Source organism: Calypte anna, chromosome 4 (genome assembly GCF_003957555.1).
Source record: "Calypte anna isolate BGI_N300 chromosome 4, bCalAnn1_v1.p, whole genome shotgun sequence".
Taxonomy (NCBI): domain Eukaryota; kingdom Metazoa; phylum Chordata; class Aves; order Apodiformes; family Trochilidae; genus Calypte; species Calypte anna.
In genome coordinates, this window is record NC_044247.1 from 1 (window position 1) to 124,588 (window position 124,588).

The following is a 124,588-nucleotide window of genomic DNA, read 5'->3' on the forward strand; positions in this document are numbered from 1 at the left end:
ACCCAGGTCACCTACAACATGGACGGATAAAACCAGAAAGGTGAAAAAAAATCTGATGGAGTGTCATAATTCCCCTGGCATGCCTGTTTCCATCTTAAATCCCTGGAAATACAAGATTTAGAATTTTTAAGCCCTAACACTAATATTTTAGGTGTCTCCATAACTCCATGGGAGGGCAAAATGAGAGACTTGTAAATATGATGTCACATATTCCTTGGAAAGACTTAAAAAAAGTTCCTAGAACTAAAACATTGATGACTGCACGAAACCCAAGCTCTAACGTTCCTCTGGATGATTTCGGATCCAAAATTCCAAATATCCAGACCTGGATCTCAAACCTAAGTCACTCTTAGTACCTAAAACCTCAAATTTTCAACCCCTCAGCCGCTTTTTTTATGGCCAATTTCAGCTCAAAGGGGGATGTGGCCAGGAAAGATGCTTGGGATTTGGATCAGGACCAGACCTGGGATTGGAATCGGAATCAGGATCGGGGTTTGGATCAGGCTCAGGATCATGACTGGGACTGGAATCTGAAATGCGTTCAGGATCTGGATCGGGATTGGGATCAGGGTTTCGATTGGAATCGGAATTGGGATGATACCTGGAATGGGGATTAGGATCAGGTTTGGGATGGCATGAGTTTTTCCCAGGGGATTGTGGGAAAAAGGTGGAGCAGGAAAATGCATAAAAACCTACACTTGGATTTAACTCCTGAGTCTGCTTTGGGAGTGCATTGGGGATGAGTTCTCTCATAATTCTTCATTTTCAGTGCTTTAAATCTGATGACAGCTGCAAAATATAAATTTTATTAATTGGGCTAGAAAGCCGAGTAGAAATATTCAAAACTTAGCAGCTGAAATGGGGAAAAAAAGAAAAAGAGGGTTCCATGTGAGGGTTAGGGCCAACCAAAGTTATCAGTGGTCACTCTGTGCATTTGTTTGCCAGGCTCTCTGCATTCTATATACGAGTGTTTAAATATTTGTCTATTAATTTATTATTACATGTACATTTGTATAATACACACTGTATAAAGTACAGAAATTTGTACTAAAGTATAAAAATTATAAATAATTGTGTCTTAGGTAATTTCTATATACATGTGTATAGTTTTGCTACTAAAGCCTCCTCTCCCTCAGACCACGCCCCCTGCTTTAGACCACGCCCCTTCACTCAGACCACGCGTCTTCTTATGACCACGCCCCTTTGCTTCAGACCGCGCCCCCTCTTCCTCCGACTACGCCTCCTCTGTTTAGACCACGCCCCTTCCCCAGACCACACCTTCTTTTATCAGAGACCACGCCACCTACTTACACCACGCCCCCTCGTTATCAGGCCCCGCCTCCGTTGCTTAAGAACACGCCCCGTCATCTAACCACGCCCACCTCTATCACGCCATACCCTCTTCCTCAGACCACGCCCCCTTTGCTTTAGGCCCCGCCCCATCTCCCTGTCACCGCCCCTTTTAGCCACGCCCCCTGATTCCCCATTGGCTAAGCGCTGCCGTCGAATCCCATTGGCTGCCGCTGTTCGCGGGAGAAATCCCTCACTTCTGACTGGCTGTGCGTATCTCACGTCACTCCGTGACGCCATCTGCGCCCGCCGGAAGTGACGCAATTAAGAGGCGTCGCGCGGGTGATGCCCGGACCTGGGGAGGAGGGGAAGGAACCGATTTAAGGGGGAGGCGGATAGTGGTTCTGGGAGGGGTTCGGGAAGGTCCCCGCCGCTGCTCCGCAGAGTTCTGGGACCGCGGTTTCATCATGGCCGCCCCCGCCAGTGCGCAGAGTGCCAGCAAAACCTGGGAGCTGAGTCTGTACGAGCTGCACCGAACCCCACAGGTACCGGGGGGGGGAAACCGAGTCGGTACGGGGTCTGTAGGGGTGGTTCCGGACCTCCCAAGTATGGGGGAGGCGTAGGGAGAGTCACTGGGGCGGTATAGGGGTGGTATCGGGTCGGTAGGAGCGGTTCTGAACCCCACAGGTTCGGAGAGGGGCTGTACTGGGTCGGTAGGAGCGGTTCCGGACCTCCTAAGTGGGTAGGGGGAGGGGAGACCCCCGAAATGGGGGAGGGGAATTAAAGGGGAAAGAGAAAGGAAATGAAAGGGAAATCTAGGGAAAGGGAGGGGAAATAGAGGGGAGGCTGGGTCCATCTCCCTGCCCCCCAGGGCTGTCCCCACGCTGTCCCTGTCCCCAGGAAGCCATCATGGATGGGACAGAGATCGCTGTGTCCCCCCGGAGCCTCCACTCGGAGCTGATGTGTCCCATCTGCCTGGACATGCTGAAAAACACCATGACCACCAAGGAATGTCTGCACAGGTTCTGCTCTGACTGCATCGTCACAGCCCTGAGGAGTGGGTAAGGGGCAGGAAATGGGAAGTGGAGAAGGAAGGGAGGGGAAGTAGAGGGGAAAGAGATGGGGGTGGGAGGGGAAATAGAGGGGAAATTAGGAGGAAATTGAGAGGGGGTAGAGAGGAAGTCAAGGGGGAAGGGAGGTGAGAGAGGAGAAAGAAATGGGAGAGAGAGGGGATTGGGAGGGGAAATGGAGAGAAAATAGAGGAGAAATTAAGAGGAAATTGAGGGGAAGTAGAGAGGAAGTGGAGGGGAAAGAAAAGAGAGAGGGGAAAGGGATGAGGAAGAGGAATTGGGGGGAAATAGAGGAGAAAGGGAGGGGAGAGAGAAGGGAAAGAGAGAGGACATGGGGACAGTGCCACCACCTTGGGGGGTGGTGGTTGGGGACACCCCCCTCAGCCTCATTTTTCCCACTTTTTGTTTGTTTGTTCCCCCCCAGGAACAAGGAGTGTCCAACCTGCAGGAAGAAGTTGGTTTCCAAACGTTCCCTCCGCCCCGACCCCAACTTCGATGCTTTGATCTCCAAGATTTACCCCAGCAGGGATGAGTATGAGGCCCACCAGGACAGGGTCCTGGCCAAGCTCAGTCGGCTCCACAACCAGCAGGCCCTCAGCAGCAGCATCGAGGAAGGGCTCAAGATGCAGGCCATGCACAGGTGGGACCCCAAAAAACCTCCAAAACGCCCCCAAAATCCACCCCAGGGTCACCATAACATCCCCAGATCCATCAAACCCCATCAAAACCATCCCAGACCCAACAAATCCTCAGTAGAAGCATCAAAGAGGGTTCAAGATGGTGGCCATGGAGAGATGGGACCCCAAAAACCCTCCATGGCTCCACCTGGTTGACCCCACTTGACCTCGGCTGACCCCATTCTCCTTCTCTCCCCCCTTCCCCAGGGCCCAACGTGTCCGGAAGCTCCACCAGGAGTCGGACAACGCCACCTTCAGCGGGGGAGAGGACAACTGTGACACCAGGTCCCACCTCAGCAACACCTCAGCCCCGAGTCACCCCGAGGCTGGGCCCAGCCGGAAGCGTTCCCGAGCTTCTGACGATTCCGGCCCTGATCCCGATCCCGAAACTTCCCACGAAGGGGGAGGGAGGGGAAGTCCGGAACCCGGGATGGAAGCGGGAAGCAGCGAGATTGAGTTGGTCTTCAGACCCCACCCACTGCTGGTGGAGAAGGGGGAGTATTCCCAAACCCGGTGAGGGAAACCCCCCACCCCCCAAGATGGAGGAAGGGAGGTGGGAAGTGGAGGGGGACTTACCTGGGAAGTGGGGATGGACCTCCCTGGTGCAGGCAGGAAGTTGCCTGACTTCCTCTTCTTCCTGTTTCCTCTTCCTCCATCACTTCCATCTTTTCCTCCTGCCTTTCATTTCCTCTCCCCTTTTCCCTCTCTCTTTCCTACGCTTTCCACTCCCTTCTCCCTCCTAACTTCCCCTTCCTTTCTTCCCTTTTCCCCTCTCCCCCTTCCCCCTTCCTCCCCCCCCTTCGCCCTTCCTCTCCCCCTTCCCCCTTCCTCCCCCCCCCCTTCGCCCTTCCCCCCCCCCCTTCGCCCTTCCTCCCCCCCCCTTCGCCCTTCCTCCCCCCCCCCTTCGCCCTTCCTCCCCCCCCCTTCGCCCTTCCTCCCCCCCCCTTCGCCCTTCCTCCCCCCCCCCTTCGCCTTCCTCCCCCCCCCTTCGCCCTTCCTCCCCCCCCTTCGCCCTTCCTCCCCCCCCCGCCTTGCCCTTCCTCCCCCCCCCGCCCTTGGCCCTTCCTCCCCCCCCCCGCCTTGCCCTTCCTCCCCCCCCCCCGCCTTGCCCTTCCTCCCCCCCCCCCCGCCTTGCCCTTCCTCCCCCCCCCGCCTTGCCCTTCCTCCCCCCCCCCGCCTTGCCCTTCCTCCCCCCCCCCCCCCCCCCGCCTTGCCCTGCCCTTCCTCCCCCCCCCTGCCTTGCCCTTCCTCCCCCCAGCTATGTCAAGACCACAGCCAATGCCACAGTCGATCACCTCTCCAAGTACCTGGCACTCAGGATCGCTCTGGAAGAGACCCCAGGACCAGGGGGGGGTCCCGAGGGAGGGGGGGGGGGGGGGGCGGTGGAGGAAATTTGGGGGGAGGGGGGGTGGGGGGTGTTGGGGGAGTGAGTGGGACCCCCGGTTTGGAGGAAGTGAGCGAGAAGCAGTACACCATCTACATCACCACCCCAAACACTCCCTTCACGGTACGGGGGGGATTTGGGGTTTGGAGGGGAATTGGGGGAGGTGGGCAGAAATTTGGGGGGAGAGGGGGTACAGGGGGAAGGAGGGAGAATTGGGGGATGGGGGAGTTGGGGGGGAATTAGGGGTTAGGGTATGAGGGGGACTTGGGGGAGAGGGGAATGGGAGGGAATTGGGGGATGGGGGGGATTTGGGGTTTCAGGAGGGTTGGGGTACAGGGGGGGATTTGGGGTACAGGGGGAACTGGGGGCTGGGGGGGGTTTGGGTCTTGGAGGGGATTTGGGCCATGTCCCCAGTGTCCTTTGATGTGTGTCCCCCCCTTTTTTTTTTTTTTTATTCCATACCCCGCTCCCAGACCCTCAATGGGTCCCTGACCCTGGAACTGGTGAATGAGAAGTACTGGAAGGTCAGCAAACCCCTGGAGCTCTACTACGCCCCCACCAAGGAGCAGAAATAAATTTGGGGGGGGACACACCCCCATGAGACCCCCCTCACCCACGACCCCCTCCAGGAATGATTTGGGGGCTCCGGGGGGGTGGTTCCTAAAGGTGATGCTGGAGCTGCTGTGGAGGGGACCCTCCCAGTGTGTGTGTTCCTCCCCTCAGTTTTCTGGGGGGGGACCCCCAGTGTGCATGTCCCCCCCACCACCACCAAATGGGGGGGGGGGGTGGGTTGGTGCACACACCTCCCCCCAATTTGCAGTGGGGGGAGAAGGTTTTGGTGCACCCCAAATGGAATGGGATTGCAGGGGGGGGGGTGACAGTCCCTGTGCCCCCCCTCCCCCCCCTCCCCCCAATGACATTGCCCTGGATTTGGGGAGGGGAGAGGGAAATGACACCTGGTGGTGGTCCCATGGTGGGGGATCCCCCAAAAATTTCCCTCTTCCCCTACCCCCAATAAAATCATCATTGGGGTCTTATGTATTTCTGGACCTTTGTTTGAGGGGGGGTCACTCGCACCCCCTTTTTTGGGGAAGAGGGGAGGGGGGGTGACAGATGGGGAGAACAATTTTTTTTTGGCAGGGGGAATAAGCTTTGGGGGGTGGGATGGATGGATGGATGGATGGGGGTGAAAGGGTTTGAGGGGGGGACAGATACCATGGGGGAAGGATGAAATTTGGGGTGGGGGATAAATCTTTTGGGGTGGAGGAAAATTTAGGAGGGGGGACAATTTTTGGGGGGGTTGGGATGGAGGAAGGAATGGATGGATGGGGCAAAAGGGTTTGGGGGGAGAGAGAAGATTTGGGGAGGCACAGACACCATGGGGGGGGGGATTTTTTTTTTTTTCGGGGGGGGGATAAATTTTCTTTTGGTGGGGGAGACAAATTTGAGGGTGGGGAGAATTTCTGGGGGGTTGGGATGAGCAGAGGGTGGAGGAGGGGATGGATGGATGGGGGCGAAAGGGTTTGGAAAGGCTGGAGAAAATTTGGGGGGGCACAGAAAACATGGGGGGGGGGGGGGAAACTTTTTTTGGGGGTTGGAAAATTTGGGGTGGGGAGTCCTGAACCTTTTGGACCCTTCCCAAAATACCTGGAGCTGCCCCAGCAGAGCGTGGGTCTTCTCATTGGAGAGTTTGGTTGATGCTGATGATGGCAGAGAACTCAGCGTACCGCCGGCTGATCTGGAGGGGGTTCAGGGTTTGGTTTTTTTTTGGGGGGACCCCAAAAATCATCCTCCCCCCTCCCAGGACCCTAAATTTACATAGTGGGGTCGGGTGTCCAGCACCCCCAATTTCTGGGGGTCGGTGTTTTGGATGCTTTGGATGTGAAGCTCCAGGATGTGCTCTAACAGCCACAGCAGCTCCAGGAGGGATTCCCAATACCAGGGGGAGGGGGACTTGGGGGGGTCCTGAGGGATTTGAGGGCCACCAGTCCCGGCAGCGAGTTTGCCACGGCTGTCCCTTTTTTCAGCCACTAGGAGTCCAAAACCCCCCTAAAACTCCCCCAAAAAGACCCCCCCCACCAACCCGTTTTAGGACCCCGCCCTCACTCTGACGTCACTCTTCTGGGCAGCATGGGGGACAATGATTGGTCCCTCCAGCTCGGTGGCCACCAAGATGCTGCCCCGCTGGCACAAGGTGAAGACGGTGTTGCGGTTCCTCAGGGAGGGTTTGGAGAAGAAACGTGGGAGAGAAGGGGGTGGTGGTCAAGGGAATAATTTTGGGGGTGCAACCCCCCTTCCCCTATACCCCAAATCCCCCAAAAAAACCTCAGGACCCCCCCTAGGGCCCCCAAACCCCACAAATCCCTCCCAAATTCCCCCCCAAAAAACCCAGACCCTTCCAGGACCCCTCCCAACCCCCAGACCCCCCCTGGGACCCCCCAGACCCCTTGAACCACCCCCTCAATCCCCCCAATGACACTTGGGACCCCCCAGACCCCTTCAATCCCCCTGGGATCCCCCCCCTCTCCCAGCAACCCCTGGGATCCCCCAACCCCACCCCACAGCCCCCCTGAGCCCCCCCCCCCTTACCCAATGCCATGGGGCAGCTGCAATCTCCCCCTTTTTTTGGGGGGGGTCTCCGCAGCCAATGATGGAGGTGGAGGTGATGGCAGTGCCACCCCCCATTTCCCCGTTTTCCAAAGGTGGAGGGAGGTGGTGGGGAGGGGGGGGGAGGGGAATGGGGTCGTTTGGCTTTGAAAGGGGAGGAGGTTTGGATCCAAGGGGAATCCCCATCCCCACACCCAGTGTGGGATGAAACGGGTTCAGGAATTTGTGGGGGGGGGTGTTGAGGAGAGGGGGTTTAGGGGTGGCCTCAGATCGCCCCCCTTCTTCTTCTTTGAGCCCTGGGGGGGGGGGGTTTGAGACGGTTCCAGGGGTAAGGACTCAATTTCCAGGACAAAAAGTTCCGAAGGGGGGGGGCGACCTTCAGCCCCTCCCCCTCCTCCTCCTTTTCTTTGGGTGGGAGGGAACCTGGAATTTGGGGGGGGGCGGGTGATGTTAAAAGGGGACACACACACATCTGTGTCCACGCCCCCTGGACACCCCCAAGACCCCTCCAGGACCCCCCAGAACCCTCCAAACACCCCCCAGACCCCCCCCCCCCAGCCTCGAATTCCCCCTGCACTCCAAAATCGGGCCCAATTCTTATCCCTGCACCCCAATATTCCCCCTTCACTCCAAAATTTGCCCCAATTCTTCCCCCTGCACCCCAAAACTTTCCCTTCCCCCCCGCCGTGCCCCTCGCCCCAACCCTTTCCGGTGTCCCCCCTAAATCCTTCCCCCTCCCCCCCCCGCCCGGTATCGCATCCCCCCCACACGCCCCTCCCCCAATCCCCGTTACTTCCGGTTCCCCCTCCCCCTCTCTTCTTGTTCCCCCCCCCCATCCGGTTCCGCCTTTCCCGGTTCCCCCGCCCCCTCCCCTTCCCGGTTCCCCCCCTCCTCTCCCCGGTCACCCCCTCACCCGGTTCCGTTGTCCCCGCCCTCTCCCCGCCCCCCCCACCGTTTACCCGCCTCCTCCAGGCCCCGTTCCACCGCTCGGAGCCGCCACCGCCGAACGGAACCGCTGCGGACTGCGCAAGACCGGAAGTGAGGCCCGGCCGGGCCGGGGGTGCGGGCGCCGCCGTGACAGCGTTATTCCCAGATTGCGGATTTTTTGTCCCCAAGGCGGAGTTTGAGGTGAAATCCTCTCAGGAATGGAGAAATCCTGTCAGGTTATGGGGGGAAGGTCCCTGACGGGGCCGTCAGGAGCAGCAGCTCTGAGGTGAATTTATTATAACGGTAAGAAATTATTAAATGTTATAGGATTATGTTAATAAATAAATTTTAAATCATTATGATAAATATCATTTATTATAAAGGTGAGAAATGTGTTTTAAGTCTATTTCTAAGGCAAAGGTCTCTGTGTAGGTCTAAAATCCACATTAATTGTAGTTTTTGAAAAGCAACTGCTTAGAATTGTAATAAATAAAAGGAAATTCCAGAGTTTTAGGGGTCTTTGTGTGAGTGGAGGCTCCCCCTGCACCCAGCGCTGGTTTGCTGATAGCAATTTTATTAATTAAATTAAATAATTAACAGAATTATTGAGTCTCAGGTCATTTTTAACATTAGTATGCTTTAAATCCCCAAAACTGAACCTTTTCCACCCAAAATCAGGAAGGAATGAGGGATGTTTCTTTTGAAAAAAAAACACTATTCCAACCTTATTTTTATTAATTTGATAAGATTTTTTTTAAACAAGATTAATTCATCCAGCCTTGTCCTTTAATAATTCGATACGTTTTTTTTTAAAAAACAACATTAATTATTCCAACCTTGTCTTTTATTAATCTGACAAGCTTTTTTTAAAAAAAACATTAATTATTTCAACCTTATCTTTTATTAATTCGGTAAGGGTTTTTTTAAAAAAGAACATTAACTACTCCAACTTTATTTTTGTTTTTTTTTTTAAAAAACAACTTTATTCCAACCTTATCTTTTACTAATTCCAAAGTTGTTTTTTTTTTTTTAAATAACAATAATTTCAACGCCCCCCTCGCACTAAATCTGGGGAGGTTTGGGCCGATTTGGAGGGCGCCGCCATTTTCCCTCCCTGCCTCCCGGGGACACGTGACCGTTCTCAACCAATCAGCACAGCTCTTTGGGGCTTCTCAAAAGGGGGCGGGGTTGGATGACGCTACTTCCGGTTGGCGTGGGCCGTTCCCACCATGCATTCATTCACCTGTGGGGGGGGGACACGTACGAGAATGAGGCCGGGACTCCCCCCAAAATCACCTCCCCCTCCCCACCTCAAAACCCCCCAAAACTTCCTCCCCTCCCCCCATTTCCCAAAAAAAGGCCCTCCAAACCTTCAAACCCCCCCTCCCCAATTTGCCCCCCAAAACTCCCTCAGACCCCCCCAAACCTTGCTGGCAAAACGCAGGGAATTGAGGGACTCGGAGAAGTTTTCCTCCAGGGGGGAAATGTTCACAATCATCAACCTGGAAAAATTTGGGGGGGGATCAGTAGGGGGGACCCTAAAACCTTCCCCCAGACCCTCAGCCCCCCCCCCATGCCCCCCCCAACTCACATTTTGGCCGAGCCCCCCAGGGAGTTCTGCAGCAAGTAGGTGAGTTTGCTGTTCCTGTATGGGATGTGGGGTTCCTGCACAGAGGGGACCCTAAAATTAGTGGGGGGGTCCCTAAGGACCCCCTCTTCCCCCCCCCCCCTCCTAAATCCAGGACCCCCCTAAAACCTTCCCCCCAAATCTCCCAAATGAGACCTCAAAACTGTAACCCCCAACCCCTCAGAACCCCCAAATCTGAGTCCTGAACTTTTGTGGACCTCCTCAAAATCCAGGGCCCCCCCAGCCCTTCACCTTCTCAAGAGGATTCCTCACTTTTGGGACCCCCCCCCCACCCATCCCCCTCCAACCTGGGACCCCCAAAACTTCTGGGGACCTTCCTGTGGGACCCTCCAAGTTTTGGGGACCCCTCCCGAGTTTTGGGGTCCCCCCCACCTTGTTGCTGAGGGCGTTGATGACAAGCCCCAGGGTGCTGAGGGAGGTGTTGATGCTCTGGGTCTCCCTCAGCCTCTGCCCCCAGGAAAGGGATTTATCCAAACGTTCACTCCCAGCCAGATCCACCAAGGAAAGGAGAGCTGGGAAATCCCAGGAGGGAGAGAGGGACACAGGGACAGGGGTGGCACCAAGGGACACAGTCAGAGACCAACCAACCACCCAACTAACCAACCAACCACCCAACTAATCAACCAACCATCCATCCCTCAATCCAACTAACCAACCATCCAACCAACCAGCTAATCAACCAACCAACTAGTCATCCAAACAACTAACCAACTAATGAACTAACCAACCATCCATCCAACCGACCATCCATCCAACCGACCAACCACCCACCCATCCATCCATCCATCCCTTCATCCATCCAACCCAACAACCCAACTAACCACCCACCCAACTAACCACCCACCCAACTAACCACCCACCCAACTAACCTCCCCCCCAACCCTCCCCCCCTCACAGGAGCACTCGAGGTCCCTGCCGAGGTTTTTCCCGTGGATGTGGAGCTGGAACACCCCGTGGCTGCGGGACGAGCGCTCATTCTGCGCCGTCCTCCCCACCGCCCGCTGAGCCCCTGCCCTCTGCAGCAGCCCCAGCACCTGGGGGGGCACAAAAAAACCCCACAGTCACCCCAAAAAACACACCAGGGGGTACGGGGGGATCCCTGACTCGTCCAAAAAAAAAAAAATTCCCCCAAAATCTCATCTGAAAGTGAAAACAGGCAACAAAACGCCAACAAATTCAGCCCCAAAACAACAAATCCACCCCAAACCATCAAATCCATTCCAAACACCCCCAAATCCACCCCAAAACCATCAAATCCACTCCAAAATCAACAAATCCACCCTAAACCCCACAAATCGCCGCAAAACCAACCCCAAAATCAACAAATCCACCTCAAAACCACCAAATCCACCCCAAACCCTAAAATCCACACAAAATCGAGAAATCCACCCCACAACCCCACAAATCCACCCCAAAACCACCAAATCCACCCCACAACCCCCCCCCAGAGGGGTCCCCACCTCCTGCTGGGAGGTGACAGGGACACAGCACAGGTTTGGGATGTGGAGCTCCTCGGAGGTGGTGCTGACCCTACGGATCTCCAGCTTGGAACCCCCCGGACCCAAAAGGTCCCTCAGGGTCTCTCTGTAGATCTCCAGGAAGCTGACACTGAACTCGTACTGGAAAACCCAAAAAATCCACATTTGAACCAAACCTACCCCCAAAAAAAACCCAGAAATCCACCCCAAACCCCACAAACCCACTCTAAATCCCACAAATTCACCCCAAATCCAATCCCAAACCATCAAATCCCTCTTTAAACCACCAAAAACCCCACAAATCCATCAGATCCACTCCAAAACCCCATTAATCCACCCTAAAACAATCAAATCCACCCTAAACCCCCCCAAATCCACCCCAACTCCCCCAAATCCCCTCTAGAACCCCCCCAGCCTCCTTCTAATCCCCCGAAATCCCCTCCCAAGACCCCAAGTCCCTGCAAAATCCCCCCTAATCCTCCCAAATCCCCCTCTAAACCCCCCCAAATCAACTCACAAGACCCCAAGTCCCCGCAAAATCCCCCCTAAACCTCCCAAATCCCCCTATGATCCCCCAAAGCCCCACTCTGATCCCCCCAAAGCCCCTCCCAAGACCCCAAGTCCCCCCAAAATCCCCCTAAACCTCCCAAATCCCCCTCTAGTCCACCCCAAACCCCCCTCTAGTCCCCCTAAATCCCCCTCTAATACCCCCAAATCCCCTCCAAACCCCCCTCTAATCCCCCCAAATCCCCTCCCAAGACTCCAAGTCCCCCCAAAGTCCCCCCTAAACCTCCCAAATCCCCCTCTAGGCCCCCCAAGTCACCCTCTAGGCCCCCTAACACCCCCCTAGCCCCCCCAAATCCCTCTCTAAACCCCCACAAGCCCCCCTCTAATCCCCCCAAATCAACTCACAAGACCCCAAGTCCCTGCAAAATCCCCCCTAAACCTCACAAATCCCCTCCTAAGCCCCCCCAGATCTCACCTCCCAGCCTTTTTCCTTGAGGTCCTGAGCCTCCTGGAAGAGCTGCCCCACAGCTCTGGGGATGAGGCCATGGGTTTTGGGGTCCCTGGGTTCTGGGGGTCCCTCCATGGTGAAAGTTTTCCCACTGCCAGTTTGTCCATAGGCAAAGATGCAGACGTGGTACCCATCCAGGGCAGACTGGGGAGGGGAGGGAGGAAAAGGGGGGGTTTGAGGGTTCAGGAGGTGATCTGCGGGGGATTTGGGAAAATTTGGGGGGATTTGAGGGGTGCAGGAGGGGGCCTGGGGGTCCAGGGAGGGATTTGTGAGAAGATTTGGAGCTTCTGAGGAGAATTTGGGGGCTTTAGGGGGAGATTTGAAACTTTCTGCTGTGTGGGGGGGTTTTTTGGGGTGATGGAGCTGATTTTGGGGTGTCCTTCCCCCCCCCCAAAATCCCAACCTGGACCAGGAGGGAAACTTCCTGGAAAATTTCCTCCTGGGAAGCTCCTGGGGGAAAGACGCGGTCAAAGCTGAAGCTGTAGCGGATATCTCCGTGGTGTTCCCGCCCCACGTGGGACTTTTTGGGGAGAAAAAAATAGTTTTTAGGGATCCTAAATCCCTTTTCAACACCACCCCCCCTTCCTCTTCCAGCAGGAGCTCAAATTCCTTTAAATTTACTTCATTTTATCCTTAAAAATTTGAAACTCTTGGAGGAGAAAGGGTGGATGTGGTCCAAAAAAAAAAAAAAAAACAGCGGAAAGAAAAGTCCTTCCCCCAAAAGAAAGAAATTTCCCCCCAAAAAGCCCAAACTCCCCCAAATCCCCTCCAAAAAGCTTCCAAACCCCCCTTAAGTTCCCCCAAATCCTAAAATCCCCCCCAAAAGACCCCAGCCCCCCAAAAAAATTGGAGTGAAGAAAGGAGGGGATCCCCTAAACCACCTCAGAATCCCCCCCAGGGATCCCCAAAATCCCCCCCCAAAAGACCCCAACCTTCCCAAATTGGGGTGAGGAAAGGAGGGCCCCCCCCCCAGCCCCACCACCTCTTCACTCCTGCAGAGAACGAGGGTCTTAGGGTCCTGGGGGGGGAAGTGGAGGTGATCCAGGGGCCTCTGAGCCCCCCCCTCCTCGGGCAGCACGGGGCGGACCCTGCAGAAAACCCGAATGTTGCCCTGGGGGGGGAGAGAGAAAAAACCATCAAAAGTTGGGAAAAAACCTCTGGAAATCACCAAAATTTTGGAGGAACCTCTGGATGTGCCTTTGGAAGCCACCAGAGAAGTTTCCCCCTCCCCTCCCTCTCTCCTTTAGGAGGTGACCTGGATTTTTGAGGATGTTTGTAGGATTTTTGGGGTTCCCCCTCCCCTCCTTCTCTTCTTTAGGGGGTGACCCCATTTTTGGGGGGGTTTGGAGGATTTTTTTTGTTTCCCCCTCCCCTCCCTTTTCCCTTTAGGGTGCGACCCAGATTTTTGGGGGTTGTTTGTAGGATTTTGGGTCTCCCCCTCTCCTTTAGGGGGTGCCCCAGATTTTGGGGGTGCCTGTAGGATTTTTGGAGTGTCTCTGCCCAGGACCTTGAGCTCCATCAGGGCGTTGTGGAGGTTCCTCCTCTCCATCTCCAGGTGATGGATCCTCAGCCCCTGCAGCTCCAAGCTCTGCCCCTGCTGCCTCAGCTGCCTCTGAGCCTCCCCCAGCGCCGCCTCCGTCTCACGCAGCCTCTCCTGGGGGAGGGGACACCACAGCCATCCCCAACATGTCCCCAAGGGCCCCACAACCCCCCCCCCCCCGTCTCACCCAATGTCCCCCATACCCCCAATGTCCCCACGTGCCCCTCCTGTCCCCTCCATGTCCCCAATGTCCCCTCCATGTTCCATCTCCCCCATGTCCCCGTGGCCCCAAAGTCCCCCCCAAGTCTCTCTATGCCCCTCACACACCCCCCAATGTCCCCATGTCCCCAATATCCCCCCAGATGTCCCCTCCAGCAGTATCCCTCTGTCCCCCATGTCTCCAATGTCCCCCCCATGTCCCCAATGTCCCCTCATACTTGTGTCCCTTCCTGCTGTGTCCCTGATGTCCCCAGTGTTCCCCCACTCCCTACCCGTGTCCCCTGCAGCTGTGTCCCCATGTCCCTCAGCTGTCCCCGTGTCACCTCCAGCTCCCTCTCTCTCCTCTCTTTCTCCTCCTGCAGCCACAGCTTCAACTCCCTCAGCGCCTCCACCTCCGCCTTCCAGTGCCTCAACTCCTCCTGGCACCCCAGAAGTTGCTGGGACACCCCCCTGGGGGGCACCCCGAGGGTGGGGGGGTCAGGGGGTGGGGGGGGACACCCCCCAGGGTGTCCCTGGGGGGACACCCCCAGGGGACTCTGAGGTCACCCTGGGGGCATCCCCACTTTTAGAGGGGTTATAAAGGGGTGGGGGGATGTCACATGGGGCTGACTACCACTTTTGGGGGCTCTGAGGATTTTTGGGGGGGTCCTAAATATTTCTCGGGGGGTCCCCAATACTTTTGGGGGGGGTTTCTCACGCCAGGCACTCCCCCACCTCACTCTGAGAGGGTTCCAGGGCCATTCTGGGGGTTTCACTCCCACTTTCTGGGGTCCTGAGGATTTTTGGGGGTGGTCCCCGATATTTTGGGGGGGTCCGGGGTATTTTTGGTGGGGTTTCTCACCGTAGCTGCTCCTCCCTCTCCTGCAGCTCCTTCTCCTTGTTCTGCAGCCTCTCCCGAAGGTCCCGGTTCTCCCCCTCCAGGATCTGATTCTGGTCCCGGACACCCCCCAGGACCCCACTCAGCTCCAGGATTTGTCCCTTGAGGTCCCAGGGGGGACGTTTGGAGCGGGGGAGGGCGGAGGAAACCGAGGGGGGGGCACCTGTGGGGATAAGGGGGGAGGGGGAGGTGAAGAGGGGGTCCCAGAGGAGGGGTTGAGGGGATCTGGGGGGGATTGGGGACATTTTAGGAAGGTGGTGGGGGGGGTGTCCCTGTCACTCACCCGCCCGTGGGGCAGATGCTGTGGTGGCAGCTTTTCGGGGGCGTCCTGGGAAGGGGGACAGAGTAGTTAACCCCAGCAAAACACCTCTAACACCCCCCAAAACACCCTGGTGCCCCCCCAAAACACCCCTAAACCGCCCCTCCCCATACCGGGCCTCGTTGCGGCCGCTACACTGAGAGGTGCCCGAGCCCCTCCGGGAGCCCGGGAAGTGCCGGAGGCCGCGGAGCCGAGCCGAGAGCGTTTCTGTGAGGGGAGAAAAGAGGGGGGGGGCAGGAGGTGAAGGCTGAGGCGGAGGGCGAGGCTGACGGGATTCCGCGGGCCTCACCCCACCTGCGCCGGCACCGCCGCCTCCTGCCCCGTTGCAGGGCGCTTGAGCGGGGCCCTGAGGACTGGGATCCGGGAAGGGCGGGGTTTGGAAGGGTTGGGAGGAACGGAGGAACCGCCGGGAACGATCGCTCCGTCCCCAGACAGCGAAGCCGCGACCGGCGCCGCCGACATTTTCCCCGCTCGACTTCAAACGGAGGCGATGCGGGCGCTGATTGGTCCCACGTCAACGACCAATCGGCGGCGGAGTTACCGCCCCCTCGTGAAGCCTCTGCCAATCCGCGCTCCCCTCGTCCCGCAGAGCCACCAATCGGCGGGCAGGGCGCGGTCAGAGCCGGGGGCGTGGTCAGAGCCGCCGAACGGAGGGGGCGCGGGGGCAGTGCTGGGGCTGGGGTGGGGCGGGGCAGCTCTGGGGTCGCCCCTTCTGTGCCCCCTCCCCCCCACCTGCCACCTCCCCATCTCGGTCCCGCTGCCCACGGCGGGGTCCCGGCGGGGGGGTCCTGGTCCCGCCGTCCCTCTGCACCCCACCATGTCTCCTCCCCCCCAAGTCCTGTCCCCCCCCACCCCGCCGCTGCCGTTGCTGCTGCTGCGTCACTGCCGCCGCCGGCCCGGCCCGCTCGGCCGCGCCGCCGTTAACGGGGGGTTCGGGACCTCCGGAGAACCTCCCCAGCACCGCGACCACCCGGACCCTCCCCCCACACCTCCCCAACAGCGAGGGAAAACGAGGAGGAGGGGAGAGGGCGACCTCCCCGGACGGGATCTCCCCCCCCTCCCCGCTGCCTGCATGAGCCCCCCCCGACCAGGACACCGCCCCCAATTTCCCCCCTCCCCGAAACCGAAACACCCCAGCCGGGACCCCACATACACATCGGGATCCCCAAAATGAGGACCCTCCCACCCCCCTCAGACCCGGACACCCCCTAAACAGTGACCCCCTTCCCCCAAATCGGGACCCCCCAAACCGGGACCCCACCCAGACCGAGCTCCCCAATCCGGGACCCCTCTTCAATTCAGGGCACCCCCCCCCCCCCAAATCGGGACCCCTCCAAACCGGGCTCCCCCCTGCTGACAGTGACACCTCCACCCCCCACCAGACCCCCCTCAAAACTGGCCCCCCCATGCCTGCATGACCCCCCCAGTCCAAGATCCCCCCCAAGATCCCACCCCAAAGGGTGATTAGGCTATGGAATGGACTGCCCGGTGAGGTGGTAGATTCTCCGTCCCTGGAGACATTTAAAAAAAGACTGGATGTGGCACTCAGTGCCATGGTCTAGCAACTGCTCCGGTGGGTCAAGGGTTGGACTAGATGATCTCTGAGGTCCCTTCCAACCTGGCTAATTCTATGAAACTGGGACCTCTCCCTCCATACTGGGAGCCCCCCCATCCAAACTGCCCCCCCCATCTATCCCTACCTGTGCCCCCCCTCAGATTGGGATCCCCCAAACTGCCCCCCCATCTCTGCATGACCCCCCCCACTCCAAGACCACCCCAAACTGGGACACCCCCCCTCCAAACTGCCCTCCCCACACCTGGGACCCCCCCAGCCACATTCCTTTGGGGATCAGGGAGGGAAGTCCCCAAATCCCCCCCAGAATGGGCGTCCACCATATTCCCCCCCCCCTTAGAACCCCCATGATGTGATGGTGAATGAAGTGGGCCTCCCTTTCCCCTCCCCTGACCCTCACCCGTTTTTGAGAGGGCCAGGACGTTCTGGCCTGTTGGACTGAAGGCCTTCTCTACCTGGGCACCATCAAGAGATGGGGTGGGGGGTGGGCAATTTATTAACTTTTTTTTGTAGCCCCCCCCCCTTTTCCAAGGGGGTCCCCTCCCCCATTGGGTTAGGGGGGTCAGGGGAGTCCTCTCCTCCTCCTCCTCCTCCCCCCGAGGTGCTGGGGGGGATACCCCTCCTCCTCATCATCCAAAACAATGACCCCCTTGGGGGGGGGGAGGGGTAGCCATGGCCTTTTTTGGGGGGGGGGTTTCAGGGCTGAGGGATCATCCTGGGGGGGCCCCCGACTTCAGAAGGGCTCCTGGAAGGAGTAAAAAGGGGGTGTCAGCACCCAGAGGGACCCCAAAACTTAATGGGAACCCCCTGTGATATATGTTAATGAATTTGTATTCCTAGCCAGTAAATTCAGAATTAAACTAAGAAAGTGAATATGGGGCTAGACAAAGCAATTGAGACCCCTCAATAATGGGGTCATCCCTCAGCCTTCTCTTCTCCAAGCTGAACAAACCAAGTGACATCAGGCACTCCTCATAAGTCTTGCCCTCAAGACCCTCCATCATCTTGGTCACCCTCCTCAGGACACACTCTGACAGTTTGATGTTCTTACATTGAGGTGTCCAAAGCTGCACACAGTACTTGAGGTGGGGTCACACCAGAGCATTGCAAAGTGGGACAATTGCCTCCCTCGATGGCTCAGCCCAGGACACACTGTGAGACTCATTCCCAGCAATGCACACTACGCATATGGCAGAACTTTGTGAAATGGATGTGAAAACAGGACTGTAAACACTAGGACATGACTGATACAAACACAGTATGTCATATTCACATTTTTTCCCTTTTTTTAAAAAAAGAAAAACAACCAAAACCACAACAACTTGTTAAACATGAGGGCACAAGAGATTAGCTTAAAAAAAATAAAATATGAAAGTGCCATGCTAAATTCAAGAATGGTGTATCCTTAAACACACTTCAATTTAGAGCTCCAGAGATCTCCCAAGAAAGGAAGAAGCTGGCCAAATAACAGTGAAGTGAGAGCAGCTACGACTAGCCCTATCTGTTTCAGAACACTAAATTAAAGTTTCTACAAAGCCATCCTATTGGCACTATGTCATTGCAGAACATTCACCCATTCTCCACTGTCACTACTTAAATTTATGTACAACTGTCATCAAAGTATGCTCCTGTCATGCATTAACTTTGGGCAAGTTCATATACTGTCCTTTAACTCTGTGCATTTTCCCTTCAGTGCAGTAGGAATTGCTCTGAACAGGGTACACAGTGTGTGGCTGCTCTGATATTTAAGATTAGATTCTTGTATTTGTTAGGAAACATGAGTAACAATAGAGGTAGCACACTACTGCCATTTGAAGCATGGGATCAGACTATTTTCTATTATTGCTTTCTCAGAGAGGTCAAATCCCAGTAAATCAGATAACAGAATCTGCTCTTCTCATTTTCAGAGGCATGTGGTCCACATTTTGTCTCTGCTGTTTAGCCTGTTGGCTATGAAACATTAAAATGGGAGAATACTGGCTGAACTTAGCATAAATTACAGGACTATATTCAATATAACACTGGTGCTCTTGAAGGCGGAGTTGGGAAATAAATGGTAATGTATGTGATTTGGCAAGCAAAACTGGTTCACATGGATTTGTAAAGCCCTAGGAGGACCAGAGAGTCCTGGAGCTTCCCAGTTCTTCCTATTCAATAAGCAAAGGTCTCAATATAACCACATTAGCAGGAAAACCTGGGCTAAAGAGAAGAGAATGTAAGCAGGCAGTCCCTGCCTCCTAAGGTCAGTGAAAAGAATACCTGAAATCAATTTAGACTACAAAGTCAGTGACAAAACTGGGATTACAAATGAGTAAGTTTTAAGCCCCAGTTCTGTAGCGGGGTCACTGCCATCCTCCCCACTGGAGGAACTGCTGTTACATCAAGTGAAACGAAGGGAAGACAAGGATACAGGGAGTAGTTTAAAGGATCCTTTAGTCAGGGTTCTTTTGGCACACATACAGAGCAAGAAAAAAACCTGGGATGACATAAAGCTTACTTGAAAATTGCCTACTAGAAGATACAAAAATAGGATGCTTTGCTTGAGGGAGGACAACGATGGCAGAGACAGGCAATTTTGATGACATACATAATTTTAAGTTGATGCTGTTACCAATGCATGTTACCAAACTCCCCTGTGCTCCAGTGGAAGATATGTCTGCCAAGAGTGATCCAGCTTTAGGGACCAGAAATAGGAGAGATGAGGAATAGCTGATGTTGCAGTCTGTGTGCACAGAGATTTAGGATATTTCATGCATGATTCCTAGAGAAGCACAGTGGGCTGGCTGGCCACAGGGTCTAAAAGGAGCACTAATACAGTTCATTTGCAACTTGAACCCAAGTCAGTGACTCTTCTGACTGCTGAAAATAATACCATATTAAGATGTTAAAGCATCACAAATTTCTTCCTTTTTAGAAATTCCCACACAGACAGCAACTTGATGCCCTTTCTAAAATTTTAGTCAAGTTTGAGGGAATGGTACAATCACATGCCAGTAAATCAAAACTCACATGCGTCTTTAGCGCGCTGGTTTCCTGCATAACCAATTTATTTTTTTCCCTGAACACTTCCTGTATAAAAAGAGCTCTACTGGATACACAGTCCTATGCAGTCTTACTAGCTAGGAAAACAAACTGTTGTTCAGTGAAATAAACCCAGCAGTCTGCTATTCCAGCACTTCAGATAGCCTTCTGTTATCAGGAGAAAACAGAATAATCTTTTAGTAACAGCTGTTCTTAAAAAGAGAACATAAAAAACACTTGTGTTAAAGACATATGGCAAATAGGAATAACCTGGCATTTAGGATACTTGTATAATAACTCTACTTTGTTCAGGAATCCAAAAGGTGTAATGATTGAAATGTTAAAACTGCAGCACCAGTAATACTTACTTTCCCCAAACCAAATCCTCAGGACTGGAAGGAAATAAAGACAGAACAGGAACATTGTGCTTACGTTGCATTAAATAGAAAACAATGGGTCAATCATACTTGAGTCTGCACTTCAGTAACACTTGGCAACTTCTGCAGTTCTGATGGAAGAGCATTAGAACAGGTCAGGTGTCTGCTTGTCCACCTCCAGTGTTTCATTCATCCTGTTTCCTCTTGGGTTTCTTGGGATTCCGCGATCGGCTCTTTGCTTTGCAGAGCGGACATATGGGAGCATTCCGATGAATTTGTTGATGACATGATAAGCATGCCTGAAATGGGACATTGCAGCCTCTCGTTACAAACTTTAACTGTCATACTTACACAGATTATGGAGTAGCATATTCTAAGTTACAGTACAGAAAAAAAAAACCTAAGTGTGCTTGCCTTCAAAGGCAAAGCAGGGCTACTTTTTATACAAGTCTCTAGACTGTACAGTAAATTCAGGACAACTGAAAACCTAGAGTGCCCCCTTGAACTGAAACTGCAGTTTAGCAGACACAAGGTCTGTGCATTTATCAAGAATTTTAACATTAAATTCTGTTTTGTGTTAAATGTTCCACATCTTTTAAAGATGTTTACATGCGTAATAGCTCACTGAAGGTTAGAGTGAAGGCCAACTGTGATGTCACAGAACTCAAGGCAGAAGCAGGTGCTTAGATGAATCTCACATATTTAACACAAGATACAGAACTCTTCCCATTTGCTCCATACTAAGCCTTTTAACATCCATTTGACTAAAGGATATTACTTTCAGAAAGGCTTTTTAATGGTTTAACTCCAGAGAGTAAGTGCATAACTACAGAGTGTACCTATGTCAGTTTGCCTCCCTAGTCAGTGAATCTTTGTAACTTGGGAGGGACGAATACAAAGCACTGAGCTTGTTTTACTGACTACAAAACTGTCACTTTAGTGCTTGTGCTTAGGTTAAATGAATCCATAGGTTAGTCTTGACTTGGAGATGCCAAGAAATGCAGAAACAATCACCTCCCCTGGTAATTTGTCTAATTACTCTCCCTCATAAAATATGTGCATTGTGTCTAATACGAATCTACTTGGGATTAACTCCCAGCTATTAGATATCTCTTGTCTGGCTTTCTGGGTTTTTGTTTGGTTTTTTTTCATGCTTTTCTCCCACATGAAACACTAGAGGAGTAGGAATTGCCTACATCTCTGATGATGGAGACCCTAAAGTCATAAAGCAGTCAAATAATACAGAGCCCTGTTCTTAAGCCTTTATCACCAGTGCTACTACCTTAGGTCTGCTGGGTTTGCTCTTGATTTAAACTACTGCAGGAAAAATCTGGATCAGAACAAATCATCTTTCTTTTTTGTAAATATCAATCAACTTAATACATTCCAATGATAAAGGGCAAAAACCCAGGGTATTCCATCTCCTGACCTTCATTGGAGGTGGCTGCTGTCTGAAAGTTGCTGTCTGTCTGGTATCTTGTTTCCTCGCCACTTGCAGCTGTTGGGCAGCTGCTGCAGCTGCAGCCAAAGACTCTGGGATGGGAGGCTCCTGGGGTTCTGTCTGCCATTCCGCTTTCTGCTTTTCAAAGTAGCTAGACAAAAAAAACCAAATAAAAAATTAAACCATCTTCTAGAGTATTCCACTAGTTCATAAAAGATATTTGGTATTAAAATATAATGCATCACATTTCCCTGTCATGTTCCTCCACTACTCAAATTGCCTACACTTGGATACCATTTGGACTAGCTCATAAATAGAACGGGTGGTATGTTCCTATTTTCTTCTGCATTTTACACTTCAGCCAGATTCCAGATTGTCAGCTTCTAAGGTATCTTGATGTACAACTGGATATAAATCTGCTAGGATTTAAAATAGACAATATTTGTTTTTAATATTTAACAGCTTAAGATGCACTTCTGTTAAACTTTATATACACAGTTTTAATGTATTTTTTCTCTTAAAATAAAAAAATTTGTATGTAAAATATTAACAAACTCTTTGTAGTGCCAAGGTGCTTCAAATGGAAAACAGCATTTCTGAAAAAATGCAAAATAAATCTTGATAACTGTCTGTGAAAGTTGTGCCAAATGTGCTGGGCATTAAGAGAAATCTAACTTTCTCAAAACACCACTTGCATTTAAAACCGATCTGTTAAATGAAGTTCAGTGAACTCTGTCATCCTCGCCCACCTAGGTGATACCTAAAAACGAAACTGTAATTAATTATCCAAATCTGTTTCACATCTAGGATAAACTTACTAGGTGACAGTCACAGGTATATGGCTAAATGCCACTGACATGTGCAAGCAGCAAAAATGTACATTCTTACAGACAGCAGCAGTAACCGACTGAAGAGCACTTATTTCACATACCTACTTGAACTGCCTCTTATCTCTCCTTGCTAAACAAGCGAAAAAAAAAAATTCAGGAAAAAAAGTCTTGCTAGTAAAAGCAGCATATGATATAAAAATCTGAAGAACCAATCACCCTTGAATTTTTGCATGTCTTATGCAGAGTTTGAAGCTTGGAATATTTACACTGAGTGTTATCAAATACATGTGTTCCTACATCCTCTTTTGGTAAATAACAAATGTTATTTCCATCTACCAACAAAACTAAATTGACAAAATAACCAGTGGAATCAAGACAAGGTATAAGCCAGAAAATGTTTGCTTTGGAAACTTACTCAAGGGACAGTTTCTCTTCCTCCTCACAAAGATCTGGCAGCCTCTGCAATCCCAGAGTCATCCGCAAGGCATCCACGTGCTCCTTCAGGGGTTTGTACTCCTCATGCAGACGCCGAGTAGACTCCAAGAGCTTGTTGAGATCATTCTCAGACTGCTTGATAGTATTCTCCATCTGAAACAGGGGGATGAGCATGCTTTTAAAGAACTTTCCCTTTAATAGCTCTCTGAGCAAGAAAATGTCTCAGCGGACATTCTTCTCACCCAAGCTGGAAGAGATTAGAAAAAGTGCAATACTACAACAAAGAGTCGAGATACTGGGAGGTTGAACACTGTGCAAGGAAGAAGCAACTGAAAATGACATACAAATACATTTTCATTTCAAAAAGGTGCATTCAACCTATATGACCTGAACAACAGAAAAAAGCAGGCAGGCTACAGATACAGCAGAAAGTAAGGAGCTACAGAAAACTCACTAAGGACATTAAAAAAACCCAAATAACATAGAATAAACTAATTTTCTGTGTTTCTAAGATACCTGAGCATCCATGGCTAGAAGTTAACAAAAAAGCTAAGGGAAGGTTCCTGCTTCTCTTACTGCAATAAATGGGGAAAGCAGCAGAGACAGTCTGACAGGAAAACGAGAGGGAGACTGAAGTTAGACAGCCAGTAGGGGAACAGACAGTTGAAGTGACAGATAAATGCTGTCTGCACATTCAGCATATAGCTTGTACTTGCTTATGTTGTAGGAACTTTTTTCCTCTGGTGCAAAGCACAGATACCTTCAGAGCTAGAAAGCGCTGCACAGTCACGATTGTGCCCTAACATGACATAAAAACTGCAGGTCTAAAAACACTTTCCCCATTTAGTGCCTCTAATTGGCTCATCTTTCTTGTTTATAAACTGAGGCACTGATGTGAGAGGATTCCTATACAACTGTGTTTCAGTCAGGCTGTTTACATTGGACTGTTGCATACCACATTAATATCAGCATGGATCAGTCTCAGCTCCTCCACATGGGCCATCTTCTCTTGCAGCAGCAGGTCCATTTCCTGTTTGTATTCTTTCAGGTGCCTCTCCTCAGACTCCAGAGCTTCAAATTCTGCTTTCAGTCGTGCCTTTATTTTTTCCATCTGCAAAGTCTTACTCCTGGATACCAGTGATAATTAAAAACATAGAGAGACAACAGTAAGTCACTGTAACATATTTTTGCAGGGTGCTACTTCAAGAGTTGAAAGAAGGTAGTAGCAGTAATAGACAAGGGCAAGACTAAACATGTCTGAGAAGGGATAAGGTGGAATGAGAGAACTGAATTCTAATTCCAGCCCTTTTGCTGAGCTTTTCAGTGATACGAGAATACTTATACTGAATTATGAAATAAACAGAACATGGTCAAACTTGAACAGCTACAGTAGATTCAGAGAGTTTGTACTAGTAGAGTTATCAGTTAACTCAGATTAAACCCTGGTTCCAAAATAGAGAAATCCAGAACATCTGGGAGATTTAGCCCAGGATTCTGGGGAATGTAAAATTAATTGGGGGTGATTAGAGTGTCATACACACTAAAACTATGTGGACAGTAACTTGAACTGCTAAAATACTAGCTTCAACTTGTGATTGAAAATTCCAGAGAATTTTCATATCAGAATAGTAAAAACCTAAATGACACGGCTATTAAAATCCCATTTGCAATTAACTCTGCATTCTCTCAGTTCTTTGCTAATATCTAGTACCTGTCACATATTTGTAAATGTTCCTGACCATATCATGCATGCTGATTTTTTTTTTTTTGCTAATCTCTAATTCTATAGAATTAAAGAATTACAGAATTAAAATGTTTATATCTAAACAGTTAACTCTCTCTTCAAAGATAATAATCAAAGAGCTCAGAGTTTCAGCCTTCAGACATTTCTAAGCAACAGAACAACCTGCTGCTATTGTAGTTCAGCCCTGGTCCGAGCTGCTGAACAGAACAAATAAACCGTTCTTGTTCCTGTGATTTAGTTAATGAAGAGGCCTTAGTTATTTTTCCTGTACTGGAAGTTAGAATATGATACTATGTAACCTATGTGTCAATAACACTTAGATGTTTCCAGTAAGAGCCTGGAATGTCACATCTCATGCACACCTTCGAGAGTTCCAGAACTCTGCTTTACCTCGTGTGAAACACAAGACTGCAGCATTCCTTCTCAGTCAGTTTAGGCCTAGTAACAAATAGATACATATTGGCTTCCAGGTGCACTACTGAGTAAAGCTGCCCACAGCAGAGATTTTGTTAAAGGACACTCAAAATTGACATCAATGTTGCAAGTAGGATTGACTTTTTTAGACTGTTTTTTTTTTTAAATTTAAAATGCCTTCAGCAGCTGGCCGAGCCAGCCCCCCCAACTCCGAGGCCCCCCCAGCGCTACCAAGCCCCCCACCTTCCTTTTCCGGCCCATCAGGGCTCCTGCCGGGAGGTGATCGAGGCAAAATGACAGACTCATGACAAAGAGCCTCAGGAATAACAAATGATAACTGAAAGGGCTTTAGAAAAATCACCCACTCCCCGCACCCGCCCACTCCTCCCCCTCCTCTTCCCGGTACCGCTCGGGGCCGGTTCTCTGGAAATGCACAACCTTCCCCTGCCCATTTCGGCAGCATATGCTCCTTCTCTACTTAGAATAATGTATTTTCGACTCTGATCACAAACCTCAGCAGCGGTTTCCTCCCGCTCAGCAGCACAATAGCTACTTTCAGACCCAGGGAACTCCGCCGCTCTTCCGAGGAGAAAGCTGCTATGGAACTGATGCAGCACAAAGCAAACGTACCTGATCTCCTTGATGCTCTCGAGTTTGCACATAATTTCCTGCTCATCTGCCATGCTTTTCGCTCCCGCTTTAAACCTCACGTGAAATGTATAAAATGGCAGGGGAGAAAAAAAAAAGACAAAGAAAAAGAAAAAAAAAAAAAAGAAGAAAAAAAAAGGAAAAGAAAAAAAAAGGAAAAAACCATACAATAGACACAATGCATGCACCCCCTCGCAGGGCTGGTGTCTGAGCCTGTGCGGCAGGCTCCAGCGGGAACTCTGGGACTGAGAGTCCGGCTCCCCACGGTGTCTGGGCAGAGCTGCAGCAGAGAGACTACATCACCCACAAGGCGAAGCAGAGCTTCCCTACCACCTTCCTGCAGCTCCGCTCTAGAGCCGTTTGTCACACCTTCTGATGTCAAAGGTTGTCAGGAGTGCATAAAAAGCGAGACTTCCTCCCGAGATCTGTGCAATGTTTAGCATTTCGTTAATATTACCGAACGTGCATTAAGATGCACGCTTCACATGCTACAGTTCCCAGCGATTCACATGGAAGATTCGTGCAGTATAGTAGACTCGAGGTGCTGGGAATCACTTTAACCAATTTGCTACCTTTTTTTTCTCCCGCAGGGAAGTTGTAAGATGAAGCCCTGAACAGTCTTGGATGAGGGTGCTGGTGCTGGAAAAAACTCCCAAGAATGATTCCTAATCACCCTGGCTAGAGCAATCAGTTCTACAAGACTGGATGTAATTACACCAAATATAACATGTTAATGTTTATTCTTTAAAATGTCTTCGTTATTTTCTGGAAAAAAAAAATACTACCCTAACAAAAATATGCTGATGTTTAGCTTAGATATTTTTCCACTGTCATTTACAGAAAACTTTAAAATGCATTATAAAGAGTGCCAGGGGAGAAACAAACCAGTCACTAGGAAGCATTTCCTTGGACAGGATGTTCAAACCCTGGAAGAGGCTTCCTGATGGTCAATGTCCAAAGCCTGTCAGTGTTTAGAAGGAATTTGGACAACATCCCTTAAAACTTGCTTTCATATTTGATAAACCCTGAAGTGGCCAGGCAGTGGGGCAAGATGATCGTTTTACATCCTTTAGAATGAAAAAAGTAGCATTTAAATGAATACTAGAAAATAAAGACTAATGGAGAAGACGCCCAAGTAAAACATCAAACAGGACTGAACTCTGGCTAATGGGTACAAATCACCATGAGCAGAATGGGTGGCTATGCTGTCAAACCTAATAATGGGAAAATGGATGAGTTGAAAAGGTACATCTAAAATTGTGACATTTTCTTTTAAATTTCTGAGTTTTTTTAATGCAATTGGATTCTTTCTGTATCCAGCTGGGGTACTGAGCCTTCAACATGTTCTCAAGTCATATTTGCAATACTCTCTTTCCCACATCTGGGCGATCTCAATGGTACTGGCCCACCTCATATTTTAAGGGACAGCTGATACTGGTGTCAGGACGCTTTAGGAAGCTGAAGGCTGTCATCAGCAACACTGGCACTGACAAGAGGCGGATGCATGCTAGCCCTGAGACCTTTAAAGCATCCAGTCTTTACATGTCAAATTTAAGCAGAGCTGAAAGCTTTTGCCATTTCTTTTTGTCTTTCAATATATATATACATATCAACATCAATATACTGTATGCAAAGCACCTGCCGTCACCCCTGAGAGCCAAGGGCTGCGGGAGCTATGGTCACTTTCGAAGGAGGGCCCGAAGACCTCTGCATCCAGCCATGTCTTGCACGTCACTCTACACTTCCACACTCGGCAGCACCGGCACACACCGCACTCCCGCCAGCACTGCGGGCTCCCCATCCGCCCTTCTCACTCCCCACATCTGGCTTCCAGGTCAGGCGGGTGACGACGTGCGCAGGGCCAACCCGAGGGGACCCTCGCCCTCGCCCCCCCCCCTTTCCTCCCTCTCAGCCTCCCCTGCGCTCCCACCCCGCAGCCCTGAGCGCGCCGCGGCGCGGACGGTGACGTCAGCGCTGACATCATCCGGAAGGCGCCGCAGGAACGTGCACCAACCCCGCTCGCGCCCCGCGCCCCGGTCCCGGCGCAGCTCCACCCGCGGCGCGCGCGCAGGGCCCCGCCTCGGGCGGGAAGGGGGAGGCTGGCGCGCGCCGCCGCGTGCCGGCTGCGCGTGAGCTGCCTTCGGGGGCGCGCGGGGCGCCGCGAGGCTGCAGCAGCGGGGGCCGCGCGCGGTTGCCAGGCGACGGGGCCCGGGCAGCGGCGGTGGCCCCGGCAGGGATGAGGCGCAGGCAGCGGCCCCCGGGCTCCCGCCGGCGCTGAGCCCTGCACCCACAGCTCCCCCCTCCTTTCTCCGTCCCGCCCTGGCTTTGCTCCGCCGCCTCCCCTCTCCTCCTCTCCCCTCGCTCGGGCCTGCCCTTCCCCCTCATGCGGCGGGAGCGGCCGGAGTGGGGCCCGTGCCGCGGCCTCGCCGAGCCCCGCCGTCTCTCACCTCTCCGCCGCCAGATCCCGCAGGCAGCCGCGGGCGGTGTCAGCAGCGACAGCAGAGGGTGAGGCCCCGGCGGGGGGAGAGGGGCGCTGAGGGAGGGCGAGGAGTGGCCCGGGGTGGGGATGGCCGGCGCAACGCCCGGGCAGTGGCGGAGCCCCCTCCTCCGGGCTGCCGGCGGCGGGGCTCTGCGGGCCCGTAGGGTGCCCCTGCCGGCCCGGTACCGCCGCCTGTGTCCCGGGGCCGCGCCTGCGGACGGGGAGGGGTGGCTGCCCCGGACGGCCTCTGCCTGCCTCCGGCCGCCCTCCGTGCCGCCTCGCCTCAGATGCTGCGCGGGACCTGCGAGGGGCTGGCTTTGTTTTCCCGGGTGCCGTCGGCCCGGGATGTTGCTGAGGCAGGGCGAGTGAAACGGCCTAGGCAGTTGGTACGGAATCGGATTTTCTCCCTAATTAATTTCAGTATGAGGTCCAAGGAGGGACGGCGAAGGCCGCGTTAGAGTGCTGTTCTGTGTCTGAGCATCAAGAAGGGCAGCAAGAAACTTGAATTAACGAGAGCGAGTTGGTGAAATAAGGAAATTAACTTTTGTAGAGTGTACCAGATGATCACTACTTGAATTCTTCCATTTTGCTTAATAGTGCAAATGTGAATAAGGAACTGGTCACTGCAATATTCATGTGGTTTGAAGTACTTTTTATAACCACTTAATTTTAAATTGTGTTTTTCTTAGCTGTCTGCTTTTCTAATTGCAACTTAATTCTTAGAGATTACAGTTCACAAGAGCTCTATATTTTTTCACAAAATAGCAAAGTGAATCAAAATCTATTGTGTCATCTCAAGTTGACATGCCACTTGTAACTCTAAATTCATTACAGTTTATTGATATACATGTGATACTATTTTTTTTTTAATCTTGCAATGTGTTTCGGTGGTTAGTGTGTATTGTCATAAATGGGAAGTAGGAGTAGAAAGAAAATTAAAATATTGGTCATTTATGAACTCATTATGCATATTAGTAGTTCTGAGTGCTTGGAGCATGCAGCATTCCAGATCCATCTGATTTCTCATGCTTGGTATGTTTGTTTATGGAAATGGATGTGTCAGTCAAGTAGTCATTCTTGTATAGGAGGTGTCCTTTATTGATGAGATGCAGCTTTTGCTTGCCACATGTTATAAATCAACTATGGTATGTGGCCCTCAAAACTGCATTTCACAAGTGTGGCTAATGTCACTTAAATTATCTTTGCTTCTTGCTGGAAAAATGGGCTAGTGGGAATGTCAAGGTCATCCTCAGATTTAGAACAATTTAACTAATTGAAATGTGTCTTCTTCTCTGTTATATGTTTTCCATATATCAGTCTTGTGGCTGTTGACATTTTCTGGACTGTAATCTACTTGTCTTTTACAATGATCTAATGCTTAGCAAGTTTTAATATGAGCAATCTGTAAAGTTTCCCAAGTAAATTTCATTTTCACTTGAATTGCATCTTTTAAGATATGATTAAAAAAGTCTAATGAAATCCAAACTCACTATTCAGAAAGAATGTAAACAAAAGATGTTGAGAGAGTGAATGGATACCAATGACACGTTATATGCAGATGAACTAACTGTCAGCTGCTGTAAATGAGGTAAATTCTGGCTTTCTGTTCCTTGATCTTTCTGGATGCCTTTTCCAATGCAGCTTCCTCCATTTCAGACATCTACAGGTTTTGACTTTCCTACCCACTTTACAGTTAACATTTGAAATGTCATCTTATTAAACACTTACAGTTCTACTATAGATCTTTGAATAACAGAAATAAAATAAATTGCTGCTGATGCTTATACTCTGTTACTGTTTACATCAAGAGCAGAAGCACTAGAGCTTTTGAGATCAAGGAAGGCAGCAGGTAAGTTCAGTTAGGGAAACAGAGCTTGAAAAGGTGAAAAAATGTCATCTATAAACTCAGAAGTTTCCAGGCATTGCCACATTGTAAATTACTTTGATTTTTCCATCTCGTAATTTATATATATTTAAAAAAAAAAATTATATATAAAAGAATGGTTGTAATGCTACCTAGACCTCACCCACCTCTGAGTATGCTGTCCTCCTTTGATCATGGAATCTGCTAGACAGAAAGAGCTTTCAAGACACATGTGTGCCTGACTGGACATGTGCATGTTTATATATATATATATATATATATATAAATATTTATATTTTCATAGGTTTATTGTAAAAGGCTATTTCTTTCTAGGTATTATAAATAAAAGCATGTATGAGTAACAACACTGGTATTTTAAAAACTCTTTACATCTGTTAATGGGTTTTTAGTTTCCTGTGAGTTGTTGCTTTTTGTTGATAATCTATATTTGTTATGATATATTAATGGTAACATACATAATTCACCTTGAAGTAAGAATACTATGAGGAGCTTTACAGATCTAGGCTTTCTGATGCTGTCATGTGTAGTATTGCATTTGATGTATTTCACATTCAGGAAATATATTTGGAAGTGCAGAGCTAAGCAGTATAGCATCTCCTAAGTTGTAGCTTTATTGTTTTGAAGTGGAAAATCTAGTCACAAGAGAGGCCATAATAAAACACCCTCTTCATAAGCTGGCAGTTTTGATTCAAATATATAAGTTCTTTCTGTATTTAAAAAAGTACTTCAGCTAAGTGTCATTTGAGTTTTAAAGGTATCTGTTGCATTTAATTTTCTTACATCAGTTAATTTTCACATTTGTTGCTAGCAAAGCTGGTTGAGTCATCATGTCAAAATAAAACCCAGGCTATACATGACTTGTTGTGGCCCTCTCCTAAACTTTCAGTAGAATACCATGGTAGAGTATAACTAAAGCTTTTTACAAATGCTAGCACAGACCAAGGTGCTTGTTCATTGAAATGTAAGAGCGCATTTTCTACACTCAGTCTGTCTGGAGAGAATGTCCCCCCCCCAGTCAAAATTAATACCTGTTCTGGTTATCTGAGTCAACTTCTTTTTTTCAGTTGTCCGGAGAGGAATGCTGTAACAGAGACAGAGTATGAACCTTAGGCTAAAGCTGAAAGTTCAGACTCCAATTAGTTTTACTAATGACATGCACAAGAAATTTAACATATATGCTTCTTTAATGAGCCCACAGATATCTCAGGCACATCTCATAAAGTCAAAACATGTTCTGAGAATTTTAAACTGGCTATCACATTTGCTTGCCCCTTCTGTCCCACCCTGCCTTTTTTTTTTTTTTTTTTTTTTTAAGGTCAAACACTAATTTCAGAGTCTTTCCCACTTCTGACTTTTAAGTTGTCCTGATGTAAAAAACAAACAGAAAACTCACATAAAACTGAATACCACAAAAAGGAACTCTGAGGCTTAATTCATATATAGATCTCTAGAAGGGGGGAGATGAAGGTACTGGAGCATAGGGATTTGCTGTTTCTGTTTTCAAAAGCAAAGCAGTAGGCTTTTGTCTTCCTGAAGATGTCTTTCCAGCTGCACCTTGGAAATGAGCAGTGTTGTCATGACAAGAATGAAGAAATTGTAGAATAAAAGAATACCTAATTTAGATTGGATTTCAGGAGGTCATTCTAGTCCCAACACCTTGCTCAAAGCAGACCTAATTAGTGACAAATTGATTTTGTTTTTGCAAAATCAGTAACAGGTGTGAAAATCTAGAGTCACAAGACTCCTTTAAGCTTCTCTTTCTGCTTTCCATAAAGGTGCTGTTTGATGCTTACTGAGTGAGGTGTCTGTTTCTGCTTTTCGCATTTTTTAGTAGCTTCTGAAGTGGTTGTTTCAGTTTATCAGAAATCAGAAAGCATGTGAGGGTACAGCTGAGGGTAACCCACTTCTTGTTGAATGGCACAGCATGTGAGGGTCTACTCAATATATCAAGGCCTTTAAAAACAGAATACCCTGTTTTTCAGGTTTCTTGAACAGAAACTGCTTATGGGTGAGACTTGGTTAAAGGAACATTTGATTTACTCATCAAAGTATTTTTTGGTTTCTCTTTTCATCAAAATGACAGTGTTGAAACCTCCCATTAATGTGTTGAGACTGATATTGCATAGTAAGGTAAGAAAAATCCATTAAATTGAATCCAAATGTTGTCATTTATATGGCACTAATTATCAAGGGAATGAAAACTCTGATCAGCCATTTTAACACTTCTGTTAAAAATGCTATTTGAATTAACACATACTCTGTGGATGCTGATTATAGATGTTTCAGTATATAAATGAGCTGGAGATTTGTGCTCATGTCTTCGGTTTAGACCATCCCTTCTGGAATGGAGAAATTAGTTCATTTAATTGATTAGAATAAGAAGTAGGAAATGTATTTGAACATATGTTCATTTTAAGTATCTTAAAATAAGAGTGTTGCTTTTAAATAAGGAAGACTCTTCAGAGAGCAAAGTACTTTAAGTGGTGCAAAAGCCAGATGTTTGCATCAAACAAAGCTGCTTCTCACACAGTTAAAGCTTGATATACTTGTTTTCCTTCACTCAGTGAGTTGTGTGTATCTTGGACTTTTTATGGAAGCTCTATCAGAGTACATGTGCTACACATCTGTCAACGATTTGATGCTTTTGTGAGTGTTGTTTTCTAAGTAAAAAGGTGCTTAGGAGAGTCTTAAACTATGTAAAACATGGTTTTAAAAGGTATAAAAGGGTAGGATTCTTTATTCCAGTCCCTGCTACCTAAATTCAGAGTGCTTGTTCATGTGATCTTGTTGACGTTACTGAGAGGTGCACTTGAAACTGTGACAACAATTATGTATGTTGTATTTTTGCCAAAGCATCATGTTTTTGAGTCACATTACTTTCAAAACAGCCAACTTGAATAGAATAATTTTCTACAAAGCTTCTCCTATCCTATTTTCATACAATCTTGCAGGACCTGACACAGTAAATGAAAATTAAATGTGCTCAGCTACCACATAGGTTACATGCTGAAAGTAGTTCAATTTAAGGATTGGAAAATTAATTGGTGAAAGCGGTTAATTCCTGTTGAATTACATTTTATGGATTATTATGGTATGCCTGTGTAAACTATAATGAATTCCTGTTATCTCTGTTTAAAATAATGATTGGGTTAATGACAGGTAAACACACAGGCAAAACACTACGCTTCACCAGCCCTTTTTATTAAGGACAAAAGAGAATTGTGCATAATGTCATGCAGCACAACTTCCAGTTTTTTAATCCATTGCAAAATACTTAAATGTTAATTTTAGAACATTTTCTGCTTTTCTTCAGTTGTGAATCTGTCCCAGCAGATGTGTACCACCTAAATGTATAATTAGAATGAGAAAAAGCTACCATTTTTATTTGTGACTCATATCCTTTGTCAGCTTTTAGCACTTCTCAGCAGATAAAGTAGTTTGCTACCTCAGAAAATATTCAAAGCAGCAAGCAGTAATGTGTAATATCTTTACTGCTCCTGAACTAAGAATACAAGATGGTTCTTCAGTGCCATGGAAACAGCTGTGTTGAGTTTTGTCACTTTTTTCATGAGTGCTGTGGCAACGCTGTTTTCAAAATTAAGGGCTAATCCAAAGTCCAGTGCCACCCATGCATCTTGAGCGGCTCATTGTCTGTCACGCCTCACAGTAACTACTGCCCACTGAATATTGTTTTCTTGCATTCCTGAAGACCCGTACAATACATTTCGCGTTGCTGGGGTTTTTCTTTGTGTTGCAGGCCCAAATTGTAATGTCTTCAAAATGGCAATTAATCGTGTGTTGAGGAAGTTTTTAAAGATCACAAAAATGTATGCCGAGAATGTGTCTGCAGAGTAACCACTAGTCTGTGCTGTAGCACACTGCGAAGTTGCACATCCTGTAGTGTCTCCGAACGCTGAATCACTTCTAAAAAGACTTTTTCTTTTTGCTTCTACTCATATTGTTTTCATGGTTTTAGGCTTTTAATTTACTGGAATCGGTACGTCTGTGTAATCAGCAAGTTCTCAAAAAGCCTTTTTGCTGTAGGCTTATGCTCTATCTGCGCTGTAAGCTTGAGGCATCGTCGTAGCAGATACATAATGTACCTGTGACTTGGCTGTTGTTTAGAACAGGCTTCTCCAGAAAGATGCCCTTTCCTCTGTGCCTCTCTTACAGGAAGAATCCATACAGAGGAGCATGCTATTGATAACTTAGTGAAATGAAGAGTAAACAGAGATACCGAGACATCAACATTCATGCTGAAGCCATGGAGACAATAACATTTTTCTTGATCCAAACCGTGCCAGGTTTTCTGATTCTTCTGAAGATGTTTGTTTTGCAGTTTAAAAAATACAGAATGAGAAATACGCAATATTTATTCGCTGTGCATATGGAACTCCCCTAGATGTTATCATCTCATGTGTCAGTATTCAGTTAAAATTTTTGTTTCTTAAAGTGTTATTAAAAAAAATATGATCACTATTTCAAAAATATACAAGGGAAAACAAACAATCCTCCCTGTCCTTAAAATAAATACTATGGAATCATTTACCATATGTATTTATTAACCAGGTGAGAGTGACATTTCAGAAAATACTTGGGTTGGGGATTTTTGGTAGTTTTGGTTTGGTTTGGTTTTAGTTTTGTGTTTTAGTATCTGCAATGACAGAAAACATGCTGCTTAAAAGTTGATGAAGAGTTGATGAAGATAATTAATAATTTTTTTAATTTTAAAGTTGTTCCTCCTAATAGATGTGTATCATTGCCTCTTTGAAGGGCATGGCTCAGAGCACTTTGAGATGGTTGAAAGAATGTGGCATAAGAGACCAGAAGAAGCCTTTTTGTGTATTCTTTCACCTCATCCTCTCTGATTGTGTTGGTCCTGCTGAAATGAACATGCTTTGAATAGAGGATGTCTGGCACCAGCTCTTTAGTAGTCATTGAGCAGACATTTTCTTTCTGTTTTTAATACCAGCAAAATTAACTAGTTGCTTTCAATGTGGTCCTATATGAACAAAATATAGACAATTTTGCCTCACTCTTTTTTCTGAATCACATTATCAGTTCTAGTAGTCAGTCGTGACTGTGCTGAAAGAGGTGTTTAGTGAGAAAACTTGGCTGCCTAGCAACGAATGTCACGAGAATTAAAACTTTAAAGCTGCAGTTTGTATATTTCTGAATTACAGTATCTTCAAATCAGAAATTGGTAATAGCTATTTTTCCTTCAGTGTGTGTTCATATTCTGCTGTCTTTGGAGAGAATATAATTCATACTAAACACTAAAATTTCAGCCATACAATGTTACTGTTTATGATCTGTGAGTAAAGCTGTGATGATAACTGTGGGGCTACATGCAGATGCAGAGGTTGCAGTAGGGTATAGATTGGACTCTTCAGGGCTCTGAAGAAGAGAGGGAGAAACCATTGTGTTGTTTCTGTAATATTACAAGTGATTCCTTATCTGGAGGGTACATTTAAAGTAGTGGTAGTTGCTGCTGCTTTCTACTGGCAAGTTCCTCATTCTACTACATTGACTCATGTAGGAGCAACACAGCACAGCACTTCTTCCTCCCTAGGTGCCCTCTCTCAATGGTTAGTGGGGAAACTTGGTTTTGTGCTGATTTTTTCCTGTCCTGATTTTTGTTGTTGGGATTTTAGTTTGCTTGGTTTTGTGCTCCTGACAAAAATGATATGATTCTCATTGTTTGAGAATTTAAGATGCAGGTGGGAACAAATCCCACAGTGTCCCTAGTCTCTGAATGCAGTGGAACAGTCAGGTTGCACAGATGGAGCAACTACTAAGGATGGAGAGGCTTTGGTGCAAGATGACTTGTTTCCTAGGAGCTCTGTACAGAGTGTACAGGGTTGCAGAGATGGTTTCTGGAGGCTGCCTGCCTCATTTTCTGTCAACATAGCATTTGGTGCTGAAGCAGTTTATTTAAACTATTAGACAAAATTTGCCTCTTGAGAAATTAGCTTTGTGTGGTGGGTCTTTAAATAAATTTGGGAAAAGCTCTACTTTTCAAGAAATTACAATGTCTACTTTTTTTGTGGAAGATCTGTGATGTATTTCCTCAGAAATTACTGCAGTTGTTATAGACAGGACTTTCTGACTTTCAGCGCTTCTCTCACAAGATCCTAGATGGATATGAAGAAGAGGTTTCTGTGAACACTGTGATTTAGTTTTTAAATAATTTGAAGATAACTAGAATTTTACTTCTTTTTTAGTGGATTTTTAATTGGAATCTCAAATACTTGGTCACAGACCAGATATTTTCCATTGATATGCAAGAGAGGGATGAGACAGCTAAAATTTCCCTAGTTAGTGGCTTTCAACCAAAGGCTGACATGAATGAAAAAAGGCAAGATACTCCAAGATGTGTCACAGAAGTGGGTGTTTCTGTAGAGTGAGCTATGATAACAGATCCGCCAATCTGTCACTAGCGACCAAAAAAAAAGAATAGTAAACCACAGCATGGGACTGGTGGGGAGCAGTCCTTCCAGACACACAGTGCTGCTTCCTAACACAGACTGAACCTGAGCTCCTGCTTCTTAAGTGCAACAAAGTGAGTATGCCAGCAGCACTGAGAGAAATCTGTTTGTATTTTAAATAAACTTTAAATTCAGGGTTACTTATTTTAACAAGGAGATCGTTAATCTAAGATCTTACTTTCAGGAAAGGACAAGTAAATGACAGAAAACTAGAGATATGTTATGTGGAATTGGGACAGTGCAACAAAAGGGTGGAATCAATTTATATGCAGATAAGTTATATTATTTTCCAGCTAGGAAAGGGGAGAAAAAATAAGATCACAGGTGGAATAACAGTGATATTCCTAGATTATTTTATTACTGTATAAAAAAATTGTTTGTTTGAGTCCAGTTGGGAAGGTAGATATTTTGTTTGTATTTTAAATTATTATTTAAGTGTTTATAAAAGAATGTAAATTTGATACTTTAAAATTAGTTTAAATTAATTAGTTCTGGAAAAATAATTTGTTGAAATAAAACCAATGGAGAAGTTAATAGTAAATTTGAAAAGCTAAACAACTTTTCTCTCCATCATACTTTCAAGGCTATTTCCATTCTTAAAAGCATTTGGCTGATCCTCCTTAGAGGATATCCATTGGCAAAGGGGTTAGGATTAACTTACTAGAAGTTGGAAAACAGGCCTAAGTTTACAAAAGCTAAAAACATTCTTGTGCCATTATGCTTAAAGCAATTATGATAACCTGGGGAAAAAGAATGGAGATCTTTGAACTTGAGCCATCAGAGTCACACTGTTCTTTGCCCAATGCCAAAGAAATACTGTGTCATAAATTAAAAAAAAAAACAACTAATCTTACCACAAATACTGTAGAGTGTCCCTTAGTTGCAGTATTTTGTAAGCTGAGAGTGCAGTGTGTTGATGCCCTGTTTTTTTTGTAAACTTCTGTTACACGCCTGGCAGCCAGCTTGCAGCAACCGTAACTTTCAGGTTCCGTTAGTAAATCTGCACCAAAGGAGGTCAGGGTGGTCTATGCTGGAGCTCCACACAGTTGTTCTGGTGTGGGCAGGCTGTTCCTGCAGGAGAAAGCTGTAAAGACAGGAGAACTTTTTCTGTTTTATTATCTTTAAATATTACTGAGCTACTCCATTAATTCCAGCTAGAAGTTTATTGTATAGGAAGTGTAATTTTTTTTTTTCTGTATTGAGAATAACTAGGGGGGGAGAGTGTTTAATTTGTGATTAAAGAGACAACATAATTATATGCTTTATTATGATCAATTTTTACACTGAAATGTGAATGACTAGGGACCTCTGCTGACTTGTAAACAAAATCCTTGTAGCTGAGTATTTTGCAGAATTTGTCAAAAACTAATTTTAATTTATTTTTTTTTAGGGAACTTCCATGTCAGTGATGTTTATTCCACAACATAGTAAGCAAAGCAAATTAACTTCAGCCTCGTGTAAGCTTTTGATTGGCCAACACAATGCAATTGAGTACAAATTCCATGTGGCTTTGGAAATGAAAGAGAACTGAGCTCTCTGGCTGGAAGCTGAACGTGATGACGGCCTGGTCTATGGTAGGGAAGTTGAAAATGGAGAAGAGGCACTCCAGAGAAGACAGAAATGTGGAACAAGATGCTGGGGAATGCAGTGCTGAATCTGAGGAATGGACGAGCTCAGAAAGTGAACCTGAGCAACCATACTTCAGAACCAGCTATAGCAATACTCGGTGGAGAGAAAAGAAGGTTTCTACCAAACCACATCGCCCGCTCTGTCGGTCCCCTTGTGTAGATCGCCCAAGCTTCTCGCAGAGCAGTATCACACAAGACTTGAAGCTAGATGAATGTAAAACGAATTTGGACAAGGAATACCAAGCTAAAATGGATTTTGCTTTAAAGCTTGGTTATGCAGGAGATCAGATCCAGGCTGTACTGAATAAACTGGGAGCAGATGCACTCATCAATGATGTTCTGGCAGAGCTTGTGAGACTTGGCAACAAAAGTGAATCTGAGGGACAGAGTAGTGCCAGCAGTACCACTAGCACTCTGGTGCCAAGAGGCCCTTGTCCAAAGGAAATAGCAAGCCCTGAATCATCACTTGAAGATGAAGTTGTGGATAACAGTGATAACTTGAGGCCAATTGTCATTGATGGAAGCAATGTGGCTATGAGGTAGGTCTCACTGTCACGACATTTGAAAAGAAAAAAACCACTGTTCTTTACACAATCTGCTTAGTGATCACAATACCACAATTTCTTCTGGTACTGTCTGCATAGTAGGTTCCCTTTAGTATCAGCTTTCAGCTTTCTGTTCTGAAAGAATTTGTGGTCTGAATTTTTTTTCCAATGTATTAAGAAAATGTAGATTTTTATAGGTGCATTGAGTACTCTGAATTTCAAACTACACAGACACTCCCCTGAGTCCTATCAGCATATTTCACATGCAAGATTTTCCATTGACAAATTGTGGTTAAAACAATCCAAAAGATGCTTCTGTAAAGCAGTATCACCAATATTGGACTTAGCTTTGTGCTTCTCTTTTTTTCTATGCCTGTTGAATTTGTAGTCTCTGTACTGCTTGAGTCACTTCTGAGCACAATATGGCAACAATGGGAGAAAAGTGTGTGTGTATTGGAACTGATGCTCTGTTTATATAATCACAGAATAGCTCCTGTTGGAAGAGACCCATAAGGACCATCCAGTCCAACTCATTACTGAACTCATAACAAAAAGTGATTCTTCCCCTGTACTCAGCACTGGTGAGCCCACACCTTGAGTGCTGTGTCCAGTTCTGGGCCCCTCAGCTCAGGAAGGAGATTGAGGTGCTGGAGCAGGTCCAGAGAAGAGCAAGGAGGCTGTGAAGGGATCCAGCAGAATTCCTGTGAGGAAGGGCTGAGGGAGCTGGGGGTGTTGAGGCTGGAGAAGAGGAGGCTCAGGGGAGACCTCATCACTCTCTACAACTCCCTGAAAGGAGGTTGGAGCCGGGGGGGGGTCGGTCTCTTTTCCCAAGTAGCTATCAGTAATACAAAAGGCCATGGGCTTAAGCTCTGCCAGGGTAGGTTTAAGTTGGATGTTAGGGAAAACTTCTTTACAGAGGGGGAGATCAGACACTGGAATGGGCTGCCCAGGGAGGTGATGGATTCTCCATCCCTGGAGGTTTTTAAGAAAAGACTGATGTGGCACTGAGTGCCATGATCTGGGAACCACAGTGTTAGTGGATTAAGGGTTGGACTTGATGATCTCAGAGGTCCTTTCCAACCTGGATGATTCTGTGATTCCATGTGATAACAAAATGGATATGCATCTGAAAATACAAAAGGATAGTATTCAATTTTTAAATTATTATTGTTATTATTAAAATATAAAAGATCTGAAATGTACAAAAATCTAAAGAAAAATAGCAACACTTGTTTCTGTATTCATTAATTATTTTGCAATAATTTGGACTATCCTGGTGACTACTTTGGATAACTTTTTCCAGTTATATAAGCTGGTCTAACAAAAAGGTTTATTTGTCTTTACAGACAAGTTGTTGTTTCAAACCCTAACCATTCTTGTGATTCAATGAGTCTATGATTCTGTTTCCCTTACATTCTTAGACCCTGGCAGCTTCAGAAGAAAACTAACAAAAAAATACCCACCACAACAACAACAATCAAAGCCAAATGTAACTTTTGTCCTTGATGTTTCTCAAATTTTTCCATGTTCTCCAGCCATGGGAATAAAGAAGGATTTTCCTGTCGGGGAATTCAGCTAGCTGTGGACTGGTTTCTGGAAAAAGGACATAAAGATATCACTGTGTTTGTACCTGCATGGAGAAAAGAACAGTCTCGACCTGATGCACCAATTACAGGTAACAGATCGAGATTTCCTTTGACCTCTTTGTTAAAAATTTTTAAGTAGTGCACACAATCATGTCATCTTTCTGATGGGTCTGCGGATGTGATGGTGCACAATGATGTTGCACTCAACTGTCTATTCGAAAACACAGCAACTGGTGAGGAAACAAACATTTAAGTATCTGCACCTGTAAAGAATGCTGGGGTTTTTTGTAATGTTACTGGATCATTTCAACATGTTGGAGGAATGAAGTCATAATTTTCCCATTAGCAAACATTGAGCATATAGGAGATGCTGCTGTATTGCTGAGTGAGTGCAAAATAGGTAGTATCAGACCAGGGATTATCTTGAACACTGAAGAGCCAGTGTGTGTTTTCATGTATAGAAAGTACTTAAGTTTTACTCTAAGGTGAGAGGAGGGCAAGGAGTTTTTTATTTTAAAGAATGCACTTCTTTCTTTTAAGACTTTTTTAAAAGCTGCTCAACTAAAATTATTTTACAGATCAAGAAATCTTACGTAAATTGGAAAAAGAAAAAATTCTTGTTTTCACCCCATCTCGAAGAGTTCAGGGAAGAAGAGTAGTTTGCTATGATGATCGATTCATCGTAAAACTTGCTTTTGACTCTGATGGCATCATTGTGTCAAATGACAACTATCGTGATCTTCAAAATGAAAAACCAGAATGGAAGAAGTTCATAGAGGAGCGGCTGCTAATGTACTCTTTTGTGAATGACAAGTATGTTTTTTTCTTCAAAAGTAAGGGAATCTGCTAATTCAGAATCCTCAGTAAAAATTGAAATTCACCTTTCATTTTTTTCTCCTTAGGTTTATGCCTCCTGATGATCCTTTAGGACGCCATGGTCCAAGCCTTGAAAATTTCTTAAGGAAAAGGCCAGTTATTCCTGAACATAAGAAACAACCGTGTCCTTATGGTAAGTGCCGAAGTTAGATTGATTGGTTGTATTTGAAGGTAGTTAAAGCAAGCAGTTAATTAACATCTTGTCGTTACTAAAAAAAAAACCCCAAACTAAACCCAACTTGGTTTTTGTGTTGCCATTCAAGCACTTCATGCACTTTTGTACCCTTTATGCTCCTATTAAGAAAAAACAACATAGCAAAAATTAAAGGATTAGCAGCTATACCTGGTGGATAACAGCTTTTTGCTCTTTTCTTCTGGTTTGTATTCAAGGAAGGAGATTCATAACTATACAAACTGTGTTAGAGCTGTTTTGGTTTATCTAGCATTGAGTATGTTGTCAGTACTGCAGTCATGAGCCCAGTAGGAAGAGAAGTGTTGTGTCCTGCCCTTGACGCAGTGATATACAAAGATACATGTAGCAGAGTCTATGACTGCACGTATATACAAGGTATACATATAATTATTTCTTAAAGGGATATTGTTACTGAGAAGGATGTAAAGAAAAGAGATAGCAAGTGGTGGGACTGATTAGCCTTTTGGTTTGTTTAACCTGAAACTGCTTTTCTTCCAGGTAAAAAGTGCACCTATGGGCACAAATGTAAATATTACCACCCAGAACGGGCAAACCAGCCTCAAAGGTCAGTAGCGGATGAACTTCGAATAAGTGCCAAATTATCTGCTGTGAAAACTATGAGTGAGGGAGCCTTGGCCAAATGTGGCACAGGGCCATCCAGCTCCAAAGGAGAAATCAGTTCTGAAGTGAAACGCATTGCCCCAAAACGTCAGTCAGATCCAAGCATTAGATCAGTAGCTGTGGAGCCTGAGGAAAAGTTATCAGTAGCCCGGAAGTCCGAGGCCAGCTCTGTCCCGTCTCTGGTTTCTGCATTAAGTGTACCAACGCTCCCTCCACCAAAAAGCCATGCAGCTGGTGCATTAAACACTCGTTCTGCAAGCAGTCCGGTGCCAGGTTCCTCACAGTTCATGCATCAGAAATCTTCACTGGAGCATATGTCCAGTGTACAATATCCTCCTATACTAGTCACCAATAGCCATGGCACCTCAGTTAGCTATACTGACCAGTACCCCAAGTATGAATCATTGGGGGACCATGGCTATTATTCCTTACTCAGTGATTTCTCCAACTTGAGCATAAGTAGTATCCGTAACACAGATTATTACGGGGCTGATGTGGACCAGGGCATGTATTCTAGAAACTCAAGCCCCTGTCCCGACAGTTGCTTAAGCCATACAAGTAATGATTCTTATTCCTCTTACAATGACTTGTATCTGGGTGTAGCAGATGCCAGTCCAGAAGACAATGTGAAGATCCACAGACTGCCATCGCAAAATCGTCTTCAGCCTTTTTCCCATGGTTACCATGAAGCCTTAAATAGAGTTCAGAGTTACGGAACTGAAGAGCCTAAGCAGCCCCTTCGCAAACAGTCAGTTTCCCACTTAGGCCTACATGCCCAGCATACAGTTGTTGGAGCACGGTCCAGTTGTCCAGGAGAATACCCTGTGCCTCAGAATGTTCATCCATCAACTGCACAACCAAGCCGTGCCTTGGTCATGACAAGAATGGACAGCATTTCTGACTCACGGCTTTATGAAAGCAACCCCACCAGGCAGAGAAGACCACCTCTCTGCCGAGAGCAGCATGCTAGTTGGGATCCATTGCCATGTGCATCAGAGGCTTACACTTACCACTCCTATCCATTGAGTAACAACCTCATGCAGCCATGTTACGAACCTGTAATGGTAAGAAGCATGCCTGAGAAGATGGAGCAACTGTGGAGGAATCCCTGGATTGGGATATGTGGTGAGCCACAGGAACCACACATCATCCCAGAACACCAGTACCAAACATACAAGAACCTCTGCAATATCTTCCCTCCAAGCATCGTCCTTTCTGTGATGGAAAAGAATCCCCACACAACAGATGCACAACAGCTGGCAGCGATGATTGTTGCCAAATTAAGAACAGGGCGTTAAAGCATTACAGCCTCTTTTGGATAAATGGGACTATACAGCATACAGGACCTGGAGGAAAGCCTAAATGAAGAAGGAAGGGGCCAATCTATTGTAAATATTTTCTACTAAGATAGTATCAAATTCTGTACACAGTAGCAAATGACTGCTGTGCTGAGGCACTATAGAAGAATTAACTGCATTGTAAATGTAAAGATTTTAAATATAGGGATTTTTAATATTATTTTATAGGAAATGCATACTCTGTTGCATGGATATCTCATTAAGAATTACAACATCCCATTCAGTGTCTCAGTGCTGTTACTACAAAATTATTGTTAGCAATTATATTGCATGTATTAGTGTACACTTTCAATTTGCTTATAAATACCTAATTGGCCTTTGAAAGTATGCTCTATACACACCAAGGGGACTTGTAGCATTTCAGCTTTGTCATTCATACTGCATACTGGCATATTAAACAAAAAGTAAGCTTGACAAAAATTAAAATACTCAATTTGTAAAAGGAAAAGCTGATTTCAGCTTTTGAATGTCAATATTGTTGTTGGTACTTACATTTCAAAACTGTTCCCTGAGAGTTTGAGTGTCTGTTACAATTGTCCAATAGGTTGGCTCAATCCCTCAGAAGCCAAATGCTTTTATTATATTAGGACCAAAGCATTAAGGAGTGTGAAGGCATGAGAGACACTCAACTAAAAATTTTACTGTAGCTTCTCTCTTCAGAATTGCCTCTCAACTGTGCAGGAAGCACAAGGATCCACTTGGGAAGGGAGTAGTGTAGGGGGAAGGCTGCTTCTGGAAAAGAGATGCTACAGTTTGGGTTTGTGGCAAAGCTGGTCTGGTTTTTGCTCTTTAGATCCACGCAAAGGTGTGCATTTGCCTCTTGAAGGCTTTTAGAGTTCCTGTTTCAACAGGTGAGAATTTTGTGTGGCACTGTTTGCGCAACTGGTATCTTGCTCAGGGTGGGAACCTTTGTAGCTAAATGTCTCCAAAAGAGGCGTTTATTGTTTTTTAAGCTGCACTGACTGGACGCCCTTTTTTGAATCCATTGTATATTTCAACATTTAGAACCATTACTAACTCGATATGTCTCGAGCTAGGACTTGTTGACTTCTACTGTAGTTTTTTTCATGAAAGTTGAGAAGGCCTGGTTTATGGCCTTTTGTTTCTTCATGAGAAGGTGTGACACTGCCTAAATGTTTCTTACTGTGAAACACACAGAACGTGAGGCTGCAGTCAGGGTTGTTTCTGGTGTTTTGATAATGGCTTGCATGCTGCTTTCTAGTTATCATTTGTCTGAGGAACAAAGCTCTATCATTTCCTCCTTCTGTGTTACTGTAATGGTTGGTTTGAGTCAAAGTATCTTGTGGTCTTTTTATCATGTGCAAAATATGTTCCTACCGTATTAAAAAAACCAAACCCAAACCAACAATGAATCACAATTACAGGTGCAACTACAGTTAATTTACTGCTATTTGCTAACTGTGTCATTTCACACAGGATAAATATTCTTGTGTTAGTACAGGTAACATAATGATCATGTCATTATGTATTTAAAATAAGTTAACTCCAAGGTGATTCTGTACTTACACTTGGTGTTTAAAAATAACTTAGGGCTCAATTAGTTGCTTATTGTCTCTACTAAAGGGAAAAAAGAAATCTTTGGACATTGATAATAATTTGGAAAAACAGACTTACCTCCTGACCGGTTTTCAGACACATTTCTTCCCAACCAGCATTTTATATTTTTAATTTGCAATTAATTCCTATTCTCTTCTCTTGCATGGTATAAGCAGCTGAGAGCAATGCCTCAAATAACCAGAAATGACCTTTTGTTTGTTGATACAAATTGTATCTTTTTTCTTGATTGTATAAAAACTGTATAAAAAACAAATCTCTAGATTAACTTCAGTATTACATTTTCACCACAATGTTTGTGACACCATGTGTCACAGGGAAGTAGCCCATGAGTAATTACTTAAACTTATTTAAAATGGGCACTTGTAGTTTATAGACAAACAAGGACAACTTTACAGAAGTATTTTATTATGTGCACAGATACTGTGTGTACACCTCAAAGCATTACATAGTTATCTTTAGAGTATTTATTAAGCAGATAGTCTTGCACTAAACTTTATGTAAAAATGTTGCTGTTTACTCATCTGCATGTGTTTAAAATGTGACAATATAATTATTATTGACCCTGCTTTAGTCTTAAGGGATTAATTTATAAATTATTTAGGTATAAAATGAAGTTTATTGTGCACTTAAGTTTTCCATCTTGCATGGAATTAAATATTTGTATGTAGAAAAATGTTTGTTCTCTTTTCTCCCATTATACAGATGATTAAGCTATTTTAAGAGAGGGTTAGTAGGATTTTTCATGTTTTCTAAAGCGGAAAACCAAGCAGAATTTCTGTTTGGAGTGTTGGATGGCTTATGGAGATATTAATTTTTGTAGGGTTTGTCTAGTCATTTTAATTTTCACTAAATTCTTCTGTCTTCTGGCTAGAATAATTCTTTTTTAAACGAGAACACTCTGCCAATACAAACCCAGCATTCTATTTCCCTAAGGCACTTTGAAGACAATTTGTCTTCTTCTAAGAAGCTGTTAGGATCCATCACATGTGGAGTTACAGAATGGGCCCTGTAGCCTTGTGGAAATAATTTGCAAATTTTGTGCTTGTTTAGTTCTTCTTGGAGGTAATGAAAGTTTTGTATGTGATGATGTCTTTCCTCATTAATTACTTTAAGTGATAAATCAGTCATCCACCTCTGTTTTCTGATAGGTTTCCAAGCCAATTCAAAACACCGACCCATTTATTAATCTTGCAGGCATAACCTTAGATTTCTTCTTACATGGAAGAGTTGATCTTATTAACACCTGATCATAACTGTCTATATTGTAAATATGAGACTTTGTATAAATGCTCTTTTTGAGAGCATGGTATTTAAATGTTTTTAGAACTGTAAAAGAACAGTTCTGGAAACTATATTTTAATAAAATCCATGAAATTAGAATTCTAGATGAGAAAAATAAAGTGGGAAGGTAAAATCCAGGCCAATGGCAAGCAGCAGGAGTTAAGCAGTAGACTCGAGTGCTTTACTGGGGCCAGAGAGTCCTCTGGCCATTCTGGTTTACTGATCTTTCATCTTTGGCTGCATTACTTTCACATAAGTTGTAACTTAAAAGTGTATAACCTTATTCATGAAGCAAAAATCAAATGCTTTATCAGATGTCTGTCTTAAGTTATTAAATGTTTTTTGTAAGAATAACATGTCAGTAATGTATTAAATTGTACATATGGATTATTTCACTACCATTGGTCCTGTTGTCGTATTGAGCTGCAGTAGCTGGCTTTATTTATTTGTTGTATTAAACAGTACTGTTTAATTGTTGTAAAATTTTATAATTCTCTTTGGGTTTTTTTGGTTGACCCAAATATAATGTAAGTCTTAATGACAAAATGAGTGAAAATGGCTGTTAAACCAGTATGTGGGTATTCGTAAACCTTTGTAGTAAGAAGAGGGCTCTGCTATAGTTGCTGCTGCATGTAACTCATTCCCTAGTGTGAGTCTTTTAGCTTTTGTAAAAATGCTTTGACTGTAAACATAAATCTAGAAAGTGTGGGTATGACTGCTTAGAAAAGCAGAAGGATCCTCATTAAAAATAACAACCAAACAAAAAAAAACCCAAAACACTTATCTAGGAGAGTTCCTCCATACATACTTTTAATGCCAGTTTGCATCAAATAATGAATTTTAGCATTTTGAACTTCTCAATGATAAATTATGAACATGGAAAGAATCTGCCCAAATAATTCAGTCAGAAAATATTTGCTGACCTGCACATGTACTTGTGATGTATACCAAGCCACAAACAAAAATGCTTCAAGGGACGCATTCTGACACATTCTCTGCTAAAGAGAAGGAACAGAGCTGAAATATAACTTTATCTTGACTTGCCAAAAGTTTACCTGAAGCATTAGTACTACAAGACACACGAGAATCAGATAGTTTGTTCTGTCACTATTATTTCTAAGGTGAGTGCTCATCTTAATACTCCTCTTACGTACTAATAGCTTGCCTGTGGTCAGAGCCCTTATTAACTGTATTTCTTGTGGTATTTTGATTAGAAAAACAATAGTGCATTGTCACTTAAATTATTTTCATGCCAGTTTTTGGTCAGCCTTTGAAGAGCCACTACGTAATACTTACTATTTTCATCTACGGTATTTAAAGATTATGAATGTATTAAAAGAATTGAGGGAAGAATCTAAAAGAAATATAGGCTATCACCTGTCATCCCCGTGCCCTGTGTAAAAGGTTTGCATAATTATTTAATAATATGAAACATTTTATGCTTTATATATATATATATATGTAAATATTTAATAAAACTAAGAGCCGTTGGATTGTTTATAGCTTTTTGTTTTGTAATCCTCTAACATGAGATGCCCAAAAACTGTAACTGTTGTAGTCTGTCCAAGTTATTACTTGATACTTCTAGCTGATTTACTGAGAAACCCAGATTCTGAAATCATATATAAAGCTCAAATTGTCCCGCTGTGCTCAAAATCTGTGGAGGAATAGGGCAAGACTTTTTAAATTATTATTACTTAGAAAGCAGAAGAAAAAGTACTATTTAGGTATTGCTTATCAGAATAACATCCTTTGTCAGTCTCTGTCTATGCAAATTTTCTTCTGCTATTTGAACAATGGTTTCCCTTACTATGTGGGGAAGGTGCAGGGGAGTACTGTGATCAAATCCCATTTATTACCATTGCTTTGACTCAAACTGCTTTAACTTGTTGGGAGGAGGAGAGGGTAAAGCCAACAAAAGGAAAATTTTGTACACAGGTAACTTCTATATGGATTTGCCTGAACTCACTGCTACCAGTTTGCACTCAAAATGGTCAGGAGCCAGGTGATTCAGAAGATGACACAAAACAAATCAAGCCAAATAAAATATGCGTTTTACAAAGTTGCTTTTTCCTAGTCCCAGGCTCTTTTTGCTTAATTTATATCCTCCAGTACACCACTCCTGAGAACAAGAATTTGTAATTATCTCAAGAGCCATTAGAGATCAGCTAAAGGTCAACCAGACACCAAGGCCCAGTCAGCACAGGTTCATGGAAGGCAGATCCTGCTTGACAAACCTGATCTCCTCCTATGATGAGGTGACCTACTTGGGGGGATGAGGGAAAGGCTGTTGATGTTGTCTACCTGGACTCCTCTAAAGCCTTTGCCACTATCCCCTGTAACATCTTCATGGAAAAGCTGTCTGCCCATAGCCTGAATGGGCATACTCTACTGGGTTAAACATTGTCTGGATGGCCAGGCCTAAAGAGTTGTGGTAAATGGAGTTAAATCCAGTTGGGGGCCAGTCACAAGTGGTGTCCCCCAGGGCTCAATGCTGGGGCCACTCCTATTTAACATCTTTATTAATCATCTTGATGAGGGGATTGAATACACCCTCAGTAAGTTGGCAGAAGACACCAAGTTGGGAGGAAGTGTTGACCTGCTGGATGGCAGAAACGCTTTAGAGGGACCTGGACAAACCGGACTGTTGGGCTGAGAACATCTGTATGAGATTCAGTAAGGCCAAGTGTCAGGTCCTGCATTTTGGTCACAACAACCCCAGGCAACACTACAGCCTTGGAGAAGAGTGACTGGACAGCTGCTGGAAGATAAGGACCTTGGTATACTGATTGACAGCTGGCTGAATATGACCCAGCAATGTGCCCAGGTAGCCAAGGCCAATGGCATTCTAGCTTGCATCAGAAATTTTGTGACCAGCAGTGCTGGGGAAGTAATCCTGCACCTGTGTCCAGTTTTGGGCACCTCAATACAAAAGGACATTGAGGTGTTGGAGCAAGTCTAAAGAAGGGCAACAAAACTGGTGAAGGGTCTGGAAAATACCCCTTATCAGAAACAACTGACAGTGTTAGGGCTATATAATCTGCGGAAATGGAGGCTGGGGGAAACCTTTTCACTCTTTACAAATACCTGAAAGGAGGTTATAGTGAGTGTGGGGTTGGCCTCTTCTCACTGGTGACAGACTGGTGCCTGATGACAAGACAAGGGGAAATGGCTTCAAGTTGCATCAGGAGAGATTTAGGTTGGATATCAGGAGAAAATTCTTTACATAAAGGGTTGTTAAGCACTGGAGCAGGCTCCCCAGGGAGGTGGTTGAGTCTCCATCCCTGAATGTACTGAGAAATCACCTGGAAGTGGTGTGTAGGGACATTTAGTGGTGGGTCATCAGGAATAGCCTAGGGTTAGGACAAGCCTAGACTTGATTATCTTGAAAGTCTTTCCCAGACTGAGCAATTCAATGATTCTAATTAGATTCCATAGGATATTGTTCCTATTTCTCCCCAAAACTGTAGCCCTTGGGTAGAGCTGAAGTCTTTGTCAGAGTAGTGACCTTTGGGAATGTGAAAACAGACTACTTAAGACCTGAATAGTGAGGAATAAATTATGCTAATAAAGTTCCACTACTCTGTCCAAGTACTTACATTGAAAAGAAATTTAAAGTGAAAAAAGCCAAAAGCTTTGATCTTGGCAATGAAGCAATGATCTTGGCCTTAACTTCTTCAGCAATTCCTGCTTGCATGATTAATTTCATATAGTCTCAGCTTCTGTCTCCAACCCTTTCTATACCTTCCCTTTGGAGATGTATTTTTGAGACAATAAAAAGGAGTCCTGTCTAAAGTGAAGGAAAAAAAAGTAATTTAGGATTATATCAGCATTGCCTTTCTTATACCCACCCAGAATATTCTTCAAGCAAAGAAAGTAATTAGCATGTTGAAAACAAATGTTACCAAATAAACTTTAACCAAAGGGGAAAAAACCTGTATGTAGCAAGAGTATTCTGCCAGCATGGCCCTTTCCTTTTTGAAGTGCTAGGTTTGCATCGATGGATCTCAGAAGTACCAAAGGCAGTAATTGTTTACTTACTTACTTTTCAAATAATTTGAACTAGACAGGTTGAAATGTTACCTACACATTCATTATGTATTTTTCACAGTAATGTCATTAGGTACTTGGGAAAGTAGTTACAAAATTGTTCCTCCTATGAATTAATGAGATCAGATGAACACCAGATTTCATAATCCTGAATACAATTATTTAAGTTATTTTATACTCCACCAAATACAGTTATAGAAGAACAAATCCTCTTCACTCAGAATTCCCAGATAAAAGGAGAAATTTCTGAAAATACTAGAAAAGCAAATGGCTTACCTGACAAACTCCCCAAAACAGAAAGTTTTCTTTTGCATTAGCAGTGCTGGTTTAGAAGGCTTTTATGCACTACAGTGCATTCAGCCATGCTCTAACTAGTTTTGAACCATGAAGTCTCATGTGAAATCCTAGCTAGATGAAAAGTGTAGCACAATCTTATCGTGGCAAATTGTATCCTGGCTCAATAGTCCAGCTATTGAGGACAAGAGAGGACGCTTTTCCAGAAGACCTGAGTGAAAAAAGAAAAACAGGATCCAGACAGAAGGTTTGCCTTCAGTTGGTTGTATTTATTACATGAAAAAAATTAAGGAACACTGAGGGATTATGAAGTACTCTATTTGGCAAGTATTAACATGAGTTAAAAGTTAATGATGGTAGTTATACAAGGCAATGGTTACTAATGTGGAACTTAAAACACACCACCTTTATAAAATACTTATTTTTCAACCAGTCAAACTCATGAGGAAAAAAAAAATCCTAGAATGGGTATTTGCCCACCACCATTACTAGTTCTTCCATGCTACCTATCTTGTGCCATTAGGAAAATGGCAGAGCCTCTCTGCTGCCTTAGAAAAGTTGAAGGCCACTTTTTATTTTATGGAAGTCATTCTGGGTCCAAAATAATCCTCCTGTCACAGGAGTATTCAATTCTGCAGAGCTGTGAGAGGAAGAGAAACAAAGCATATAAGCAGAGTTGACTTAGAAGCTCACATCACCACAGTAATTTTGGTAGCACGTAACAACTGAGCATCACCAGAGCAGCCATAAATGTGGAAGTTTGAAAAGAAGAAGAAAGGAAATTGCAGCAAGACCAGGTACACCCAGTGGTTGCTTGCTTCATGGTTCTGCTTTCTAGTTGTTAGGAACCACAATGAAACTCTGGACAAAGAGGAGTTTTTCCTGTTTGGAACACAACCAAAATGCAATGAACAGTGTCATTGCAAGGCCATGGTTCTTCTCATTAAAGTTATTCATCCTGGTGTATCACCAAGCAAATTCTGCACAAGCTTGTTTTTAAAATTCTGCACTTCTAGACTAACTCTATAGGAGAAGCAGTCTGTATCTTACTAACAGGATCAGAAAATAAGGCACATGGTCAGCAGTCTGAAGTGCAGACTGATACATTATTCCACCAGCACTGCAAAGCTCCTTCCAAACATGGATATTACTTGAAAAATCCATGAGAAGTGCAGTTAGTCGATGTTGGAGATAGTAGTAGACATTTGGGACAAAATATTTTGTGAAATGTAAGTGAAAAGGAAATATCATGCTTAATTTTTCACATCATATACTACAAGGCAAAGAGAGAAATGCATTATGTGGTTCAAAAGGCCAGCCCACACTTACTTTGTATTGGGAGCCTTCCAGTCCTCTCTCACTGGCTGATCAAGCAGGGACATCATGGAATAATTATCCAACATGAGACCATCAGGGTCATCTGTCTGACCTGGGAGTTTCCCAAGGGGAAAGTCTTTCCATTGTACTTCATCTGGGTAAAAACAGAACATAACCAAGAAACCTAAGCTCCCCAGAGAGATTTCAAAAAAAAAAAAAAAAAAAAAAAAAAAAAAAAAAAAAAAAAGATACCCCCAAGTCCACAAGTATGGTCTAATGCAGCTCAGCCACCCAGCAAACAGGAACAATCTTGGGTACTCAGCAAAAATAAATTTGAAATATAATCTCTAATAATTTTGTTTCCATCCCTACTATCTCTTCCAAAGAAAGCCACTGTAGTAGGTAACAACAGAAAGATATCTAGTGCCACATAGCATCATGCGTAGCTCATCCAAACCACTGTGAGACACGGCCCATTAAAAGAACTTCCATAGTATTCTAAAGCAACCTTCATTTACCTTTCTCTTTTAAGTACACTTTCATTAGAAACACTCACATTGACTTACACACATCAATTTTTAAGAAGTCTCTCCACAAATCACTAACCAAAAAAATCTTCTCAACTGCAGAACCTTCCAGCCCAGCATGAAAGTACAGCTACCTTATTAAAGCTAACTAAATACTGGACATACTGTTTATTCCCTCTAAAAACTTGGCTTGATCCTTTCTTTTGCTTGCCACCACATCACAACAGCAATTTTCCTGGAGCACAAAACTTACAAGCATGTGACTGATGCCTTCCAGCACAGCCTAAATGTGATTTCAAATATCCCAAAGTCTGACAAACAGAAGTCCAAGAAATATCCATATTTTCCTTGCCATTCACATCTGGCATCTATGCTGCCCCACCAATTGGATATATTTAAATTTAAACCAGTTTGGAAAAGCTTAGTAAAAAAACTTAATCAGTTAGTAACAACATATTCTGGAAAAAACACTCATAGTATTCTAAGAGTTTGAGATGACTCCTGCACATAAACAGAAGACTGGAAAACAAACAAAAAACAATCCACAACAAACAATTTTTAGTGATTTGGCAATTAAATTATTTTGAAACACAATTCAGTTCTGGCCAGGCCTGAAGAGACATGAAATTGAATTCCATTAACATTTGCCAGTGATGAAGACAGTCTAAGTCTTACAAAGAAATTTTTTACCTGCACTAATCTGCCAGGCGGACCCTTGCAGCGCTGCCCTTTTCTCAGCAATAGCCATCATGTTACCAGAATGAGCAAGTCCTTCCCAAGGATTCACTTCCGTTACCATTTCTTCCTCTTCCTCCACCTCCTCTACACCACCATCTCTCTCCAGCTCATCTTCTTCTTTCTCTTCAGTCTGCCCTTGATTTTTAACCTGATTTTCTTGCTTGGCCCTCCACTGTAAGCTCTCGATAGTGTAAATTGGTTGCTCGCTGCAGTCTGAGGAGAGGCCAGGGCTGGGTAAAGGGCCACCTCCTTCTGTATACACAGAAGTGAGGTAGAGAAGGTTCTTCCGTGAAGACCGTGGCAGGCGAGGTCTCATGATTGTGAGGATCCTAGAAAGGGAAAGGGCACTGTAAAAATCTGAAAAGCAAAAAAATATTTCAGATTAAGGCTTATCAAGCTGAGCATGAGTTTCCTCCAGAACAGTTTGCTCAAATATCCCCTCTAGCAGGCAAATTTGATCATTCCCTGGTGGGTGGATGCTGGAATACTCCCTGTTTGTGATTACAATAAAGGACTTGGGATACTTCTAACTGAACTCCTGCTTCATTGTTTTCATGTGAAAAAGTTACTACTTTTTTGGTATCACCTGTAAAAGCAGTCACATATCTGCTACCAAGTCACTTTTCTTCTAATCAGATTGCTTCTTTAATACCTCCCCACATAATCCCCACTTCCATTTTAAATTTTCATTTATCTCTCTGTAGAATCAATGGGGAGATAAGCAGCAACAGGCAGGGATTTGGGTGCACTGCCACAATGCAAAGGAAGGGACAGGAATGCAGCTACAATGCAGGGATCACAAGGGACCTGCCCAAATCTGTTACAAAGCACCACTTGTTTTGATCCTTTTCTAGGTCACAGGATCAAACTTACAGCTGAAGAAGGTGTGGGGTTGCCCAGCAGGGAGCTTCCAAGCAATTATCAGTCAGTCTTATCCACTGCAAAGGAACCTTATGGAGGAACAACTCCTTCACGGGTGCCTGTTTATTACAATGTTGTTTTTTCTTCCCTTCAAAGAACACAATAAAAACAAAGTGCTCAAAACTCTTTAAAAATACACTCTTTATACCTTTGTGTTTTTACTGGAACATTCATACTCAACTGGCATTTCAACCCCGGTCCAAAACCAGATCTTCTGACCAAATGCATCAAGGCTGTTAAAAGGACTTGCCAATGCACTGACAACTGGGTTAGCTCCACAAGACATGACTGCAGCAACATGCAGACCATCCCAAGCTGGGTCTGCTCATATGATCCCAGACAGGAAATCCACAAGATGCATTTGTACAGTATTGTTCCAAATAAATGGAGTACCTTGCTTCTGAGACCTGGGACCATTTCAGAGAGCCCTTCCATGAGCAGAGCTAACAGCCAGGAATTGCTGTTGTTGATGGATCTTGGTACATAACAGATGTGCTCAGAACACACTGAAAGCACCAGACAGAAATGCATGACTGACACAGATGCTGGCAAAATCTTGGTGTGAAATGAGGCAGAGGACAGGAAAGGTGGCAGAGTTAACCAGCTGGAAGCCTCCTCAGGGATGTACCAGGTAGCAGTGTATGTATCACTCCTGGTAACACAATTCCTGTGACACACTTTTAAGTAATTAAAGCTCTTCTGTGTCCCCCTCTGGAGTGAAACATATAATTTGCCAATTTAAACAGTTCTAAGGAGTTAGGAACAGAAAAGAAAATATAACTTGTTATTTTTGTGTAAGTTACAAAGGCATGAAAGTCCTGTGGTAGGATCAGAAAAAGACAGCGAGACTATGTGAGTGTCTTGGAAAGACAGGCTTCTGTTCTGTCAGGAATGACCTGGGAACAGGGAACTCATAACAGGTTGCATATAACAACTTTAGCTGTTATCTTCTATTGTTATTTTCTACAAGTACTAGTATTTGGAAAAAACAGTCTTTAAGGGCTTTATCATTCATGCGAGAAACTGGCATGAGGAGGCTGCAGCCAAGTTGCCAATAGCAATTTCATTGTTTTGCAAAGAAATGTATGACACACACAAACTGCAGGTTCAAAAGTGTAACAAATACAACAAAAAAAGCTCCACATTCACCTGACAAAATATAATGATTAGGTTATTGCACTTCCCATCTGAAGGTCTCACCAGTCTCTCAGTTTTCACAGTAGTACAGAGGAGACTTGTACATTTTTTACACACAGAAATTCCAGACATACTCACCAGCATTCACTTTGGCAATGCCAGTCAGCATCTCAGAAATCCAGTTGATCAAGAACTGAGGTCGAAGTTCTGAAGAGTCAGAACATTCCTTCAACTCCATAAACATTTTCTCCAGTAAGATCTGTGTAAAACTTCGGGAAAGGAGGCCTGTCAGCAAAGGCTGCCAGAAGCAGTAAAAAGTCTGAGGAATTCTGAACTGCCATACATCTCTATTTGCTGCAATAAGAGAAATAAACAAACAAACAAATAGATAAATAGATAAGCCAAAGATCAGTTTTGTTATTTTTCGTGAATCATGGGTGTGACACTTGTTCTAAACTAGTTTGTGTTAACATCACTGGTTCCAGGGTATTTCCTGGGATCTTTACTGAACCTGGAACTCTATTTTCTTATGCTAAGGAAGTAAAATAAACAGCAAATTGATACATTATACAACAGCTCAATTAAAGTAAAAAATACAATGTCTGATGTAATCACATGGTAAGCCACAGGAAAAACTACCTTTTATTCTAACTAAAAATATACTGCAAATATATTCTGTTATTCTAACTAAAAACATACTGCAAAAAGATGGCACTTTGAGCAAAGCAACACAGAATCAAAAAGCTCTTAAGTTTTTACTACTATAGTACAGTCACAGAAATCTGAGGATCTTTCTTGGAAGATCCCAAAGCTGGTGTTTCCAAGAGGTCCCAAGGAAATAGACAAATTATTAATTTTCACTTCCTCTAGGTATCTGATTTTCTTGCAGAAAATCCAAGCGGTTCCATGCAGTATGGGCTGTAGTATGGGACTAAGATGTAACTGGTGAATGAGGCTCAGAAAAAATCCCATTTAGATTTACTTTAGGTCTTTGGCGTAGAAAAGAAACCAGTGGGAGTTCATGAAACCTGTAACTTGCAGACAAGGGCAGAGATGCAAGCTCTTAAAGATGCTTTAGCCAGGCAGTATCCAGTGCTGAAGCAATATCCTTCCACAGGAAAAGATTTAGGCAAAAGCAATAGCTAAGCATGGCCATAAAGGGGTCTGGAGAACAGACTTGGACATAACACCAGTGATGCATTTTTTACTGATGCGGTGCCCAGAATACAAACCTTCATACTTGATATTTAGCATCTTCAGACAATCCATCTTTGGGATGAGAAAGCCATCACTGAGAAGAGCTTCAGCCAGCAACTCCCTTAGAGAAATCAGAGACTCTTGTCAACCCCTTGCTCCTTTACATATCAACACCACTTACACCACTTCTTAAATAAGTTTTAGGTTATCTGTTTTATCTCATTAGTTTTAGATTTAAAGTAGTTTTAGATTAACTGATTATCTTTTCTATCAGAAAATTGACAGCGTAAGTTGGAAATTAAATCAGGCTCCTGAGATGTACCACCTAATTCTAGGACTTTCCTGGATAAATGACAAACTTTGCAAACTGCTTTAATTTTGTAAACATCACGTATCTCATAAGCACACCAATTCATTGGTGCCCAGTAATCCATATTATCACATGCGCCTGAAGAAGAAAGGATGTAAAACCAGTCCTTTCTTACCACCACTTTACCTTCTAAAGAAAGGACTGCAAAGCAGTGAAATTCCCAACACACTGTGCAGGAATTAGTTTCATTTGTAATCTACAGCTATCTTAAAATGTTTCCACAAGCAGATCTTTTTGAAAGACAAGAAAAATCTAACCCACCATGTAAGGACACAAGCCTGTGTGCAGTAACAACACTGAAACACCTTAAGAACTCATTCATAGTAATAGCTTTTTAGAAGAAAAGACTCACATATCGGCACTGCTGGACTAATAGAAGATGTTTAACAGGACATGACAACTGCCCAGATTCTTTCTAAGCTAGAGGTGGTGTTGCGGACAGGATGGCTACTTTTCAAATCTTCTCAAAGTTGTTCAGGATATCAACTGATAGCTTTCTCCTTGATTAGCTGAACACAGTGAAAAAGTAGTGCAACAGGTCTACAGCCCCAGCTCTGCAGAGTACCTTTCACCTCAGTTTCTTATCCAAGATGTACCTGTTCTCTTGCATCAGGTCTTTGATCTGAGCCAAAATCCAGTCCACTTCTGAAGAGGAATCAAACCACATTTCTCGAGACTTTGAAACAGACTGCACAGTCTGCAGAACCTGAGTGAAGGAAAAATCCAAGCACTAACAGAAAATATGCTTCAATGGAGAACAGAAAGACATTGCTATTAAAAGAACATGTACATACATATGTACTGCATTATCAGCTCTTAAAAAAACCCTCACAAAAGTTCCCTGCCTTAGAGGTATATTAAAAAGTAATATAAGCCATGCCATACTTGGAAAAGGCCTGAATTTAAAAGGCAGCATCAGCAAAGAGTTGCAGACACCGGGCTTCTGCAGGGATATGTGATGGATGATAGACACATGGGCTAATGACTTCCAAATGACAGGTCTCAATTTCCAGAGACACTAGGCTGCATGAAAACAAACTCCACCCAGACAGACAAGGAAAACAAGATCTCCAAAAAGTACATATCTCACTTAAAACATGAATAGAGTGTTCACACAAGGAACCATCACAGCTCAGGTGTTTCAAATGAGCCCTGGCCAAGAGCACCAGTTCTTCAATTTGGGCAAGAATAAGCATGTATTGCCCCAGGCAGGAAATGAGAAGAGCCAAAAAGTGCTAATGATCAGCCTGCACTTACCCGAAACTGCTCATTCTTGTAGGACATCAGCACATCTCTGACTTTTTCTAGAAATAAACATTAATTTATAGTTTAAAGAGGAGATGGATCAACTATACATGACAGAATTTTGTAACTGGGCAACCTGCATAGTTCTGCTAAATATACTCAAGGAAGGCATCAGTCAAATGAAGTTGTAAATTCTGATTCAGACAATGCTCTGAAGACTCCTACAGCTTCCAGCTGTAATCTGGTGGGTGAGTTACTCCCCATAAGAATGTCATGTTTTGTAAGAAAAATATTATGACTACTTGGTTTTACTGTTTGAGGTACTATTTGATATTTCACATGCCTCAAACTCACAGAACAGCCATCTAATCTGAACTCCCTCTCCTTCAGTAAGTCATTCAAACTAGAAAGCCACTTCAAGAAAAGCTCATTTCATTTTAAAAGCTTCTGGTAATAGAAATACAGCCACTGGAACAGTTTACCAATGTTTTCCTGTTGTTTTTCACTTTGTACGCTATATTATGTCCAGGCTGAGATACCTGTGATTTATATACTTTTTATATATTGTTATCAGGGCTAGAATATGACTCACTTATACTGTTTTCTCTAACATGGGACATCTAATCCTCTTATCTGCCATTGTTCTAGGGACACCTACCATGGAATTCCTTGTGTTTCTGACAGGCCTCGTGCTGTGGAGTTTGAATCTCCCAGGCATCATTGCCCAGCTCTGCATTTGCTTCCACCCCTTCCTGCTCTTCTTCCTCATCCTCACTTTCTTCACACAAGTTATTGCCCAGCTGACGGCTCCAATATGTCTTTCGTAGCCAGTCCAGCACAACATCACAGCCTAAGGAAGAACAGAAAACTCTCTTCAGTGACTTCACTGCTTTGCTATTGAAAAAAAATAATATAGGTGGCACATTGCTAATTTGCATTGTAAGAAGAAACAGTATTAACAAGCTGCAAACCTTGAAATCACACACAACTCCATTAGTGAAAAGGTGAACATTTAAAAAAAAAACCAAAAAACCACAACAGAACCAAACCAAACTCCCCCACAACCCAGTATGACAGGCCTGGTTGACACCCACTCCACTGTCTTTTTGGCAACAAAAAATACTGGACACCACTACAGTGCTGCACCTTACTGAAGCTAGGCCAAATTTACATAGTCCAAGCAGTAGTGATCTGATGAGAAAATGAGCCAGTTCTTCAGGTTCAGAGTGATCAACACAGTGTCTATTAACAGTAACGCTTTTTTGTGCAGAGACTACTTTAGGCATACATTAGATAGAACTGAAGGAAAATAGTTTTCTCCCATCACTGCTTCACTATCCAACTCAATCTAAGGTCCCAAACGAATGCTTAACCCAAACTTCCCAGAAATTCCTTCAAACACCATGATCTGGTCATTATGCATTCAGGCTTGCATTACCTAACTGCATTTTTCCCTAAATGGGATTTGTAACCCAGATCCGAAAATAAATACCTTTGCTGTTTAAAGGCTCAAAACTCTGTCTCTAAACAGTTTTGCAGGCCTTTTTGGGCTTCATCAGTAAGCTTTAAGCATTTACCTCTTTCCCCGAGACTGAGCTTCCTGAGAAGTAAATAAGCATAGACAGCTGCCAGTATTTTTACCAGGAGAAGGAGAAAGTCTCTGAACACCTGCCCTATGAGGTACCACAGTATGGAGCAACCAGAGTTGGGTTACCCCACCAGGGCACCCGGTGTCTCACATCACTGCTCACCCTGACAGGAAGAGCTGCTGCCTGCCCTGACACGCCCCAAAACGGCGGGAAGAGGGCTGCCCCCTCAGCGCCCGCCCAGGACTCAGGCCAGCCCCCGCCGGCACCACTCACCCTTGCGGCACAGACCCAGCCGTGGCAGCTTCCCGTGGGTCAGCTCATGACGGAGATCCACAACCCAGATGGGGATATCCACCTGGAAGAAGAGTCACGGGCGTTACTCCACAGTTTCCACCACCTAACCCCACAACCTGGTGCGGTCCCGCAAGGCTGCAGACAACCTCCACCTGGGCGGGAACAGCCTCCTCTGGACCACTCCTGCACCCCAGTCCCACAGCTCAAGGGAGGGCTGACATCCCCTCCTCTCTGATCCCACTCTTCCTCTGCCTTGGGATCCATACAAACTTGGGATTTAAAAGTTGAAGTTCTTCAAAGTTACTTGCAGCAACAGATGTTTTAGACAGAGATGCTGTGTATAATTTAGTGAGATCCTAAGAAGCAATTTAATTGTATTTAAACTAATGAAACAATCTGGATGACAGTTTGTATAACAGTGATACAAACTGTATAATACTTAAGTCATACACACTAAGCATGTAATTTTTTGCAGATTTCCTAAGGACAACTAACTTCAACTGTAGAAGACTATTCTTAAGTGATCAGGTTTAAAAATTCTGGCACAGCATCTGTCTTAAAAACAGAAAAAAACCCCAATCATTCATCCTCTTCATAGAGGGTCCTCAGGTAGGAGTCTCAGATCCTGTCCTTCATTTTCAAAACTTGCCATCCAGACCCATTTATGATGCTCAGTGCAGCTGCTCTAAAAGGACTCAGGTTGGGCCTCCTGTTACAATTACACCTTGAACCTTCCTTCCTCCAGGCACGAGTGGACGAGCTCACTTCAAGTGAATGCAAATGTGATTAAGTGCTTTCTACATATAATCTTGCTTCTTAAAGAGTAGAATTTATAAACCCCAGGTTTAGCTTTTTTCTTTATCTCAGCAGCAAAGAAACAAAAATGCATAGGATATATGTCAAGTGGGCGTATTCAGACATAAATCAAGACTTTTGATCACTCATGATTCAAACTTCTTTAACCACCATCCACCTTTCTTACTCCTAATTTGACTTTAAAGAAAAAAGCTTTTGATCTAGTTACATCAAGTCTCTTCAAAGCTTTGTAGTTGGAAAGAATTGGCATCTTTATCCGTTTCTTGATTACAAAAGAATGACACCCCCACCCTCCCACCTCCATTCACCCAGTGTTCTTGACAGACAATGCATATGCTCTGTGTATATACGTAACTTATCAATTTACTCTTATTAAATATTTACCTCTCTAGCTAATTGTCTCAGAGGAATGCTGACCATTTTCTGTTTCCTTTCTGTGATCAAGTTGACAAACCTGCATGCAAGTGACAGGAAAGATAAACAACCATCAAGAGTTGAAATGCAGAACCCCAGAGGCAACCCCCCCAAAGCGCTGTACAACGTGGTGGTCCCAAGAGGTGCATAGTGAAATCAGCTGAATAAAGCTGTCTGTTCAGGTCTCTCACAGAGCACACCACATGCCTTCAGAGCATACCTTACAAGAGCCAACCCATACGAGAGGATTAATTCATGGGACTTCAACTTGCCAGATGAATCCAGGACCTTGCAACGAATCAGTTCAGCAGTGCAATCCACTGCAAGAGGCATTTTGGGACCATACCTAGAGATACAGGAAAAACAGGTGAATAGTCTCACAAAAACACGTCCCCTTTGCAAAACGCATGACTTTCCAGCTCCTTTTTGTGCCCCTGAAGTACATAACAGCTGTTAAAACGGTATGCTGAAAGCACTAAAGGATCTTTCCAGGCGGCTTTTCTTAGGAGCATAGGGATTACATGGCTACTCCGACGCCTACACGTTAAATGAGCACTTACATGCAAAGTACAGACACAAGGCAAGATGCAAAACCTAGACTGCTCTTGTGTGGGGATGCGGCAGGGGCAACACAAGCGCAGAATGGTGATGTGGGGACCAGGATACACTCACTGCAGACTCCGCCTCGAGATCGCGAAAACCGTCTGTGAGGCGGCGAGCTCGCTGGGCTCCTGCCTCCCCTGCCCGCCCGAAGCCTCCGCATGAAGCTGGCGCGCTGCAACGCGGAGCTGCCCGCCCGGCGGTCTGCACGCACCGCCTCCGGGAGCTGCGAGCCTACCGCAGGACCGTGAGGAGCAACCCGGGGCGGAAGGCCGTCAAGGCCGCCTCAGGGCCCAAAGAGACGGCCTGCAAGGCAGCACCGGCCCATAGCGCTCTACCCGCCCGCGGCGTGCGACCCATACCGACTCTTCCAGGCCGAGACCCGGTCCAGCGCCTCCTGCTGCAGGCGGCTATCACCGCAGTACAGCCCCACCATCACCTGGTCCCACTCCGCCCGGCCCCTCCATGCCACCACCGTCCGCAGCGGCTTCAGCCGCTTGCGTGCCGGTGACGAGCACCGCCGGTTGCAGACCCACGCCAGCTCCCCCCGGCCCGCCATTCCGCGACCCGCCGAGCCGAGCCGAGCCGAGCCGAGCCGAGCCGAGCCGAGCCGAGCCGAGCCGAGCCGAGCCGAGCCGAGCCGAGCCGAGCCGAGCCGAGCCGAGCCGAGGCCCCGCCCTGGGGCGGGGCGGGGCGCGGGGCCGTTTCCGGGAGGGGCGGTGGCGATCCAGGGACTCTGGGGTGCTGCTCGTGGCTGAGGGGCGCTGGGTGCCTCTCGTTTCTTAGGGATAGGGGTTCTCCTCCGGCCGGTGCAGGGCTGGTGGTCCGCGGCAGAAAGGGCTGGGTGTCGTGAGGTCGTTGCAGAACAGACGAGACACCCCTCCCTGAGGTGGCGGAGGGCGGTGAGATGTGTCTGGGGTCAGAGAGTGAGGGAGGCGGGAGTCTGGGCCGGGCCGGGCCGGGCGGGGTGCGGAGCTGAGTCCCCGCAGCCCGGGCTGCGGGGGAGCGGCTCCCCCGGCCGGGGCCGCTCTCACCGAACCTGTGCTGCCGGTGGTCCTTTAAGTCCGTGGCTGCTCTTTCCACCTGCAGCTTTACAGGTTTTGTCAGCAGGCTGAATCAGTAAATTATTAGAAAATCTTATTTTGGGAAGCATTTTTAAAAAATTTCACTTTTCGCTGATTGTTTGCATAATCCCAGGAATACACTTGTATTAGACGTCAGAGAACAGGATGGGGGAAAAAGCACTGTGAAAGTCCCCAGATAACGCTGGTTTTGCTAGCTAGAAAAGCTAAGTTTGTCGGTTCTTACCTGGAGTGCCTAAAGAGTAGCTTGGTCTTTCCCTGAGACTGCCAGGACTCTGTGGTAGCTTGAGCTTTTTTGTTCCGTGAATGAGTTCTGTTAAAATACAGTCTTTGAAAAATGCCTCAGTTCATTACAGCTTCAATCTCATTCCCACTGCCTGACCCCCCTCCCCCAAAAAAAAAAAATCTACTTTGTACTTTGGTGTTAATAAACACCAAATGTAAGCCAAATTGAAACAAGAGCTTCATTACTCAAAAAAAGTGCAAGGTTGAGAGGACAGATTTTTTGTTGCCAAACTCCTGCAGCGCTTCATGTAGTGAAAGTGAATTTTCAGAATATATGAGGCAATGAGAGAACTTGGAATAAGGCCCTGTTCTCTGGAAATGGAGTTGCACTTTTCATCTGCTTAAAAAATGTTCTGAAAGGACAAACTGTTCACTGCATTCAAAAGCTCTTATTCAGAGTATAGGAACACCATGTGTCATTTCGGTTGCCAGATTATTTCTGGTTTTCAGAAATCAACAGCAGTGTAAAAGTTGTAAAGGCAAGTAGTGCAGTGCTGTGGAATAGATAGGACTAATCAAACTTGATGAAATCACTTGTGTTCAGAACCTCAGAGACAAGCTAGAAATTAAATTAAAACGAGTATGTTTCATTTTTATTCTCTGTGGAGAGGGAGAAAGATGTGAAGACTATTGTTTGTTATAGAAATGGAAGGGAAGAAGTACAGGACTAGCATAGATTTCACATTCTTTGTGTGCTTTTAGAGTCCAGACCCATGGGTGCTGTTGCTATGCTTGTGACGTCTGGCTACGAGGTTGCTTCGTACAGGAGCAAAGAGACAGGCTGCTATGTAGGTAAAAGGCCTAAGTGGAAAATCTGCTTTCTAAAAGAAGAGAGATTTCAGTGTGACAGGGTAATACAGGTAGTAAATCAAAATGAAAAATGCCTCAGGTCAACTGTGGAAATACTTACTCAAAAAATACAAGAATCTACTTTTCATTTGTATTTGAAAAGGTAGTCTCTTCAAGCCTTCCTGAATAGTCTTGTTCTTGCTGGGAATAAGGAAATTCCTTTTCCTACTTTCTTTCTACAGAGTTTGAAGTAAGCACAGGCAATTCCTAGAAATGGCTTTGGAATATCAGCTGAAGGGAAACATCACAAGCAGCATGCCTTTCTTGACTGGGATTGTCAGCTATGTGCCAACCTTCTTCCTGGAGTAATCAGTGACAAAAAATGCATTTAAAATCAGTCGGTGTGAAAGATTAAGCTTTGGGTCATGCAGAAATGAAGAAAAAGTCCTGTAAACCAAAAAGGGAGAGTGTGACAAGAAGATGAGAAGTCAGGTATTTTTTTGTTTATTTGCTTGCTCCTGTTATTTTCTATATTATTTTTTTTAGTTAAATTTGAATAAGGCACAGCCAAGAAAGAACTGTACTCTGTCTGCCTTTCTGTGGCTTGATAATCTCTAACTGGTCCTAAAACACTTGAATTCCATGTGTTTCCCAAACACCATGGCCCTTTGAGATTGCAGCTGTGGGTGGCAGAGTAGTCAGAGCAAAGCTGGCCTGGCAGTTGTTGCCTTTTTGGTTGAGTGTTATTCCCTGGACTGGAGAGAGCGACTGCTGATAGGGCAGAGAACAAGGGAGAGGGGCCTCTGCATCTTTTCAGTGCTATTGGCTGGTTTTGTTTTCTGGCATCTATAAGACTTGAGCTTTGGAGACTAGCCACTGAACATCCTGTTTCCACCAAGTTTGTTTCTGTTCTTCCCAGTCTCTTCTCCTTTCTTCTGTTTGCAGAGTTGCTGCAATAACACTAAGGTAAGGACACAAAATGCCACTTCTTGGCTCGTTTCTTACATGGGGATTGTTATGTTTGAGCAGGAGGTATCTGACGTTCTAAGCAGATAAAGGCAAATTTAGCTGGCATCTCAAAAATCACTGTTCTCTTTAGAGTGCTAGGCAACAGAGACCAGTAATGTAACTCCAGATTTGCTGAGTGCTAAATTAACCTGACCTGCTTAGAATCACTCTGGCTGGATTCCTGCAGAGCAATGCCTGCATGTTTTTAGTCCTTGTGCTGAGTCTTGCTCTTATTGAAGTTAGTAGAAGTTTTAGGTGAAGGTCATCAAGCTTCAAATATATTGGGATTGTCAAGGACAGCAGGTAGGCAGTAATTTTCTTATGACATGAATGTGTGCCCAAGCTGCAGCTTCCAGCCTTTTCTGATAAAGATGAATGAGGTGCTGTGTGTAGTTCTTCACTTCTGTGAGTCTTCCCTCGTACAGGGCTTGTTTCTCTTATGGTCCTGGGGGAAAAGGTTTGTTGTAGAAGTATCCTGTCATTCCCATGCTCAACATCCTTATGCAAAAAAAAAAGGGAGGAGGGACAACTGTAATTTCTGTGCGCATGGTCTCAGCATACTGACCAGCCATCTCTGGGTCGTAGTCCAAGCAGGAAAGATAAACAGGATTGCTCTGTTACAAGAAGGACCAGAACTAGAAATGGAAGGCAGAGAGAAGGTTGGATGGAAATGTGTAGGTACAGACAATCAGAAGGAGATAACATCTGGGTGAAAACAGCTCTAGTCACCTTCTCAAGAGCATCCTGTTTCTGTTCTTGTATGTCTTCTACATGCTTCTGAGGCTACAGTGATTCTTGGTTTTCCTTCCCTCTTAGAATAATATTCATAAAGCAGGGCTTGAGTTTCTCCCAGGTATGACAGGTTTTAAAGAGCAAAACAGGAGGCGTGTTACAGGAAATAGGCAACTGAATGTGCAGGCAGCAGGTTCTGGTGCTATTCTGAGACAGCAGCCAGCTCTGAAGGAGAAGGCAGTATATTGTTACACATACCTGTCTAGTCCAGAAGTCCTGCATATAGATTCCAGGTAAGGAGGAGCTTCTTGCAGAGGGAAAGATTATTTTGCTCTGTGGAACAGAGAAGACTTAATGAAAAATCATAACTCAGCCTACCTAAATGTTCCCACCAGGAAGCAGGGTCTCTCGTGATGTGTTATGCCAGGCTCAACACAAGATTATGCTTAAAGACTTGCCTAAGCGAATAAGCTGTTGAATAATGTTTTATCTCTTTGGCACATGGAGTTCTCCTTGAGAAACTGCTTGTGGAGAAAGGAGATTGGGTGCAGAGATGGAAGAACTAGACAAAGGGAGAATTAGTGGAAGAAATGTCTTGGGAATGAGAATTTTACCTGAAGCAAGTTTATTGCAATGACTATCTACAGTATATAAAGAAATGTGGTGAAATAGGCTCCGGATTATGTGTTCTGTCCCCATGGGAAGAAGCTGAAAGAGAGAACCATAGTGCAAACCAGATGTTTCTCATTTAGTTTGATGCATCTTCTGTGAAGTGCTCAAACAATATGGCCATGGAGCAGTCTAGGAACAGGAAAAGAACATGAATCACGATGGCAGAAGTGTTTTTGGGCTCAAAATGTGCATTGAAAGAAGTAGAATGGAGTACCCTGGAAAAATCACCTAGCTTCATAACTTTCTCTACTTCTTTTAGCTTTTGTTCTTCTCTTTTTAACTGAAGGTAAACAAGAGCCTATAAGGACATGCACCTCCCTTGTCCCTCACAGATGGAAGACTCCAAGGAAAAAGTCATCCTGAATATTGGGGGAGTCAGATATGAGACATACAGCAGCACCCTCCGGACTTTTCCAGGGACCAAGTTGTGCAGCCTAACAGAGCCTCATGCCCCAAACGTCTATGACTATGATCCCACCACCAAAGAGTTCTTTTTTGATAGAAGTGCTGAGGTCTTCACCTATGTGTTGAACTACTATAGGACCAAACACTTCCACTGCCCCATTAATACTTGTAGGTCAGTCTTAGAAGAAGAACTGGCTTTCTGGGAAATAAATGAGACACAGCTAGCATCCTGCTGCTGGCTGAAGCTGAATAAAAAAGAGGTGCAGCCAGAGGAGGTTAACATTTGGGAAGAAAATGAACAAACTGATGACCATTGCCTTATCATCCAGGCAGAAAGAAGTGATTCCAACTGGCGAACCAGGTGGCAGCCAAAGATTTGGTCTATATTTGAAAAACCCTTCTCCTCTTTCAGTGCTAAGGTAATGCTGCATGTGGAGATGGACACAGTCTGTGTCCTTTGGGGTTTCTGTAATGCATCCATAAAAAATACTAATGTGTTCATAGCTTTGATAAGCATTTTTTAGTCACAGATTAAAAAAGAAAAAAAAAATCTCATTATCGGACACCTCCATCTTCTCTCCTCCTCCTGTCCCTGTTCTCTGTACAAAATGCTTGCCTTCTGCCTTTTTAAAATGTCAGGCATGCAGAATATAAAAAAAAAACAATTCTGAGGCTTCAGGGCATGTTTTTTGCACTGCTGGTATTTCTGGAGTGAACATATAGTGCTGAAGAGGCCCTTAGTGTGAGCCTTTCCACACTGCTCCTGTTGCCAGACATTTCTCCCTTATGAACTCCGATGTAGGAGTTCAGATATTTTGGTTTCTTTAAGCTGATCTTCTCTTGCTATGGTTCAAATCTGAAAGGAGAAAGTGTGCTCCATGCGAGCAGAACAGTGGCGATTTGAGAAAGATTAGTCTGGGATTGTACTCTGTTTGTGGAGGGGATTGTGGGTGGGGCAGTGAGGTTATGTGGACTAATGGCACATGTGCCCTTTCCTCCCTCTGCAGTGCTTGGCTTTTGTTTCTCTGCTGTTCATCGTGGGAATTGTCATCATATTCTGTGAGGAGACCAAGGCACAATTTGAGTTCTTTACTGCTAACTTCACATCTGTTGGCTTTTCTGAAGTCTTCCACAACAAACGTGAACCCTATTACCACCAGGCTGCCTACTTGCTTCATCTGGAGCTTTTCTGTGTCCTCTGGTTTACTTTTGAGTTCTCTGTGAGATTTTGTTTCTGCCCAGACAAAAAGTTGTTCTTCCAAAATCCTCTGAATGTGATTGACTTCTTCTCCCTCTTCCCAGTTTACATTGAATTCTTTGTGACTCAGCATATTCAGAGAATGCCAAGCCTGGGGCTTTGGTTGGGCTTTCTTCGCGTTGTCTATCTCCTCAAACTCCTGAAGATATCCAAGCTAATAGAAACACCACTAATCCTCAGGGTTCTAGTCTACACCCTCAAGTCTATCCTTAGAGAGATTTGCATCTTGCTGATGATTTTGGCCTTTGAAACCCTCTTCTTTGGCTCTCTCTTTTTCTATGGGGAGTTGCTGGGTATCCATCCCTCCTACACAGGAGAGCTGCACTTCACTGACATTCTTGTTTGCTTCTGGTGGGCTTTGATCACACTCACTACAGTGGGCTATGGAGATATTATTCCTGTTACCACAGCTGGCCAAGTGACAGCAGCCTTAGCTGCTGTATTCGGCATGTTAACTATTACCATCCCAATACCCATTTTCCTGGTGAAATTTAAAAGCTATTATGACATTGCTATCTTCAAACAGAAGCTCAAAAGGAGCAAGAAACATTAGCACTCCAGAACCACTACTCCCCTCTGCCTTTATCAATAAAGCTTCAGCATGGTTTATTTCCTTTGGTGGGAAAGGAGTGCATTTCTTACTGCAGGTTGCAGTATTTGATACACAACTGATGAAACCTGTTGAATCCCATATGGGTCTTTCCCATATTGCACTTCAACTCCTGCTCTTTTACATGTCACACTTTGTCTCATATCACTGTTCAGAGGCAGGCTGTAATGGTGCATTACAGGCTAGATGTGCACGACGCAGTCCACTTCCATGACTTGGGGACGCACCATAATCCCTCAGATGGCTTACAGCCCTGCATCACTTGCCTCATTTCAGTCTCATTTTGCATGCTAGGAAAGATTTGTGCATGGTTCTGCTTCCACAGCAAGGAGGAAGCATGGATATTTTTTTTAATGCTGTTCTGTTTCCCTATTTTACCTTAACAAGACATCACATCTGATTTGCTGTGCTCACATGTTAATGTAAAGAGGGGAACAGTCTGAAGTGACTCTGTCAGCCTGACAGCACTGTTTGATAACTTGCTTTGCGGGCTCACAGGAACTGCTATGACATTTGGGTAGCAGCAAGGAAGCCCTCCAACAGCAAATCCTTTTTGGCTTTGCTGAAGTCAATGGCAACCTTTCCTTGATGTCTGCGAGATCAAAATTTTATCAGACACTTTCAGTGGATCAACACCTTTCAAGAGTTCTTCATTTTTATGTTACAAAGTTACTGAGCTATTAATCAAAATCTCTATAACATTTTTGCTGTTCAAAAGAAAGAACGTAATATGTGATAATATAATTTTTCTGTAATTTACTTTCTTTAGTAAGACATAGGTGTAAACTAGGAATATGTATCTTCTAACTAGATAACAATTTTAACTGTTACCTATGTTTAATTTTGAAATAACAAATACTGTTGAAGTATGAAACCCCCCCCCCACATTCCATCATTTATATAGTAGGATGGTGTGCTAAGATTGTTTTGTTTAGTAAGTAAAATTTTCTGTATACAATAACGTATATTTCACGAAAGCTCCTTTAATTACAATTTTAAATAAGGGTTGTCTGTAGTGAAATGAAGTAATCAGGTGTCGCTAATTATGAGGTGGGAGGCGTGAACTTGTGTTAAGTCCACCTGTGCCCAATTAGGGCTGACCCCAGCTGCACATGAGCGGGCTTGGGAGGCCAATAAAAGGTGAGCTTCCGAATGCAAGCTCAGCTCACTCTGGAGCAGCCAGAGAAGGAGGAGGTTTGCTGGGTCTGGAGCAGAAGCACCGAACAAGGCCAGCCAAGTCTAAAGGCAGCAAGATCAGAGCACTGTTTGTGCACCTTGGCAAGGACACCTGTTTGACTTCGAAGCACCGTGCCCCAAGAAAGGTTCGTCTGCTACAGTTGTCTCTCATGATGATTTTTCTGTTCAAGATGGCATTTTAAGGCTTCTTTATTTTTATCAAAACACCCGATAACTGCCCTCTTTTCCAGTGCAGTTACAATGAATTGGGTTTTGTGTAAAGAGAAAAAACTGCAAACATTCCAGGCACAAAACATGAGAAGCTGGAGTCACCCCACCCTGGCAGTGGAAGGAAGGTCTAGTTTTCCTTCACTCACCTTTGCTGTGCACGGCATGGTGGGAGTGAGCAGGGTAAAACCATGTGTGCTGGTCCATAGGAATTTTTCTTAATTAGATCAAAATACTCATATATTATCTTATTGGAAATTAGTATTAATTGCAGCCGTTTACTATAGATTTACCAGGCCTGTCCTCAAATCTTCCCCAGAATGGGAAAGGGCCCACTATATAATCAGCGGGGGTCCAGCTTGCTCTCGAGACCACCTGGTGGGTTTGTGCATGAGAAAATCTCAGCCCACTTCCTGGAGTGGAATCAGCAGGGCCGGACGGGACGGGACAGGACCCGACCCCGCCGTGCGTCCCCCCGTTACCCTCCCGCTGCCTCCCCGCCCTGCTGACGCCCGCCCCCCGCTGTCCCGCCGCTGCGCGGCCTGTGTGACCGGTAGGCCCGGACCCCCTGCCCTGGAGCCGGCGCTCCCCGGTGTGGCTGGAGGGGGCACTGCGGGTCACAGGCCACTGCTGGCAGCGCCGCGGGGAAGGGGCAGGGGTCCGGGCCCGTCCGTGGGACGGCTTTGGCAATGCAGCGAGGACTCCCCACCCTACTCCGGGCCACTCTGTCTCTCGAGGGCTCTCTACGCTGCGGATTTCCCAAGCAGGAGAAGCGCTGCGAGGAGCTGTGTCTTAGTGCGTGCCCAGGGAAAAGCGCTGCTGCCTGCTGGTGTTACCCATCGCCAGCGCAGTTTGTGGAGCAGTTCCGTGATGACTCCAGCACAGCTTGCTTGGGTTCCCTTGAAACAAATCTATATCCCACCATTGATTTGGGAGCAAAATGTGAGGGAAATATCCTTCCCTCACTCCAGCCGTGCACAGAGCTGATCCCCTGTGCCCTCTCTGTTCGTGTTAAGAATCACATCCACATCTCTTCACCTGGCTATTGGCAGGCAGTACAGTTCCACAGCACAGACCAGGCTGTGGTCTTAAGCTGTTGCTTTTGTCTGTTAAAAATCTTGTGACAGAGCACACATTCTCTCCTTTCAAATCGCTGCCTTCTCTGCTTTTTGTTTCTATGAGCTGTGCCTGAGGGTTCATTGAAAAGAGCCTCAGAAAGGATAAGCAAGGACACTACTTTATTATCCAGTAATTTTTAAGCTCCAAAGAAGTAACATCTGGGCTGAGGAAGATTCATGCCAAGGTCAGGATGGTGAACCCTCTCCCTGGGCAAAGGGTGGGAGAAGGATGTCTCCCTTGTTGGAGTCATGTTTTCCTCAATAAGAATGCAGTGTCCTTCCTGTCTGCAAAAGGAATAGTATCCCACTGAATGACATCTGTAAGGCCTGTTTCTGGGAAGCACTGTTATGCACTACTGGAGCATTCCAAGGAGAGGGCACTCGTCAGGTTTCAGGAAGTACCTTTTCCACTTTTTTTGAGGCTGTAGTCAGAGGAGCTCATGACCAGTACACACTAAAAAAACATACATATAAAATAAGGATTTTAGAGCAGAAAGCCCACTCTTCACAAGTCTATCAAAGCTGCTGAATGTGTCAGAAAATACCTTGCTCCACAAGGACGGCTACATGTAAGACACGCTATGTGCCATGCAAACCAAGGGGAGGAGAACTCAAGGAACAGTGACATGGCTGCTGTGGTCTATTTCCTTCAGCAGGTTAAATTTGCATACAGTCTATCAAGAGACAGGTTATATCATATGTCAAGTTAATAACAAGCATTGCTAAAAAATATCCTTGAAGTGAATTGCCTTTTCAATTTCATCAGATACCTTGTCTTGTGACAGAGCGTAGAAAGGAGACCACAACTTATCTTGAGGTCTGCTTCTTTTATGCATGATCATTTACAGAGAACTTCTCTAATATTGTCATCTTTCTTATCGCACACTTTCTCCCACATTGCTGTAAATGACCTGTCTCTTCATACATCCTCGTTCAGCTCCAGCAATCCCAATATCAGCTCCAGAGTTACCCACCCCCAGCTTCTCCCTAGCATCCCTCAACTCTCAGCTGCTGGTGTGATGTCTGCTGGCCCAGCCCAGCAGCAATGAACAGGAAGGAGAGAGTCATGCTGCATCCTTCCCTGCTGGGAAACACCAACTGCCTCACGGCCAGTCAGTGTAGCAGTGCTCCTGTTTTTGACTCACTGGAATCTCTTGTCTTCTAGATACTTCCTTATATTTTTCTCCTCCTTCCCTCCATATTAGCAGGCTGGTAAGGACAGAATATCTAATGTTTATGCTGTGCACCCCTGGTCCAAGCAATGCCTGAAACCCATCCCAACCCCAGCACCTTCACTGACCTCTGACTGAAACCTGATGTTAGCCTCAAACTGTGGCATAGCCTTTAGGTAAATTTCACTCACATCCTTCCTCTGACCAAGCTCTTAAAGTGCAGGCTCCCCCTTGGAGCCTGCCAGCCTGTGCAATGTATTTTCAGATATGCCTGTGTGGCACACTTTCCTCGACCACAGAGAAATTCAGATACAAAACTTTGCAGTTCTTTTCAGTGACTCATCTGTGCTGGGAGGGGACAGTTTCTTTTTTCATTTCTGCAGCTGGGAGAGGTACATCCTCTGGTGTCTCAGGAGGCCAAGTTTCTGACTCGTGTCTGGGCCCTGCACTAACACAGCATGTGTGGGGCTGGCGGGGGGAAATGTGTTCTGTGTGAGTGATACAAGGGGAATCATCCTTCTAAAATATGCCGCCCTTCTGCCTCCCTCCCCCCCTTTCCTTTTTCCTCCTTCAGTGTTGCCACCGTGTAGTATTTTTCATCAGAGGAAGCAGATACATCAAGGAAGTCAATGGCAGGGGCGAGATGGGAGGGGGAGGGGCAGAGAGGAGGAAAATCACATCACAGCCTAGTCTGCCAGTGTAAACACTTGGTGATTTCCTGTTATTGTAGCCTAAAATATACCATGACATCATTTGTGGGCCTCCCAGAATCACCCAGAAGGAGGAAAAGGAAGCATTCCCAGCCCGCCCCCAGTGTGAATCCAGGGGATTCAGACCCTATAAGGCAGTGAAGCTCTTCAAGCAACAACGATAGAGTTTTGAAAGCTTTCTTGTTCTTAGCAGAATGGAAATTTCACAAACAGGGAAAACGGCTTTTAATTTTCCTAAAGGAGACTGCTTTATGCCTGATGAAATATTGATGTCCTTAGCCATGGTTACTTTAGAAGCAGATATTAAATACAAGAAATGCTCTCAGCTGAGGACAAGCATCAGGGAGCCCCTCACCAAAATCATGTCAGTTCATCATTCCCAGATATAGTACTCACTTTTATTTCAAATCCTTCTACAAACAAGGTAGTTAGGTCAAAAGTTTTGGATGATATAAAGCAGTCTGATATGGAATTAATTTTATAATTCTAAAAGGTGGATCTAGCCCTCATTATAGCTGAGATTGCCAGGGAAATGTTCTTCCTCCTTTCCTGGGTGTTGAATCAATAAAGACATTTACCCAGAAAGTGAGAGGCAAGCTCTTCTGAGCCTGAGTACACAACGTATCCTAGAATTTGACCCAACAGACCAGATTTGTGTCCCAGTTACAGTTTATCCTGAATCACTGTACTCAGTCTGCACCACTGTGAGGAAGAACAGAATGAGGTTTTCCAAGAGATGGGCTCTCAGCTTTTCTGAAAGGGATAACTAGGCTGATTCCACACCACACCCTTCACCTACAGTTTCTGTGGGAAGCCTTTCAGATAGACCACGGTGGAATAGCTGCAAAATTTGTTATGTTTGTTTGGTTTTCCAAGCAGGGTAGCAAACTTCATATATACAGTGCTGCAATTTGGAGGGACTCATACCCTCCTTTGCACACCTTCCAACTGCTTGGCAAGCATTGGTAATCATAGTGTAACTTTTTGTTCTTGAAACAGGACGAATTAGTGTTTTCATGTTGTATGTAAGGAAATGGAGGCACTGAGATTAAATTAACCACTACCTCATTGAATAGAATGCAGTCTCTTAATGTGGGCTCAAACCAATCCTGTACCTCCAAACAGTATCACAAAATGAATTTGTCTTACCATAAAGTAGACCTGAAGTCTGATTAAAGTCAGTCTAGAGAAGCATCATACTAGCAAGTCTAGTAAATAAAGCATGCTTGAGACTGACATTAAAAAAGAACAGAGTGGTCTTGCAGTTTACTAGATAAACAATAACAATGCTCCAAGTTTTGCTGTTAGTAGTCTCTCCTGGGGTTGCTGGAGTAGAAAGGTGGGGTGTCCCTCGTGAACTATTTTTGGATAGGAGAACCAAGCCATTCAATTACTCACCAAAGATAGATATATATATGTATATATATATACACAATGACTAGCACTTTTAAAATAGTTTGCTCTTTGTTCCCAGTGCTGCATCCTGCAGCACTGGGAACTGAAGCAAACTTAAATATATGCACAGTTATGTCAGGGCCCTGCATCCAATGAGATGAAGGGATAGGTTCTGACGTACATCATTGGGAACCTACACCTAAACTCTCCTGTGAGCGCCAGGAAAGTAAATACCTCGGATACCACTGTGATAGCTGTTGGGTGTCACAGCCCCAAATTATGTTCTGTTACTCTGTATCTTGTCGGAGTGCTGAGGTATTGAGTGGGCTTGGCAATGGAGTGCAATTCCTTCTTCTTAGCACTGAATTTGCAGGATTTAGTGTGTGGTTATTCCATCTCTGGGATTTTTGCTGATTGATATGAAACACGTGGCCTGTTAAATCGTGGGGAGACAGCAGCAGGGCTGAGTGCCTGGCGATAGATGCGCAGTTGCCATCCTGGGGGATGGTACTTGTGGAGTTCTGTGTGGTGCGAAAGTTCATCTAAGATGCTGTCTAGGATCTGTGTTTCTAGGATGCTGACCCCTGCTTGTGCAGGTCTGGGTCCTGTGCTGAGCTTCTCTCGTTTCTCTCTCACAGCACAGGAGTGGCTTGCCTACATGGGAGTGCTCTTCACATTCTGCACACACGCCGCAGGCTCCTTCTCTGCAGGGCAGGGCAGTGTCACAGGATTTTTGACACTGCTGACCTTTGCTGCTAATGATTCCTCATTTTGGTCTTATGGCATGATGTGATGCCATGTTTCCTGGATATGACAATGATCAAAATGGCATAAGGATAAAAATTTGTATGGGATTGTCTCTGCTTATAGCCAGGGTGAATCATCCTGGAAAGTTTTTACTCCATTTACAGTGGAAAGCTAGGCAAAAATGAAGTGGAAGAGAATCTGGAAGAGCAGTCATTCAACAGGGCAGTAAATCCAGGTTTAAAACTCTAAGTATCAGACCAGAAGCATAGGTGTGGTGAAACAAGGGATCAGTCCAGAGGTGGCTCTTTCTTCTGATTCAAATTTATTAAAAAAACATTGCTGAACTTGTTTGTCCCAGCAAGACAGACCAAACATCACCTGCCTGTGCCCCTATAGATTTATGCAGATCAGATCTCATCTCTGCTCAAGTGTGCTAACATTGAAACACGGAGTCAGCAAAACTCAAAATGACCAAGCTAATCAGCCAGAAATGTCCAGATGAAAGGTTTACTGTCAGCAACCCAGAAGTGTGTGGATGCAGTATTAGTGCTCACAGAAACACAGCCTGTGAGAAAGGAAATACTCTAAAAATAAATAAATACCTTATTTGTGTTTTGTTGTTTACTTCCTCTAAATAATGTAAAATGGAAACTGCAAGAAAATGCAGCAAAGCAAAAAAAAAAAAAAAAAAAAAAAAGAAAAAGTTATGGCTGTGTTTTCAAAGTGTCAGTCCATGGTGTTGCCTATGAAGACAGAGGAGTTCTCCTGAAACAGAATAGACATAATTGCAGATGAGTGTCTGCTTCTCTGTGTCTGTTGCTGAAGACCACCACTTTTGGGACAGACAACAGCTAAGAACACAATGCATGTGTATAGGTCTATATATGTACCTACCTACACACCTATCTATTCCTCTTTTTTATAGTCTACTCTGCTGGTACAAATATCCTAAACTCTTTAATTCTCTGCACTTCAGGATCAGAGATGCCATGTCTTTAGTAAAAACCTAAGAAAAAGAAATGATGCAATCTGTGTCTGACTGGGTGGGGCAGTGTGTGCTGTGTGGTGCATCAATGTGTTTTGCTGTGGGGAAAAGAAGAATTGGATGCAGAGCATGTGGGGGAGCTGGAGTTGCCCAGGGGTGCATGTCTCTCACACTCATGCAGCCCTGACAGCATTTCACACAGTGTGTGTGTTAACATATTAACAGGGTTAATGTTAACAGGGTGGGAGGGAATTCCCTTCACTTGTGAGTGAATCAGCTGGGTGGGAGAGGTACCATGAACATTCCCAGATTATATTCCTGCTCTAGGCATTTCCCATACCATAACATCCTGGGGTTTTTTTGAGTTTGCTTCATGTTCTAGCCCAGAAACAGCTGAAACATTTACCTAGACTATGTTGTCATGGGTCACGATTTGGTGTTCACCTGGGAAAAAACTGCCATCTGAGCAGGAGCCAGGAGTAATGTCTTCAGTATATAATGCTCCCACTCTGGAATACAAATGATGGTGTATTTTTATGTTTTCCAAGAATAGATCTAAGTTCCAGGCAAAATGAATGGAGCCAAGACTTAGATGGAAAGAACTAGTAAAGGGTCATTTATCTGAAATGATTAGAAAATCATCTTCCACATTACATGCCACTACCTGGAAACACAAGCCAGTTTTCTTTTCCCTTTTTATGGCTGTCTGAGCCCTATGTTCTAGTGCATTGATTCACTTGACTGAGTTTCAGTAGAGTGGGGAGAAGTGACTTAATGTTACTGGTGAGAGACTGAGAGCTCCCTCCTCTTCTGCTCTATAGGAGCTGGAGTGCCTGGAGCACTGAGTCAGTCATAGAGCCCCGTAGAAGCAGAGGGAAGTAAGATTATAAGCAGATGCTCCATGTGTGAGGGAGAGAAGGGGTTTGAATCATGATTGCAGGTGGGAGAGAAGGTCAGGGAGAGATGAGTGGGAGTAGGGCCTGACAGGAGGTAAAACCTCTGGGGAGGTGCACATTTACACTTCAGGAGGAATTTGATGTCAGTCAGTGAAGAGGGTCATTTTGCAGAGGGGAGAAGAAGAATTCAGAAGCAACCTTCAGAACAGCAGTTTGCTGAGCAGTGTACCCATGAGCTAGCCTGGCTCCCAGGGATGGGTCAGCTGGCCTGAGGCTGAAGGTCCTATTCTGGCTGTATTTGAGACTGTCTTTTTTGAAGTTTACTGTTCCCACAAAGGTGCTGGTAAATCTATATGTCTCCTTGCTCCCTAACTCAGTTCTGCCACCATGATCCAGGTTAAAGTCCATCCTGCTAAAAAGATTTTAACAGGTTTAATAGACACACAGCAAACCCAGATCATTTTGACAGCTAGGCATTAAGTCAGCATTAAGAAGTAGTGTGATGTAACAGGAGCAGATCTGGAAAACAGAAGAGCTGCTGCTGAATATGTTACATTCACACTAAATGTGTTTCAGAGAGAGCTTATATTGGACTTGCTCTGTTATGATCTGAATGCTTGCCAGTAGCTGGAGCACAATAGGTGCACAACAGTATGCAATAATGGAAGCATGCCTTCTGGCTTACTTTCATCCAAAAGGAATAAATTTCACCAGGTGTGAGAGTTCACCGTGATGGGAAACAAAACACAATGAATAGGAATAACTTCAAAATAACTTCAAAACCAACCTGCTGATCTGAACTAAAAAGCTCATGTAGATGCAGCTCACTTAGTTTTGTGGCTGAAGAGCACCTGGTAATCTCCAGGGGACATAGAGGTGGTGGTAACGTGGATGTGTGAAAACTTCATAATCCAGCCCAGCTACAGGCTGAACACCACATTGCTCTGCAGCTGAATGCACTACAGCCCAATCCACCAGACACATCAGAGGCAGGGCTGCCCAGGGGTTAGCACACAGCCTGTTCCTGACTACTGCCTCTGGGCAGAAAATTGCTGCTTATGGCAGATGATTCTTGGAGGAATCATTCTGTTCCCTCTCTCCCCCAGTGGCCCTGCTTTGTTGGTGGTGAATGCAAAGGGGAAAAAGGCTTAGCCTGAGAATACTGAAGTGATGGGACATTTGCCTGGGCCATGCGGACGTGAAATGGGGTCACGGTGCAGACTGGGCATGCAAGAGCCTATGTGCTGCTGGCCCAGGGTGATAAATGCTCTGGATCTAAAGAAAAAAGAGGGCAGGGAAAGCTGTCAAAGCTGTTTTTAACTGAGTTTAACATAGACCCAACCATCACCAAATTGCAACTTTGGGCTGAAAGCTGATGATGATATAGCAGCAGATTATTGAACAGTCTGTAGAGGCTGTGGCTCTGGCCAAAGAAAGCTCCTCCTCTGGCCCTGGCTGGTTCTCATGCCCACAGGTGCACAACCAAACAGCACAGGGGCTGTATCCTTCTGTCCTGCTCAGGTTGGAGAAATGCCAGGATCTGGTGCTCTCTTACTGGGATTTAGTTTTAAATCTCACAAGTAGTGAGAAGTTTTTATGCCAAGAGGCTGCACCACCCACTTTCTTGGAAGGTCAAGATGCACAAGTGGATGTGCTGTAATGCTGAGCTGTTCAAAGCCTATTGTGCAGTCGTACGGGTGTATTTATGCCCATGCAGAGTGAATGGGTTGGAAACATGACCCTGACTTTCCTGCACTTCTTGACACCTATGCAACATGAGCATAGGGACACTTTCCAAGTAAAAGGGCATATTTTAGATTGTGTCAGACAGCACAAAGTATTAAGGTATGGAGAGTCCAACTCCATAATCATATACAATTGTAAAAATTTGCATCTGGTGGGATTTGGATCAGATTTGTGCAGTTTTCCCCTTTTTATGTATCACAGAGACTGGAGTAGAAAAAACAGCTGTTGTCCTACCATTTGCTCCTCTGGTTCTTGCTATTAGCAGTGCTCTGAAGTACTTGAGCTATAAAACTTCAAAAGACTTTAAAAATAAACTCTTTTCACTGTCATCTTAAGAAAAATATCCAAGAAACAGTTCTTTAAAATTTTAAAATTATATAATATATGGAAACATTTATTTATAGAAACTCTTGCTCTAGCATCTCATTAAGGGTGTTGCTGATCCACATGCCATTGGGAGGGGTTTAATTTTAAATAGCCAAACCACACTGACCTGAAAATCCCTCTCAGAACTAGCTTCTCTATGGCCTTTTTTCACTATCTTGCAACTGACTCTGTATACAATTGCTCCTGATTATTACATGTGGGAGCCTTCAGAAAACCCCAATGATAAGTACATGCATTCCTGAGAGAGTCCTATCCAGTGGTCGCCTACATCGTTGCAGTCTGGAGCCTGGTACTCAGCCCTGGATGTTGGACTGGGCACTCACATTCTCTGGCAGGCATGGAAGGAAACGCCTGATGGCCTTCATTACAATCTCCAAGTTCCCAATCTCTGAGTCAGAAAGGCATTGGCCCTACATGGTCATCACACTGGTACCATCATCTTGGCTCCACACCAGCCATCTGAGGAGGGAGGGAGGGAAGGAGGGAGGAAGGGAGGGAGGGAGGAAGAGAAGGCTCCCAGAAAGCCTCTTTCTTTGGGGCACTGAAACTGTAAAGATCTTTCCTGATGACTCCAGGTCACCTTTCTACCCGCAGCAAAACCTTTAACAGTTGCATGTAAACTCTTGCTCATCTGAGCCCTATTGAATAAAAGATTTGCTAGATTTCATGTCGACAAAGCTTTGGATTGTCCTGGTAAGAAATTGATGGTAAGAAGGTAGATGGAGAGGAGAGTGATAGGTTTTGTTAGATTTTGGGGATTTAATTTTTTTTTTTTCTGTTATGGTTTGTTTATGTGAGGCTTTGCTGGTTTAAGCATCTCAGGTGGCTGTCCTGCAGGATTTGTGGAATGTCTCAGGAGCTAAAATGCAGTGGGTAACATAGTATTTGCCTCTGGCTTCCTGCTTCCAGTATGTTTAAATCCTTAATGAACTCTGAGAAATACCTACAAGTAAGCATGTTTCCTTTTGGATACACATTACACTATCAAACATGCCAGAATAAATACCACCATAGCTACCTGTTAGATTAGATATTTTTTCTAAAACTGAGACCCCTAGCTTGACTCCTCACATCATTCACAGGAATAATTTCTCTTCACTAGTCTGAGACAGAACAGACCAGTAGTACTTACCTCACCTCATTGACCTGAGAAGATGCCAGTGGCAGTCTCCAAAGCTTGTATTGTTCGCATTCTGCATAGATTTCAGAGCATTTCTACATCAGTACCTTTCAACCAAACTAGCAATATTTCTTCCCATTAATTGTTTTTTCCTTGCTAGTTGTTATCAGCTATTTAGGCTGTAAATATTTGGAGTGAGGTCCCAGAATATCCATTACATTTCCCTTTGTCCCCCACATGGCTGCAAGCAGCGCAAGGTGTAGGAAGCACACAACACATGAGCATTTGCTCCCATATGGAACAGAGACAAACAGGGTTTTTTTGTTTTTGTTGTCCCCTCCCCCCCTTTTTTTTTCTTTTAATTATGTTGTGGCAAGCTGGATGGAATAAGGCATCTATCTTCTGACAAACCTATGCAAAGGGCAGTTCAAGTTACCCAGCATTATTAAAAAAAAACTATATGCTGACAAAATGGCCCCTTACTTAAGTCACTCTGCTAAATAATTCTGGTGTTTCAGAGCACATAATTTACGTGCCTTTGCTGCTTAAAATAAGGTACTACAAAAGGTTTGATGTCAATTAAACCAAGACAATAAATCACCAGTGAAATACCAGACCTTCTCCCAGGAGGATGCTTAATGTCATCCTAGTCTAATCTAATTCTGAAATGCTTTAATATTATTTGGGCTCTGAGCAGTCTGGAAATAACAGCATTTTTGAGGCCCTGGGTAATGTTACTCATCTCTACAGCTCTTGCAGGGAGAATCTTTGGTCACCCGACATTTTTACCCCTTGGAATCTCATTGTGCAGTCAGGGAGGAGAGATAACCCTTGCCTGTGGCTCCCGAGGAATCCACTGATGTGCTTGTTCTCACACATGGCCAGGCACGGAGGGCTCAGAGGACCAGCTGCAGATACCTCCATTCCTCCTCAGCAGCTGGCAGAGCTCTGTGGGGGAGGCAAGATCTTGATGCAGCACCTCCACAGCAGGAATTCCTCATGCAGCTGTGGCTGGAGCTCTGTGCAGTTCAAATGTTTCAGATGTCTTGTCCTTCCCGTCAACAGGGAGGGTAAAGAGGAAAAGAAGAAGTAGGAGATGAAGTAAAGAGTAGAGACTCATGTACAGGCCACAGAGAAGCCTCATCTTTCAAAGTGGCACAAAGGATACTTTGGCTGTTGCTACAAGTAATGGAGAAGGGCAAGAGAAGTGGTTGGAGTGAGAAAGAAGTGTCTGTCACACTGTAGACTTAACTTTGTTTTGCCTCACCCCTTCAGACTGCAGACTGATATATGCTTCATGACTTTCTGAGCACATGGACAGTGCCTGGCACATGGTGAATGGGACTGCAGTTGCTTTAGATCCGATTGTTTCACTGGCATTGTCTTAATTTGCATCACACTGCTGGCCATTGGCACTATGAAGAAAATGTTAGTTCTGTGCATGCTGAACAATGGCTCCTTAAATTTGGCAAGGATATAGCTTTTATCATCTGAAGATTTATCATCTCAGTGAAAAAGAATTATTAAATTCTCCAAACAGTTACCTCAGTCTTATGATGGAATGTTGGAATAGAAGCAGAATCAGGCTCTCCCCATCATGTATGATGTTTTTAGCATGGTACTGCAGAAACCTCCACAAAACCACTTCAGTTCAGTGTGAAGTGAGCACTCACACACAGCATTCCTGTATCCAAACCTGGCAAAAATCACCAGCAAGCAAGAAAGAGCCCTTGTTATTCTGGATCTCTTGTGTCAATATCCATTGCTGTAGGAAACAAGTGGAACCCTTTCAGGGAACAGTCTTGTTTGACCTAGTCTAAGAAAGTCTAAATGTAAGGAAAAGGAATAAAGCTTTGCAAAATAGGCTCTGAAGGATTCTGACCTTTTGTGTAGAAAAGTCACACCATTTACCAGTCTGGGATTCTGGGATTCTATCACCTGTCAGTGCTGCCATCTCCATCGCCCATAAAATAGCAGTACTTTTCAAAAATCCTTTTAGCAATAGTCCGCAAGTCCCAGTAGCACCTGATACGCAAACAACCACCGGCGTTCGGGGCTTTCTGAGCATCCAGTCCTGGGGGCACTGGAGCCCCCGCCTTCTGCCCGGCTGGGTCGTTGCCGCCGAGGCCTCTCCCTCCGGGCTGCTCTGGCGGGGGAGGTCCGCAGCGCTTCGCCCTCCCCGGGTCCAGGCCTCTCTCCGCCGCATGGCCGGGCGGGCTCCGGGCCGGGGGCGGTACGGCCCCAGCCCCGACCTAAGGCGGGGCCGGGCGGGGCGGGCCTTGTGCCGGGGCGGGCGGGCGGAGAGGCGCGGCGCGGAGTCCCGTTAGAAACGGCGCGGAGCCCGCGGAGAGCCCCAGCGGCGCAGGAGGAAGGAGTTGCCGTGCACAGTCCGCCGGGAAGATGCCGAAAACGGTGGGTGCGGAGCGGGGACCCCACCGCGGGCGCGGCCGAGGGAGCTGGGCGGGCGCGGCCGGCCCCGGCCCCGCGGCGGCCCTGCCCGCGCCCACTGCTGCCGGGGGGGGGGGGGGTTCCTCCCGCCCGCACCCCTCCCGGAGCGGACGCGGATGACAGTGGGGACCGGGAGGCGCCGGCGGGCGCCCTGAAGTGAGGGAGAAGGGAGAAGGGCGTCCTGGGGAGCGCGGGAGCGGAGCCGCCCGCCCCTCCATCTTGTTCTCCGCTCTCAGCCCCGCCGCCGCGCCCCGCCCGAGGGGCCGGGTCGGACCCCGCCTGGGCTGCGGTGCTCGTCGCCCGGCCCAGGTCCCTCCAAGGGTTGGGGAAGCGGTGCCCGCCGCCCCGCCTGCGGCTCCGGGAGGCTCCCGGAAGCTTTTGGGGAGCTAATGAACTTTATGGCCACGTCTCGTGTACTCCATAAAGAGAAGCTGGGTTTACACAACTTGCAATTAGTCAGCTTGAGTTTCTAGGGAGCCTTGTCCCAGCTTGACTTGAAGTATTTCTTGGCTGGAGAGGTCTTGGTACTTCAGTAAGACCGGTCAAGTCTGTACTTGACTTTCCTGGGCGCAGCAGGAGTGCGATGACTAATGAGGAGCGTGGGTTTTTTCCATTTAATTTCTCGTGGCTGGAGTAAAAGAATTGGTCCTAGCCCTTCATTGATGAAACAGGAAAGAGCAGGGTGGAAGCCTCTGGATTTTTCCTCACTATGAGTGATCTGAAAGGGCCTATGAACATGTAATGTTTAGGCTAAGAGACTGTGATTTACATAAAAGGGAAAAAAACCCGACCAAAACCTAAACAAAAACCCAACTTTATGCAAGTGGAAGTCGAAATTGAATACACCCTGGCTATTATTATTATTATTATTATTTTACATATAGTTTAATTTTCTTTTTTTAAAATAGATACCGGTTGCCTGCTTTTTCTGCTGCCTTAAATGTCAGCTCTTTGAGACAATAGCTGGACTATTTTTTTAAACATGAACATCTTAAAAAATATCAATCTCAAACCACTTAAAGGTTAAGATAGTATTTTCTAAAGCTTTAGAAAGGCCTTTATTGAAACATCTACAATAATTAGTAGAGCTTTATGTCCAAAAAAATACAGGCAATGAGCTAATTACTGTTAGCAGAAGTAGCTGAGGTTAGGGGAGTTCTGTGTTGAATGCTGTTAAGACCTTTAAGCCTGGGAGTTTACAGTTGTGATGAGTGACTACTTGTAGTTGCACATGGTTTTGGGGCAGGCTCCCTCCAACAGGCTGAATTCAGGCATTTGGCCACTCAGTGAAGTGCTCGTGGCAGGCTCCCCATCTGCTGACACACCCTAGGCTGAATTCACGTTCTCAATCTGCTGTCTTCTGCTTCTGATGGAGCAGTTCTGCTTTCAGAGCTTTTGAAAACTGGAATAGATGAAGAAATACCAGTGCTTTGCTGTGACCTGGTGCATTGCACACTGCAGAAAATGGTTCAGATGAGATTTGGAGCTTCTGCTGTATCAGCTGTTGTTTTCCTGCCCCATCCGCCCTAGTTGCGGACACAACTGAAATAATATTTTAAACATTGTTTCTTGAGCTATGCATGTGCAGGTTATGCTGGCGTAACTGCGTAGTCACTACTTCGTGTGAAAGAACCATGACAGTGTACTAGCTTAAGATTTGTTAATAGCTACTTAATTAACAAAACAGTAAAATCCCAGTGACTCTCCTCAATCAAGGTCAAATGTGGGTGAAACTCAGCAGTTAGATGTCGCTATATGTGGGCTTTATCACAAAAATAAATCCATTGTGAAGAAGACAGATGGAGGAAATATTCCAGGGAACATTGGCTGGGCAGGAAAAACTTTTGTCTCTAAAGTGTTTGGTAGCTCTTATCATTCATCTCGCCAAGCTTGCAGAACACTGTGTGGCTGGAGCAGCAAAACCTGTTGAGTTCGGAGTCCCTACTCTTCATTAAGCTAGGCTAAATGTTAACACATCTAGCTAGAGATTGTCGTTTTGTTTCATGATGTTTGCTACAAGTGGCACCATGCTTTGGTGCACTATTAATAGGAATCCAGGATTAACTCTGGTAACCTTTGAACTAGTGGCACATGATTTGCTCTTGGGAAGTGTAATGTCTGCACAGTTGGGGGGTTTGGTTCCTACACAGAAAGTCCTTCATGGATCAGACTGGTGATCCTGCCCTGCTCTCCTTAGGAAGGTTTCAGTGTTTTAACTGTAAGATCACACCAGATAAGTAACCAGCTCTGGTTTGTATTTTCTTGTTCTCAAAAGTTTGCAAGATGTAAACAGTTGAAGCACCTGCCTGTATGCTTGGGGGATAATAACTGTCCCCAGCACTTTGTATTGCAGAGATGTGGAAGCAGTTGAGTGCTAAAATGCCTCTTGTGAGCAATTGTCAAGCTCTCCTATCTCTCCTCTAGTTGTGAGAAGTCTGTTGGCCATGAGTAGGCTCTGATCTCATGCTTACTGTCTAGTGCTCTGGTCTCTGAGTCATTTTAGGCTGGGCAGAGCTGGAAGTCACACTCTGTTCCAAGTTCTGATAGATGTGAATGAACTGTCATGTTGATGAGTAGTCCAAGCCCCATAGTTAGTCACTTGAACTTTAGTATTACAAAACCATCTTGGAGGAGTGGGAGAGAAAGCAACCTTTTTGTACCACTTATGTCCATTTTGGTGGGGGGACACTTCACTATATTTTTAGATGTTAGAAAAAGCAACATTTCTATATCAGGATTCAGTAACTGTTTTGCTATGAATGTACTTACTTTATGGCTACATGAATGAATAGACTAATGAGAACTTAAAATGTGAACATCTGTCATGTATGAAGCATGTGTTCAACTGTAGTATCACAAGGACTTGAGCAGTTTTGTTTTTACGTGATGTAGTCTTTACTTGCTGTAGAGAAATGGGTTTAATCAGAGTTGATCTTTTGAGTACAGAAAGCTTCAAACTAAGGTTTAATGAAGTTTGGACTCCTCTTATTGTATTAGCAGAACTAAGTGTTTCTTTGAATGTTCAGAATGTAAGTCCCCAGGTTTCTAGGGCAAAGTGTTACTGCAGAGAAAATTAACTTGGACAAGCGTGAAGTCTTCAGCACAAAAGACTAGTGGGATTCATAGGTTTCAGCTCTGGTGCTATTTAAGTTTGGTTTTTTTTTGTTTGGTTGGTTGGGTTTTTTTTGTTTGTTTGTTTTGGTTTTTTTAGTTTTGTCTTCTGTTTGTCTTTTTTTCTTTAGACTTTCTAAACCCCAGTGTGGCAGTAGCTATTAGGGCCTTCAGGAACCCTCTCTGAAGCTTAAATTGGTGATCCTAATTCCCAGTTGAAGCTTATCTCCCTCTGCTTAAAAGGTCTGGTTAAAAGAAAGGTAACAGAGGGACTGTGGTAGGTGTTAGGACAGTCCTCTGGGTACTTAGTTTCTTGACGGGTAGCTACTTGCTAACAATGTGTGCAACAAGATGACAGCTATCAGCCCTGTGCTCAGCTTGTTTGAATGATCATTTTGGGTTTCATTTTGATGCCCTGGGTTTGGATCATGTTGTGCTATGATAGAGCACTAGAAGCCGTCCAGGTGTTTTCTGTCTTTTCTGAGGACCAGCCCTTTGGTGTTACATCTCCATCTCCCTCACTCAGTATAACTTGAGAAGCTTGGCAGCCTTGATTAAAGTGTGAGGCTTTGGTGTGGCATTGGTGCTAGCTTGTTAGAAAAACTCAGTCCTTTGTACCTTTCTTCTAATGCCCTCAGATACATGGAGTTGCTGTAAAAAGGTGTAGGAGAGCTCCCAAATACCTTGCTTTACACAGAAATCTGTGTAGACCCCGTTGGAGAGTTTCAGGTCACTTTTTACTTCAGAAACAATAGCATGCTGTGTACAGTGGAACCAGGTAAACTACTGGTACCATGAAGTACCTACCTGTAGCTTTATACCTGTCCTGGGATTTTACAAATCAGGAAAGGCCTTTACACCCCTGTATTACGTTAATCAACTTGGTTCCCAGATTCTTCAAGGTCAGCAAGGTTTTACTTCTTGTGCAGCTGAGGCAGTTGAGCCTGATAGTGAGCAGGGACTTCTGTGTTGCAGTTAAATAGGCAGTTGAAAGAATACCCTTGACAAACTTATCCTTCAGTTTGTTTTTATGTACTTGTAAAATCATGCTTCCTCTTCTTACGGAAAGCCTTGCTCCTAACCCGCAGCGTTGTGCAGAAAATATTAGTTACAGTGGCTTTGGGCTGTAGTGAGCAAAAACTACTCTGAGTGCCCAATCTGAATTGGTAGTTATGATCCTGTTCTTACAAATTTAATGTGATTGTGTTAGGCCTAAGAGTGCCTATCATACCAGAGATTAAAAAAAGATTAAATGTGTTGTTCAAATTCTTTAATTTTTGACCTCTTGATTTGTTGCTTGAAGCAGATGAGCAAGAAACAGGTTGTTGAGGTGGACATAACAAAAGAAACCTAAGGAAAGCTTTAGATCTGCTGCTTCTGCAGTGAGAATCCTCCAGAGTGGCTAATATGAGGGGTTGGTCATCAATCACTCCTTGCAAATATCTTGTCCCCCTAACATTTATAGGCAGGGCCTTTTTTTTTGGGCCTGCAATAGGTTGTGGCACTTTCTTTGGGGTACTCTCCCTCATCTGATTAACCACCCCTGGAGGTTAATTACAATTCTTACTTATCTTGTGAGACAGATCATAAGATGTCTTAATATGGACTCCTTTCTTTGACAGGAAATGGCATCACTGCCTCTAGAGGAAACTTGTTTCAGTTGTTTCATGTGTGATGGCTGGTCTGAAGTGAAATCCTCTGCAGAGAGCTCGCTCAGGTCCCTAGGCAGCTACAGGAAAGACAGCTGATGAACTGAAACCAAGTGATTCAAATGCCTCCTGTCTTTGCTCCTTGTGCAGCTGGGTGCCTGGGGAGTCAGGACCCCTCCTGAGGTGCTGGGCTCTGCCTGTCCCTGCTGAGCAATGACACTTCTCAGAGAAACTCCTCTGGAAGAGGTAGTCCTGGCCCTGGTCCAGGTTATAAAGGAAACTGACTAAAAGCTTCCTCTAGCTACGTCATCTCCTGGACTCCTTCCTGGCTTGGTGTAGCTTAAGCAGCCTTATTTGGCTGTTTTTTTTTCCCCTCTTCTCTCTTTTCTCCTGTGCAGTGAGAGGTCGTCCCTGAGTTTACACAATAAAGCTGTTATCTGTGCTTAATCACTGTTCTAAGGACAACAGTGGGGTCTGCTTGAAAAGTAGTTTGGGTGCCCCCCAGCCTCCCGGTGTCCTGCTTGACTGTCTGCTAAATGATTGTACAAAAATCAGCATCATTCTAGGAGGAGTCTATTGGAAAAGAGGAAATCCCTCCCTGCCCAGGAATAATCCAGGACAATTAACTGATGCAAATTAACAGCACTAGTAAGCAGCCAGTTAGTTGCTTACTTTTCCCTAGGGGTTTTTGGGAACAGCAGGAATTTGCATAGTGCAGCAAATAATACTGCATCAAAGGAGTTTGGTTTTGTCCCATCTGAAACTTCTAAAGGAGTCTGAAGTCTAGATTCATGGAAGTCTGCTCTTTTGGGCAGACCTCTGTTACATTTCTGTGGCTGTTCCTAAGTGGAGCATTCAAGTGTTTTGGAAGTTGTGGGCATAAACTTCATCCCTTCTGACTCCAGTGGCTAGTGCTGACTCTTTCTGTAATTTTTAAGAGATTGTGTATCAAATAAGTGACAGGGATGTAGGAAGAGATGGTCACTGGCAGGCTCAGTGGCTGTAAAAACACAGTATGAGCTGTAAATCTTTGGAAGTTTAAAACTTGAAATTGCAGAGGTTTGGGCCTTAGATTGGCAGGAGACAATTACGGCTGCAGCAACTGGGTGATCTAGTGCTGCTTCCCTCCTGTGCAGCTGTGAGAGGGTATCTTCTGGTGTGATATAGAGCAGTACTGGGGTAGTCACAAGTGCCTGGCCTTTGTGTAGCAACTTGCTGAACTTGTATTTAATGAGGAGAATACACAAGGTTTTTGATGGTATAACTCCTGCAAAATGCTTTGGCCATGCTGGGTTTCTCTCCCTTTGGTCACTGCTGATTGAGGAATAGCTACAGAAATAGGTACAGGGATGCCCCTGAAGGAGGAATGAACGAAAAGCTCCAAATATGATCAGCTTTGTAGAGAAACATGCAATTAGGCAAGAATGGGATGATGGTGCAGGCGGGGGAAGAGACAGGCTCCTTTTGCCAGCAGCCATTGGGAGACCCAATTGTGGTGGAAAAGTGACGTAAGTATAGGAAAACTCTGCTATTGCAGTCTGATCGATCATTTACTCTCCCCATGTAATAAATATATTTGATTTTATGTAATGCAGGCTAATAAATCATAGAACTCTGGGCCAAATCTTTCCTCGTTGTAGCTTTGAAACTGTACTGAACCTGACTCTGTGGTATTAATTCTGTGCTCAGTTACAGTGCAAAAAAGCAACAAATTATAAGGGTGAGGTGTCACAACTTTCCACATCCCTCACCTGCTGGAGGTGTGGCTTTTTGTTCATTATGCTTTTCAGAATGATAAGGTATGATTTTTCTCACCCTCTGAATATGCTACTCTGAAGTATTTCCACAATGAACTAAATATTTCTCAGTCATAATCCACAGGATTTGCAGAATGGCAGCAAGTGGTTCTGAAGGCATTCTGTAGCAAAGTAAGGCAATTCCACTTCTGACAGATTCCAGTTGAATTCTGTGCTTTATGGCTATGGCTCTCTTTATTGAAAAATCAGGATCCGAGCTTACCTCAAGCTGAGAAACCTTTTTTCTATTCCTGTAAAGGTGCTGTGTGACCAACATGGAATCTGAATTTTTTACCAAGAAGCATTTATTTCTTTGTATTAGTGAAATGCAAGAAGCTGAGAGCATTAAAATGGTTATGTTCACATATCCTTGGTCTCCTAGAGAGCCAGAATCTGCTGTATGGATGAACTGTTACACATTTCTGCTTATTTTGTGAACTGCCTCAAAAACTGTAGGGTTACTAGTAGCTTGAATAATGGGAGTCTGAAAAGACTGGCATTACTTATAATACCAGAAATCTCTGAGTCTGGGGTTGGGAAAGTGGTGGGTTTTGAGAGTGTTCTTACTCAGCAGCATAAAAATCCCACTATCCCTAACCAAGAAAATGTAGTCTTTTTCTGTCTTAAAGCACTAAACTGCACCTCAAAATGATGGTATTCAGACCCAACCATGACAAACTGAGGAGCAGTATGTTCTAGTGTTAAGTTCATGAAGACTGGGAGTATTCTTACTCTTCTTTTGATGACATGCTACTGCAAGTGTTTTAGGCTATGTGAAATCTATAGACAGCAATGCCTTCTGCACTGATGGATGCAATGTATAGCTGGGGTGTTGTGGTGACAGCCATACAGGCAAAAGCCAGTTCAAGCTCAGAAACCCTCAGGGTTTTTTTGGTGGTGGGTGTTTTTTTTTGTTTTGTTTTGTTTTCCTTTGGTTTTTGGTTTTTTTGTTTTTGTTTGTTTGTTTATTTTTCTTATTATTTATCTTGCTCTGTGATTTGTTACTAACATCTCAAGTTGAAGGTTGACTGCAAGCTGCAATGCAAGGTATTATGCTCATTTTGAATATACACCCAACAGAATAGAAGATCTTTCTCAGAATGAGGATGCATGTCACCATCTTTCATCTGTAAGAACATATTACTATGGTGTCTGTCTTTAATATCTCTGGTGCTTGCTGTGTGACTCTTTCCTTTGTATCTTGGATCTGTGTACTGCATTACTCTATTCTTTCAACTTTTTCCTTATCTCTTTGTGAATGATTGTGCAAATGCTCTGCTATCGGTAAAGGCTGGCACAGAGGACTTCCCGGTGAAATCTTTTACAGTATTCTACTGACAGCTTTCATTTGGCAGTATTTGGAAGGATTTGAAAATAATTTGGATCTGAGAGGATTCAAGCTGTCTTGTAAACCAAGTGATTTCATTGGTCTGCCATTCCCTTAGAGAAATATGGGTGGTTACATGCATTAGTGTGGATCTAGGTTTTCATAACAAGCCTGAGTAAGAGGAAGTTGCTCTTACTGTTCCTAGTGTCCTGGAAATGTGAGGTATTTGCATGAATGAATGTTGAAGGAGCCCCAGGCTTCCATCAAAGTTGAACTGATGTCTGCAGATTTGATGCTGCTTTTCCTTAGCATATGGGGGAAAATACCTGAAAACATAGCAAAAAGCAACCTTCCACAGCATACACTGGAACTAGTGAAGTGTTGCTTAGCTGGAAGTTCTTAACCTCATCTGGTATGCAGAGGGATGGTGAAAGTAAAAGAGCTAGTCAAGTAAAATTTTTAAAAACTTAGCAAAAGCAAACCCTAAAAGCCCAGTTACTTGTGAGTGCAGCAGTCTTGTCTGTTGCCTGCTAGTACAGTTGATCTGTGCAAGGTGTCTTTTAGAATCCAGGCAGGATTCTAAATACACTTTCCCACACAAAGCTAGCATAGGCCAGAAGATGATGATAAGCTGTTAGAGTGTGCATGTTGCAGATGCATTGCTGCATACCAATGCTTGCAGCACTGCTTCAGAACATGCAGCCCTGTGGCAAATTGACTCCATAGTAGAAAACCGGGTTACTGGCATGTGGCTTGACAAGGGGTAAATGTCACCAAGGGGTTGTGTGTCAGAACTACTGCAAAGAATAAAGCAGAAGTGTGTGGGAGCAAGGAATAAGAAGTGGTTCAATAGCTTGGCCTATCTCGTCCCATTGTTCCCCAGAAGGCCATCATACCCTCCCCTCTGTTGTCTCTGCCCGGAACAGTGCCCCTGCATAAGGGTGGTGAATGGGACTGAGGAAATGGTTCTGCTGGAAAAAAATATCATATGAGTTATTCTCAGCCCAATTCATTCTCTGTCTATAGCCATGGAGTGCTAAAGCCCATGAAAGCCAGTGGCAGGAGGGTGCAGGCATTTGGGATGGTTGACCATAGTGGGACCACACCCAGCCTGTGCTGGCACCACTGCCCCCATGTCCCTTTGGAGCATTTTGGATATCTGGTGGTGTAGCTGCTCTCCTCTGTATTAGGAGAGCTAAAGCGCTTGAACTAGATGGAACCTAAAATAACAAAAGGTACTTCAGCAATCACAGGCTGGTCTTTTATAAAATATGTACAGTCCCAGCAGAGCTATTTAAAATCTAAGACAGGTTGGTGCCAAGGGAAGCAGATGTGGGTGGGGAAACTGAATATGAAAAAGTGTAGAACTGAGTAGTTTCAGGGAAACCCTGTGCTTTATGGAACCATGACCTAAATAGATATAAAAAGGTAGCCACCCTAAATGAGACCCTGAAAGGAAGTTGCAGGATTTGTCTAGCTCGCTGGAAATGATAAAACTGAAAATCACAGGATGATGAAACAGCTTTACCTCACACTTGATTGTGCCTGCAGTTAAATTTGGAGGGATGGCTCATAGTCTGGGCAGTCAGATCACACAGTAAGGCTGTGTTCTAGCTCCTAGAAGTCTGGCTATTGTTCAGATATTCAGTGAGGGCTGTGAGCTGGCCAAGAAGTTTCTGTGCCACACCCAGGCAGAGCTTTGGATGTCTGAAACAGGCAGCCCTGTGTTCAGCTGCCCCTCTCTTACCAGTGAGCTGAAATGCAAGGTGTCTGTTGGTTGAAGAACAGAGGAACATGTGAAATGGATAAACACACTTCTGGCTTGTTCCCAGAATGAGAATCCTTTGGAAAGCAGAGCTCAGTCACAGCAGTGATCTTTGTGCTCTCCTTCCTGTAGATAGCCTCTTGAATGGTGCGTGGGGTGCGTGAGCATAGGGTTTGGGGTTTTTTACTTTTTATTTTTTATTTGCCCTCAATTCCAAGTTACCTCTAAAACAATATGTAGTTGCAGATGAATTTTGATACCTTTTCATAGGGAATGAGTATTTAGTCTGTGAGCTCATGAACATCAAGTACTTACTGTACATGTGGTGTGCCTTTGCAGCACACACTTGCCTTGTTAGCATCCTGACTTGATCTTGTTTTGAGCCCCTTCCAGCAAAATAGCCACTTGTAATTTTGGCAGGCATCCACTGGATGCTAGGTTTGGAAAGCTTACTGCCTGGTAGCCAAGACATGTGCAGACAGCCTTGTCTGCTTAACCCCTTGAACTGGGTCTCTGCAGCTGATAATGGGTATAAGGAAATCCTCTGCCCTTGGAGTGAAGCTTCGGAGGGAAGAACTAGATGAAGAAAAATTTAGGTGTAGGGAAAAAGCTGCCCTCTAAGAGTCTTCTCAGAAAATCTGCAATGCTTCTGGTGGTAGGGAGCGCTGCAACAGTTTTGCTGTTTCACTTAAGGACTAGCAGCCAGGATCATAACACTGGTGTGTGGTGTACAACTTGGGACACATGCACAAAATACTTGTTGGAATCTGTAAGCGTGACTGCCCAGGAGAGGCCCACAATAGCTGTGAGGAATTCACCATACCACTGATGCTGAATTCAAACATACTCACTGTCCTGCTGACTGCCTTTAAGTTGAAGAGTTTTGGCAAGGGATGCGGCTAAGCTCAGGCACGCAAAGTACAACTGCCAACCCTACTAAGAGCGTGCAGAGGCCACAATAGGCATATGCTATTTCTCCAGAGAGTAGCACCTTCTAACAGGCACAAAATGAATGCTTTTTTACAAAACAAAACAAAACCAAAACAGAACCCAAGGCTATCTGGCCCGTAGAAGTTGAATGATGGCAACTGCATATAGCTTGATTTTTGCTTTGAGTTTTGCCTCCTTTTGCAGATCTTGTGGAAAAGGGGTAAGGGGCAAGGGGCTTTCCCCATGTTTTTTTTTTTGTCTTTGGGGTTTTGAGTAGTAAAGGATGTTCTCTCGTAGTTGTTCAAACAAGAGGTACAAAAATAGTTATTCTAAGGGCCTCTTCAGACTAGCTCTAAAGAAATAGAAAATTGCAACATTAATTGCTTGGAAGAGCTACAGGAAAGAAAAGGGAGGTGCATGAGGAATCTATTTATGAGAAAGGAAATGGCAAAAATGGAGGAATTGATCCATTGCACAAGGTTGAGCAAGTTGTGTAATAAGGGCATACAATATCTGGATTTGACTATAAGTGTGAGGATTCACCCATTGCTTCTTTAACTGTACTAGTATGCTCACCTTGAAACTCGTTTTGTCAAGCTAAAACTTGTTTGCCCTTGGACAGGGTGGCAGTCTCCTAGCAGTCATGGTATGGAAATGCCACTAGAAGTATGCGAGTTCCTGTTGTCTGCTTGGTTGAAAAGGAAAGGATTATATTTGAGGAGCTTTAACTTGGAAACATGTTATTGATGATTTTGGAAGCCATGCTATGTAGGGGGTAGAGGAATTCCCTGTCTGCTTTTATTATTTTGAATGAATAACTTTGTAGTAATCTTAAAATGTAGAATTCTTATTCCTGAAAGTTGCCTGACCAAATTGGATCACTAGTTGATGGGCTCTTCTGTCATTTTTGCTTCAAATGCTGACCTAAGTATGAGCTCCATCTGCCACTTGATGTTAAATGAAGGAAGTTTTGTTTTCTTTTGTTTTTATGTGAACTTGTTAATACATGTGATATACTTAGGGTGGAGTGGTATATAGCTTGAGTGTATCCAGGGCTCTGCACGTAACTGTGGTGGTGATGGACTTCTCTTGAGGGAGGGCTTGGATCACATTTGTGATCTTTAGGTCACTCAGCAGCAATATGCACTTTCTAGTGGAATCTGGAGCATGCTGCCAGTTCCTCATGTTTCTGTCTTAAACCCAGTGATGTGTATTTCATAGCACACTGGATGTATGATCTCCTCCATCCTTCTGCAAGGAGAGTAGTGGTGGGGAAAAGGGAACAGGCCAGAAAAAAGTTTGTCATGGAGCTAGTAGGTGGAGCTTCCTTCTGTGCTTTCAGGTTACAATTCTTGCCATCTCTGCCAACCTGACCTCAAACAGTGGTTGAACCCGTTAACTGAGACTAGAGTAGTCCCTTGTTGCTTTTGTCACTGGCTGCTTACAGAGGCCTGTCCTTCCTCTGCAGGTGGCTTTTAATTTACTTGTATTATTGGTATGAACTGATATTTCCCTCAGTAGACGACACTGAGCTGTGGAATTCAGCATGATTGGATGAAATTTTACTGTAAACTTCATGTAAACCTACTATGTCTTGCAGAGTCGGACTGTTACAAGTGGCATTCTTTGTGATTTGATATCAGCTGTGTCTTGTTCACATACAGTAGTCTGAAGCTTTCAGTAGTGAGTTTTAAATTGTGGTTAGATGCATACTTAGTAACTAAGCATACTAAGTAAGTTAGCAAGTAAGAAAGGTGGTAAGCTGTAAGATCCATGGGCATCTTGGTACCTTCAGTGATTTGATCAGCCATCTGTAGCTGACTGGCCTGTGTTAATATCTTAATACACAGCAGGTACAGACAGTGTAATGCTGACAGGTACAGGAACTCCCTATCTATCTGGCTTTGTTGGAAATGACATTAAAAATAACCCCAACTGAATAACTGACTTCTGCAAAAAGAGCTTAGGTGTTGTGCTGTCAAATGTGCAAGAAGAGCAAGGGGTGGGTGGGGAAAATGAATTTTTTTTTTTCTTGTACAACAACCATGGTGGTATCTTGAATATCTGGTGAAAAATTTTCAGATAATGATCTTTGTGTCCATTTTTAGTTTCAGATGAAGATGACTTAAACTGCCATAGCAGGGTGGAATGGGTCACCTTCCTTGGTCTCAGTGGCCCCTGTGTGTTCCCCATTGAGCAGGAAGGAGGGTGGTGGAGAGGGCTGGGAAGCTCCACAAGTTCTCGGGAGGGTAATGCTCTCTCTGGGGGCTGCAGGGCCAGGGCTGGTGCCTGGGGTGTTCCTGATGAGCTTAGGGGTATGAAAAGGCCCTTTAAGACTACTGGAAGGGGGCTTGGTTTAAGTAAGTATAATCCCTTTAGAAATGGCAAGCACTTTCACATGACGTTCAACCTCACCCCACCGAACAGCAGCCAGGGCAGTTTCGGCAGTGCTGGTGTTTGGGGTAGAGCCAGATGTCTGTGAGTACCTGGGTGCTGTGGGCTGGGGTCCCCCCTCTGGGCTCTGCTCATGCCCTGGGCTGGTCCTGGTCTCACTGGGGGCTGTTCTGGGTGGTCTACGGGGTGGGAAGCACTGTGAAGCTTTGGGGAGCACTTTGGGGAAACATTCCCAGGATGCAAAGGAGCAGTTCTCATACTTACTACACTGTTGCTAATCTCGCTGAAAGCCAAAGCTGGGAAGGTTTCTGGACTATTAGGGTTCCTTATGAGATCCTGAGTTTGTGCAACTCCAGCTGGGTTAGATGTGCTTCTCTGGTCAGAGCAGCTGGATTTGATGTATTGTGTCAGTCCAGTATCTTTAGCTGCAGTTACTGCTGGGTGAACTGGTGCTCTACAGCATGGAGGGTCTGTAAATAACAGCCTGGAGTTTCTTTTTATCTAAACTTCTGTAGCAGTCAGATGAGTAACACATTGTGACTTTCCCTATGCCATTTTCTCCAGAAAGAGTCCACTTGGCAGATTGAACCCGGGAAGCATAAATATCTGATTCTTGGAGCCTGCAGACTGTCAGGGTATAACAGCTTCCTAGCATTCAGGAAATCCAGTGAGGAAAGAAGCTTTAGCTCAGGGTCCGGGTTTTGTACGGGTTGATACTCTCTTGTGCTGACTCTACCTATTATTCTGACATGAATTTCCTAGTGCTTTGTTCCTGTTTCAGCTTCTGACAAGCAGAATTGTCCGTTCTACCTCTTGCTCACAGTGCTGGGGCATTAGTACAAGCAGCACATCCGTTATTTGGTGTGATGGTGTCAGTCTTTCCTGTTTGTCCTGCTGAGTGCAGCTATGTGTTTCCATCTTGGGAAGGAGGTACAGCAGGTTATTACTAGGGCTCATTCAGACACATGGAAGATAGCTGATAATCATTGCTGGTAGTAAAACTTACTGGGAATCTTGAGTGGGTCAGAGAGTGAGACTTGAAGATACGTGGGCAGAGTTAAAATTTCTGAAAAGATGTGACAGATAGGTGCACTGTATTAAATCTGCCTCCTATAGTATGCTAAACAGCATGGGAGGAGGGGGGTGGTGTCCTCTAGCTTCTGGAATTTTTTGCCTGTCAGAAGGAGCTTTCTCTGTCTGTAGCTGCTCTAGGGGCTGGAACAGTGTCCTCCATGCAAGAGTTTTTGTCTGTGCAGGTGGTCTTGCCCTCACTGCAGCACTGTCCTTGGCAGCAGGAAGCTCTTTAATATGCTCTGGTAGTGGCTATCTTCAGCTTTGCTTAGGGTGGTAGAACAATGGTAATTCCTCAAATAGAGAAAAGGAAGAGTTGCTAGGTTTCCATCTTTTTCCTGTAGCCATTATGAAATGAATCAGTTAAATATGGGGTTTTATCCTTGAGTATTTTTTAGCTTGGTGAGTGTAAATTTGCCTGTTGAAATGTGGTACTTGTTCTTTCTTGTAATGTGCAAAATGTCTTCTTTGGAAGCTTTTCGCAATGTGTTGCTAGCTGTTGTATGCAAAAATATTAACTGGTGATGGGAAGACAAAAGGAAGGCTGTTTAGAAGCATCCTTCTGGGGTAAAACTTGTGCTAGTTTAAGATCTAAGCAGAGCTTAGAGGGCTGCAGACTCACTTGGATGCAACAATGAGTGCATTGTAAATGCCACGATGAAAAAAAATCCAGTGAGTTGGTTTAAATGGAATTTGAGTATAAATTACTGAATTACGATAGTAGTTTTTTGTAAATCTGTTGACAGTGAAATCCAGCAAATCCTCTAAAAAGCCTTCCAAGTGTCAAAAATCTAAGACAAAAGTTTGCTTAGGAATAGATTTTGGAAAAGTGGTGTAGTGTACTTGGGGCTGAGTGCTGTCACTGGATCTTGTGATCTGATCGCTGGTGGGCAATGTCTTCTTTTTTCCCTTTCTGTTTTTACTCCTGTTCTTTACATCTCATCAGTGTGCCCCTCGCCTGTCTGGACTGAAAGATGATTTTTATATGTGAAACGTTTATGTTGGCTGTTTTAGTGAGGAGTATTTTATTCCATTTACAGGATAATCTTTAAGGGACAAGACAAGCAGAATCAAAATTATGAGACCAAGTCATGCTGGCTTTCTTATATAGCACTTCTGTTGCATAACCCTTGTGTAATGCCTGTGTTGGGCAGTACTTGGCTGTGAATGCCCTCAGTAAAGTGATTTTACGAAAAGTAAGATTTAAAATGAATGAGGAGGAAGCAGGCAAGCATGCGGTGCCTGGTGCTTGTCAGGTGGAGATTACAGCAGTCTGTAGATATCATAGTTTGAGCTGCAGGCAGAGCAAATTATGATTGGTGACACTGGCTTGCTGATAGTGAGGTGTCCCTGGGTGACTTTGAGAATGAAATTCCCTTGGTGCTTGGATTTTCAGCATTTTACATGCTAGGGGAACCCAGTGGTATTTCTGACCCATCACGCAGGCTCTTGCAGTGACACAAGGCACTGGCAAAGCTGCATCTGCTCTGAAGTACTGTCAGGCCTCTGACCTGCTCACTGGGGATGGAGAGCAGTGCCCACCACCACCTGGAGTGGTGGAAACCTCACTGTGGTGTTTAGGTTCATGACAACGGGCTCAAGGAAACCTGACATGTTACCATGTGGCAAAAAGTTCTTTGCATATTGTTTCTACACCAACGAGGCTGAGCAGAGCTCAGTTTTACATCAAACTGACTTCTCAGCCAAGTACTAAATTAATACAAAACTGGTGGTTAACATGTGAGCAGCCCAGCCCAGGAGGTGCCTCCAGCCGGCAGCGTGCAGTTGAAGGTGTTAAAGCTGTGCTAGGATGTGGGAAGCAATGCTGGGGTGTGGTTCCCCAGAGCACAACCGTTTCCTGTGGTGTTCCAGCTCATGCCCTCTGCTGAAATAGCAGAGCCTGAATCTGTGAGGACAGACCCCATGCAGGACTTCGCTGCTCCTAAACATTAGATTGATGCTTGTCTTGAGCACGGGGGTGGGGAGGGTGGGGGGGCGGGTGGCCCGGCTATGCAAGGGGGAAAAAGTGTATGTTTTGCTACTGAATGTGCTAACTGAAGGGTGATCACTGGTCAGATAGCCTAAGTGCATTTCAGTGAATGAAAAATAAGGAATTTTGCTGGTTCCAGCATGGATTCTTGTTTTACTGTGTTAACAATGACGCAAGTCTTACAAATAAGTATTCTGCATGAGTTGAGGATACTTACTGAAGAAACTTTATATTAAATGTTAAGGTCTGATTTGCCCTAAAAAGCTTAGAAACACTTCTGACACAGGTTGCAGAGAGCTGCAACAAATGTTTCAGTTCTGTTTTCTAGGGCTTCCTTTGTGCTCAGACACTTCAACATTCAACCACCCAAGCAGATGACATTAGAGAAGAGCAATTACGGTGTTTTATCCATAAACAGTGGAGCATGAAGTCTGTTTTTCTTCCATGGCAGCTGGCATGTTAGTGTTTGTAGGTGAACAAGAAAGACTTAGACTTAAAAGCAAACAAAAAACAACTTGTTACTTAATGGCTTATGTAACTTTTCTTAGACACGGCTCTTGGACATCTTTGCTCTTGCTGGTCAAGTGCTGGGTAAGCCAGGATTGCAAGCCAGCACTCTCTCTTTCTGGTAATTGTGGGAAGTTGCAGCAGGAGAACTTAAGGAAACATCAAGGTGTTGAAAGCTGCTAATTTTAAACAGATCTTGACTGCTTACAAGTTTAGGTTGTTTGCTTTTTCTTTGCTACTGCTATGGAATGTGTTTTTCTCAGTTTGGCTTTATTGTGTCAGAAGAGTCACAAGGTTTCAAACCAAACTTAATCCTGGTCTCCTTGTTCATGGTATCTGTGCTCCGATAATGTCCAACTGGCATTCCTTATGCGTGCAGCAGTTGGTTAGAACTGAAACTCTTCTTGACCAGTTTTGCTTCTTGCTTATGGAAAAAAACACCTGTTTTTTTCTCTTTTGCAGTCTGCTGCTGCTTTCTTATTAAATGAGATGTGAAATCTGTTCATATACAGGGTAGAAATACAGGCATCAGAACTGGCTGTGATCATATGAGTATTGTGTGGTTCCTTGAATATTTCTCTGCTTTCTCTAGCCTTTTTTGGTCTCTAGTGTCATGTGGTTAGCTTATAGTCTAAATGCGAGTTTGAGTTATTCTTACTAAAACTGTTCACAGTGTAATTCCCCCCAACCCCTCACCCCTGGAAGGCTGGTAGCATGCGCTAAGAGGATTTATTGCACCAAAGAGCAAATAAATTAGAATTTGTTGGTGTGGGTTAGATAGCTGTTTGCAAGAAAGAGAACTATGAATGCAAGGCCTGTATGAGGACGTTTGGTGCACTGTGAATACCTTGTCTGTACAACTTAAAGTTCTGAACCTTTGCTTTGGTGGAAAAGCATCAAAACAGTTTGATCTAAAATATCTGCATCTTTTGTGCCCAAACCGTAAAGTATCTTGTTTTTCAGTTGATAGGCATGCACATAGAAATTAATTCTCAGGGGTACTTGGAGGTCTTACTTTGCCTGGTCAGAAGTTAAGGTATCTGCATTCAGGCAGGTGTATTCCTGTCTGCCTCTACAAATCTGTGCAGTTTCTTTTTTCCCCTCAGTAACAACCAGTAATTGTGAATGGAATCAGTTTTTTTCACTTATCTTTGAGGTGAAATGCCTCTGCCATTTAGCTTGCTTCATGAGAACTATTGGTGAAAGGTGTACAGGTGTCTTCCTGCTTCTGTGGAATGAAACTTCAAACTTTCTTGCCAAAGTCCCTTACCACTTGCATTTCAGGTGTGAAAATGTGATGTTGGTGAGATTTTTCTGTCAAGATAGAGTACATCACAGTATTTCTTCTGGAGGGCCATTCATGATCCTACTTTCTGAAGTCTAAGGTTAACATTGCCATGAAATCTCAACTGCAGTATTAAATTATGCTTTAACCATTTCTGCCCTGGAGTTCTTTCACCTCCCCAGAAGCACTGGAAAGCAGTTCTGTGCTACAGGGGATCTGCAAACACTGTGCTGGCAGGGCCGATGACTTGGTAACTGCTGGCAGTGGAGTTCCTGGAGGCCTGAGAGCTGGAGTCCCCTAGAGCATATGTAACAATGCATTTTCTCTCTTCCAGATCAGTGTGCGAGTTACCACCATGGATGCTGAGCTGGAGTTTGCCATCCAGCCCAACACTACAGGGAAACAACTCTTTGATCAGGTAGGTGATGGAGCTGCAGAAGATCTAAACTTGATAGTTTGTCTATCAAGGTTGAGAAGCTTACCTGGCTTCCAGCTGTTGCTACAACCCTTAAGTGTGCAGCTGAATTGATAATCTATACTCTCTGTCAGGCCCTGAGAGAAATCTTAAGAGAAGTTTTGTGCTGTACTGGCCTGTCATTGTCTGGCTGCCTCCCTCTGTGTTGCCTGGCTTGGCAACCTGCTTCTTGCTTTGGCCCCAATAGAAGCAGGGAGACATGTGCAGCACAAAGCTGGAGCAGCTGAAGACAGACACTACCAATTGCAGTGGCTGAAATCTTAACAGGCTCCACAAAGTTTCTCTGCTATAATCTTGAAAGCCACAGATCTGCTACTTGGAGGAGACTCTGAACAATGATTTCATAGCTTAAAGAAAAGTGAAGTGAAGGAACTACCAGGCCAGATATGTCAGATGTGGGTGTGGTTCAGTAGGGTTCTGGGGCCAGGTCTAGATTGTACCTATGGTAATAGAAACTGGAGGGCTGATCCACTCATAGAAGGCAGCTTTTTCATTTGGGGGCCAGCAAACCTAATTTTTTTTTTTTTTTTTTTTTTTTTTTTTTTAAGATGTATAACCACAAACTGCTACTTTCTCTCAACCCTTGCTGGATGACTGAATGCTAAATATTATATTGCTCTTTGGATCCCAGCTTTGAAACTGAGGGAATAGAGTTAGATCCTAGGCTTTACTAAAAGAATATTCTTTCACATAATGGGAAAAGCAGAAAGGCTTTCTGGAAAGTTCTGAGTTGCACTGTAGTTTTTTTCACTATCTGGTTTCTGACATTATCCCAGCAAAGCAGCAGGTGCTAAAAAGTGACACCACTCAAGTCCCATTGTGTTTTTAATCTGCACAGGATTTTTTTTAATTCAGCTCTAGAGCATCCACAGCTTTTGTTATAAACTGAAGTTGTGGCAGACTTCAGCTTTGGCAACTTGTCTGCTTTTGAGAAACATCTGATCATGCTTCCAGTATGAGAACTCCTCATGTAATTGATTTCACTGCTTTGTGTCATTTTCTCAAACAGCTGTAAATTCTCATCCCTGCAGTGTGTTTCACACAGCACCTGTCTGAACACAAGTTTTGGGTTGTTTTTTTCCATAGCAAACACTTTGCAAGGGAGAAAACAAATACTGTTGCAGAACTAAGTTTCTATGTTGCTAATGATAATAAGGCAGTGTTACTTCATCTGAATTTGATTGTAGGTGGAGTTAGCAGAGGAAATACAGTGGGGGAAAAAGTGAAGCTAGCCGTTACACATTTGCTATTTCTGAAGGGTCTGGTGGGCACCATCTCTTTGTACTGTCCATATATCGCACTTGCTGAAATAAGAATGAAACTGTTGTTCACTGCCTAGCAGACGAGACTTCCTTGTGGAGGTGGTGATATTTGCTCCTGATAGAAGTGTCCTAGAGCCTCATCAGTAGCAGATGTCCATACTTTGACACAACAGTGCTAGATAATGTTGGTGATACCACCATAGTGGTGGTAGAAGGACTAACCCTATGGCAAGGCTTGAAAATGTTGCAAATCATAAAGCAGGGAGTTGGCAGTAGACATGGGAATGTCAAAAGTCTTCCATCTCTAGCATGAATAAGGAGTTTGGGAAGTTACTGCTCTGTGAGTGGTTGAGGAACTTAGACCCAGCTTCTCTTGATGCCTTGCAATCTATTCATTGGCTCATTACAATTAAGGAAAGTGAAAAGGAGGTAGCTATTCAGCTTCTGCCACAATGGGAAACATTTAAACTTGGTCTCTGAATGCAGATACTCAGTAGGTCTTTTTTTTGGTTTGTTGTTTTTTTTTTTTTTTTTTTTTTTTTTTTTTTTTTTTTTTGTTTGTTTGTTTGTTTTGTTTTTGTTTGTTTGCTTTGTTTTATCTTATGGAAAATGCCAGACTTTTCTGTGGCAAAACAGACGTTATTGTCAGACTTGCACATAAAGGGAATCAAGTACTTGTGTAGGGACCTGCTCAAAAAGATTAGTGATCTTTGTATGATGAGATAACTGAATACCAGAACAAAACTTGAGAGCCTTTGGTGAGTTTACAGTGAATACTAAACTTGGTCCCTCTAGTATGGAGAAAGGGATTTGCATATATCATCAGCAGGCATGTACCCATTGTGTTTCAAATGGCTGAGCTGCTTGTGTAGTTTATTCCTGTCCAGAGCTGTTAAGGGGGACTGTGCTCTGGCTGGTAATCTGTTCCCTTTGTTTCCTTTTCTGTCCCAAGGTTGTTCTAGGTCCCATGATGGGGTGTGTGAGACCAAAGTTATGTCTGCTTATTTTCTGACTCCCTTAAACTGCGTTGTGCTGCTGGAATAGCAAATCTGGTATTTTCTGCCCAGTTCTGGTTCTGAATAAGGATCAGATTTCATAAATCCTTTTGGAGGAAAGTGAGATTCAGCAAAGGAAACTTATGGTTTTGCTGTTGCCACACACTGACCTTCTGATGTGAAACTTTATTTTTTTTTTTAATTCTTTTTACAGAAAAATTTTGAGATATTCTGCATGTTTTTGCTCTAGAGTGCCCTTTCACTTCTAGTTATCAGTTCTGAACTAAGCAAAAAGGAAACTGCAAAGTATTACCAAAGTTTCTATCTGCAATGATTACCTCAGTGGCTTTGTTCAGTAACATTTAGGCAGCATTTGTTTCCATCTGTTGTATCTAAAGGTAGAATAAGTATATTCCTTATGCCACCCATAATTCTTACCTGAATAGGATTCAGAAGAATTCTGTAAAGCTTTTATCTAGATAGTAGCTTCATGAGGAGGAACAGTTTGAGTCTAAAGTTCCATTGTAATAATAGGTAAATGGGCTTTAGGTAGAAAGGGTCCTGTCTCTCTCTTTACTGTTTGGTTAAAATTGAAACTGAATTTTTACAGTGATAGAGCAACGCATACACCCTGTTGCTTTGTTGGAAATTATCTTCTGCCCTGAAGCAGCTGGTTGTAGAAATATTGAGCTGATATACAGTGCAGTGACATCATAAATATATATATATATATATATATGTGCATCCTCTTATCCCATCCCCTAGGTTATGGGTTAATATTCCAACAATAAGCATCTCTGGTCACTCTAAGCCTGGTCCCTGGTGAGTCTAATATACAATGGAGTGTGAGGTTGGTTTTGGATTTTCATGGGTTTTGGAGGTTTATTTGGGATTTTTTGGGGGGGATTTTGTTTTTTTGGTTGGTGGTGTTTTGTTTTTGTTTTTTAGGTCTTAAGGACCCTAAAGAGTTCATTAAGAGCCAAAGCACCTAAGATTCTGTGTTCATGTGCCCTGTCCTGGCTTGCTTACTTACCTGCTGCAGTGAATTTAATGATTTTATAGAGTACCAGTTCGTCAGTCTCTTCTTTTGTGGTTTCTAGAGCTTACAGGCTGACCAAATCCCTCTTGACTTTTGAGCAGCTCCAGCTGAGTTGAGTTGTGTTTGGAATAAACATGGCTGGTCTCTCCTGGTCTGCAAATTCAGTTTTCTGAGGAGACAGACTGTCAACCCTTTAAGCCTTGACAACGTCCTATCTAGTACAGTTTAAGTAGATAGGAAACTGTTTTTGAACACTTGATCTGGTACATGAAAGCACTGACCCAAAAACTCACCATAGCAATTCTGTGGTAGAAGGCCACAAGTCTCGGGACAGTAGTTGGTTCCTCCCACAAAGCCCAAAGAAGTCTTGTTTGTGCAAAATGAGGACTTGTGGTTCACTGGTATGGATATGGGTTTCAGATTTCATGGGAGCATGTGGAAACTTACTGGCTTTTAAAAAAGCAGTCCAACTAAAAATGGACAGCTTGTTAATAAGGAGGTCAATGGCAAACTCTACTAAGCTTAAAACCTCAAAGATCCTGTCATTTATCACTTTGGCAGTTTATTTTTAACTTTTGTTTTCAAAGAACTATATTCATATCCTGGAAGAGTCTGACAAATTAAAAGGGAGCAGTTGAATACTTCTGGCTGTAGATGGACCCTGTCCTGGAAGTTAGATGAGAGTACCTGGAAGAACATGTTCTAAGTTGGTTTTGACTATGGTGTGTGAAACTGCAGGTGTGTACTTCCTCTCAGACGTATTTGAGTTGTCTGTCACAGAAAGGGAGAGAGGCATACTTTTTTGCTTTTAATTAGGTGAGATTCAAGACAGAGTTGTGCTGCACTATAGCCTAGGATGCTTTTGCCTTCAGCACTGGAACTTGGTCTGAGTGGAATGTCTTTTTCTCTGCTTGCATGCTTTGGTCTTGCCCATGTAGATGGTCCTTTTATGGAGGATCTGCACTTGTTTGCCAGTGTGGTTGTGTATTTCCTGGGCTGAAAATGAGAAAAATTTTCAATTTTTATGCTAAAATCTGTATTTGAGTGATGGGTGAGTGTGCAGTTGGAGGAGAGAAGGAGTCATGCAGACCTGGAAAAAGTGGAGTAAGAAGAAGTGAAAGGAAAGATTACCTGGAGATTACTTTGTGTTTCTTCTCTCAACAGATGTTAAAAAAAAAAATTAAAAAAATCTACTACTGTGTGCTTAGGCTGTCCCCAGAAGGTGAGGTGAGGGTCACCAGCAATGTCACTGTACTGTGGGACAGCTGTATCTTTAGGCTGTTGTGATCTGTTGCTGGTTGTCGACCAAGCTTTGAAAACTACCCAGGGGCAGACTTAATGTTCTCCCTGGTGTGAAGGAAAGATGTCACTCTCCAGCTAGGAGTGTGAAATTTGGGTATTTGGGTCTGTGTTAAATTTGGGTGCAGTGGTCTGTGTTAAACATTACTCTGTATTCTCTGTCTTGCATGTCAGCTCTTCTCCATCCTTATCCATTGCCAGTAACTGTTTTTGGAACCATCTCAGTTCATCAGGGCTCTGGATGCTGAACTCCCCAGACATAGCTGGGCGGCTGACTGCCACCCAGAATCCTTGAAGCTGTAGGAAACGATTCCTTCTTTATGCTTTTCCCTTGCTAAGTGGTACTAAATAAGCTGCTAAAGCTGAGGTGGGGAGAGGGGAAGAGGGCTGTTTCCTCCCACACGGTTTGTCAGAGGCTGCAGTTGCATGTTGGAGGCTGAAAAATGGGCCAGATCTATGCTCAGGCCAACAAGCCTCAGCATGCATGGTTGTACAGCTCGTGAAGTTGCTGTGGCAGGAATTGTGCTGCATTTCAGTTGAATTCAGTAGCAGTTTGGGGAGGTGATGCTGTGTGCTGTCTCCCCCTTTCCTCTGTCAAGTCTGTTGTTACTGCGATTGCTGTGCAGGCTTCTGCTGTGGAATGAAAGTCCTTTTGTGCAGAGCCTCAGTGAGGAGCCTTTCAGTTCCTCCCTGGCAGCCCAGTTTTTTTAATTCACAGGCATAAGCTGCTGACAAATGGAAGAGAGGCATGCTGACACGGAGAGGGACCTCCCACCCTATTTAGATGTTAATGATGGTCAGAACAGAGCTCTCCCTGGGCTCTGGGACAGCCTTTCTTCTTCTCCCTGCACCTAAAGGATTTCAGTGTGTGCAGCAAACTTCGGTGCTTCTCCGGAAGTCTTCTTAGCTGTGTGCATCCTACCAGGTGGCGTGCACAAATCTGCCCTCTCTTCCCCAGTGTTCACTGCGGGCGTTAGCCAATTCTCCAGTTTGTATTCATGCAAGTGTGGGCTGAGTAATTTCATGGACTCCAATGGGATGATGTGCACAGGCTACACTACCTCTTGTAGGTTTTGTCTCTGTGTGTGCAAATAACAGCATGCTTCTGCTGAGAGCTGCCTTTGGGTCTTGGGCCTGAGAGGAACAAGGGCCCTAATGCTACTTTTATAAGGCCAGAATAAATTGTCTGATCCAAGCCCTAAAGAATCTAACAAGTAGTGTGCATATGAGAAACCTTTGTCTTGGTGCTGTGTCTTGCCAAAGCTAGAGAGGACATCAGAAGGGAACAGGCTGCATCCTTAGGATCAGCAAGGAGGTAATTTAAAAGGAATTAAGTATTGAGGGAGAAATTGTAAAACATGGGACAAGACAGTACCAAATTACCCCCGTTTACCTGGCTAGGCGACACCATGACCAGGCAGCTGGTGTTCCCATGGTGAGCAAGACTCATCGTCTGCTGAAGCAGGGAAGCTTCAAGCAAGCCTGAGGAGTGGGGTGTGTGTGGACACATCCACCTTAAGATTAGGGTCTCTTCCCTTCCACCTCCTTATCCAGTAATGGAGGTGACAATCAAGTGTCTTGTTTGCAGGTCAGAACAGCTCCTGAGGGTGAGGAGAAGGGTGGGGGAAACTTCAGTTTCCAGAATTCCTGCACCCTGTGGTGTGCCCTGGTGCTAGTGAGCAGGCTTTACCAAGAAACTTCCCCTTTCTTTTTACCAGCAGTAGCATTATTCTGCAGTAGTCTTGCCCCACCATGAGGCTCTTATCTCTTGTTGCAGAATGTCTGTAAAGCCTTATTAAGGCTTATTTACATAACCCCCCTCATGTGCCAGGGAAAACACTAAGGAGAGAACTTCATTTAGCAATGTAGTTAATTTCTGTGGTGTTCTTTGTCCTGGCACGAGGGGCAGCATATCGATTTACCCACTGTACGGTGCCACTCATTGAAGAGCTGCATGAAAAGCCTGTCCATATCTTTTGGTGGAGAAGAACACAAATACTAGCACAGTTGAGTAGGGGACAATCCAGCTGGGTGACTCATGGCTTGCTCAGGAGTGCATTTGCATGATAAGTGAGGGTGTACCTGAAAGTGGAGCTACATTGTTGATTCCTGGCAGCTATGACACCTGTCAGACCTGTTGCATTTTGGCTATATATGTAGGCTTATAAGTAGCTGAAGAAAGGTGTCCCAGCTGTTGTTTATAAATAGCAACAGGCCTTAATGAGGGAGAAGGATGACTACAATACATCTCCCACTTCAGACCACTCAGATGCCCTGTCATCTTTGCATGTGTGTTGTGCAGAGGAGGCAGAAGGCTAAGGCACTGGTCATCTTCATGTCCACCTGAACTTGCCTCTGACAAAGTCTCTGCCACCAGTGAGATCAGTCTGGCTGGCTGGGGCTCTTGGTCATCATCTTTCTTACAGGTCGTCAAGACGATTGGTCTGAGAGAGGTGTGGTTTTTTGGACTTCAGTATCAGGACACCAAAGGCTTCTCAACATGGCTGAAACTGAACAAAAAGGTATGCTTGCTCCAAGCTTTCATTTATTCTAGGTTCCTTTCTCACGAAGGGCAGGGGCAAATTCACTCTCTGTACTTCTATCAGGGATCTGTTCTTGCCCCTCCACACACCTGAAGTACTGCAAGATTAACAGTTTGCCTTGCCTTCTATTCAGTCTGCACACCCCTCCCCAAGGAGTCATGGTGTCAAGCCTGGTCCTCCTGCACCCAGTTCTGTTTGTTGTCCAGGAAGATCTGTTATCAGAATCTATTTTTCCAGTAAGATGCTGAGGTAGTGCTTGTGTGAGCACCTTGGCTGGAGTGAAGCCTGGAAAGTAACTTGACCTAGCACTGATCATAAGTAGTGGGTTGTCGTAAGTCCTGTGGGGAGATGTGATGAGGTATTTAGCAGTAAGGAACTGAAAATTCTTGCTTCTCTGCTTACTCCCTTCTCCACTGGAAAGGAGAGTTTGTTTTTTTTTCTAATGCATCTTCCTGTTCATGATCGTGCTCCCCTTACTTGGTATGTAGGCTATAAAATCTGGTAACTCTGTTCCAGGTAACAGCACAGGATGTACGCAAAGAAAGTCCCCTGCTTTTCAAATTCCGTGCCAAGTTCTACCCAGAGGATGTGGCAGAAGAGCTGATCCAGGACATCACCCAGCGCCTTTTCTTCCTCCAAGTGAAGGAAGCAATTTTGAATGATGACATTTATTGCCCTCCAGAAACAGCCGTCCTTCTGGCTTCTTACGCAGTCCAGTCAAAATATGGAGACTTCAACAAAGAGGTGCACAAGACTGGCTACCTTGCTAGTGACAAACTTCTCCCACAGAGGTAAGTAGACCTGGGTAGTCTTAGGCCTTCTTTGCCTCAAAGGATTTGGGATTTCTGGGAGAAAGGTGTCTTGATTGGAATGTTTAGAATAAAATGTAGCTGGGTGTATCTCTGAGGATTGTGATATGTTTGTTTAATTAAGAGCTTTAATCTTAAACGTGCTATTGCTAATGAAGAAACTCTAATCAGAAGTAGTGAGGGAAGCTCCAAAACAAAGCAGAAAAAAGAAATTAATGCTACAAGGCGAAGCATAACTCAATATAACTTGCCATTTGTCAGCAGTCTGAATACTGACATACTGACCACAGTGTCTCTAACTAGCCTTATAATTAAATTATATTACCTGGAACATTTTTGTAGGGGAATTGTGATGCCCTACTTGAGTACTTCATGAAATATTGTTCAAGAGTGATGTGACTGTGCATAAATGTGGTGGCTAGTCTCAAACATCCCATATATGCTTTCTAGAGTTCTGGAGCAGCACAAGCTTAACAAGGACCAGTGGGAGGAGAGGATCCAAGTGTGGCATGAGGAACATCGAGGAATGATTAGGTAACTGATGCAGTGTGAACTGCTGTATTTCAAGTAATGAGATACATGCTAGAGTGTAATATATGCCTGCATACAAAAATCTGTAGCCTGCTACTCAGGATGAGTTAGAGTTCTTCAGGTTATTCTGAATTTGCAGCACTTGTATCTTTTGACTTGGGTGATGCTTGTAGCCTTTGCCAGCTTCTTGCTGCTCTGCCCACGTGGGAAGGCAGCACCTTCTTGCTCTAATGGCTCAGGCTCAAAAAGGAATATCTGCTTTTTTTTGTTCATGCTGCAGAGAAGATGCAGTCTTGGAGTACCTGAAAATTGCACAGGATCTGGAAATGTATGGTGTGAACTACTTCAGCATTAAGAACAAGAAGGGCTCTGAACTGTGGCTAGGTGTAGATGCTCTTGGACTCAACATTTATGAGCAGAATGACAGGTAATAAACCTGAATTAATATTTTCTGGAAAAGTCTTTAACTATACTAAAATTTCTATATAATTCTTGGCTGGGTTTTTCTTTCTTTCTTTCTTTCTTTCTTTCTTTCTTTCTTTCTTTCTTTCTTTGTTTTGTTTTGGTTTTTGGTGGGTTTTTGTGGTGCTTTTTTTTTGGTTTTTTTGGGGGTATTTTTGTTTTGTTTGTTTGGTTGGTTTTTTTGGTTTTTTTTGTTTTTTTACACTGCCGGAGCAATCCAGCAATCATAAGAGGTGCTACTTTGGGCCAAAAACTGAAACCAGCAAGTCTTTTCAAGCTAGTTTTATTTGTATCCCTAGTCTTCCTGCCACACATAGATTCTCTAGTTCCGTTCCTCTTAAAAAAAGAAAAGTGTGATTGAAAAACTGCTTCTTCTGTTTGTTTCATTTGCATGGCTAATTTTGTTTGCTGATTCCAGTCAGAGTAAGAGTACTTAAACATGTGGGCAGATTTAGTAGAATGTTGAGCTTTACATTTTAAGGCAAGAATCTGGAATTACTTGGGTCTCATTTCTTTGTTTTTGGTTTCTGCAGGCTAACGCCAAAAATTGGATTCCCTTGGAGTGAGATCAGAAATATCTCATTCAATGACAAGAAATTCGTTATCAAGCCTATTGACAAGAAAGCACCAGTAAGAAGCAACATTCAGTTTAAACTCATGGCTTCTTAGTTGCATGATCCTTAATGCTTAACACCATTTCTGGCATAATCAGAACATTACACTTGATGTGGATGGCCAGACTGTTGCATTAAATAACTAAGTGGGAGAAGTCACAGCCTGGGCATGTCTGGAGAGCCAGCCCCTGGTGGTGTTTGTAATGTCACAGAGAGGCTGATCTGCTGTGTGCACCCTGTGCTGTGCCATGAAACCCCACACACTGTAACAGCAGGTTGGGCTTGTCAGCACTGTGTGTGTTTGTAGACTGAAATTCATTCCTCAGAGTAAGGTGTCTAACTACTGCTGATGGTTTAGATGCCATTAAGAAAAGCTGGCTAACAATTCTAGAAAGGTCTGGCATCTTGGAACAGGTCGTATATGCAGGGTGCTTTTTATGCTGAAGGAACATGTCTAATGATGCTTTCTTCTTCTCCCAAGGACTTTGTATTCTATGCCCCTCGGTTACGGATTAACAAACGAATCCTGGCACTTTGCATGGGAAACCATGAGCTCTACATGCGCAGGCGTAAACCAGATACCATTGAGGTGCAGCAGATGAAAGCACAGGCTCGGGAAGAGAAGCATCAGAAACAGATGGAGAGGTTGGTAGGGTTCTGAGTAACCTGGGCTTTGGTTGATCCCTGCACAGCAGCATTGTGTGATGGATGAATTGGTGGCAACACCTTTATATGCTTGACCTTCAGTAGATCTAATGGGATGATAAAAATGGCACTCATCACAAATATGACCCAGCACAACTTTTCTGTAGTTATGTTCTGTCTGTCCCTTTGATTAGACTAATGCACATCTTGATATAGGGAGATTTCCTTTATAATGTTGCTATTGTGACCTTGCCATTGAGATAAAGGGGCACATCTGGAGTAAAATTCATCAGCTGGGTGCTGTAGTGCACATCTTGTATGCTCATGGCTTCACTGGGAAGAGTTTGAGTAGTTGTTAACTTGAAATTGCATTATGACTTCCCCCTCATCAGAGCACTGTTGGAGAATGAGAAGAAGAAGAGGGAGTTGGCAGAAAAGGAGAAGGAGAAGATAGAGCGTGAAAAGGAGGAGCTGATGGAGAGACTCAAGCAAATTGAGGAGCAAACCAAGAAAGCTCAGCAAGGTGACATGAAGTATTTCAGTATTTCCTTAGCTGTACAGCCTGAGTGAGAAGGGTACAAGCAGTGAAGCTGTGGGCATCTGTGAGCTGTTTGATTCCCCAGGATTTCATGCTAACTGATGTTAGGGGCCTGGTTTTGCCTTTTAAAGCTGAATGTAAGCCCTCCATATGCAGTTCCTGAAACAGGACTTGAATTAAAGACATGGATGCTAACCAAGATGCCTCTCTGGCAGCAAAAGTACCTTGCAGTTGCTCCTGTGCTGGCTGAAAGCTTTATCCCAACACATCTGTAGAGGAAGGAGTCAAAAATTGTAGCAGGTGCCACACCAGCCAGTGCGCTGGTATGATTACTATCTAACTGCTTGACCAGTTTCATAGTGTGGTGTTGCCCAAGCCAGGTGCTGTATACCTCTCTGCATTAAAGGATGTAATTTTGGGATGGGTACTTCCCCATAAATCAATCGGGCAAGTAATCTGTTGGCTTGGAACAGGCCTGACTCTTAGTCTTCCAGCTCCAGATACAGTGTGAAAAAGAGGAAAGAGGGCAATTGTTGGCATCTCTCCTTTACCTGTTCCTCTAAAAGAAAACTCTCATCCAGAACTTAGGTGTAAGGGCACTTTCCTCTTCTGCCATTCTTTACTTTGTATCTCTTCAAATATGCTCCCCTATTCTTTCAGAACTGGAAGAACAGACCCGCAGAGCTATGGAGCTGGAACAGGAGAGAAAACGAGCTCAGGAGGAAGCAGAGAAACTGGCTAAAGAACGTAGAGAAGCAGAAGAGGCAAAGGAAGCCCTATTGAAAGCATCCCATGATCAACAGAAGACCCAGGAACAGCTGGTAAGTGGGTGAGCTGGAAATCAGGTAGGGAACATAGTGACAGGGTAGACATCTTGAAGCAAACCAGGCTCCAAATACAGTGAGGAAGCATCATTTGGTTCCACATTTGCAGATGAACTTGTACCTAAAAGCAAGCATACAGTAGATCTTGATTGCTGTGCTTTATGTCATTGGTTTTTTTGTTTGTATTTCTTTTTTGTGATGCTGGGAACAGAGAGTAGAGCTTACTAATTGTTTTTGCTAGTTTGGATTCAAAGAATTGTGTTCTGCAGATCTGTTTGTAGGAGAAGAAAATCAAATCAAACCAAACCCACAAGGAAACCTAAAACCTTTTCTGACTTGCTTTTTACTTGTGTCATGAAGAAATTGGTGGGGCTGAAGTTTATAGGAAGGCTTTCTCCTTACTGAAAGATGTTAGAGAGATACTGTTTTTATTCAGGATTTGGACTAAATGCTTTATTGAAGAAGTACTTTGGTTTTGTCTCTGCTCAAAAGCCTTTCTTTTGCAGGCTGCTGAGATGGCAGAACTCACAGCTAGGATCACGCATCTGGAGATGGCCAGGCAGAAGAAAGAGAGTGAGGCCCAGGAGTGGCAACAGAAGGTAAAGTAGAATCGGAGCCAGTGGCAATACACCTTGTGGAGTTTCTTTGCATTCTGTGTTGTGACCTAAAATAATGCACTAGATACCATACTAGACTGAGTGTCTGCCAGCTTGAGGCTGTTGTAAATGCCTAGTTTTGCTTTTCTTGGTGGGATGAGTGTCATATGCTACCTCCAGGTAGATGTATCTTTACTAAGTAGGCCTATTGCCCATTTTCCATGAATTTAAACATTCTGCTGGCTAACCCTTCAGAGATTTGAAGAATGTTTTGTAAATGCTTGTGGCTGAGTAGCTTTGGAACATACTCCTTCAGTGTGCAAGAGGTACAAGGTGTCCTGTAATGAGTGAGAAGTCTCTTGCGCCTGGGATTGTTTGGAGTATCTGACTGCGGTCTGCTCTTCTGCAGGCACAAATGGTGCAGGAGGACCTAGAAAAGACCAAAGAGGAGTTAAAGACTGCTATGAGCACCCCTCATGTCACTGAGCCCATGCACTCTGAGAACGAGCATGATGATGAGCAGGATGAGAACGCAGCAGAAGCCAGTGCCGAGCTGCGGTCAGAGGCCACCATCAAGGACCGCAGCGAGGAGGAGCGCACCACCGAAGCTGAGAAGAATGAACGGGTCCAGAAACACTTGAAGGTAACAAGTTGGCAGCAGAGAGAGTGTGTGTCTGGGTGCTACTTCTGTTCTTCTTGCAACTAATTGCAACTGGGAGGTATTACTTCATATTTAAAAAAAGAAAAAAAGGGGAGGGGGAAAGGGATGAGCCTGATCTTGACAGCTGCTTATCTGCTGAGTAGAGACTCAGGTCTTGTCTCATGGCACTTGACTTCCATTTCACTGGGAGAGGTGAAAGATTTTCAAAGGCTGCCAAAAGCCAGCATCTGTCAGACATAGCATGCTTATGTAAGTCTTGCCAGCCATCTGACAGCTGTTCATAGTCCTGGCTTCAGTAAATCGGAGAGCTTGGTCCCATTTCTGTCAAACAGATGTAACTGTCTGACTGGGTTGCATTAGAAAACCCTGAGAACAGCCCATTAGGGGTTGGCAGAGATGGAGAGATGGCACAGTGCTTTACCACCTCCTCATAAGAAACTTCAGTTTCTGATGTTGGCTCTTTCCAAGGATTTTGTTCCACTGCCTAGCTGGCAGCAGGCTTTGCTTGTTCTGCATCGTGCTGTGGTGGTTATGCACAGGCTGAGTGATACGTGCACTTTATCTTCTGCAGCAAGTTTGTTTTGTTGGTTGTTTTTTTGTGTTTTGTTTCTTTTTTGTGGCAGGAGCTTAGTAATTGCTCGAATTCTGTGAGATGCTCCTGTTGTCTTTAGGGATCCCTCCATCCATGTGACTGTACTTCTAAAAGCCCATCATGGACAGTCTTTCTTACTCTGCTAGAAAAAAATGAATAGGGCGACAGACTGTTTTCTGCCTTCAGGTGTTGGGGGGAAAAAATACTAACAACTTCCACAGAATCACAAAATTGTTCAGGTTGGAAGGGACTTCTGAGATCATCTAGTCCCACCTCCTTGCTCACTCAGGGTCAGCTAGAGCAGGTTCCCCAGAACAGTAAATGTTCAGGCTTACCTGTTTCTTGTCGCCATAGAGATTGAATCTTTAGGAGGCTCAGCAAAGAGCTGATCCTTGTCCAGCTCTGAGTCTGACGTGCTAACCCATTGCCATCTGTTTCACCTTCTCTGAAGGCTCTTTCCTCAGAGCTGGCAAATGCTCGGGATGAAACTAAGAAGACCGCCAATGACATGATCCATGCTGAGAACATGCGTCTAGGCCGCGACAAGTACAAGACCCTCCGTCAGATCCGGCAGGGCAACACCAAGCAGCGCATTGATGAGTTTGAGTCCATGTAAACTCTCCCCTGCACCTGCTACCCTGCACTCTCTTCTCCCCTCTTTCCCATCCTCTCCCATCAATTCACTCATAATCGTGCTACGCTGGAACCACTACAGAAGAGTGACCATGGTCTTATGTATCAAATTTTGGGCAAATGCCGGAGTTAAGCAACAGAAGAAAGAATAGTACGTACTTTTTTCCTGGGGTGGCTTGGGAAAGCAAATATGAATTGGGGCAAATCTGAAATTGCTTGGCTTTGGGTAAAGTCTCACTACGTTTAGTTTTGTGTTGCTTACTGAAGTGGCTGTGTTGCTGTCCTCTCCTGTTTGGTGGGGATGCTAGCAGATACTTCTACTGAATTATGTAAAGTGCTAACAGTTTGACACTGTGCCTTCCTACTAATTTGTACAAGCTTCAGTATTAAGCTTAGTAGCCGGCATCTGGATTTCTGAATCAGGTAGTTGAGAAAGGGAGGCTGGAGCTTAGAACAAGGGTTGGAGGTAGAATATGGGCTTTTATTTCTAAAAGACCAAAGCTTTTTTCCTTCAAACATAAGCAAACCAAACAAGATTCTATGGTGTTCTTGCTGGTTTAACCTTTTGTTGTTTAATGATAAAACTGAATTTCCTAATCATGAAGAGGCCTTGGGAATCTTCCTACTGATGCAGAGTGGTTTGGAGCCTCAACTTCCCCACTTTTCAGTTTTGTCTCTGGTAAATGGCTTTGTTTACTGTCAGTGGACTGACTTGAATGTAAGCAGTGAGGCAGAGATAGCTAAAGAACACTGCCTTCCTTTTTTGGTTTGCTAATGGAAACCTAGAGGGGAAAGTAGAAATGTTGAAAGACTAAAAATTCTTATACCTTCCCTTCCTGAACCAGTGTATTTCTAGTTGTATGAATATGATTTCAGGTTTTTCTTCAAGAGGCCTTTTTAGCACATGGTCATTGGTGCCTTATGACTGTACAGATCTACTGTAGCTCAGATGTCTTTATACTAGATGCAATCATTAAAAAGTGGTCAGCATCTGGGGACCAAAAACTGCTCTTGTATTTGCATCATGTACAAGACTTCATCTGTCTTCCTGGCTTCAACCAGCCTTTAAGGGGAGAGGATCATGAGAGATTTGTCCAATTGCTGCCTTAATCCTCAATAACGTTCTGCCAGATCCCTGGCTCATGTGCTTTTCCTCCCCCAGAAGGATGCTTTGCCCCTTTGTAGCTTAGAGAGCACAGAGCTCTGTCTCTTACAAGTGGGGCAGTCGCAGTTGTGAGACTAGTCCTGAGGGCTGTTTGTACCACTTGTTGTAATAACCATCGCCTCCTGTCTTCCAAGCTACCCATGCTGTAGCTACCCAGACTCCTTCTTGCTATTTCTTGGGAGGAAACAGCCATATGTGCTCAGGGTTGAATGGGATTTTGCCTTGATCTTTCAGGGAAGGAAACATTAGCATTCAAATGCTAACTCAAATAGCCTTTTAAAAATGGATTCCGCCTGCAATGGAGTCCTCTGCTTTGCCCTCCTTGGATTAGCCTGTCCCTACAGGAAGTCATCAGGCTAGTCTGTGATTTATTTTCTTGCCTACTGTGATCCTAAACCTTGTGACTTGCTCAGTTTTGTGGATTCCCCCTTTGCATGGTGTCATGTTAATGGTGGTAGAAGGAAACCATCTGAATACTAGAGCATTTTCATCTCCCTGCTTGATGAAAAAGGTAAAGGGGGACTGTGCCAAAAATAAATGTGTGTGATAGTGTTAACAACTTGCAGTATTTCCTTAAGAATTCCTTGGGTTGCTGGAAACAACCTTACCAATGCTGTATTTTTTAATTATTTTTTTTAAGCAATGAGTCTGTGTGGAGATCCACACAAGTACCATCCAACCCCTGTTAGGAGCATAGCTTAGCATGCTGCTTCTGAACATACAGATAAGTCATGTGGGAGCCCCTTTTCTCCTCTGGACACAGCATGCTTCTGGGGGACACACAACATGGTGAGCTCTTTGTTGGCCAAACCCACACACTTCAGTCTTTTTGAAAGTCGCTAATGAAAGATTACAGATAAATTGGTCAGGACTGATTTGGATATTTCTGTATTGAAGGGTTGTTGGCACTGGCTCCACATGAGCCTCGTTACTGAGGCAACAGACAGCCTTTACACTTCTGTTTTGGTGCTTTAAAGCTGGTTCTCAGCACTTCTGCTCTGACTGTGGCAACTAGTGATGCATTTTGGGGGAGAACAGCCCTTATTACACTTCAACAATTTCCTAACAAGCTGATGTATGGTGCCTGGAATATCTGTTCAAATAATAAAACAAGTAAGCCTTTTTGCGTTGATGGGTCACACAACACTGCTGAACTTGTGTATTGTGATGCTGGCATGACTTCTGTTTCTAGGTTTGCTTTTTTTTATCGTTCTAATTCCAAATGGTCCAATATAGGAATGGAACGGCTTGTGCCAGTGAGTCTACCCAGCTCTTTGTAGTTGTTTCAGCCCTGCCTTCTTCTTAACCAGTATTATATTCCAGTGGTATCTAATGATATTTGATTTCAATACTTCTAGCTATGCACAATTAGAAAATATTAGTGATGGGATGGTGGATGTGTTTATGGTCCTCCTTCCCTTGGAAATGTATACTGTATTGTAAAGAAATGATATTTTGCAAGAAAACTAATGTAAGAAGCTTTCAGTATTACAGTGAGATTTGTAGACATGTTTTTTATTTGTTAGAATACAGTGAATTGTTTTTCTTCCTCTCCATGTTCCAGTTCAATTGGATAACTACTCCTCTGGGGAGGGAAGTACTTTATAAAATGTTTGCCTGGCTTGTTTTTTTCTTGTTTTATTTTTTGTTGCTGTAAATTATGTTGAGGTTTTTGACCAGTCTTTTTACTGGATTATAATAGAACATCATTTCCATAAGGTTGTGGAGAAATTCATGGGTCCATGTACTTATCTGCAGAGAAAACCTGGATATTAAAGCTTTTTTGTTTTTTCCTGTTTGGAGGAGTTGTTAAAATCCATACCTTGTCCTTCCTAAAGTGCCAATAAAGTTCACAGAAATTCAGCTGATGGTGTCTGCCTGGTTACTTAAGACTTGCTTTGAGAATAGTGCTGTCTCTCCAAGCTAAACTGATCTGCCTCATAGCTCCTGAGAGGTAAGCCCTGTAGCACTCTTGCACATAAGGAGATCTGCTTGCATCCTGGAAAGAAACTACTTGAATAGCATCCCTTTCCCCCTCCTCAGCCCTCCCAGCTGTCTGACTGGAGCTGGCACTGGAATTCACATGTTTTTGTGGAGAAACTCAGTACAAGTTTGTACTGTGTTGAATGTGCAAATGAGGAGGAAGTGGAGCTGCTGTTAGAACTCTCCCCTGGTGGTGCCTGAGGTGCCCATGTGCACCCACGAGCATGTCAGTGTGCAGAGGGTGGATCGATGCTGCTACTTGCACTCAACATCCTGCTGAGACTGTCTCTGCCTGTGTGCCCACAGCTAGTGGCTTAGCTTTTCTGGTGAGCACAGCTAGTTGGAAAATTTGCAAGCACCTGTGATTGCTGTTGCCTCTGGCTGTGCATAATCTTTTAAAGAAATACAAGCCTGAGCTGGTCTTCAATCATCAAGACTGCCTGAAGAGTCAAGGGGATGTGGAACATACTGCTCTTGAGCTGGGAGGTTAGGCTGAGGTCTGTCCATATCCCACGTGCAACAGTACTGCCCTCCCATCCATCTTTGAAGCATCCTTGACTGACTGAAGGAGAAGCAGCTGCAAGGGAAGGTTGTGGCTGGGGCACTGTAACATCTTAGTGGCCTTCACCCAGGCAGGCAGCAGCTGCTTTGCCAGAGGTGCTTCTGTCAAGGAGGTCTGTTGTGAGTTCATCTTGTTTCTTGTGTTGCAGTGTTAGCTTGTATCTGACAACTGTATTACTGCCCTCTTTCTTCCAGTGGTGAAAATTTGGCTCCAGCTCCTTTTGTTGGTAGTGATTCTCAGAAGGTTGCCAAACATCTAGAGAGAGGGCAGAGCAGGCAAACAGTCTTGTTTGAGAGATGTAGAAATTGAGACACATTTGAGTCTTACCCCTTAGACTCCAGTCTCAAGGATGCAGCATCTGAGGCTTGTTCACCCTTGATTTGATAAAATGCCCCAGTATTGAAGCAGACAAGTGTCAGTTTGCTCACCTGGCTGACACCTTCCTGTAAATGTTTCAGCTCACTCATGCATGAGGCCAGCTAGTTTCTGACTTCAGTGTGATTTCTGTCTCTTCCCTCTGTTGCAGGACAGGCTGATGCTCCTGATTCTTCCTGCTCCTTTGCAGAGTAACTTTTTCCTCCCTTAATTTATTAAATCTTGATTCCAATGTTAGTGGAGTTAATCTCACAACTGCAGAACTGCAGCATCACTAAGACTATGTTAATGTGTATATTGTTAACTACAGAATTACATGGCAGTTTTCATCTGCTTTCAGAGAGGCAGCAGACTTAATATGGTACTTTTAAAACTTCCATCTAGGGTGTTTTGAGAGCCTCAAAGTTGACTAGAAAGCTCTTCTGGTGAGAGCTGGTTGCAGAGGGTGTCTTCTGCCCAGAACCCTTCGCATCAGTGTTGTTCCTACTTATACCAGGGGACAGTTGTCCCCTTCACTGCTTCTCCCCTCCCTGCAGGACTGTGTGTGATGCTCTCAGATCCGACTTCCCTGTATGGTGGCCTCTGTCTCGTACAGGGTGGCATTGACCTGTCACTTGCTGTGCTCTGAGTGCCTGGCAAGGGAGAGAGAGGTCAGTGCCAGGCAAACACACAGTGTCCTTGCTATGAAAACTGCTGCGTATATATCTAGTGTATCTCTCAACTCAAGGTTTGCTGGAGAGATAAGATACTTTGTGGTTTGTTTGGATGTGCTGCAGCCCCTTCCCTTACGTCTCTCATGGCCAGTCTGGCTTTCCTTCCATGGAAATGACAGAGCCAGAACTGGGCTGCCTGCTGCATCCCTTTAGCACCTGAAAAGCCAAGGTAGGACTGGGAAGAGTCTCTCAGCTGCAGAGGCTGCACAGAAAGAAGGTTTTTAAATTTAGGGGTGAGCTGCAGCCCTGGAATTTGGTTTTGAAGGCTGAGGTATTCGGGGCAGCTTGTAGGAGAGAACAAACCACCTGGAAAAGCAAGGAGTGAGGGGCCATAGAGTGGGGACACTGGAGCTGCTGGCCTGGACAAAACATCAGGGGCAAATCCTGCAGCAGAAAATGATGTATCTGTGGGATGAGTAGGGGCCAGCATGATGCTACGAGATCTCTACTGCAGCTCTCTCACTGGTCTGTTCAAATGCTTGGAAACTTGCCTCTAAAACCTCATTGGACTGAGGAATAGGATCCCCATCCTCCCTTATGGAAAATACTTGTACTCTTTCATGCCTCTTCCAACCTGAAAGCTTTGGGTGGAAAATTTTCATTCTGGGATGAAAAGCCAAAACTTTCCAGTTATCTTCAAAACTATAAAGCCACTTCATGTGTATGCTTCCAGCCAGTTCTCATTCTTATGCTGTAGTTTCCCTCCCCTGTACAGATAGATTAGAGTCCAGTTTCAAAGGGTTTTGTGTATATCAGCTACTAATACATCAGTGCATTAAAAAACTTAAAGCAAACATCCCACCAAACGGTGAAGTGGTAATTTAATATTAGTGACAAATCAGAATCCTGAGATAAGAGCTGTTCTCATACTCCACAAAAAAGCAGGAAGCAAAACTGTCTCCACTGTTGTATTTTTTTGTCCTCAGGGGGAAATTTATTTACCTTGGAAAGGAGGGTAAACTAAGCTAGTGACAGTATTTCTGGGAATAAATTTGTTTTCTTCTACAGTAGTCTCACTAGTGTGGAATATGAGCATGAAAGGAATGACTTATCTCTGCCTTTATGGCACTTTACAGTAGAGAATTTAGCAAATGTGCAAAGTATAGCTGCTCCTCACCACCATCCTGTGAAATAAGTGAATATTTGCATTTTAGAGCTAGGATCCTGCAGTACTGGGGAAGGCAATGGTGTTTCTGGACTGCAGTGAGAATTGTCGTGCTCCTATTCCTGAGGTAGCAGCTGTCAGTGCTCCTGCCCAGCTGTCACCTCAGCTTGTGACCCCTTGTAACGTCAGACATTGCAATGAATGCTGCTCCTGAAACTGGTTCCTCAAAGGGGATTCTGCAAGGCAAAACAAGGTGAGCATTGCCCATGTACTGGTATGTGGAGGTGGTGCTCATATTGCCTCACCCAGTTCCCATGAGCTGATGGGTTGGATATCACCAAACTCCAAGGACAATCCCTCTGTTCATCTTTCCCTCCTCTTCCCTGCCTCCACCCCCCAGAAGGCTGTCCTAGTTTTTTCCTTTGCTCCCCCCACCTCCCCTACTTCTTTCTTTCTTTCTTTCCCTCTCATCTGTACCCATAACTCTTGATCTGACTGGCCTTGCAGCAAAGGACAGCCCAGGAGACACGGAGCAGGACCCGAAGCAGCATTGGTGGCTCAAGGCATGGCGGGGCTCCTGCGTCTCTTGCGAGGTGGACTGAACCTGAGCAAGATCCGCTTTGTTTATCTCTGTGGGGAGAGTGAGCAGCATTGTGCATCAGCTCAGCAGCGGTGGGAAAGAGGCTTCAGCTCCACCAACAAGCTCCTGGATGCTCATGGGGAGTTGAGGTGGGTAGAATGCAGAGCCCTGGTCAGGAAGGTGCTTGGGAATGCCTCTACATACATTTGGTCCCTGCCATGGTGGAGCACTGCCAGCTGGTCATTCCAAAGGGCAGACTTGGGCCTCTGTAGGGGTCTGGCTGGCAGAGTCCCCTGAGAGGCAGACCTGGGGACAGAGGAGTCCTGGAAGGCTGGACATTCCCGAAGAAGGAAATTGTAAAAGCATAGGAGCAGATTGTGCTGTGTGCTGAGAGGATGGGGCTGCCTGGCACAGAGCCCTCATCTGCAGTTCAGCAGCAGCAGCCACTGCAGGCTGTCTGTTCCTTAGGGATAATTCAGAGAGAGGTTGCATTTCTCTGAGAAAAATAAAGGGAATCTGTAGATCTCTCGGACTAGTACAGTCTGGGTAGATTGCAATCTGCTAGATACTGGGAGAAAGACCCAACCAACCTCACAGAAAATACAATACAGCATTGTGCTATCTGATCTTAGACAAAAGCTGCACTGATAACTCTGGTTAATAGGATTTATGAAGGCTTGGTAGCAACAGGGTTTCTTTCTAATTGGATTGTTGCTTTTGAAGCTATCGCTGGCAATACTTTGGGCATCTTGCTGTTTTGTATGGCCTTGGAAAGTATCTTTTAGGGAAAGATACCATCAGGGAGAAGAACCTTCTTGAATCCCCTTTCATAAGTTCTTTAGGTCACAAAAAGCTTGAGAGGTTTTGTTTGTTTGTTTGTTTTGTTTTTAACGGAGTAATTTCTTCCTTCTGGAGCATGGTCTCAGTGCTAACTTTGCATCTGTTTTCTTAACCAGGGGACCTTAACCAGACTAATGGCCCAGGCACTGTTTTCTGCTCAAGCTCTGAAAAACAGGAAGCTGGCCTCCTCAGGTGAAGGTGCAGCTGCCCCTGTGCTCTGCTCCTAGCAGACACAACTGAAAAGAGTTAAGAGCAAAAAATAGTTTCACCTTTTTTCTCCACTTTCAAATTCTGATAGAGTATGGGGATTGGCTTTCCAAAGAGATAATTGTTTGGAATTTTCTGCTCCTGAAGTCTTGCTGATGAAATCCATGTGACAACATTTTAAGAAATAGTATCCTTAGTCACTGAGAGAGCTATTGTGATGATTTTCAGCAGATAAATGGGCTTAGATCTAGATGGTGATTGTGACTTCTGTGAAGTGGAATGGACAAGACCTGCAAACTTAAAAGAGGAGAACATTTCAGACAAAAGACCTCAGGGGAGAGGGTGGGCTCACCTGATCTTTTGCAAACTTGTCTTACAGCTCTGCAGACCAGGTGACAGTGCATTTTATAAATCGGGATGGAGAGCGACTTACAGCCACAGCCAAAGAAGGGGAGAGTTTGCTGCAAGTGGTAGTCAATCAAAACTTGGCCATTGATGGGTTTGGTAGGTGTTGCACAAGTATATGTGCTCTCAGGATCTATGTGTTTCTGCTGGGTACCTAGGAATTGTGCAGCTGTACACATGCTACTGTGTTCTCATGAGCCCATGGAACAAGCTTCCCCAACAGCTGCTTGCTAGGCTGGCTTGCCACACTGAGATGTCAGTGTGACCCTCCCAGACAAAAAGTTGGCTGAAAGTACTGTTTCCTGGCATCTCTCTTGACTGCTCCAGATCTGTAAAAGGACATTTCCTCTGTTCCTGGAGATGTTCTCTCTCACCCCCTTGTTTTTTCTGATTTGCTGATTTCTTCACTAGGTGCATGTGAAGGGACATTAGCCTGTTCCACCTGTCACCTCATCTTTGAGAAAGACACCTTCCAAAACCTGGGTGCCATCTCAGATGAAGAGCTGGACATGCTGGACTTGGCGTATGGCCTCACTGAGACGTAAGCCTCCCTGCTGACTGTGGTAGATTCTCAAGCCTCTGAGGCAGGCTCACGGCACTTGTTCTGTGGTAGGGTTGTGCCTCTAGAGCTGCTTTCTCTTGGGGCAGAGGAGACCTTAAGGAGGAACTTTAGTGAAAACCCAGCCTGGACCAGACATCCCAGTGTAGGGGAGGAATTTTTTCCTTTACTGTGGAAACAGATGAGCCTCACCTAAAGTTTTCTTCTCAGATCTCGCCTTGGCTGCCAGGTGTGTGTTAAGAAGTCAATGGATGGTGTGACTGTGCGGGTCCCCATGGATGTATCGGACATCAGGAAGCAGCTCGAGGTTGGAAAGCAAAGCAAACAGTAACTGGGAATGGTTACTGTACAGGTCTGATACCTGTTTTAGGTGTGGCTGGGTACTTAGCTTTTGGTTAACGCTTGTTTTGGCTGGCTCACAGCAGACTGCAGAGGTCTGGCTCAGTATAAATGTCTGTTGGGCAAATCTCGTCTTTAAACCAAGGCTAATGGTAAGGCCTTTGGTACATGTTTCAAGTGCTTAAATACTCTGCTGAACAAAACAGGGCTTAAGTGTATGGCTTTACATTTCCCTGGGTGGGTGACAGTAAACATCTGTTCTGTGTGGGACTCACCCTCTCCTTTGAAATCGAAGGAATTCTGCTATTCTAAGTAACTGCTGGGAATTTTACAAGGCTTGGCTCTTTAACTGTAGAGCAGATTTTTCCCAATTTGGGAAGCTGAAGAGAGAGTTGTTCCAAATACAAGACAGTATGCTGATTGGCCTAAGGATACAGGCTGAGTCAGGTTAGCAAGAGCATCTTGATAACCATTTGAATGCTGACATTTGCTGTAAGAGGGAACCACTTTTTATGAATTTGGCATGTTACGTGTCACTGAATTGTTTTGTACCATGATCTGCCACTTCTTCCAAGTATTAATTTTTCCCATTGCTGTAATACCAAAAACATAAAATAAAATTATAAAAATCAAGCTTTTAGACATAGGATATTCACTTTCCCAGTAATATGAATGTGGTTGGAATAGAACGAACTAGTGTAAAATCTCCTCTGCGCCAGCTGGAGCCCTTGGTGATCCTGCAGCTGCTACAGACACACACAGGGTGGGGCAGGAGGGGGCAGCTCCATTGTGCCCTGGGTGACATGGTGACCCACTGCTGAATGCCTCCTGCCATGCACTGACAGGAAAACAAGTTGCTCTCAGAATTAGGTCATAATTCCT

General features: G+C 44.7%; 8 protein-coding genes across 17 annotated transcripts; 5 read left to right on the forward strand and 3 right to left on the reverse strand.

The window, feature by feature from the left end:
* The first annotated feature begins 1,625 nt into the window (after positions 1–1,625).
* On the forward strand, positions 1,626–5,320 carry LOC103535175 (E3 ubiquitin-protein ligase RING2-A). Its single transcript, XM_030449070.1, is given in 7 exon segments — positions 1,626–1,835; positions 2,191–2,351; positions 2,785–3,000; positions 3,245–3,550; positions 4,296–4,417; positions 4,420–4,544; positions 4,895–5,320. Coding segments are annotated over 7 exon segments (1,110 nt in total). The 5' UTR covers positions 1,626–1,757; the 3' UTR covers positions 4,997–5,320.
* A 3,675-nt stretch (positions 5,321–8,995) lies between these two features.
* Positions 8,996–15,554, reverse strand: KIFC1 (kinesin family member C1). The gene is made up of 15 exons (XM_030449069.1): positions 15,346–15,554; positions 15,165–15,258; positions 15,016–15,060; positions 14,697–14,895; positions 14,179–14,305; positions 13,604–13,750; positions 13,079–13,207; positions 12,500–12,616; positions 12,064–12,240; positions 11,064–11,222; positions 10,499–10,637; positions 9,976–10,115; positions 9,547–9,620; positions 9,382–9,457; positions 8,996–9,198 (listed from the first exon to the last, which is right to left on the reverse strand). Exons 1-15 carry the CDS (start codon positions 15,511–15,513, stop codon positions 9,154–9,156), a joined length of 1,836 nt encoding a protein of 611 aa, XP_030304929.1. The 5' UTR covers positions 15,514–15,554; the 3' UTR covers positions 8,996–9,153.
* A 3,485-nt stretch (positions 15,555–19,039) lies between these two features.
* Positions 19,040–28,127, reverse strand: ZC4H2 (zinc finger C4H2-type containing). Of its 5 annotated transcripts, none has more exons than XM_030448956.1 (6): positions 27,982–28,127; positions 25,517–25,583; positions 23,684–23,855; positions 22,709–22,881; positions 21,452–21,614; positions 19,040–20,321 (listed from the first exon to the last, which is right to left on the reverse strand). In XM_030448956.1, exons 2-6 carry the CDS (start codon positions 25,567–25,569, stop codon positions 20,208–20,210), a joined length of 675 nt encoding a protein of 224 aa, XP_030304816.1. In that variant the 5' UTR covers positions 25,570–25,583; positions 27,982–28,127; the 3' UTR covers positions 19,040–20,207. The 5 variants fall into 5 exon arrangements, with proteins under 5 accessions (XP_030304816.1, XP_030304815.1, XP_030304818.1 ...); XM_030448955.1 differs by having other exon boundaries at positions 25,517–25,591; XM_030448958.1 differs by lacking the exon at positions 25,517–25,583 and adding an exon at positions 24,835–24,910 and having other exon boundaries at positions 27,982–28,126.
* Positions 27,700–46,827, forward strand: ZC3H12B (zinc finger CCCH-type containing 12B). Of its 2 annotated transcripts, none has more exons than XM_030448953.1 (6): positions 27,700–28,039; positions 37,777–38,553; positions 40,095–40,234; positions 40,724–40,958; positions 41,048–41,154; positions 41,713–46,827. In XM_030448953.1, exons 2-6 carry the CDS (start codon positions 37,943–37,945, stop codon positions 43,131–43,133), a joined length of 2,514 nt encoding a protein of 837 aa, XP_030304813.1. In that variant the 5' UTR covers positions 27,700–28,039; positions 37,777–37,942; the 3' UTR covers positions 43,134–46,827. The 2 variants fall into 2 exon arrangements, with proteins under 2 accessions (XP_030304813.1, XP_030304814.1); XM_030448954.1 differs by lacking the exon at positions 27,700–28,039 and adding an exon at positions 28,244–28,399 and having other exon boundaries at positions 41,713–45,217.
* A 3,817-nt stretch (positions 46,828–50,644) lies between these two features.
* On the reverse strand, positions 50,645–62,889 carry LAS1L (LAS1 like, ribosome biogenesis factor). 3 transcript variants are annotated; one of them, XM_030449316.1, is made up of 13 exons: positions 62,870–62,889; positions 61,182–61,307; positions 60,932–61,001; positions 59,711–59,792; positions 58,507–58,698; positions 57,861–57,907; positions 57,200–57,309; positions 56,269–56,354; positions 55,175–55,390; positions 53,852–53,987; positions 52,931–53,307; positions 51,726–51,867; positions 50,645–51,036 (listed from the first exon to the last, which is right to left on the reverse strand). In XM_030449316.1, the coding sequence occupies exons 2-13, from the start codon at positions 61,292–61,294 to the stop codon at positions 50,946–50,948; spliced, it is 1,662 nt and encodes a 553-aa protein (XP_030305176.1). In that variant the 5' UTR covers positions 61,295–61,307; positions 62,870–62,889; the 3' UTR covers positions 50,645–50,945. The 3 variants fall into 3 exon arrangements, with proteins under 3 accessions (XP_030305176.1, XP_008499436.2, XP_030305175.1); XM_008501214.2 differs by lacking the exon at positions 62,870–62,889 and adding an exon at positions 61,924–62,170; XM_030449315.1 differs by lacking the exon at positions 62,870–62,889 and adding an exon at positions 61,634–61,843.
* Positions 62,890–64,148: 1,259 nt separating this feature from the next.
* LOC103535180 (potassium voltage-gated channel subfamily C member 1-like) lies at positions 64,149–69,361 on the forward strand. 2 transcript variants are annotated; one of them, XM_008501215.2, is made up of 3 exons: positions 64,149–64,209; positions 66,416–66,953; positions 67,542–69,286. In XM_008501215.2, the coding sequence occupies exons 2-3, from the start codon at positions 66,438–66,440 to the stop codon at positions 68,343–68,345; spliced, it is 1,320 nt and encodes a 439-aa protein (XP_008499437.1). In that variant the 5' UTR covers positions 64,149–64,209; positions 66,416–66,437; the 3' UTR covers positions 68,346–69,286. The 2 variants fall into 2 exon arrangements, with proteins under 2 accessions (XP_008499437.1, XP_030304976.1); XM_030449116.1 differs by lacking the exon at positions 64,149–64,209 and adding an exon at positions 64,597–64,683 and having other exon boundaries at positions 67,542–69,361.
* Positions 69,362–82,353: 12,992 nt separating this feature from the next.
* Positions 82,354–117,901, forward strand: MSN (moesin). 2 transcript variants are annotated; one of them, XM_030448877.1, is made up of 13 exons: positions 82,354–82,494; positions 100,690–100,773; positions 107,852–107,947; positions 108,485–108,759; positions 109,228–109,311; positions 109,589–109,735; positions 110,304–110,400; positions 110,866–111,029; positions 111,422–111,552; positions 112,228–112,388; positions 112,898–112,990; positions 113,397–113,630; positions 114,692–117,901. In XM_030448877.1, the coding sequence occupies exons 1-13, from the start codon at positions 82,483–82,485 to the stop codon at positions 114,854–114,856; spliced, it is 1,743 nt and encodes a 580-aa protein (XP_030304737.1). In that variant the 5' UTR covers positions 82,354–82,482; the 3' UTR covers positions 114,857–117,901. The 2 variants fall into 2 exon arrangements, with proteins under 2 accessions (XP_030304737.1, XP_008499412.1); XM_008501190.2 differs by lacking the exons at positions 82,354–82,494; positions 107,852–107,947; positions 108,485–108,759 and having other exon boundaries at positions 100,715–100,773.
* Positions 117,902–120,867: 2,966 nt separating this feature from the next.
* LOC103535157 (adrenodoxin) lies at positions 120,868–123,741 on the forward strand. The gene is made up of 5 exons (XM_008501188.2): positions 120,868–121,029; positions 121,284–121,505; positions 122,783–122,907; positions 123,220–123,349; positions 123,578–123,741. Exons 1-5 carry the CDS (start codon positions 120,974–120,976, stop codon positions 123,696–123,698), a joined length of 654 nt encoding a protein of 217 aa, XP_008499410.2. The 5' UTR covers positions 120,868–120,973; the 3' UTR covers positions 123,699–123,741.
* Positions 123,742–124,588: the final 847 nt, after the last annotated feature.

Coding starts and splice junctions, on each gene's coding strand:
- ZC4H2 (XM_030448956.1), bottom strand. CDS start 25,569: ATGGCAGATGAGCAGGAAATTATGTGCAAACTCGAGAGCATCAAGGAG. Junction 23,856..25,516: donor GAGAGCATCAAGGAGATCAG/GTACGTTTGCTT, acceptor ACTGGTATCCAG/GAGTAAGACTTTGCAGATGG. Junction 21,615..22,708: donor GAAGAGAAACTGTCCCTTGA/GTAAGTTTCCAA, acceptor TTTTTTGTCTAG/CTACTTTGAAAAGCAGAAAG.
- MSN (XM_030448877.1), top strand. Junction 100,774..107,851: donor GGAAACAACTCTTTGATCAG/GTAGGTGATGGA, acceptor TCTTTCTTACAG/GTCGTCAAGACGATTGGTCT. Junction 109,312..109,588: donor GAACATCGAGGAATGATTAG/GTAACTGATGCA, acceptor TTCATGCTGCAG/AGAAGATGCAGTCTTGGAGT.
- LOC103535157 (XM_008501188.2), top strand. CDS start 120,974: ATGAATGCTGCTCCTGAAACTGGTTCCTCAAAGGGGATTCTGCAAGGC. Junction 121,030..121,283: donor ATTCTGCAAGGCAAAACAAG/GTGAGCATTGCC, acceptor CTGGCCTTGCAG/CAAAGGACAGCCCAGGAGAC. Junction 122,908..123,219: donor CTTGGCCATTGATGGGTTTG/GTAGGTGTTGCA, acceptor TTTCTTCACTAG/GTGCATGTGAAGGGACATTA.
- ZC3H12B (XM_030448953.1), top strand. CDS start 37,943: ATGACGGCCTGGTCTATGGTAGGGAAGTTGAAAATGGAGAAGAGGCAC. Junction 40,235..40,723: donor ACCTGATGCACCAATTACAG/GTAACAGATCGA, acceptor ATTATTTTACAG/ATCAAGAAATCTTACGTAAA. Junction 41,155..41,712: donor GAAACAACCGTGTCCTTATG/GTAAGTGCCGAA, acceptor CTTTTCTTCCAG/GTAAAAAGTGCACCTATGGG.
- LOC103535180 (XM_008501215.2), top strand. CDS start 66,438: ATGCACCTCCCTTGTCCCTCACAGATGGAAGACTCCAAGGAAAAAGTC. Junction 66,954..67,541: donor TCTCCTCTTTCAGTGCTAAG/GTAATGCTGCAT, acceptor CTCCCTCTGCAG/TGCTTGGCTTTTGTTTCTCT.
- KIFC1 (XM_030449069.1), bottom strand. CDS start 15,513: ATGTCGGCGGCGCCGGTCGCGGCTTCGCTGTCTGGGGACGGAGCGATC. Junction 15,259..15,345: donor AGGCGGCGGTGCCGGCGCAG/GTGGGGTGAGGC, acceptor CTCCCCTCACAG/AAACGCTCTCGGCTCGGCTC. Junction 9,458..9,546: donor CTGGGGGGCTCGGCCAAAAT/GTGAGTTGGGGG, acceptor AAATTTTTCCAG/GTTGATGATTGTGAACATTT.
- LAS1L (XM_008501214.2), bottom strand. CDS start 62,120: ATGGCGGGCCGGGGGGAGCTGGCGTGGGTCTGCAACCGGCGGTGCTCG. Junction 57,908..58,506: donor GAAACACAAGGAATTCCATG/GTAGGTGTCCCT, acceptor GTTTATTTCTAG/AAAAAGTCAGAGATGTGCTG. Junction 56,355..57,199: donor GACCTGATGCAAGAGAACAG/GTACATCTTGGA, acceptor GATTTCTCTAAG/GGAGTTGCTGGCTGAAGCTC.